We start from the raw sequence: 144,179 nt of genomic DNA, 5'->3' as shown, positions 1-144,179 counted from the left end.
CATCTTTTTCTCCTATGAGGACAGGTGAGGAGACTAAGATTTAGTAGCCCAAGTGACTGGCCCAAGGTCACACATGCCTTAATAGCAAGGAGGACCAGAACTCATGTCTCCTGTGTCTCCCTCCTCTTTCTTCACATCCTCAATTTTCATGTGCTTTGAGTCTAAGAGCTTAATTAATATTGTCTTGTATTCTTTGGTGACAAGGACTTTTTAATGAGGACATGGGAAGGAGAAAACGGCAAATTATATTTGGGTAACTCTGAGGATGGCAGTGTCGGGTACAGACCTTTTGGATAACAGAAGGCACCACGGAAGCTGGAATGAGAGTACAGTTTTATGGAAAGGGCCCAGGCTTAGGAGTCAAAAATACATGGGTTCCATGTCTTCCTCTGCACTTAGTGGCTGTGTGACCCTAGGTCAGTTCCTTACTACCCTGAACTTAGGTGTCTAGCACGCGTAAGCATTCCCTAAGTATTTGTTTGCTGAATCGGTAGAATCAGGACAGTGGTGCTTACCTCATGGGGCTGTGTGTGGATTGCATGAAATGATGTAAATGGATTTCCTATAATGTGCCTAACACATAAGAGAGGGAAGACATAAAAATCCACCATGGATTCATTAAATAACCTGTAAAGTTACACTAATAACCAACTCTTAATTTTGGATTTGTGCCCAGCCTCCTTTCCGGGAATAATTTCAGGCATCTCGCTATAGACTATCTCAGGCACTGTTGCTCCTGAAAAGGTTCATTTAGACAGTCAGAGAGTATCCATGTCATCCTGTACACACTGTCCCTGAGGGCTGAGAAGGCAGGGAGTTATTCTCAGCAGTGAAGTTCATTCTCCTCTTTTGCCTTCATCCCTTTTCCAGTGATGGTCTTTGCTAAAATGATTAGAATCTGAATAAAAATACCCAAGGATGGCTCATTCCCAGTCCTTCTAGAGAGAGGGAAGATCCACTTACGCTTTTGTTTTTTGCCTTCTTTTAGCCCCATGGCTCTGTGACTGTTGGATACTTTGTAGTTAACCAGGCCATTTTTGACAGATACACCTACTTCCCAGTAGGTCCGATAATAAAGCTTTAGCGGTGTGTTCTTTATGTGATTTTCATTGGAATCCATATTTAGGAAACTTGGCAAGCTCATACTCTCTTAGCTTAGTGAACTGTTGAGACAGAGCCTTAATGGTAGGGCTTTGGTTGCCACGTATGGCCCTATGTGTAGGGTGCCAGTCACGTTGACCAGAATGAGTTGTGCACAGCCTAGAAGATGAGATGGCCAGACCCTGCTACACGTGCCACATTTTGGGTCGCAGAAGGCCTCTGTAGCCCCTCATCACTGGCCGCGGGCTGTGAGGGTGAGGCAGTGACATCCTCATGCACAGCTCCGGAGCCCACTTCGATGCCCCGGAGAGGGCCAGGTGGCATAGTCTTTGATCACCACTCCCCTCTCCTGCCCCCGATAGTGCAAACAAAACCCCACCAAAACCCACAAAAAACCCCCACAGAAAACCCGTAGTGTGATTATTATGGAGGGTTTAGAGTCAGTAGGAGAGAGCAGGTGAGATTTACCGCGCCCCGCCCCCCGGAATTTTAGGTGTAGAGTTGATAGAAATTTCATGAGCAAAGTAGAATCTTGGCTGGTCTAATGTTTGCAGAAACTGTTTGTCAGGCTCAAATAAAAATTTTCCATCTTGTAAATGGCCTAGAGCAATCTCGAAGATGAAAAGTTGTATGTTGCAAGGCAGAACAAACAAACCAAATACTTGAAGAGCACCATGTACAACGAACCAGTATAATGAGAATTTCCCCGGTTTTGTTTCTCTTGCAGTATCTTGGGGCTTTTTTTCCTTGTGAACTAAGGAGATGGAAAGTACCTTTGAGTCCAGTTAAGAATGGATTCTTAATTAACTGTCCAGAGATTTGTCTTGTGAGGTCAAATTCTGAGACGGTTCTTTCTATGGATAGGAAGAATTAGCTCTGTAACAAGCCAGCGAAAGGTTATATTTCTTCTTACTGGCTTTTCTGAGGAAGCCAGGGGAGGAGAGGGCACCAAAGAGGACATTGTCTCATTGCTCAAATGACCGGGTGTTTTGGACCCAGAACTGTGTCTGAGTCATAGCTGACCTCAGGTCAAGGCTTCTAGGCCGCCTCCAAAATGTCCCTTTCTTTGCCAAATTGTTATGTAAGGGTGTGTGTGTGTGCGCGCGCGCGTGTGTGTGTGTGTGTGTGTGTGTGCGCGCGCGAAGATCATACTCCTGCCTTGGCCCTTTGGGAGGCACCCTTCCCAGTGGAGTTAGCCTTCTGCTTATTGACTCGGGCAGGTGTTTTGCTCCCAAGGAGAGAGAGTGCAAGAGAGGGGGCCTGGGCTCTGGGGTCTTAGCTCGGACATTTATTACATATATGGCTTGGGGCCAATGGCTTATCCTCTTAGCCTCAATTGGCTTGTCTAAGAAATGCAGAGAATAATAATACCAACTTCCAAGGGTTGTTTCACAGCTCAAATGAGATATTCCATGTAAAGACCCTTCTCGCCATGCCAGGCATATAAGGAGGTAGCTGCTCAGTGAAAGACGAGAATCGCAGGGTTTTGCAGGATATGGATTGCCTGGGCTTGGAGACTATTTCTTTGAATGCCGCACTAGTGAGGAGACCTCATCTTCTGGGCCAGTGAGTTACTCAGGGAAGAGTCCTGACACACGGCTACCGGATGCAGGTTGAAGTGCTGTCTGGAGCTCCTTAGTTTGGGGCATTGGTATCAAGGGACTCCCGGTGAAAGAGGCCTGAGTATAGACACAGAGTGAAGAGGGCCCTCAGACACCTGCAGAGCAGCAGAAGTGCCACTTTTTCAGAGGAATGAGAGGCCATAGGTAGAACCCAATCTGGCCATGAGTTTGGGGAGCAGGGACTTCTCACTTGAATGCCATCCTGTGAGGTTTGAGAACTCTCTCTCTGTGGTTTCTTGCTTTTAGCAGATGAATAAAGGGGGAGTTCTTTTCACTGAAGTGCTGTTCTGGGCCAGTTGACCTATGGCTTGGTTTCCATAAATACATTTTCACTAGCAGCTTCGGCAATGCCAACTGGAGGCCAGGCTAGTTCCAGATTCATTAGTTCCTGGCACTGTCTCAACCAAGCATGAAAATCTTCATCAGATTTTTGGGGTTTGTTTTGGGAAATGGCTTTAAATACCAGCTTTTCTTCTTCGAGCTCTTTAAAAGCAAAGTAAAATTAAAATTACACTTAAACCCAGTCCCCCTGAGGACGGGGAAACCTCTGCATACGCCTCTCAAGGCCTGGTGGACAAGCTTCTCATCAGAGCCTCTCTGGCATTTCCCTTGCTCTGAAGTCCAGCGCACAGGAGGAGCGGGGTAGAAAAGACTGCATTGTAATCTTCCCTAAGCATCTAGGTTTAGGGCCTAATTTGTAAATAGACAGTTTCTTGGAAGTACATCAAGCTCAGCCTCAAATCAGAACATCTCTTGGGGAGAAATCTGTATTTAGATGTTTCATTTAAAAATTCATCATCGAATAACAGAGTATTTTGTTGCAGCTCCTACTTGATATGTTCCAAATTCTCCCTAACTCTTTTTTGATTACAGTGATGTCATTAATAGTGGATGGAGTGGAGAGGACAAGATTGTGCCAGGGCCTCAGCGGCGGACAGAGGGCGGCACAGGCAGATAAGTCCTGGCTCCCTGGGACTGCCGAAGCCAGCGACTCTCAGGCTAAGAGCTCGCCTCCCTTTTCTGGATGCCTGTTATTTGCATCCTAGAACTGCTGTGATTTGGCCAGGAGAAAGGCCTTTTTAAGTAGTGGGCAGGAAATGAACTACTAAAAAGGTATTTGGCAAGCAGATTGTTTCCCCCGAAGGTTGGAAGAAGTGTCTGTACTGACAGCCGACACTTTCCCCATTCTCTCCTCATCCCATTCCAGTCATCCCTCCATTGAGACTGCTCTTGTCAAGGTCGCCAGTGACCTCCTGTGTGGCCCAGTAAAATGGTCTTCTCTTTCCTCGTCTCATTTGATCTCTTAATCGCATCCACGATTGACTGCTCTCTGTTTTTGGCTTGGTTGATTTCGCGTTCTCCTGGTTCTCCTTCCTCACTGGCTACTCCTTCTCGGCCTCCTTTACTGGCTTATCCTCCTCTAAGCAATCGCTAAATGGTAGGACTCCTTGGAGCTTGCTTCTGGGCTTTCTCCTCTTCTCCATCTCTATATACCCTGCCCTGGTGATCTCATCTGTTCTTGGTACTTTAATGTTTTGTACAGTTGACTGCCATATTTCTTTCTCCAGCCCTCATCTTTTCTCCCAAACGTGTTGTGCTCAATATTCTCTCTAAAGCAGAAGACTGAAGTAGGGCTGACTGTGATGCGCACTGATGGTTTAATGGCCTTTTCTTTTTCTCCTTGGCCTTTGAGTTCCCATTTCTAGATCATTCACCTAGAGAGACTCTTTCAACAAACATTAACAGATTATCTACACTGTGTCAGACACAGTGCTAGCTGCTGTAGAAATTGGGCGTTGGGGGAGAGCCAATTGCAGTGCACTGGGCTATGTGGATGCATGGGATGGTAGAGAAGTGTGTGTTCATCCACGCAGTCATTAGTATGTACATCGTTCCATGCAAATATTCATTTGGCAAATATTAACTGGGATCTTTCAGTGCACCAGGTGCTATGCTGTGTAAGCCTGTCACACCAGTCATGTAAGAGGACCAATCGAGAGAGATGGCCTGGCTTTACAGGGAGGTGTTCTCTCAGGCAGAGAAAAAGAAAGCCAAAGTCACCCTCAGTCTCACCTCCACCCCATAGGAAGTGCTTAATTAATATTGGTTGAATGAATGAATGAATGCATGAATGAATTATAGTGTAAGCAGGAGTTAGCCAGAATCTGTGCTGGCCAGCCATTATGCAAGCCACTAGGGCTGGAGAGATGAATGATACCAGGTCCCTGCCGTCAAGGAGCTCAGGTCACAGTCTAATGTAAGAGACTGAAATGTTAACAAGTCAATGCCACTGGTGGTATCACTGTTATAATAACAGCTAATGCTTATTGAGCCCTTACTATGTCCAGGTAATACTTCATGGGAATTTTCTCCTTTAATCTTTACAATAACTCTGTGTGAGATCTTTGATTAGTCCCCACTTTTCAGATGAAGAAACCATCACAGTGAGGTTAAATTTTTTAAAAAAGGGACAAAGGCAAGAGTCAGACCAGGCCAATGGGCTCTAAAACTTGGGCTCTTAAGTGCTGTTGACATTGTCTTTGGGTCTGGGCTGAAGCTTGAGGGAATTTTGGCAAGCATCAGTACGATCACTGTGGGAGAGCTCTTTTTGTGCAGAGGGGGAGCCCAGGGATGGAGTTTTAGGGAGAAGTAGTAGAATGTGGTAGGCTTAATGGTCCATGTAGCACACTCTGTGCAGACTATCGGGCCTTATGTCCAAAAGATGATTGAGCCTTAGTAAGAATTTTGAGATGATTCATCTCTGCTCAGACGCAACAGTGGGACCTTGGCATCACCCAGTATGCCTTGTCCCTGTCTGTGGCTCTAAGGATCCATAAGGGACCCAGGGGAAGCAGTGGAGAGATTAAGTCTTCACAAGTATTTCTTGAACCCTCTGCCCAGCCAGGCTGTACACTTGCAGCTGGAAGCAGCAGGGCCTGCAAGTGTGCCTGATGCAGATCCAGGTGAAACACACACCACATAGGTGCCATTTGTCTCAGTTATGTGACACTGTTAAAAAAAAGACAAAACTATGGTGACGTAGATCCAAGCAGTTGTCAGGAATTAGGAGTTAGGCAGGCAAGTAGCACGAGCAGGGAGTGTTCTGGAGTGATAGATCGTGTAGATCGTGGTGGTATTTCCCTGAATCTATACATGTGTTAAAACTCATAGAACCGGGCTTCCCTGGTGGCGCAGTGGTTGAGAATCTGCCTGTCAATGCAGGGGACACGGGTTCGAGCCCTGGTCTGGGAGGATCCCACGTGCCGCGGAGCAACTGGGCCCGTGCGCCACAACTACTGAGCCTGCGCGTCTGGAGCCTGCGCTCCGCAACAGGAGAGGCCGCGATAGTGAGAGGCCCGCGCACCGCGATGAAGAGTGGCCCCCGCTTGCCGCAACTAGAGGAAGCCCTCGCACAGAAACAAAGACCCAACACAGCCATAAATAAATAAATTAATTAATTAAAAAAAAAAAACTCATAGAACCGTACACCAAGAAAAGTCAGGTTTACCGTATGTTAATTTCTAAAAGCAAAATTTCAGAAAGAACCAAGGCCACCTACATAGTTTTTATTTCTTACCTCTTAGTTCCTGCACAAAAACACGGGCACTTATAGCCTTTGATGACTTGGCAGGGCTGGAAGAAGGCTAATAAGGAAGACTGCTTGAACTTGGCCCCTGATTCTTTTTAAGTCATGAGAAATTAATTTGTCCTCCCATGTACCATCTCTGTTGTTAAGCTACCGAATGCCCTTATTTGGAAAGTGCCACATAGGCAATGTGGGATGACGCATGACGCTAGGGAAGTAGTGTGAAAAGAGCATCGTTGCCCAAGTTGGAGCCCACAATCCTCAAATGCTCCCCTTTGCAGCTTTTTCTCAGTGTTGGATGTGACTTCAGTTCCTGTTTGTACTCGCAACCCAGAGCAGGCAGACCTTGACTTCCATAGGCCCTGACCCCTCGGGAGGGGTCACCCACCAAGCTTTCTGCAAAGATTAATGACTCTGGAACCTTCAGTTCAGGTGCTCTAGGGCAGAAGAGCACTCGTTTCTGCCAGACTGGGGAGCTGTCCTTTTCCCCTCTCCCTCTCTTGTTTCTTGTCCTGAAGTCTTGGGTATGCTCTACTCCAGGGCAGGAGGAAAGAGAGGGAACGATTTGTCACCAATTATACTGTAACTGGACTAGCTTCGGTAATGTGCATGGTATTTTTTCCAAGCTCCTCCCCTTACTGGTTGTTGCACTTTTGGCAAGGCATTTAACCTTCTTTGATTCTTTCCTCATCTGGGATATGTGGATAACAATATCTTCCTTGCATAACTTCCAGACAGACCGTTTGGGTCAAATGTCAAAGTGCTGGGCACATTTGTATGATGATAAGGATGAGTTTAATAGGATTTGTGCTGGACTAGCTTGGACACCTACCATTTCTTCCCTTGGGATTGCGTGTTGTGATTTCCAACCTACTAAGCCACCCAACTGCGGACGCAGTTTTGCAACCTGGAGCACGTTTCATCCAGTTTATTTTCAAAGCCGTGAGCAGAGAGCCACGCTCCATGAGCAAAACACTTTTGAAAGAAAATACAAATTCCCATCAAGGTATTCTGACATGTTAGACAGGATGCCGAATTGTTGCTGTGCTGCGGAATAATTAGGCAGCATTGAAAAGCAGTTTTTATCATGACAGCAATTCATTTGCGCTTACCTGCAATCAAAGCAAGCATTTTTTGAGGTGTGGTCATTTGGGGGCAGAACAACCAGCCTTCTTCATCCCTATCAGCTTTCTGAGGAGAAGGCATCCTCTCCTGTGGCTATGGGCCCACTCCCTCCTCTCCTCCGAACTCCCATGACATTTTGCTGGGACCACCCTTTTCCCTATGGCATCATTGCTCCTCTATTTGCCGCATCCCTGATTGGTCTAGAAGCCCTTCCAGGGCGAGCACTATGAATGTGTAGTGCCTTGTGCATGGCTGGTATCTGGGATTTAGCTCTTGAGTTGAAAGTTAAAAGAGGTTACATTGAATTCTAAGAAAACAGTGGCTTTTTTTTCATTTAGAAAAGCAAAACTAAATGTGTTGATTACAGAAAATTTTGAAATATTGATTAGCGAAACAGAGAAAATGAAGATCGGCTATAATCCACCACTCAGGTCAACAGGTTCATCACTTAATCCAGCTTCCTGGTTACCGTTACTATGGTTGATGCTGTGAACCTCAGGGTGACATGGCGTGGCTTGTGCCCTCAGCCACCTCACAGATTGGTGGGGAAGACAGATACATGAGCCTCGTCCTGCAGGCATTTGGGAGCCAGTACAAGTTTTGAGCAGGACACTGATAAGACGAAAATATTTAAGGGATATTTATCCGACAGCAGCACGCAGGATGGTGTGAGGCCTAAAGCGAGGCCTAAAGCATAGAGGCCAGTGAGGAAGCCATTGCTGAGAGGCCACACACGTGCTGTTTGGCCTGAAGATTAAGATGCTGTCACTCAACCAGAGAGTGACCTCCTTCCCAACTTACTCACCCTGGGCACTTCCAAGAGTGAGACTTAGAGGGTAGCCTTGCCCCATTCACATTGACTGAGCACCAGGAGACTGAAGGAGCCCCTCACTGTAAGGGCGGCAGGCAGCGCTTTCTCTCTCTCTCTCTGACTGGCTGAGCTCCCAGGCCACACTGCAGAACCCGAGTCCTGCGGGGGGCGGGGGGGGACTTTTCTTTAACCCGCAAGGCAGCCACTGGGGATCCGTGTTAAGAAACGTCTTGGAGAATCTTCCCCAAGTCTACCCCTGTGACTCTCCAAGAAACTGAGATTTTCTAGATTTTAAATTTAGAGTTCCCTGGCCGTGCAGTGGTTTGGACTCTGTACTTTCACTGCCAAGGGCGTGGGTTCGGTCCCCGGTCAGGGAACTAGGATCCTGCAGGCCGTGCGCTGCGACCAGGGGAAAAAAAAAGAAATTTAGATTTTCTTAAAAATCAGGATGCTCCTGGTCAGAATGGTATAGAACCAAAGACATTTCAAGCTAGAAGAGCCATGGAGACCTATCATTTTATAGACGAGTTAAGGAGACCTGGAAAGGTCGTTACTTGCCCAAGGTCTTGGTATAGTGAGTAAGTGGCAAAGGTGGGCCTCCAATTTTGCTCCCGACTCCTTCTACCACGACCCGGCCACTCGATGCAAGTTGCTTCCAGGCTGGAGAAGATGGCTGAGCCTCTGCAAACCAAGGCCTTTAGAGCTGGGGGGCCAGCAACAAAGCCCAGACTCAAGGGACTCTGGTTGATTGTCACAGACACAGTGCTGCGATTTCAAAACAACCAGGAAGCAACCAAACTCAAAACTTAACACAAACAAACACATTACACTCCTTTTAGACATTTTTCTCCCTTCTATCTTCTGCTGGAGTTATTTTTCAGTTTATTTCAGGAATGGGGTTTGGTTTTAATGGCACCGTAAACTGGGATCTGGGATGGAAGGCTGGGATTAGTGGGCTTGTTTTGCAGTAAAAGGTACTAAGTTCTTCTGACTTTATAGCTTGTACCACTTATCTTCGAGGCGATATCTAGGTTTAAAGGGCCACTGTTGGGAGTGACAAGTATACCACTGGAACCAATCTCAGGAACAGTAAATGGCTAAAGCCTGCCTTCAGGAGAGGTGAGCTACCCTAAATTCCATAGAGGAGTGACCTTTATGATGAGGGGGGTAGTTTGCTGCTGGTTTTTCAATCCGTGTGGCTACCTAAGCTCTTAGGAAATGGACGTGGGAAAACACGAGCTACATTTCTTAGAAACTGCGCTCTGGTCATTCTTTCCTATTCATATGCTTGTGCGTTTTTATTTGAGCCCACAAACCTATTTCTGAATGCTGCAAATCGCCCTTTGTCAGGCTCTTACTAGACCTATATACATTTAGGGTCCACTTGAGGAGACGCACACCCTGAGTTTTTGGAAACAGTAAATTCTCCTGTCTCTATATCCTTGGGTAAAATTGGAAACACGCAGGCTTTTGTGTATCGATTTACAGAGCTGATGACTCTATTCAGATGTAGCTACCTTAGGTCTGTTGGAGGCCTGGAGCCGTTTGGCCATAGAGAATCGTTTTCATGTTTGGAAGAAAACTCAGCCCCGAAACGAGATAATGTGACACGTTCTTTTTTTTTTTTTTAACATCGTTCGTTATTGGAGTATAATTGCTTTACAATGGTGTGTTAGTTTCTGCTGTATAACAAAGTGAATCAGCTATACATACACATATATCCCCATATCCCCTCCCTCTTGCGTCACCCTCCCACCCTCCCTATCCCACCCCTCTGGGTGGTCACAAAGCACCGAGCGGATCTCCCTGTGCTATACGGCTGCTTCCCACTAGCTATCTATTTTACATGTCCTATTTTTAATAAGTGTATTTTCCTGTTTCAGCTTAGAGGTGTTGGTTCATCATTTTGATTCTTGACGCAGGATTCTGCTTCGACTTTCAGCTCCCTGGTGGGTTAGAGTTTCACAAAAACATCTGCACTAAAGCAAAGGGATTCGTGCTGTCCTAGACAGTGTTCGCTGGAAGGTTGCCCCGTAAACAGCTGTAACCGGCGGCATGCCTGTCAGTCTCTACTGTCAGTTGTAGACAGGCCTGTAGCCCTCACTGCTGGCTAGGGAAAAATTAACAGTTATTAAAAAAGAGTCCCTTTCTATCAGTAAGGAACCAGGTGTACTATAGCAAATGGGCTGTATCCAGTGCTCAGGTATTTCTTCTAGTATCTTCCACAGCACGTACTCACTATTGCTAAGCATTGTGGGTAATTTGGGAGCAAATAGCCCCAAAGATTGGCCTTGAGGGAAAAAAAAAAAACATGACTGGAATTCTGATTATGGTAGAACATCCTTTTTGACTTAACAGTTCATAAGAAATTTAAGAGAAGCGATCTTAGAGGGTTTTTTCCCCTTCATTTCAACTGTCCTTTCTTTTCATTTTTCATCTCCTGCAGACGACCAGTTATTACATGGAGGATACGTATGTACCTCGGTGACCCAAGTTGCTAGAGATACATCAAGTGCTTCAGCCCAGAGCAGTTGAGGGAGGTTTGGGGGTATCTCCGCAGCCCTTGACTTTTCAAGTTCAGTAATAAATCTGTTTGGTCCAGTTGTGGTACACAAGCAGCCCGGGCTTACTTGTTACCATCTCTGCTAAGCTGCGGAGATAAGTGTATGGGGAGGCTGATTTAGCAAGTGAAAGCGTGTCGTGTTTTAGTGTAGGTTCTTAGGTTCATGAAGAAAAATGATGCTTGGCAAATGACTATTTTTGACTTTAAAGATGAAACAGAGATAAAAAGACTTTCAGATCTGTCCTCCTAAGTAGCAGCGGAATGTTTTGTTCATATATCTTCATTCCTGCCTTTTCTCTGGATTTGGAGAATTCTTTTTTTTTAAATTTTTTGATAATTTTATTGGAGTACAGTTGCAGATCTGCTGTACAGCATTGTGAATCAGTTATACATATACATATATCCACTCTTTTTTTTTTTTTTTTTTTAAGATTCTTTTCCCATATAGGCGATTACAGGTTATTGAGTAGAGTGTCCTGTGCTATGCAGCAGGTTCTTATTAGTTAATCTGTTTTCCATATAGTAGTGTGTACACGTCAATCCCAATCTCCCAATTTATCCCTCCCTTGGTGAAGCCTTTTGAGGGGGAAATTTGCCCCATCCGGAAAGCAGTATGTTTTCCATTCTATATGCATTTTACTATCCATTACCTTGTTTCTGTTAACATTAAAATAAACAAAACCCTACAACCTAAATTTTGCTTTTTCGATATAAATGAACACAGTAGTTCTTAGTTGAATTCAGGCAGCTTTCAGATAGAAACATTATTGTATTATGGCACAAATGCGGCAGAAAAAAAAATCAAAACACCCTAGCACAACACATGTTTCACTGGGTACTTGACAAATATGTTGGCCTCAAAGTAAACAAGCTATATTCTCTCAGACTCGATGAAGCTCATTAACTCTTTCAGGCCACTTGCTGCTAGGCACCCAGTACCCTGCTGGCTTGAAGCCGTGGCTTTGAAGACTATTAGTTTCCTGCCAAAGACTGGCTGAGAGACAGAAAAAGGCAAATTTAGAATACATGCTGCATTTGTTAGGCAAATATTTATTTAGCGTCTGTCTGCTCTGAGGAAACAGTGGTAGAGACTGGAAGTACAGTGAGAAGTGGAAGGCAGGTAGCCCCTGCCTTCAAAGAGCTTACAAGCTGTTGAGAAGATTGAACACACAGATACACACACACACACACACACACACACACACACACACACACACACACACACACACACACACACACACACACACAGCTAAGGCAGGGAAATAAGAGTTCATGACAGTGTATGACCGAGGATGACGGTGAATAGTGTGGACCACAGTTGCTGTAGAGGAGTTTAGGGAAAGGAGGTCATCACTGTGAACTCAAGGAGCCAGGGAAGGGACTCTGGCAAAATGGAGCTTGAACTTGACTAAGGAGACCTGGGAGAACATTGTAAGCACAAAGAAGAGGGAGTCATGATGTTGCCCAACTAAGGCAACTACTTGTTGAGGGCCTCTTACTTGGTCAGTGCCAGGGGCAAAGAGAAGAATAAGCCAAGCATCATCTAGGCTATCATGGAGCTTATCCTTTAGGCTGAAGACGATTCTTTTAATTATATTTTACTGGCTGAGTTATTACAAAAGTGCAAAGTGCTGTAAATAAGTTGAGAATCCATTTGAACTGCCTAAATAAAAGAGGCAACCAGATTGGAGGAGTCGGTGAGTACAACCTGCCCTGGGTCGTGTGGCGGGATCCAGGAACGGGTAGGTCAAGAGCTAAGATTACTTGTTGCATCATCTTGGGTCATATAGGCACTCATCCCGGCTTCTAAGACTGCTTCAAGTTTACCTCTTCTCTCCTTTTCCCCACACGAAACACCAACACACACACACACACACGAGTTTTGTTTTTTGTTTTCTTTCTTCTACTTTCACACACTTATGGCCACGTCAGCCTCAACTTTAAATCCACTTCCTAGTTCAAGGATCCAACAGAGATGGACCAGAATTCCTGTGTTCCATTGCCACATTGGCCATTCTGATCCAATCAGCTATGCCTCATGGGTTAAGTCATATGGCTTTGAGAAGAGAGCAGGAGAAATGATTGTCATTTCAGGTACAGACAGCCATTGTTGAGAGAAAGGGGAAAAGCCCAAGCAGAGGCTTAATATTTGACCCAAGCACAGTGTGTTTAACAAACATTGGGGAGCCTGGTATCACTGAAAACCAGGCTCACCGTGGTGAGAATGTAGACTGGAAAGGTCAGTAGTGTGGGCCTGTGTTTTAGGAGATCATTTCAGCTATGGAAGAGGGAAGTCTTCGGGTCTTATTGGTATTGAGGTATATTCTGACTGCCCAACTCGTAGAGAAACAGTAGAGAAAATTCCTGCCCTGGATGGGGGCTCGTGGGAGTGGAATAAGCGTGTTCTGAGTTTGGGGTTTTGATTTGAATCTCCTGCGGATTCCTCTGTGAGAGGAGCTTTGGTTATTTCCCTCTCCTCTGGAGATTGTGCTGCCCTCTGGGGATCAGGAGACTCCTGGGAGGTGAGGGCACCCTTGGGCCTGGCCTGACTTCCTGAGAGCTCCGTGTTAAACACCTTCCCACAAGACGACTGTGTCCTTCAAAGGCAGAAATGGAAGAGATTCAAAAATCTCCTCCAACTCCCCCCTCTCTAGACGGAATGCAATATACATGTGTAATACACAAGCCCTTTTTCTTGGAGGAACGCCCAATCCCCCAGATAGGGTCAATGTTTTAATAATGCCTATTGCCCATCTTAGAATATTTAAATTATTTATTTTTTAGAAAGTTATAAAATATCCATTTATAAAAATTTAATATAGAAGTTAGAATATTTGCTTATCATGGGAGAGTCAGTAAAGTACACAAAGTGCCTGTCACACTAAACACCCAAAGAAGATCAAGTTGGCATTTTGTTGTCATTCTTCCCAATATTTTATACATGTTGTATATATTTAAAATAAAATTAAAACAATGTGGTACATACAGTTTTGTATCCATTTTTTCCCCTTAGCATTATATAATGAGCATTTCCCCATATCAGTAAATATTCCTAGTGGTTATATAGTTATACAGAAATATATTTAAGTATTCACTTATTTGGGCAAATTTAATTGTCAGCTTCCCCCCTTCCCAAATAACAATGCAAACAAATATCTTTGTGTGTAAACATTTGACCACTTCTCTATTTCCGCACTCCAGCTTTCCAGAATTTAAATTACTAGGGGAAAGGGTATGACATTTTAGGCTCTTGTTACAGAGTTCCAAATGGCTTGCTACATAGAGTGTACCAATATATACACATCCACAGGCAGTGCATGAGGGAGGTTGACTAGTCTATCCTCTCTGGTGCTAAGTCATAGCATGGCTTGTAATCCATATCAGCTGGAGAGCCGGAAGGCTCCTCTAGGGCAGGGCCCATGACATTAACTTCTTTTATGGCGCTCAACACCTATCAGGCACAATATGCATGTTTGTTGAATAAGCCACCGCCAACAGGGAAGGTGGTAAGATCCATTAGGGTGGCACGTGCTTTGCTCCAGGTCTGTGGGGACGTCAAGACAAAATTAATTCAAGCCCATGTAGGAGGAAGTAGTGGAGAGATGGGATTGAGAAGTGAAGGGCTAGTGAACGAGGATGCTGTGTTAAATGCTTTGGAACTTAATATCAGCAAATCGGGTCAGGGAGAGGAAGATGTTAAAGATACAGTGTAGTCTACTCCACGCAGCAAAGCGCAGGGAACTGCAGAATACACTGTGCATTGAGTGCTTATGTGACCCAAGATGATGGAACAAGTAATTTTAGCTCTTGACCTACCGGTTCCTGGGTCCCGCCACACGACCCAGGGCAGGTTGTACTCTCACAGACTCCTCCAATCTGGTTGCCTCTTTTATTTAGGCAGTTCAAATGGATTCTCAACTTATTTACAGCGCTTTGCACATTTGTAAATGAGGATCCCCTGGGCCTGGGATTAAGTAAGAACTGGATAGGTGACAGGGAGGTCAGGTTGTAATAATAAAAGCCAGATTTTTATATTCATTCCTTCCTTTATTCAGTCATGCATTAATGAATATTGTTTGAATTGGCACTGTTTTCCTAGTGGGGATGCAGCTATGAACATAGCATTGGAGCTCCTGTTCTGGTACTTCGTTCAAATGCATTAGGTGTGGAAGTTGGTACCAGGTTTGCACTCTGGGCCTAAAGGAATCATCTTGGCTTTCTAAGAGGCTGACTGAGCAAGACTCACTCTTCTCTGGCCACAAAGGCCTTCTTGCTGCTCTTCAAATATGCTAGGCTCCCACCTCAGGGCCCTTTGCACTGGCTGTTCCTTCAGTGTTGAATGGGCCTTTCTCAGATACCCACTGGACCAGATCTTTCATCTCGTTTGGGTCTTTGCTCACCTCTTACAACATCAATGAGGCCTACATTGACCACCCTATTTAATTTATGAAACTTATTATTTATTTAAAAACCCCAACTCTGGCACTCCTCCCCCTTATTCTGCTCACATTTCCCCCTTTTCATCAAATTATACAATACTTTTTATTATATTTTATAGTATACTGATTTATTATGCTGATTCTTTATTGTCTGCCCCTCCCCACTTTTTCGTGGAAGCAAGGATCTTTGTCTGTTTTGGTCATGCTGTATTGCTGGAGCCTAAAACAGTGTCTTGCACACACAGTAGGGGAGCATTATATATCTGTGCAATGAAAAACTGATCACGTGGTTGGCAGCATGCCGTTGAAGAGCATGTTCAGAAGAGCAAGGGAGAAAATCCGCCATCCCCTGGGCTGTGGACGCCAGACTGAAGTCTGAAGAAACACCCTCCTCCATTCCTTGGGGATGGTGGTGAGATCAGCCGGAGGGATGGGACAACATCATGGGGAGAATTTGGGTTTAGAGTGTCCTGGGCGGCTTTGTCATGGTAACAGTAATGCAGGCCAGCATCTCAGAGCTCTTAAAGTGAAGGAACTCATCCAAATATTGAGACCAGATTTCCACGGCTGCTGCTACTGCTGTGACTACAGTCTCAGCCCCTCCTTGACCACCTCCCCCTCTGATCGGTGGTCTCAGCAAGCAGATGCTTACTGCCACGTATAATTTGCAGGACATGTCCCATAGCCCAACTCAACCCTGCCTTCAACACCAGGACAAAAGAGGATTATAAGAAGACGATTCACTGGGGGTAGACTCTTTGGGAAGTAGTGCCACAGCCTCAGTATGGGCAGCTGAGGGGATAGGGAAGGTGGGGGAACTTCTAAGCAAGTTTGGGAGTTTTAAAAAAATTAATTAATTAATTTTTATTTATTTACTTTTGGCTGTGTTGGGTCTTCGTTGCTGCGTGCGGGCTTTCTCTAGTTGCGACGAGCGGGGGCTACTCTTCATGGCGGTGTGCAGGCTTCTCGTTGTGGTGGCTTCTCTTGTTGCGGAGCGCGGGCTTCACTAGTTGTGGCACGTGGGCTCAGTAGTTGTGGCTCGGTAGTTGTGGCGCACGGGCTTAGTTGCTCCGCGGCATGTGGGATCTTCCCGGACCAGGGCTCGGACCGGTGTCCCCTGCATTGGCAGGTGGATTCTTAACCACTGCGCCACAGGCAAGTCCGCAAGTTTGGGATTTTTTATTGAATCTCGGGGCTGTTACTCATCCCCTTTAGGGTGTGGGGAATGGGCTGCAGGGAGAACCACGGCTGGTTTGTGCTGAGTCATCCACTTGTATTTGTACTTTGCCTTCCATGGAGGAATCCAAGGTTGTTCTACAATGACTTGTTTAAAATTAGCACTGTCAGAGAGCTCCTTAAAGAGTCTTGTGAAAAGTCTTCCAAAATAAATCAACATGGGGTTTAGTCATCCCCCTTGCTTCTTTCTTCAACTGGAAATGATTTTAATGGGAAGATGAGCCAGTAAGATCTTTGTGGTTGCCATTTTTGAAGATACCGGTTATGATAAGGTGGGGGGGGATAAGGTAGAAAGGGTCAGATAGGGGTAGAGGGTCAAAGGCCAGCTGTGTCACTGACTTGCTGTGTGACCTTGTATGGGTTCCATAACCTCTCTGATTTTCATGTGTCTCATATGTAAAAGGTGGGGCTAACAGCTAACACCTAAAAGGGCTAACACCTTTTTTTTTTTTTTTCTTATAAAGTTCTGGTTGTTAGTTTATACACAAAGCCAGAAACTGTCCTGCATGTATCTTCTTTTCATGGTACTGATCACTGGATGTGTAATTAAGTGAAATACTGTATATGAAGCATACTTTTTGGTATATATAGGCCCTCAACAAATAGGAACAGAATGATAATGGTAACTGCTTTCCATATATCCTTCAAACAACTATGTCCCAGACCAAGCTCATCACTCCCTCCCCTTCTGTTCTCGTTGAGAACTGCTGCTTCTTGACGTCCCTGTAGTTCTCAGGGAGCAGCATTCGTTCAGAATCCTTGATGGCTAATCTCTTCCTGTCCATTACCACTTCCGATACTCCGGTTCTGCCCTCCATCACTTTGTACAGGGACTCTTTTACCAGTACTTTTTTCTCGAACCACCCCCCCTCCCCCCATCTCAACCACCTGGAAGTTCACCTACTGGGGTGGAACATAGCCCTGTGTCTGCTTCCTAGCCTTTTGGCGTAGGCTGGCCCAGAGTAGGTGCTCAGTAAAGACTGTCTAGAATTAAAATTTATGGGAAGCTGTGACAAGGTGTCCTGAGGGTGGATTAAATATCATTGTCACTCTCTGAAATGACTCGGCTTGTTTCTTTTTTTTTTTTTTTTTTTAATTTTTATTTATTATTTATTTATTATGTTTATTTTTGGCTGTGTTGGGTCTTCGTCTCTGCGCGAGGGCCCTCTCCAGTTGCGGCGAGTGGGGGCCACCCTTCATCGCGGTGCGCCGGCCTCTCACCGTCGCGGCCTCTCTTGTTGCGGAGCAGAGGCTCCAGACGCTCAGGCCCAGTAGTTGTGGCTCACGGGCCCAGTTGCTCCGCGGCACGTGGGATCCTCCCAGACCAGGGCTCGAACCCGTGTCCCCTGCATTGGCAGGCAGACTCTCAACCACTGCGCCACCAGGGAAGCCCCTCGGCTTGTTTCTTTATTTGCACACATATATGTCCTTGCTGCCGGCAGTGTTGCCCGTCTTACCCCCGCATCATGTCAGGAGGGGTTAGATGCCCAGACAGTTCACCGTGCGCCAAGCCATGCCTGCAAGACAGCAGGGCCCTCGCCATTCTTATTATTCATGGCTGTGTCCCCAGCACAAAGCCTGGTGCTCTGTGACCATCTTTTCAAAATGTGAGCAAATCCTGCCTGAAAACGAAGTCGACACACAGAAAAGCAAAGTCAGGAGATGGACAAGAGAGGCCGAGCACTGCTGACATTGTTCGAACCCTCAGATCTTGTCACACCTGAAGCCAACACGTGCCCTTCGACATCCCGTTTGTGAGCCAATAAATTCCCATTGTTACTAAAGCTCATTTGACTGAGGTTTCTGCCATTTGCAATCAAAAGAGGACTGACTAATACACCGTCTCTCCTCTACCTCCTAAAGCTTCAGGAAAATCAAAAGGAACTTCTCATCAGCAAAAGGTTATAAATTCTGCTATTCAAGTTTCTGTTTCTGCCTTGATCAATTCAGGAATGCAGAGATAATGATGCCACTGGAGACCGAAGGCCTTGGTAATGGCCTAAGGCGCACCTGAGGTGGTGGCTACTTTCAATAAAGGAAGTGGCACCTGAGTTGACATCTGAATGATGAAAGCAGCTAGATACGTGCTTATGCAGAGGAAGAGCATTCCAGGTAGAGGAGACGGCAAGTACATAGGCCCAGAGACAGGAAAGGGCTCGCTGTTGGTTTGAGAACTCTCCGGAAGGTCCACGTGGCTAGAGCTTTGTGAAACGGGATCTGGATGGGAGTGGAGAGGTAGCCAAGGGTGACCTGTAACTTTCCGGAGAAGGCATGACTTGAGAGCAGTCTGGGAATCTCCCTCTGTCTGACATGAGACAGGAGGGAAAATGGGCAACGACAAAGGCAGTAAAGGCCTGCATTCATTCAGTAACATCACAGGGCGGCTTGCCTGGCGGGCACTCTGTGGTTCAGTGTAGCTGTACAAGATGATGCCTGCAAGGTTGATCCTTTAGCAAGTTAGCAGAGCTGGGAATAAATGGCTCAGGCTTGACACATAAATTAACCTCTCACATTCACCAGGGCTTAATTTTTTTTTTTTTAAATTATTTATTTAAATTTATTTATTTATTTAAATTTATTTATTTATTTATTTTTGGCTGTGTTGGGTCTTCGTTTCTGTGCGAGGGCTTTCTCTAGTCGCGGCGAGCGGGGGCCACTCTTCATCGCGGTGCGCGGGCCTCTCACTGTCGCGGCCTCTCTTGTTGCGGGGCACAGGCTCCAGACGCGCAGGCTCAGTAGTTGTGGCTCACGGGCCCAGTTGCTCCGCGGCATGTGGGATCTTCCCAGACCAGGGCTCGAACCCGTGTCCCCTGCATTGGCAGGCAGATTCTCAACCACTGCGCCAGCAGGGAAGCCGCCACCGGGGAAGCCCCCACCAGGGCTTAATTTAGTGATGGCTTCCTCATTGCTGTAGATGGGCCAGCAGTACACCCTATCTGAGCGTGCGCACCTTACTCTCAGAATTTTGCTCGGTTTCCACGGGGTAGCACCATAAAATATGAAGTCGTAACATTAATAAATTGGATATTATGAAGCTCATCATACTTCAAACATGCTGGTGATTTCATAGCATGTGAATATAATAAAAGTGTATCTTTCTTTCTAAGTCCTGGGACAGTATGCTTACAAAATACCTTGAAATCATGTTTATTCTCTGGCACTGAAAGCATCCTTAAGTCATTAATGTGCACACATTCTGAATATGGAAGCTGCCATTCAAGAAGATTGGATAATGCAATTTAATTCATCTCAGTTCAGCAAACACAGATGAAGTGCTTGATACGGATTTGCAGTCTAGAAAGAAGACTCTGCTCCCATTATGGAGAATGATTGGATGAAGGGGCAAGAGATGAAGCAAGGGGTCCTATTAAGGGCATTCTGGGGAAGAGAGGATATTAGCATGAGCTATGAAAGTGACAGTGGAGATGGCAAGTGGGCAGATGCAGATATTTGGGGGCTGCACTATCAGGACTTGGGGACAGATTCGATGTGGGGAAATAGGGAGAGGCGAGAATCAAATGTTATGTCTGTGGAATCAACAGACAGGGGCCAACTGACTGGGACAATGATGGTGCTTTGACAGAACTGGGAATCCTTGAGGAAATCTAGTTTGGGACAATGCTGCCTCGTGAACATCTGGAAGGCAGGTCTAGAGTTGAGGGTCAAGTTCTGAAGATTTACTTTCGGAGATTACCCCCCTGACGATGATTGTTAAAGCCGTGGCAACGGATGAGCTCCTCCAGTAAGGAAAAGTAGCAAGAGAAGAGAACTCCCACAGATGGAGGCCTGCAGAGTCCTGTGCACACCACCCTGCAGTCACCCCCATTAGGTGATTAGAACCATTGGGTCCATCTTGATTGGGATTCAAGCCTTATACTATGGAAGAGGGGAATTTATGGGAACATTCAAAATTCTGCCACTGGAAGCCTGTTTGATGGTTGGATGATGGACCTCAAACATTGAGAATAAACGTTACATCCACTCCGGATACAGTTAGGAATCCCTAATTTAACATATAAACATCTTCAGAAATGCTAAGTGATTTCTTGGAGAGGTTTATTTGGGGGCATAGCCAGCAGCAAAATCGGCTATTGACACCCTGACCTGAAGACCAAGACGAGGAACAATAACGCAGAGGTTTTGTATCTTCTTTTAATTCCATGAGACGGACCTGGTTGGCCGATTTCTCTGATTGTTTCATGTATGGAAATTTTATCTCCCCGATGAATTTTTAGTTCTTTTGAAGCATAGGTTCGACCTCATGATTTCTGGATCTGCCTACAGTTCCTAGAACAGTGGAGGCCTAGTGCAGCATGCATTCAGACATCTTTTGTGGAAAAAAATTACATTACAAGTAGAATCCTCAGCCTAGATAGAAAAATCCTTGAAACACGGTCAAGTCTGTTCACATTCCTGTGTGCACTGCTGCAATTAAGCTGTCCCATAAATATTGACTTTCTTCATATAAGTTCCAAGATATCTTTCTTAGGCTGAGGCAAAAAGTCATATGGAGAAACCATAGCTTCAAGGGCTCTTTATGGCTGGAAGTTAGAAATATCAAGGGAATCAGCAGTAATAGAGATGAAAAAGAATCATTGTAAGACACCCTAAGGAACTTGGTAATAGCATTTCTTATAATACATATCCCATGAACATTGTCACTAAAAAGGCAGGGCCACTTTGGAGTTAGAATTAATACCATATGAAATGATAAATTTGCAAAGAACTTGATAAATGTCCATAGCATCAACACCTGGGTTCACAGTAAAACAAGACCTTAGGAGTTCAGATTGCACAAATTCTGCCTGGTAGGAATGATGCGTGGATGCATGTTCTAACCCAGTTCACTTTTGATGACCACCGAATTTCATCAGGAACTTCTCAGACACAACGTCATGGTCAGTAGAGTTTGTTTCTGATATAAGTAATACTTAATGGGAGTTGGGTAAATTAATATTAGTGTTGAATATCGACCTGGCACTGTACTAAGTGTTTTACAGAGATTATTTCATTTAATCCTTAAAATAACCCTATGAAGTAGGTTGTATCATTTGATCATTTAAATCAGTGCCAGTTCTTTTGCACATAGTTGGGTAGAGTTGGGCTGAGTTTGTGGAGCCTTGCCAAGGACCGTTGAAACATTTGTCAATGGCTATGAGATAGAGACTATGGAAGACCAAGAGAACTTGGAGCATTTTTCCCAGCAGCTATTCTCAATACCTCCTCAAGTTCTCCCTTTCTTTGTGGTTAAAACATTGACCAATAGTCATACAACTCTGGCAGACTTGATAGCACATTTACCTTCTCTGTTATAACAGTTTATGGAATTGTCTATGTGATTTGATGTTACTAAAGTCAAGAAGACCACGAAAGGTAAACTTGTCCATGTAAGGGAGCCTCCATAGGTTAAATCGAATCATCTTTGGCTTGCTTTGTGGCAACATGTCAAATTAATTTCAGCTGAGGCTGTAGAAAAAAGGGGCAACCGTATCATCATCATTATCATTTCATACCAGCCATTAATCACATTCGTACTATGCCAGGCACGTTATAGCCATTATTTTAATTAATTTTACAAAAAGAAATCTCTGTAAGGCAGGGAGTATTGTGCTGACTTTATAAGAGAGGAAACTGATATTCTGAGAGCAAAGTGATTTTCTCATGATCACACAGCTAGTAAGTGATAGATCTGTGATTTGAAACGAGTTATGCTTTAGTCACTCTCCACAAGACCTCCCTGTGTCGCCCCTTTATGGCCACATCCATCCCCTTTTCCTAATCTCTGGTAACTACCCTGTTCGCTCTTTAACCTGTGTTTTTTCTGTTACTGTTATTCTTTATTATGATCACAAAAGAATCCCAACATAGACTGTTGGTACAGAAAATAATATTAACTCCTCTTACTTGCCTGCCAAAAAGATCAAACAAAAGTTAAAATTTTGCCTCAGGTCTATGCCCGCTTTTAATTTTTTAAAACATTTTCTTTTGAAATAGATTCACAAGAGGTTGTAAAGAAAGGTACAGTCCTGAGCCCCCGCCCCAGCTTCTTCCAGTGTTAACATATTATCCAACTGTAGTACAGTGTCAAAACCACTGACAGTCCTTAGAGCTTATTCAGACTTCTCCAGTTGTAAGTGCACTCGTGTGTGTGTGGCGGGGGGTGGGGGGCGGCTCTAGGTAATTTCATCATGTGTGTAGCCTTACGTAACCACCACCACAGTTAACCTACCCACTGTACACAAGACGTCCCTGTGTTACTCCTTTATAGCCAAACCCATCTCCTCTCACCCTCCCTAATCTCTGGCTGCTACCTGTTCTCCACAGCTCTAGTTATGTTATTTCATAAATGTTATATGAAAGGGATTATACAGTATGTAAACTTTTGTGATGGACTTTTCTCACTCAGCATAATTTCCTTGAGGTTCATCCAAATTGTTTTTTTTAAATAAGCATTTTTAAAAATTATTTATTTATTTATTTTTGGCTGCGTTGGGTCTTCGTTGCTGCGCGTGGGCTTTCTCTAGTTGTGGCGAGCGGGGCCACTCTTCGTTGAGGTGCGCGGGCTTCTCATTGCGGTGGCTTCTCTTGTTGTGGAGCACGGGCTCTAGGCACGTGGGCTTCAGTAGCTGTGGCACACGGGCTCAGTAGTTGTGGCTCGTGGGCTCTAGAGCGCAGGCTCGGTAGTTGTGGCGCACGGGCTTAGTTGCTCCGTGGCATGTGGGATCTTCCCAGAGCCGGGCTCAAACCCGTGTCCCCTGCATTGGCAGGCGGATTCTTGACCACTGTGCCACCAGGGAAGTCCCAAGGTTCATCCAAATTGTTGCATGTAGCTTGCTGTATGGTATGGGTGGACCATGGTTTAGCCAGTTGTCCATTGAAGGACATTTGTATAATTTATAGTTTTTGAAAATACGTCTTCCTTTCTCTGGGATAAATGCCTGAAAGTGCAATTGCTGGGCCTCATGGTCTGATGCATCTTTAGTTTGGAAAGGCACTGCCAAACTATTTTCCCCAGAGGCTGTCCCTTCTCCCCCTTGTTAATTTACATCTTCAAGATGATGTTTTGACGTAGAACATCTTTTTATATGCTCCTTGGCCTTTAGGCCTTTCTTTTCCTTGAAATTCCTATTCCTATCGTTTGCCCATTTTTTTCTAATGAGCTTTTTGGCCCTTTTCTTACTGATTTTGTTGCAGTTCTTTATTTATTGTTGATGGTAATCGTTTTGTTGGTTGTTAAATATATTACACATGTTATCCAACCTGTGACCTGTTGGGTTAATTTCTTCGTGGTATCTTTTTTACGTTCACATTTAAATTTTTCATGTAGTCACATGCATCATTCTTTCCCTTTATGGTTTGTGGGTTTTGTGGTCTTGAATAAGAAATCCTTTTGCAGTTTATTCATAGATGAGACTTCATAGAGCCTCAAACAGTCTCTTTGCTCTTAATTTATACCCAGTACTACCATTCCTGCTGATCTGATGTTGAAGTACTTCACACACCAGTACGTTGGAAGGGGTCAGGGAAATTCTGGAGACAGTTACACTGATAGCAGCAAATAATGATGATTTTCACCGCATCTCAGTTCATTGTACTTTCTGCCCACCATTCATTCTATTCGTCCTTCAGGGCTCAACTTAATATCTACTCGTCTGGGAGTAGATTTCCTTGACACTTTTCAAGTCTTCTTCCGAGTTCCTTCTCTACGATCCCACATCCCTGTGCTCCCCTCGTTATAGTGCGTCTCACACTGCAGTGTAACTGCATGTTTACTCCCCGTGCCCCCCACGTGGCTTTGGCTCCATGAGAGAAGAGACCGTGTCAGTCGGTTTCACAGTTGTCCCCTCAGCAAAGTGCCTGATCCCCTGGTAGGTGACCAGCGACCTTGATTGATTGTGGGGATGAGGGAGATCCATGGAAAATAAGCAGACCTTAGACCTCCCGAAGCACAGTTGCTCAGTGTGCCTGGTGCAGAGGCAAACTCTCTTGTGATCCAGGACTCCCTTACTCATGGGAGGAGCCGGCTGGCCAGGGCTTTGTGGGCTGAGAGGCTTAGAGCAGAATAGTGTCTGGGGGTCACAGGCTACAGTGTGGGGTTTTAAGTGCAAGGCAGTCATGGCGGGGGCGGGGGGCTTGGTAGGTAGTGAAAGGGGTCTGATAAACCAAACAGAGTAAAGGAAAGCCAAGGACCAGTTCCCGAGAGAGCATGTGTGAAGTACAAGCCTCGGTGTCAAGAACCAAGAACTCCATGAAAGTAACACTGAAGCACGGGTAGGCAGGGAGTCTTACACTGTTTTTTCTCCTCTATTTAAGGAAGCAGAGAAGTGTGTCAACTGCTCGGGAAAGCTTTTGCTCCAAGATGGTTAAACCCTCTGGTGGTATGGCTCCCCTCCCCCATCAGATATGGGCACATAGACGCAGACATGTATTCTTTCCAAGCGAGATGGGCCAGACCTTAAAAAATTCCTGGCTGCTCCTTTTTTCAGATGAAGCGATCATGTACTTTCCTTTTGGACTCAGCGTAGCTCCTGAAAATCGTTCCACCGGCAACTGAGGAGAAAATAGGGCCTCTTTTCCGGCAGCCCCTGCTGCTACCGGGCTGCGACTGCCACCGGGAAGCGAGAAGGTTCTTTTTAATTAGAGCTGAAAGCCTAATCTTATGTCACGGCCACCTGTTGCAGCCAAAATAGACACTCCGGATGCTGCCTGGAACAAAATATGCCACAGCCAGGCAACTGAGGAGTAAAAAGAGGATAATAAAGAGGAGACTTCGAGAAAGCAGGAGGCCTGGTGAACAGCTCCAGCGTGTTTGCTAGACCGGAAGCAACTGTCCAAAAGTGAACTCTCATTTCGTATTTGTGCTAGATTAGAGGAGAGGAAATTCCCTTAGGCGAGACTTGCTGCTCACCAGGTAAGGGAAGGGTGGGGAAGGCACACAGCTCAACGTGCATTTACTTAAGTCCTCGACTGCTTCGTTATTCAGGATGATGCCGCTTCAAAAAAAATCTTTCACATTTCCATTTCCTCTCCTTCACTCTTGCTCCCACCTTTTTTTTTTTTTTTGGGGGTGTGTGTGTGTGTCATTTGGTCCAAAAGCCAGGATGTGTTGGCTGTGGCAGTGGCGCTGCTACTGAACTCTCACCACGTGAACGTGGGCACATTCCTTCTCCTTTGGCGCATTCAGTGAGCCCATCTGTACAAAGAGAGGCTTTAGAGACTTGAGCTTTCAGGTTTCTTCTGCTTCTACTCATATTGGTCCCGTTGAAATATGATCTCTACTCAGTTGGATATTGATGTGATGCCTGAACAGCCAGCAGTCGTGTGATCGTTCTCCTAACTGAAGCAGCTTTCTGAAAGCGAACAGTTTGTCAGTGTGTTCTGCTTGCTTCATTTTAATATTTTTATTAATGATCACTTTGACCACATCAGAAGTGGGGCTTTATAATCAATGTGATAACCTGAAAGCAGCCCTTTTCTGACTCACTGCTGCCCCCTTCTGATGGTGGCCTCTCAGAATGTGGACCCTTTCTTTGCATCGTAATCTAGACGCCCCTGCAAGCTTCCCCACCTTCATCATGAAGCCTGTTTCTCCTGTCATCTAGTTTACCCAGATCAGAGATTTCAAATGTGTTCATTTCACTTGCCAACTTCAGTCAACTGGTGAAAGATGTCAGGTGTCTGTTCAGAAGCGTCGTGCGGACTCTTTGGCCACTATGGACTTAGGATTGTCAGGGTAGCCAATACGTTAGGAATGCGCCATCCCAGACCTGGCATGAGATTTTCAAGTCATCTCCTGCTGTTTTCCAGTCGACTCGCTGGGGATTATGGACTGGATGTTGCTCTCCGATCAGTAGGCCTCCCAAAGCCCTGGAGGCACCCTTTGTGCAACACGAGCAGGACCAATTGAGGAAAAATTATCCAAACATCACAGAGCTGCTTGCTGTTCACTTTGAAGCTTCTTATGATCCAGGACAAAAATGTAGCTATAAAAGTACTTGCTATGAAATGGGCGAAGTGTGATCAGTGATGGTGCCAGAACCCAAAGGAAATTGGAGAAACCGGGACAGCCACCATGTAAACTTCCCTACCACGTGTTCTATGCATACTATATGCCACGTATTTTTAAAGACACTTGACTTGCTAGCTAATCCTCACAGCAGTCCTATGACAGAGGTGCTGAAGGTTTAAGTAGTTTTCCAAAGTGCACATGACAAGTAATGCGTATCTTTACCTCTCTGAAGAGTGTGTGGAAATTGATGAGAGTGATGAAGAGAAGGCCATGAACTCATCAACTTGAACCCTTGAGGATCTGGGATTCCTCCCCTGTAGAGCCTTTCTGACAGTAGAGGACGACAAGTCACAGGGTCCTCTTGAGGCTTTAGTGGATCAGTGAATAACAGCCCTTCATTCTCCATCTGAGTCCTGAACCAAATGAGGCACAATAGTGAGATAGATGGAGAGGAACAGATCACCTTGATTTGTGATAAAGCTATTTAGAGGTCTTGGCTTAGGTCTGTGGCCAAGCAGACGAGAACACATGTTCCTTCAAGCAAGCAGACTCCAAGGGAAGGGAGGGAACTGAGCCAAATATGCTGGTTCCTTCCTCCAAACTCATAAAACAGACTGGTCGCTCCTTCGAGGGGAGGGGTGAGTGAGTTGGTGGCAGAGGCCGTGTTATAACTCTTCTAGTATAGGCAGGCCCTCCACGTGGAATCATGAAGATGCCAGAAGAAAGTTGTCCTGAGAGATACAGAGTGTACTGTTGAATGAGCTGGGTCAGTTCCAGGGAAGCCTAGTTCTCCAGACCAGAGCCAAGAAGTATAGTCCCTAATTTGGGAATCTTCTGGAGTGCCAGTTGGGTGGATTAAGCAAGAAGTCTTAGCGTATAACTCCTGATGAATGATGCCAGTAGCAGTTTTTTTTTTTAAATTAATTAATTTATTTTTGGTTGCATTGGGTCTTCATTGCTGCACGCGGGCTTTCTCTAGTTGCGGTGAGCGGGGGCTACTCTTTGTTACGGTGTGTGGGCTTCTCATTGCAGTGGCTTCTCTTGTTGCAGAGCACGGGCCCTAGGTGCACGGGCTTCAGTCGTTGCGGCACACGGGCTCCAGTAGTTGCGGCACACGGGCTCAGTAGTTGTGGCTCTTGGGCTCTAGAGCGCAGGCTCAGTAGTTGTGGCGTACGGGCTTAGTTGCTCCGCGGCATGTGGGATCTTCCCAGACCAGGGCTCGAACCCGTGTCCCCTGCATTGTCAGGCAGATTCTTAACCACTGGGCCACAGGGAAGTCCTCTAGTAGCGGTTTTAAGGTGACACCCTTCAGTGAACATCCTGGCCAGCTCACTAAGCGTCCCTCCTCATCATAAACAGTAAAATCCTCGAGATGCCTCAGAAATGCCCTAGGCCCCTCCTGCAGGGCTGAGCCAGGCCTAGCAAGTGTCCGGACTCCTGCTGCTCTGGATGTAAACTGCACGTGTGAACAGTCCTTGGGAAGAGCGCCAGCATTCACTTACAGGCAGGAAGGCTGCTGTGCACTGTTCCCATACCTGTTGGCTTTCCCACAGAGTCTACCATGTAGCGATGGCAGCAGGGCTTGGGGAGAGGCAGTCATGGGACTGGGGATGATAATGATAGGGGTCTTAAGTCAGCTCCTTCCTGAAGTTGACCCCGAGACAAGATTTGAGTTCAAGTGGTTTATTTGGGAGGTACTTCCGGGAAGCACTATTATGGGGGGAAGGAAGAAGCAAGGAATGTAAGCCAATATGCACAGTACCTTATTTAGTAAGTTTCCACTGTGGGCACCTGGGGTTCAGTCAGTTCAGTCGTCGTGGGGATCATGGGAGCTGTGCAGAACATGCCTCAGAGTTGAAGAAACTGGAGCATTTTTTCATCAACTCGTTAAGGGCTACTCCTGGAAACATCAGCTCCCTGGCACTTCCTAGCCCTCCAGCATCCCCCATTCCCAGACTGAGCAAGTTCCTGCGGCCCGAGAGGAAGTTCCTGGCAGGCAGAAATTGCAGATCATTGCAGTAGAAAGTTGTCCATGTGTATAGGAACTGGGAGTGCCAAGGGGATATGGGTGGGGTACAGACAGCACAGCATTGGCTATGACGCCTGAAAGGATTTTCTAAGAAGATGAACTAAGCCTTTGTTTGGAGCAGTTTGCCCACTATTTCCTTTCCTCCCCAAGGAGTTTGCACCAGGACTCTCCCAACCTGACCATGAGGTTTTTTTTGTGTGTGGGTCCAAAGAAGAAAAATTATTTTTTCCTTCTTTCTTTTCTTTTTCTTTTTTGTAAGGCAAGAAAGGTCCAAGAGAGGCACAGAAACAGTAGCAAGGTCTTGGCTTTACAAACGCTTTGGAAACCATTAGTGGGTTTGGAAGCTGTCAACGTGCTGTCAGGCAGATTGGTTTTCCAGAAAAAGAGCAGAGATAAATTATAAATTGTATTCTGAGCCATGGATGCCCCAGCCCTGCTGTCTAGGGAACAGAGAAGGAATGCAGCTTGAGGGGCTAGGCTGTATTCTTTGGGAATGGGAAAAGGAAGAGGCAGAGGCCAGGAAATCATACTAGATTACAGAGTGGTGTAGCTGCAAAATCATGGTGGGAGGGAGGATTCAAGGAAATGGGGTGGGGCTGAAAGGACTGGAAGGGTATTTGTGTGAAAGGCAGTAGCTGCTCAGGGGGCAGGAGTGGGGCGAACCCTCTGCTTTAGGGCCCCTTTGCCTGGATCTCAATTCTTTCTTGGTCATTAGCTGCTTGCTGCCCAGGGGAGCCATAGGAGGTGAGGGTGGGCAGCTCTCTCTGGAGGAGTCCTAAGAGGAGGGTCTCTGAGAGCATTGATGATTGATTTGTAATTAGTGAATGAAGTTTGTGAAAGGCACATGTAAATTTTCCAGGGCTTTTTGTATTTGCTTTATTTTTAAGGCCCGGAAGGGGAGGAATTATCTCAGTGGCAGCCTTGCACTCATTAGCTCACCTGGTTCAAGCACAGTACAAATAATGCTAACAGGGAAACAGGGAGAGCCTTCCCTCAGGGCTGGTCTGGATTTAATCCTGGGGGGAGGCAGGTTGTTTCCATTAAGTTCTTTCTTCCTGTTTTATCTTTGCACCAAAACCCCCAAACAAACTATTGAATTCTTCCAATCATTAAGGATTGACAAAACTGGTCAAATCAGATTATTTTTTTAAGGATGATTTTGAAATGCTACTTGTTCAATGTGATGGTTGTCTTTTTGTTTGTTTTTCCTTCCGGCCCTGTTTATTGTTGTAATTTGGGGTAATTTAATTCATCATATTTTCGCACGTCTAATAGTAACCCGACTTATAATTGGAGTTTCTAGATAGTAGAGGCTTTTTCTGCCCAGGTGCAAGAGAAGGAAATCAGGACGAGGACCTGTCCCTGAAAGGGGAATGATGTTGTCTGCTTACAGACGGGTTTTGAGATGTAATGAAATAGTGTTTGCTGTTTATTGCTGTGGAATCATAGCCTGGGTTTGAATGAGTTCTCTTTGCCAGGGGCCTGCTTTCTCCATACCAGGATGATAGAGGAGTGAAAAGCACATTCTGAGGAAATGTCAGAGCCAAACGTGGGGTGCAACCAGAGGGTCTGGATGCTCTCTTCCAGGGACGTTTTCCAGGCCTATTTGCAGAGTTCATTTTCCCTGAATGCAGCCTGACAACTCTCCCTCCCCTCCCCCTCCCCCATTGCCATTTTGAATAGGTCTTCAGGGCAAGGCAAAACAGAGCCCTGGTGTGAGACTTCAAATGTGACACCTTTGCAGTGGCATAAACCCATGGGACATAACCATAGCTGCACAACAGAATCACCTGGAAGCCTGTTAAAATGTAGATTCCTGGGCACTATTGCCAAGATTTTGATACAGTGGGCGTTGGGTGGGGTCTGGGTATCTGTGATCTTTAATCTGCTCCTTGGGTTGCCTAATTTTGGTCAGTTTGTGTCAATCCCTTACTCTAAATTGATTAAATAATGCTATGTTGATAGAAGAGTTTTCTAACTCTAGTTCAGTGACATTTTTCTTCCTTTCCTTCGTATGGACAGCGGGCTTGTTGATTAATATGCCTTCAGAGCGCAAGTCTCCGAAGTCAGTGTTCTGTTCTCAGATCTGCCTCTGATTTGGAGGATGACCTTTAACATCACCGTGCTTGAGTCTTTCTTTGTCTTCTATGTGGACCTAACTACTCCTGTTTAGCATGCCGAATGCAAAAGGAAAAGGACTGTGAAAAGTTCAAAATGTAAACTGCCATGGAAACATTATTGCGTCAATAAAACATGTATACTCAGCAGATGAAGGGGAAGACAGATCGGGGGATGAAACTATCCATTCATCAGCCTTGGATTAATCAATCTCTGCTTGTCATTTTAAATAGAGTGATTTCAAAGGAATTATAGATTTCTGGACCGAATTTGCCTGGCTTGCTATTTTTTATGTCAACTCTAAACATTGTTTTAAAGTGTTGCCCTGTCACTTTGGGGATATACACAAAGACCAGCCTCCAAGCGAGTAAGAAGCTGTTTGCTCAGGGACCTGGGAGGGTCACTCCTTTTTCTTCCTTTTCCCAGGAAGGGGAAGGAGCTGTCAGGATCTGTGTTGGGCATCTGTGTATCCATTCAAGTCATGGAATCGCTCCTGGGTACCTTCTGGGGACAGGAGTCTTTTTCTGGGTGTTTATTATTCTGACTGTTTTAGGGCCCGTGGATGTGAGGAATATGTAGTCCCTGCTTTGACCGGTTCATGGTAATGATTGGGAAGTTTGGGGTAGAGGTAAATTATTAGCTGAGCGTGATACAAGATAAAATATTTGCCATGGAGATTCAGAGCAGTGAAAAGTCCCAGCATGTTGGGAAAATGAGCAAATGCTTCATAGTGGGAACCATGATTTAAGATGGGCTTTGAAAAACACGCAGGATTCGACCACACAGAGATATTCCCACTAAAGAAAACAGCTGGAACAATGGCCTGACAGTAGGCACAGGCAAAGTATGTTTGAAAATATTCCAAAATTCACTGAAAGATTTTCAGATTGCCTTGGGAAAGGGGTAATTTCCCCTTTCTTGGCATAAGTTGGGGTTCTTTTTACTATTTAGTCGGTCAAGGATTTGTTAGGCATGCAGACATCGCAACACCCCTCTTACATTAAAAAAAGGCCTGAGATGCCAGGGTTTGTGAGCTGTGGGAACGCGGGACCAAATAGCAGTGCTCAGGCCTGGGGGCCAGCTGTGGGATCCCGGTAAGGATCCAGCACTGGGATATGTTACTGAAAGAGGCCAAGAGGGTTAGGAAAGCCAAGCAACCTGCCTCTCTCACGGGTTAATGAAAAAGCTTGGGCTTGGAATCAGATCGACCCAGATTTCAATCCTGGTCCTGCTACTTACTTACCAGTGTTACCCTAGGCAATCGGTAGATATAACTGGTGTAGTGTCGCTGGGACAGCTGGTACATTGTAAATGGTCAGTAAATAAACTGCCTGAGTCCCGTGTGGAGAGGCCAAGTTTCAGAGAGGGATGGTAGATGTTCATCTGCGTTTCCATAGTGTCACAGCCTATTTCTCTCACTGTTTTGTAACCTATTACGTCTCCTTCACATCTCAGCTATTTGCGTGGCTTTAGCCACAGTTAGGTTGCTCAGTTAGGTGTTCGTGATTTGGCAGAAAGAAAGACCATTCCTTTAGCACTGGCAGTGGCTTCCTCATTTTGGGATTCTTTCAGCTGATGCTCCCATCTGGCTTTGCTCTGACACTCTGGCCCCTACCTGAACTTTCTAATCTTGCTGGCTTTGTCCTATCTGCATGGGAACCTGAACCCAACCCTACCAAGGTAGCAATGTCACCTCTAGCCTACGTTTCCTTAATGTCTTCTTACATGGACTCCAGTCTTGATGTGTGACGTATATTGCCAGCCAGTCTTATGGATTGCTGTTGGTGGTCAAAGGTTACCAACCTGGTGGTCACTGGTGGCCTTGGGCACTAGCTTGGTGCCAGCCTGAGTGCTTGAGCTGGCAGATGATGCTCTTTAGGCAAAGGGGGGAGGACCTGGGGGTCATAGCTTGATCTTGTCTCTACATTCTCTGGATAAGCTGGTGGTCCACAATGGCTCCGTTGGGCTAACCTAACACTCTTGGCCTACCTTGACCTGTCCATGGGGCTTCTGAGCAGCTTCTAGACGCCCTGATAGGCTGAGAAGTTGTTGGTGGAAGAGTATAAATACAATACCTTAGCTTTGTTCAGCCCAGTGTTTGTCCAGATCATGGGGTCATGGACTCCGTTCATGTACACCCTGATTCACGTACATACGCACCAAACACCTATGAACATACCTGGAAAATAGTTTGTCCATACTTAGGGAAAATGTCCTAATTTCATCTTCATAAACATGCTGTATGATAGATTTATTATCTCCACTTTATTGATGCAAAAAAGGGAGTGCAAAGAGATTCCAAGACTTGTCCCATGTCACCTAGTGAGCAAGTTGTAGAGGCGCTCACACCCATTGTGTTTGCACGCACAGCCCTGCCGTCGGCTCTTGGGATAGAAACGTCATGTTAGCACAACGTTGGGAAACCATACGCTTCCAGAGGCTGCCCGTGTCCATCACAAGCCCACGTTAACGTCCTGAATCTTAGAAATTGGACGGGCTCTACTTGGGGAGTGAATTGAACTGAGACCATAAAACAAAGTCGGGAAGCCTGTCACCTGTATGTCATTCAGTGTTACACCCAGGGGCTTGCCACGGGGACTGCTGTCATCTTCACCTCTCCCCGGGCTTGGAGGAATTCTCAGATGGGAGGCGCACAGATCTCAGCATAATTACCACCTGCTCTACTTGGGGGCTCTGTCAGCATCTTCCACACTCACTCCCAAGCCTCCCAAGCCTCGAGTTCCTGGTGGGAGTGGTGGTAGAGGCTTTTGCAGTGTGGATTGTTCTCTTCATGGCCCAGGGACCAGGGAAACAGCACAACAACAGCAAGAACAGAATCCTTGCTAGAAGATTCGATGGTCCTGAGTCACAGAGAACAACTAATAACTAGAAGCTCAGTGCCCATCCACCCCCCCCACCCCCAGCAAACCCTTGCCCACATTTTTTTTGTTTTTTCTGGTAAAATTCCTGGAATGGTATTTAGCATGGCTGAGGAGACAGGGGTTCAAATGTTGGTACCTTTCTATGTGCTTCTCGGAGCCTGTTCCATCATTCATAAGAAGGGGATAATAATAATACTGTTCCTGTTTAACAGTGTGGTCGTAAGGATTAAATGAAAATAATCGATGTGCTTTGTTATCTATGTTTCTGAGGAACACTCCAAAGCAGAATTCAAACTAAAGAAATGGCTTCAGCCGAAGGCAGATGTTATGAATACTTATTAATCACACACTTCAAGATCCAAGATCAGGATGACTGCGACTCACAAGCAAATGCAGAAAAATACTCACACCTGCCCGCTCTTGGGCTGAGTGTCACTGCCCCGCGGAAAGGATTAGCTCCGCGGCACAAGGCAACTTTGGTCAGGGTGACTTGAAATAGAGGTAACGTCCCAGCTCTTTAAATTGCCTAAATCTACTAGTATTAAAAAAATGTGTTAGCAACACAGAATGCTAGAACTACCGTCTCCTCCTCCAGCCCCTGCCTCTCCTCACAGATGGGAAAACAAAGGACCCAAAGAAGGGACTGTAGCTGGCTCCAAAGCGACACAAATCATAAATGATAAAAATGAGATTCTAACCCTGATCTTTTATCTTACATGACGTTGGTGTTCTGATTTGTCATGCTTATTAGATAAAATTTGAAAAATGTGGAAAATGATAAAGCAGGAACAGAACGCCTGTAATCCCTCTGCACAAACAATTCCACTCTGACCATTTTGGTGTATTTCCTCCCTTTCCATCTTCTCTCAGTGCATTTTCTTCCACTTACCTAGAGACACGGTAAAACCCAGGGCTTCTGAGCTCACACTCAGTGCTTTCGCTGGCATATCAGGCCACCTTTCTAATCAGCATCCTTATTTGATATTTGATCAATAATAGGTTTTTAATTCTCAAAGCTAAGGAAAGCTGCCCATGACCCCCCAGATATATGTGGCTCATTAAGAAAACAGGTGTAATAATGAGATCAGAAACCAATCAGATCACCAGGATGGCTCAGAGCAGGAAGCCAAGTTGGTGCTAGACTTTCAGGGGGCTCCCCCAAAGCTCCCACCCCACACCCCATCGAAGGCACCCTCAGTGGCAAAGCTGCTGTTAGAAACAGGACCTCTCAGCCTGTGTTCATCCCAGCTGGAATCAGAGCAGAAAATGAAGAGGCCGCACGCGACGCTTCCCACAGTCCTGTTACCGTCAGGAATGCAATGCCCGGGCCCCAGAGCATTTTGACTCAGCTTCTGTTCTCTGTGCGAAGGCTGAATGACTAGAACTCCAGCTGCAGCCTGCACTTTAACTCTCCGTTCTCTTCCCAACCCACAATCTTGTTATCATTCGACTTCGGGTCTGTCAGAGAAGGGGGAGGAGGAGCTCATGGAGGTGTGACTAAGGGGGCCTGAGACAGGTGAGAATGTCCTTCCAGTCGGTTCTGCTCTCATGGATGTGATGCTGTAACATGCTGTGCGCTGGGAGAGAGTGGGAGAGTCCATCCCCCCCTCCCGACCTGCTCCTCCCCTGCTTTCTGAGTTCAGCTGAGCTAAGAAACCTCCTCCAAGGCTTTTCCTAACAGAGGCACCCACATCCTGTGTGCCTGGCTGTCTGGCCACAATTCCTTGAGGAGGCAGGAGCTAACTCTACTGTCCTGGCAGACTTGCATAATAGGAAAGAAATGATGGGGAGCCGTGCAGCATCTTTGTTACACAGCGCGTTACTGAAGCAGCCAGCTATTTTTAGAAGGAGGGAAAAAAAGGTAGCAGCTTACTCTTTAGGGACCAGCAGGTGGAATAACAATCTGCCAGACTTGAACATTCATTTTAGCTGGGCTGCAAACGAGACTTTTTCCCCCCTGCCTCCGTGAGATGCTGTCATCACACATCCCTGAGCAAGCAAAACATGATGCTGGGAAAAGGAGACAGGAATGGAGGGCCGAGGGAGCCTGCTAGACCAAGTGCCTGAGTGATAGAATCAAAACAGAAGGTGGCCTAGTCACTGGGAGGATTGAAACCTCAAGTCTCTGCTCCAGTGTCACCCTCAGTGAGGTCTCCTTGGCACTCTATTTAAAGCAGGCTCTGTCACTGACTCTCCCTTTATCCTGCATTATTGTTCTTCCCTGCACACGTCACTACCTGACATTATGCTTTTTATCTGTTTATTCATTTTTCCATTGTCTGTCTTACCCACTGGAATGTAAGGTCCAAGAAAACATGGAGTTGGGTTTATTCACTGCTGTGTCCCCAGGGCCTAGAACAGGGCCTGGCACACGGCAGAAGCTCAGGTAATATAAGTGAAATAAATCAATGGATTGTGGGAATGAATGAACCTAGTATGAACAAGACAAGGAGTAGACCAATCCCCACAAGGACAACAGCAACAGCAGATGATGTCTTGAATGCCGTGATCAACTCCCTGAAGCTTCACAGCAGCTCTGCATCCTGCAGGCTGTCCCTTTCCCCGCTTTGCTGTGAAGGAAAATAGACTTGGGGGTTAAGTGACTTGCTTCTGTGACCCTGGGGTCACAACGTGAGTAAATGGTAGAGCCAGGATTTGATCTCGGGCCTGGGGGCCATCTTTTCAGACATACCAGACTCAGGATTCACTTGATAATATTTTGAATTGAGTTGTTTGGAATTTCTTTCCATGATTCTTATCCAACTGTATAAAACTCTCACTAAAATGACCACATGAGGTGGATGTTTCATTTGCATCTACTAAACCTGTGACACCCTTGAACTTGACATATATACTCAAACTAGCAGAGCATTGCTCTGTGGCAGAAGGAGCCCCATTCTTCGTCACAGTAGTGGCTCAGTAGTGAAGCCGTACCACATGGGTAATGGGAGTTCCTTTCCTTGAAGCTTTGGGGATAAAGATTAACAGCCATTCTGATATGCTCCGCTGTTGACTTTCGCTTGCTGAGGACATGGCCTAGACAACACTACTTATTGACGAAGTGTTTTCAAAGCCAGAGCATTTTAGGGCCTCTTAGTTCATTTTTTCATCACTGTTTTTCACGAAATTGCAATTTGCATGCACCCCTCTTCCCAAAGAAAATGCAACAAAAATATGTCAGACCAAAACACCCCACCAAGGACAAGCGGTCCACTGAGCTCCCCAAGGGCAGGGTATATTTATATGTGCACCCCAAAGTCCCCAAGGCCCCCTGCAGAGGCTCATTTCCTTCTGGGGGCTCCCAGGTGCCCTCAGCACGCTGGCTCGGGGCCTGAATGGAGTCTCATTTTCCTCCTAAGCGTGGCTTATCCACATCGTAGCACCTGGCGCAGTCCATTGTCAGGGTAGTCACATCATTATCTTGTGTTTATGAAAATTAAGGTCTCTATCATGTTTGTATTGTAATTAGCCAGTTAAAGAGTCCTCTTATTCCTCTTCAAGGAGACCTACATATAAGTGAGTGAGAGACTCTGTGTTTCCGTGGAGGATTCAAGGGATCACTGCCTTGTTTCCAAAGCAGGCTCCAGCACCATTGACTTCGAGGATTCTGTGTTCAATCACCTCCCCATCCCAAGAATCCCAGGTTTTAGGGACATTCTGGGCCACCCAACCACATCTGGGCCTAGATTCCCTTTTAGTGTTCAAACCACCAACAGATTTCCTGAGCCATTCTTCTTTCTTTTCTTCTAGGTGAGTCACAATTATACTTAGGTCTATTAGGAGTTCACTGAGATTTCAGAGTATTCTTCAATATTTCATATTGATTTGTAGAGGATGAGTAAATCCCTAATAAGAGTACAGACTCCTGACACTTGCATTTCTGTCACATTAGAGAACAATCTAGTTTTTACCCAAGTTTTACTTTTCAATATATTCCATCAGTTCAAGTCATAAGTTGTCAAGGAAGAAAAGTAGTCCATGTGATTTGTTCTCTTGGGGTGCACGTGTCCCTGCTCACAACTAGCTTGGTAGTTCTCACCCTGGCTGTATATTAGAATCACCTGGAAGGGTTTCCAAAAATTACCAACGTTCAGGCTCTCCGGCAGGCCACGTAAATCAGAATGTCTGGACATAAGGCTGAGTGGATTTCATATGTACCTAAGATCAAGAACCACTGAATTACAGGGCCTGTATTTGAATGGCGCTATTTTCCCAGTGCCTAGCACGGGGTTGGGAACCTGCCAGGTACTAGACACACGTGTGTGGAGATAATAGATGTTCCAAAGAATTCAATTTGTAAGGGTCACTCTGCATGATTGCCAGAAATATCGATGCAATTCTGACCATGTTTCATTTTCAACCACTCACCCCTGCCCCATACATATAAATACTAAGTCAGTCCTCCTGGAAATGACAGGGCTTCTTTGAAACCTTATTCGGGCTACTTCGATGTGACCACACTTCAAGTGTCCTGACACAAGGTGGTGTCCTTTTAATCGACTAGCTTTGGGTTTGGGGACTTCTTGTTTGGAAGGAGCAGTAAACATGATGCAGCCTCTTGGACCACGCGTTTCCATTTTATGAAACAAAGCTACAAACTTTGAAAAGAGGTACTTTAACTACTTGAGAAAAATTCTCAGCCTGACCTGGACACGGCTCCTCTAAGCCTCCCAGGGGCCGGGTTCTGCCCCATGAAACAGGTGCACCAGGAGAAATGGCTTCCCTAGACTAGGTTGATTGCTTTTCAGCTGAAGGAGTCGACTTTTATTGGTCCCTACTCATTTCGCCATTTTAATTTTTTTTGGACTTGTCAGTTTTCTTGTCTTCTGTTCTGCAATAACATTTTCCAGCAGTATATCAACCTTCAAATTTGACTGTTGGCATATTCAGTCATGAAATCTGAAGAGTCACTTTTATCGATGTCCTAGAAGCTTGTATGCAAGGGACAGTCATCAGTGCTTGGTAACTAGTATTTTTATTCCCCTGGTTTTAATTGTTAAGCTGCTTTTAAACTGGTAAGGACTGGGAACTCTTTCACTGGGATCTAGGTCTTGTTTTCTCCTTTTTCTTTTCACCATTCCCAGAAAGCATAGCAGATCTCAGCTTCTATGAGATTGATCTTCATTTAAGCCCTTTTCTTACTATAACAGATCATGAAAAGTTGACTCTGTCTAACCCAATTCTCTAGGTTCGAGTATTCACCATCACACGCTGCTCTTTTCCGTATTATAAGATTCAACATTTTTTTGTCCATTGATTCTTTCGATATTTAATTCAATGTGTTTCTTGAAACCAAGAATTTTTAGTCAAATGTGGTGATGGGTCCCTCAGAGACACCTGTTAATGATTTTGTGGTTTTATGGAAGCATTTATGTTATGCTGCATACAATCTGTGTTTTGCTTTAAATACAGAGGCCATTATCAAATACACCCAGAATTCCTTAATACATTTCAAAAAGCCATTGCCTGAAGAAATGTATTGATAGTATTTAAATATTTCTACCAAGCTGTTTCTTTTGTTTTTTTTAATAAGCTAGTCACAATATATTTTGTTATTAATTAATTAATTAATTAATTTATTTATGGCTGTGTTGGGTCTTCGTTTCTGTGCGAGGGCTTTCTCTAGTTGTGGCAAGTGGGGGCCACTCTTCATCGCGGTGCGCGGGCCTCTCACTATCGCGGCCTCTCTTGTTGCGGAGCGCAGGCTCCAGACGCGCAGGCTCGGTAATTGTGGCTCACGGGCCCAGTTGCTCCGTGGCATGTGGGATCTTCCCAGACCAGGGCTCGAACCTGTGTCCCCTACATTGGCAGGCAGATTCTCAACCACTGCGCCACCAGGGAAGCCCCACCAAGCTGTTTCTTAGGCAGGGTTTTCATCACTCTGATTTTCTAGTCTTCCTGCTTGTTTTTGCACTGACAGGAAGATGGGGAAGAGGCACAGCTCCCATTGAGACTTTTTTCCTTCCCTAAAACGAGGTAAAGTCGATGAATAGAAGGTTGAAATGATTAGTTACAATGAAATTGTGAGAGCATCTGTGGAAAGGAAGAAACGTTGCAGGGGTGATGGAATTCTGATGGAAAAGGAAGGATGGTTTCCTTCAGAGAACGAGGAGAGACCCGGTGAGCATGAGATGGCGTTCCTAAAATAAGGGAAACGTTCCCTGCGTTGGTTTTCCAGCTGATTGGCCACATTAAAGAACGTTTGTGTGTATAACGAAACAGGTGCCGCATTTCCCCCTCGGTATAACCATCAAGATAACGACTGTCTAGTGCCCTGCTCTAGCAGCCTGACAGAAATACCTGACATCATTACACGTGCAGCTCAGCAGGCTGAGATAGTTGGATGGTGTCGAGGCATCAAGGAAAGTAGGTTTCTGAGTCTGCAGTAGAATGAACACTCAGAACCAAGATCAGACCTCCTTTAGTCTTTGTTTCTGTTATTTTACTGGTTTTCATTAAATGTTAAGAAATTCATGGTTAGCTTTACAAATCTAAAACTATTCAGTTTCTCTACTCTCCTCCCAAGAATTGTAAAGAACCTGGAATGTTTTATCTTTGATCTCCCAGTTACCATGTACCAAATTATTGTCTGCTCGTATTTAGAACCACCTTGTTTTCGCACTCCCTCCATTAGCTATCATTTTCCTTTATTATTTCCAGTTAGTGTTTATTTAGATTCATTAGCAACTTCTTTGCTTGCCATTTGTCTCTTACACTCTTACTCCTTTCGTTTAGATTCAGTTGCCTTCTTTTCAAACTATAGAATATCCTTGTACTGAAGTTCTGTAAGCAAGAAACTCAGTTTTTCTTTGAAGATGTTGAAATTTCATGTTCATTCTTTTAACGATGGGTTAGCTGGGTAGAGATGCCTTTATCCCCACCGCCAAGTATAGCACTTTCAAAACACTGCTCTATTTCTTGCTGTGGAGGAGCCTGTTGTCAATCTAATTATCTTTCTTTTGCGGGCAATCTTTTGTTTTTCTTCAGTCACTTTAAATATTTTTGATTTTTTTTCCAGCCCCTAGAGTATAGATTTGTTTTTATTTAGCCTTCCTGGAACTTAGCGTGTTTAAACCTGAGGATTCGTGTCTTTTTCTGCAATTCTTGGAAATGATTGCCATTACATCTTAGAATATTTCCTCTCCCCCTTCTCGTTATTATCTCCTTCTGAAAATCCTAGTAGACTTTGGTTGGCATTCCTCATTTCGCCTTCTCTGTGTGTTAACCTTGTCTTCATCATTTCCACCTGTTTCTCTCTCTGTACTGCAGTCTGGGTTTCTTTTCTCAGAAGACTTCCCGTTTACCAATTTTTCATATCTGTGTGGATCTTCAAGGGATTAATCATTTCATTTTCATGATTCCTGACACCTTCAAACTAATAGGAAATTCATCTGGAGTAAGGAATGCAGCCAAGAGGTCACTCTCAGTAGTTGTGGTGTGTGTCGTGGGATGTGGTGTGTGCCATGGCATGTGGTGTGTGCCATGGAATGGAGGACAAGCACTGACCTTGAACTTTTTTCCTGATGGTAAATGCTCAATAAATGTCTCGTGAAAGACCGATCGAATGTACGAATGAATCAATGAACCCATTCCCCTATGTAAAGGCAAAAAAGCCAGCCCCTGACCTCATGGAGTTTACGATTTAGGAGAGAAGCCATCACATTGCTTTGTCATTGTTAATTTACCTGTTCAAGATATGGTGGGAGCCAGATTAAGGAATGGGAGCCAGGGAAGTACTTCAGAGACGGCTCTGCTCATAGTGGATTTTGCAGGATCATTAGGAGTTTGCCACGTGGATGAGGCATGGACGGGAGAGGGGAAACACTGTGTGGTCAAAGGCTCGGAGATTCCCAAGAGCCTAGGACTCCTGGAGATGGGTGTGTTGATGGCTCCTAATGAGGGACATAAAGGGAATATGTTTAAAAAATAAAAAAATATGCTTAAAAAAAAAGTAAGAACACGTACCCTCTGCCCTGGCCCCTTACACAGGCAGCTCTGCCCCCAGCACGCCGAGCTGCCCACTGTCCTGCGCAGCTTTCCTGGTGACGTACAACAGAGGGAACGGTGGGATGGCCACCAGCCTTTGGGCCTGTGGCAGAATGACCAGGCCCGGGTAAGATTCCAGCCAACAGTCCCACCTTCTGTGTCATAATTTAATCAAGTATATCAGTCCAGATGCTAAATCCTGAAACTTGGGAGCACAGAGGAATTACCAACTTCACAAGAAAAATGAGAAGCGAATCTGGCCTGCCTTTCCGCACAGTGGCACTGATTATGTGCCAGACGATGCGCTGGGGATGTAGCAGCGCACAAGCCAAAGCGAGGAGATACGCCATCAACATGTAACCTGATATAGAGCTACTATCACATAGTCATAAATGCACTGGGAAAATACGGCAGAGTGGACGGGGGAGAGGAAGTGGGGGGAAAGCTTCTTTAGCCACAGGGGCCTGGGGAGGTATTAAGAGAGACCCGAATGATGAGCAGGGGCTGCCAAGCAAAAGGGTGAAGAAAGAGTGTTCCAGGCAGAGGGCAGAGGGGGTGCAAAGCTGCCACGGCAGGAACTAGTGGATTATGTCCAAAGGGCAGAAAAGAGCCTTGAACCTGGGGCAGAGTCAGAGAAGATGAAGCCAGGAAGGTGGGCTGGAGGCCCATCACCTAGGGCCTTGCAAGGCATCCTAAGGGGTTTGGATTTTCTCCTAAGCAACATGAGCAGGCATTGGAATGCTTTAAGCAGGGAAGCAGCACGATCAGATTTTGGTTTTTAAGGGATTTCTCTGGAGATTATATGAATAATTAAGTGGAAAAGGGCAAGTGTGAAGATAAATTAGGACCCCACTGTAGGAGTCCAGTGGAGGCGTGTGATGGTAGCTTGGCATAGGGGGGTGGGGTGCAGATGGTGAGAGGAATCGGACTGGGCACCCATTTCTGAGGTAGAATCCGTAGGGCTTGGTGATGGATTGGAATTCAGGGTGTGGGAAAGGGAGGAGACCCAGGTTCTGTACTGAGTTATCAGATGGTGAAGATTGGCAGGAGGAAGAGAGGTGAGGGGATGAGTATCCAGGGTTCAAGTTTAGACATGGCCAAGGGTAAAGTCTAAGAGTGGTGATATTGCATAAGGATGTGTTGGGAAGGAGTTAGGACATGATCCTTCGTGGAACCCTGAGAGAGTGGAGCTTTGGACACTAGTAAATAAGACGATCGGCTTGTGGGATTTTGAATGAAGCTGGGCATCCAGTGGGAGCCGTGAAGTGTTGACAGATGTATAGTCAAAATGGTTTTGGCTCCTATGAGCAGAATGAACCTTGCTGACTTCCCAGGCCTGGTAGGACCTGTGACACACAGCCTGTTCTTATTCTTTTTCTCTTCTCCCATTTTCTTTCTCTAAAACTTAGCTCCTACCACGATTGTAAACCCAGGACACACGCACATAGACCCACACACGAGGACACTGACACATTCATACACACACATAATTGTGTTATTTCCCATTTTCTGGCAGAGAGTGAGTGACCTCACTTAGGGAGCTGGCCTCGCTCTCCATTTCATGCTTCTAACTGCAGGCAATTTCCTAGGGCTCTGACAGCTAGTTCCTCGTTTATTAGTTACCTTAGGAAAGGTGAAGAATAGGCTTTGGGGGGTAAATATTGATACACTGCGTGGAAGTTCTTTCTTTGGGGAAGTCCAAGGTGAAGGGTAGCCGGCGCACGCTCGTCTCGGTCCACCGCGTATGCAGCAGTGACTCTTCCTTCTAACTCTGGCTGCTGTCTGGTTGGAGATAACAGAAGACTTCTCTGGGCAAGTGTTGCTTGGGTCGAAAACGTCAGTTTCTCGTGAAACCTCATCAACCTTTCCAGTTGGCAACCATTCTTCTGGAAATGGAGAGAATGATGCTGGCGTGACTGGCTTTTTGCACTAAGGAGCAGGCCGAAAAGATGGCATTCCCCAGCCTGGGCTGTGGACTCGATTGCCGCACATGGTAGGGGGATCGCAATCGGCTGAACATATCAACCTCAACTGTACGTGTTCAGTTTCTTCAAGTTCTGACATCCCTCCCGCACTCCTCCCCACCCACAAGCTGCTTCTTTTTTTTTTTTTTTTTTTCCTCATCTAAACCTTTCCAATACGCAAGTCACAGCAACAACCTCCTTAGTCCTGAATAAAGAACTGACTGAAGGCTGGAGAATGTGAGAGAGAACGAGAGAGAGCTTTGCATCTGAGTCCTGACTTCGGGAGTTGTGTCGGGGCAGGGAGGGAGGCTGAACCCAACAGCATGAAGGCAAATGCCAGAAAGATCTTTCCTCGGTGAGAGGAAATGTTCCAACCGTGTTAATGGAACAGTTTCCTTCTGAGCCCTTGCGGTGGGCCTGAGCGAGAGAGCAGGGGTGAGGAGGGGAGAGCAGGGGTGAGGAGGGGAGAGCAGGGGTGAGGAGGGGAGAGCAGGGGTGAGGAGGAGAGAGCAGGGGTGAGGAGGGGAGAGCAGGGGTGAGGAGGAGAGAGCAGGGGTGAGGAGGGGAGAGCAGGGGTGAAGGGGAGAGCAGGGGTGAGGAGGAGAGAGCAGGGGTGAGGAGAAGAGCGCCAACGAGAAATCACCAAAGAGCCTCCGTCGATTCTTCCTCTTGCAGATAAAATCGTTCTGATATTTCACAAAGATGTGAAAAGAAATGATTCTCTTTTTGATTCTCTCCCTCTCATGAATCTCCTCCTCCCCAACAAGCTTTGGGCATATCATCATCTCTCAGTATTTTTTGAACCTTCTATTGAAAAAAGCTATGAATGCTTTGAAACAGGAAGAGGACACAGGGGGAAAGGGAATGGTCTGGACATGTTGACTGAAGGCGACCTAAGTCCTGTGTTTCTCCCACAAAGAAGTGAGGTCTGAAGTGGGTGCTGGGCCCTTCAGGGTCAGGAAGCGTGAGGAAACCAGGAATGTAATTCACCACATGTATACTGAGCACCTACTTAGTGTCTAGTAAAGTGCCTGTTCAGGCCCCTAGTGGATGTTCAAGAAATATTTATGGACCAAGTGCTCTTAGGTTTGACCCGTGCGAATTGCTGATGTCGGAGAGGTGAACAACACAGGTCGTACTTGCCCCCGGACAACTTACACAGCTTAGGTAATTAAAAGGTGTGCAGTGGAGTAAACAAGTGCTCTGACTCCTTCCCTTTTGCCTCCTTTTGTCCCCAGCTCCACTAGGAAATCTTAATTTGTGTTGTTATTGTTAATGTCAGAAGAAGCATTTTTAAACACCAGAGCAAATATGCCTCTTGCAGCTGGAGAAAGATCCCGTGGCACTTATTCAGGCAAGTGGGATTTCACTTCAGAGGCAGCTGATGGTGTGGCTAAGCTTTGTATGTGTGGAAAAATTTGTCAGCAGGGCTACGGAAAGCCTGAGAGGGTGTTCCGTGATGCAGCGGATGTTTGAAAGAGTCCTGTGAATGTTTGGCCTCATCAAGAAAAAACAGAAGCCAGTGATTTCTTTGTCATGGAGGGAAGGATCCTGGTTCAGATCTGAATTTGGACCAGTGCCCTGGCCCTGAAATGTTTCCACGTGACAGCTGCTCTGGCTGACCACGCGGACCCCAGATGTGGTGTGAGGGCTGAGACCCATCATCCTCGGAGTGGTTTGGTGGGGTGAGCTCTGGGGGCGTGTCCAGGCCTTTGCTGTGCCCAGGTTAATCAGCAAGTGTGCCCAGCCTCCTGAAAGTCTTCTGGAACCAGGACAGTGGAAATAGTGCTGGCCCAGCAGACAGCGGTGTGACATCTGCTGTGGCTTGTTCTGCTGCTTTGCTCCTAAGTTTCCCTTTTAGATTTCTTAACAACTGTGTGTAAAGTCATGTGGCCTTAGGGTCTGCTCGCATAACTGTTCATAGCAGTTAGTGCTCAATGGAATGTGAACCATTCCAAGCCTGGGATCCATGTTCACTTCGCCAAGCAAGGCTTATATGAGCCCCGCCCTCCCTGGAACTTCTGACTGGATCAGGGATTTAGACGCCCACTGTCATCTACCATCATTGACCTTATCTCATTTCTCTTCTGTCCCATCTGTTGCTGCTATTGAAGCACTGATGGAAGGATACGTAGGAGTCATTCAGACCGAGATGGCAGAGAAAAGGTTGGGGAAGGCCTTCTAGGCAGGGCGAGCAATGTGTAAAAGTCCACATGTGGAGAGCAGTTCTTTTCCCATTGTACAGCTAATGTCACTGAGGCTTACAGAGCTAGGCGTCTTGCTAAAGTCGGCACGTCTAGTGAGTAGCAGAGACCAGGTTTAAATCTGTGTCTAACTCCAAAGCCTGTGCATTTGCACGTAAGTTGCCTCCTGAAGTGGGCAGCCATGGAAAGGTTACAGAGGAGACTTACATGAAGAAAGCAGTTTTTTAGGAAGATTACCTTGGTGGCTGTGTGTATACTGGATTAGCAAAGTGAGAGGCTAGAAATAGGAGACCAGTTGGAGGACATTGTAAAAGCCTAGTCATAAATGATTTAGGACTCATTTCTGTGTGCTGAGCTATTGATATTTACTTCCCCATTCATAATATTGATCAGAGTTGTATTTTTTAAAGTTGGTCTTTGCCCACTAATCTGTAAGCTTGGTGAGGATGGAGGCTGTGTCTCTCGTATTCACTGCTTTATCTTCACTGCCCACACAGTTCCAGGCATGTAGTTAATACACAATAAATACCTGTCGGTTACATGAATGAACGTGAATGAAGGACAGTGAGAGAAGATTTGAAATGGTTCGCCTAAGGTGAAGTAGATAAACCTTTAAAACATTAGCGGAAAGACGGTAACAGCTACCATTTCAGGAGAAGCTGTTTTGAGCTAAGCAAATATTTTAACTATATTTTCTCAGTTCATCTTCAGAGCTACCATGGAAAATAGGTCCTGTTTAAAACTAGTTTAAAGCTAAGGAAACTCCCCTTAAGAAGGAGTAGAATGGAGCATGGCGACTGTAATCAACAATACCACATGGTATACTTGAATGTTGGTAAGAGAATAGATCTCAAATGTTCTCACCACCCATGTAGGAAAAGCTAACTATGGAGGTGTTGGATGTGTTAACTAATCTGATTGTGGTAGTCATTTCACATTACGTATGTGTTTCAAATCATCGTGTTGTACCTCTTAAACTTACACCATGTTATTTGCCAATGATATCTCAATGAAGCTGGAAAAGAAACCTTAGAATCGTTGGCCAGATGGCCAGAAAAGGCTGAGTCAGCATGTGAATTGAACCCCAGTCTGATTGATTCCAAAGCCTGTACTTATAAGCACTCTGTTGAGGAACTGGGAGAACTTGGGGTTGAAGACTGAAGCTGGGAAGTCAGAAAAGAGAGACTATGTTCTCTCCCTTTTGGCTTATTGGTCTGTGGTTTTGAAGATTTTGGTTTTAGACCTCTTTTGAAGTACCAGCAGGCCAGCCCAGTACAGATGAGACACCCAGTGGATGATACAGAAATGGGGTTTAGATGAGAAGTCAGGCTGGGGGTAGAAATTCAGCAGCAATCAGGATGGGGGCAACAGGTGATACCCAGAGAGTCTTTTCAAGACCAAGAATGTAGAGCGTGGAGACCACAGGCCCAAAGCCTCCACCTGGGTTGTTAATTGTACTCAGCAGACTAAACGAGGAAGAGGAGCTGACAAAGGATGTGTCTTCCCCAAGGTCAGATGACTAGAGTAGCGTAGACAGAGACCCGGGAGCAGTGGGAGGAGGGCCTGCAGAGTGGACGCTTGTCCCTTCCCCGGCTGAGCGTTCGGGTAAGACACAGGCCCCACAGACTGATCGCCTGGGTGGAAGTAGGGACCCCAGGAGCTTCTTCCTCTAACAGTTCTAGGCAGGAATAGGAACACCGAAGATTTGTTCTGAGGGAGATTTCTGTGACAGAGCACTAACACACTTCCAAAATAGGTTTTCGAGTAAGGGGGACCCCAGAGAAGTCTGGAGCATCCATACAGAGCCAAATGGGGAGTTCTGTATTCCCATCAGAAAGTATAAGTGTGGACATATTGGGGTCCTTGAAGGAGCAAGGCAAAGTGCAGATGTGAGAGCTGAGTGACAGGGAATTGGAAGAGGGAACGATTATTATTAGTGTTTTATGCTGCCAGAAGGTCACATGGCCAGGGCTTCCCTGATAGTGCAGTGGTTAAGAATCCACCTGCTAGGGCTTCCCTGGTGGCGCAGTGGTTGAGAGTCTGCCTGCTAATGCAGGGGACACGGGTTCGAGCCCTGGTCTGGGAGGATCCCACGTGCCGCGGAGCGACTGGGCCCGTGAGCCACAACTACTGAGCCTGCGCGTCTGGAGCCTGTGCTCCGCAACAAGAGAGGCCGCGATACTGAGAGGCCCGCGCACCGCGATGAAGAGTGGCCCCCGCTTGCCGCAACTAGAGAAAGCCCTCGCACAGAAACGAAGACCCAACATAGCAACCAATCAATCAATAAAATAAATAAATCTTTAAAAAAAAAAGAATCCACCTGCTAATGCAGGGGACACGGGTTCGAGCCCTGGTCCGGGAAGATCCCACGTGCCGCAGAGCAACTAAGCCCGTGCGCCACAACTACTGAGCCTGTGCTCTAGAGCCCGCGAGCCACAACTACTGAGCCTGCGTGCCGCAACTACTGAAGCCCGCGTGCCTAGAGCCTGTGCTCTGAACAAGAGAAGCCACTGCAATGAGAAGCCCACACACCGCAGCAAAGAGTAGCCCCTGCTCGCCGCAACTAGAGAAAGCCCGCTTGCAGCAATGAAGACCCAATGCAGCCAAAAATAAATAAATTAAATAAATTAAAAAAAAAAAAAAAGGTCACATGGCCAGTGAGTGTCCTGGCAGAAGTCCTGAGAGGGATTCATTCGTTGTCCTTGCTACCATTGGGCATCTATGAACATCCTGATGATATTGCTGCCCAGAGAATTACTGAGTCACAATTGCTCTGGGGTCTTGTCTTTGGAGCTTGCAAAAGTGATCTTGCAGTTGTTTCCTGGATGCTGTGTCTATCCACCAGAGGACAGAATTGCTCATCCCCATAGTGGTAGCTGCAGGAGTAGGTAGCATTGGCGCCTGCCCCCACCCATCCACCTGTACAATATGGCCCTGCCTGCTCACTCTTGGTTCCACTGCAGGTTTTCTGCTTTATGTTTTGACTGGTTCCTGGGCTTGTATCTTCATGATGAAATCAACTAGAAGGTGTCCCTAGAAGAATCACTTCTTTAGTCGGTTTCCTCCAAACCACTTAGGACAAAAAATAAAATGGACCCAAGAAGCATGCTAGCTGGACCATTACATTCCATAGACTGAGACAGAAATAGATTCTTTCAACTTACTAACAGCTTACCAACTACTAATGTAGCTGTTTTCATGGCGAGCCCTCCTCACTGTGGCCTCACGGCCAGGAAGGAAGAAAAGGAAGGCCCAGGGGTCATCAAAACTTGCAGCGACCAAAATAGTAGTGCATTTCTACACAAATGGCCCTCTGGCTACCAAGAACAGCCCAATGTATGCCCACCATCTCATTCAGCCCATCTCTGCTCTTGAGTGGTGGGCATTCCAAGGCAGCTTGCTCCACACACACCTTAGCCTCCAATGCCAGCAGGCACCTGGTTGCCTAAAATCAGAGTCAGCCTGGACATGGGACGACAGCTTTGGCAAAGAGTATAGTGAGGGCTTTATGACCTGAGAGACGTATGAGCCATCATGGTTTAGCTTTACAGCACCTTGTTGTTCTTCCAATGTGATTAAAACGGATACTGATCCATACAGCCCGAGAGAGATAGTCCTATTCTCTTTGTTCCCTAGATCCCTTTCTGCTCTATTTCTGCCATCTTGTGTATGTGTCAAGTGTCTTCATCTGGAAGTAGATCCAGGGTTGTTAAAAAGAAACAAACATGATATTGGACTAAACACACACACACACACACACACACACACACACACACACACACACAGTGAGTGTCTCTCAACAGTGGTCAGACGTACCCTAAAAATCTGAGCCAGAGTGGCTCTGGCAGTGTTTCATACCCAGGAGCAGTATTGCATTTGGAAAAGTGGTGGGAGTATTTTTGCATTGTCACACTGACTGAAGGGAACGATTGGCATTTTGTGGGCAGGCAACAGTGTTGTGAAATGCTCTGCATTGAGTGGGATGTCCTGCTCCACCAGGAAGTATCCAGGCCCTAATGCCATAGTGATGCCCCTACAGGGAGACCCTGGAGAGGAAACTGATGAAAGGGCACAGGAGACTTCTATGGGATTTCTAAGGTTATCAAAGATCTAGGATGAGTGGCTAACGCGGTGCTTATCGAAGTATAGCCTCTACATCACCTGTATCAGAATAGCCAGGAGTGCTTGTTAAAAACACTTTCTGGATCCCACCCAAGACCTGCTGCATCAGAATCTTTGGGAGAGGGGCCAAGGAATCTGCATTATAATGAGCACTCTAACTCATTGTTATGTGCACTGAAGCTTGAGAACCATTGGACTAAGGGATCTTTATTTTAAAGCAAGAGGAGGAGGCTGAGGATAAACTCATTGATATATAAAGTCATCGAGAAAGTCAGCTATCCCCACTGAGGAAAGCACCATTGGAAGTAGGTTTGGACAAAAAAAAGAAGTATTTAGGATAGATTTAGGGACATGGAACGAATCCTGATTTCTTCTACTTTGAAAACATTTAGAATCTCATTGTTTTTACACATGACTGCAGTCTCAAAGTGCTTAAAGAGTCAATTTACAAAATATAATCTACAAAGAGCCAATAACCTATGAGAACTTCCTTTTCTAGTAATCGAGGAAATTCAAATTAATAAAATATCTATTTTACATTTACCATATTGGCAAAAGGTGACTTCATTTATCTCTGTTTTACTGATAATATACATTGTTGAAGAGAATTAAGTCGAGACTGGTATTCAAGTACATTGCTGTTGGAAATGTACATCCAGCCAGTCTTTCTAGAAATCATGTTGACCAGATGTATCTAAAGCCTTAATATGTATATATCCTTTGAAGTTGTAATTCTACATCTAAAACAAAAGCTAAGACATTTTATTGTTATTTATTGGCATTTTGTCTACAAATCTGATTTAGATGTTCATAGCTGCTTTATTTATTATAACAAAAATGGAAACAACCTAAATGTTTGACACTAGAAGATAGTTTGATAGCATATTATATGGTCATTTAAAACTTAATTGTATGATGAATTTTAATAACACGGATAATGCTTATTATATTGTATAGTGTTATGTGAAAAGATTGAGATATAAACGTTTTGACTCTAATTGTATGGGGAAAAATTAACAATATGTAGAGAAAAGAACTGGAAGAAAAAATATGCCAAGATGTCAACAGTCTCTAACTGGCGGGCTTGTGTGTAGTTGTTCACTTCTTTATGCTTTTTCTTCTTCCAAATTTTCCACAACGGGCATGCGAAGCTTTAATGAGCAGAAATAAGTTAATTTAAATATACCTGTGGCAGAGACTATAGGCAGGGAAGGATGAAAAGTCCTTTCCAATTACACTTCAGTGATGTGAGGTGGGATGGGGATCATAGATTTCATTTAACATAATATGATCAGCTCTGTGGCCACTAGCTTATATCAATACAGCATTATCTAAAAAGGAAATTTGTTAGTGCTTGCTTTCCCTTCTTGGGTACACTCTATTACTGGTCTCATATTGATTTAACACATGTCATTCCTGATGGAAAGGTGGTTGGAATGGAGTATACTTGGGTGGTAGTGGTAATATGGGCTTTATTTATTTTAACTTACATTTCATGAATATCAAATACGTTGGATTGCCCAGAAAGTTTCAGTAAGGCATCAGGAAGCTTTGAAAATGAATATCATTCTTTTGTTTCATTTCTTTCCTGAATATGCCATTTGCATTCTATTCCCTTGAGTTATTTATTGTTTGTAGCCCTCATAGAATTGCTGGACTAAATCTCTTTAGTGCTATTTGTGAATACAGTACAGACGCAGTAATATACTCATGGGGTCACGTTGGCAGGGAGAACTTGGTTTTCCAATAAATAAGATGCAACTAAAAGTATTCAGTTAATTCAAAACCACCAAGTAATTCCATTTGGAGACTGAGCTTTAAAATGTGAACCATCATTAGAGAGTACATTTAAAAGACATTGATGGCACGTGTATATAGTATGGCTTTACAGAGTCCCAGGAAAATTGGAATGAGTTGCTGGAAATAACAGGAATTGGTACACTGGAGACTTAGCAAAGTAAAGAGGCTGTAGGTAGTGTGTCACAACATGTGCTTTATTCATTTCTTTTGCTAAAGGGAGTTAGAGATTCTAATTATTTGTGAAACCATCACTACATCCTTAATAATAATAACATGGTCTTCATAATCAGATACCTCTTTGTGCTGTGAACATGGGGCTCATAAGTAGGGTGCAGTAGCCCAGATGCTGTTTTTCTTCTTGTTCCTTTTTTAGTGAAATATTGAGTCTGAGGATTAGTCAGAAGGACCTGGAAAAAGATTCTTCCAAATCAAATATGTAAAACTACTAAGATGCTTCTGTGCCACAGGAAGTAGAATTTAGAGGCTAATGGGACCTCAAGGGAGCCAACCTCAGACACATATTCATCCCCTGATTGTGGTGGAGACTATACAACAGCCACTGGAGCCTTTGCACGGGAAAGTGAAATACACAATTCAGGCTAAACTGACTAGATCATTGTCACAGTCAGTGGCTCACCAGCCTTCCTGGTGGATTGAACTGATTGATAGTCTTTTATTTTGCAATGATTTGACAGTCATTGCCACCACTTAGATTGTCACTGTGATACTACAAGTTCGGCCGTAGTTGCAATTTCACATTATATGATAACCACTTTTGATTTTCAGAGAACCTTTTTTCTTATGAAATATTCCTGGAATATTCACACCATTTGAAGATTTCTCCCTAGAATAATTATCTAAGGTAAGCAGGGAATGTAGTACAGGACCTCAGTCTTCTCTCCATACCCCTTGGGACCCAGTGCATTTCAGAATACAGAACTGTTTTGGAATGAGAAAGATAATAGCAAATATTATGAAACAGAAGCTATTCCTGGCATCCTGACACACACCCCCACCTGATCACTTCTTGTGTGCTTCCTATGCCTAGACCTCTTTATTAGCTCAGGTTGTTCCCTGGTCCAAAACGCCCTCCCTCCTCTTCTTTGCTCATTCTGAAGCATCCTTCGGCTCTACATCCTCCATGAAGCCTTCTCTTACACCTGCTATTTATACTGATCCTTGCTCTGCTGACCTCCTTCAGCTCTTGTCCTCAGTACCATTGATTCCTACTTATTCTCTGCTACATGTGATACACATATGTATTGATATTTCACTAGTATGCATTATTTGCTTTTGGATAGGCAGTGTACTTATTATTTTATATTGATAATATCACTCAATCTGTACCACTCAGAATTTTCGTTACGCCCATTTTATAAGGTTCAGAGAGGTTAAGTAACTTGCCCAAGGCTACATACTTCATCAGTGGTGTAACTGAGATTTAAACTCAGTTCTAATATGAATTCACAGCCTATATTCTTAACTACTACATTATCGGATATTAATCTATGCCCTAAAAGAGCTCACACTCTAAATGGGACGATAAGAGTTTGACATCATGTATCTCCTTTTTTATGGACTGAATGTTTGTGGCCCCTCAAAATTCATGTGTTTAAGCCCTGAGTCCCACTGTGATGGTATCAGGAGGTAAGGCATTTGAGAGGTAATCGTGTCATGATGATGGAGCCCCCATGATGGAACTAGCACCCCTTATAAGAAGAGAAAGGCAAAAGGCAAAATTATTAAAAATAACTATTGCTACAATAATCTGATAATGGACACATAGTATAAAAAGATGTAAATTGTGGCATCAAAAACATAAAATGTGGGAGGGGAATTAAAAATGCAGGGTTTTTCTCTGTGATTACAGTTAAGTTGTTGTCAGCTTACAATAGCCTGTTATAACTATAAGATGTTTTATGTAAGTCTCGTGGCAACTACAGAACAAAAACATATGGTAGATACACTAAAGAGAAAGGAATTCAAAACGTACCACCAGAGAGAATCATCAAAGCAACAAGGAAGACAGCAAGAGAGGAAGAAAGGAACAAAAATCAACATAACACCTAGAAAACAACTGAACAAAGGACAACATCAAGCCCTTATCTATTGGTAATCACGTTAAATGTAAATGGACTAATTTCTCCTATCAAAAGACATAGAGTGATTGAATGGATTAAAAAAATAAGACCCCATTATGTGCTGCCTTGCAAGAGACTCACTTCAGCTTTAAAGACACATGTAGATTGAAAATGCCGGGCTGGAGAAAGATATTCTATGCAAATGAAAACCAAAATTGAGCAGGGAAAGCTATACTTATATCAGATAAAATAGACTTTAAGTCAAAAACTGTAACAAGAGGCAAAGTTATTATATAATGATGGGTAAACTCATGAAGAGGATATAATAATTTTAAATATCTATGCATCTGACATCAAAGCACCAAAATATGTAAAGCAAATATTAACATATCTGAAGGGAGAAATAGACAGCAGTACAGTAATAGTAGGGGATTTTAATAACCCAATTTCAACAAACGATAGTTCATCCAGACAGAAAATCAATAAGGAAACATTGGACTTGAACTATACTTCAGACCAAATGGAACTAAGATACGTATATAGAACATTCCATCCAACAGCAGCAGAATGCACATTCTTCTCAAGTGCACATTCAGAATTCTCCAGGGTAGATCATATGTTAGACTACGAAATAAGTCTTAACAAATTTAAGAAGATTGAAATCATACCAAGCATCTTTTTCAACCACAATGCAAAGAAACAAGAAGTCAATCACAGGAGGAAAGCTGGAAAAGTCACAAATATGTAAAGATTAAAGAACATGCTGCTGAACAACCAATGGGTTAAAGAAGAAATCAAAAGAGAAATAAAAAAAAATCTTGAGACAAACAAAAATGGAAATACAGCATATCAAAACTTACGGGGTACAGCAAAAGCAGTTCTAAGAGGAAAGTTTATAGCAATATGCCTACATTAAGAAAATAGGAAGATTTTACTTTTACATGTATAGGAACTAGAAAAAGAAGAACAAACTAAGCCTAAAGTTAGTAGAAGGAAGGAAATAACAAGGATCAGAGCAGAAATAATGAAATGGAGACCAGAAAGGCAATAGAATAGATCAGCAAAACTAAGAGTTGGTTTTTTGTTGAGATAAACAAAATTACCAAACCTTTAGCTGGAGAAAGAAAAAAAGAGAGAAGGCTCAAAGTCTGCAGTGAAAGAGGAGACATTACAACAGATGCCACAGAAATACAAAGGATCATAAGAGACTACTGTGAACAATTATATGTCAACAAGTTGGGTAACCTAGAAGAAATGGATAAGTTCCAAGAAACACACAATTTACCAAGACTGAATCATGAAAAAGAGAAAATCTGAACAGACCAGTCATGAGTAAAGGGATAAAATCAGTAATCAAAAATGTCTCAACAAAATGTCCAGTATCAGATGGCATCACGGGTGAATTCTAACAAATGTTTGAGGAAGAATGAATACAGGTTTTCCTCAAACTCCTGCAGATAATTGAAATGGAGGGAACACTTCCAAACTCAAGTTGGAAGGCCACCATTACTCTAATGCTAAAGCCAGACAGGACGCAATATGAAAAGCAAGTTACAAGCCAATATCTCTTTTGGACTTAGAGGCAAAAATCATCAAAAAAATATTAGCAAAACAAATTTAACAGCACCTTAAAAGGATCATGATCAAGTGGGATTTATCCCTAAGAGGCAAGAATAGGTTACCATATGCAAATCAATCAATGTGATACACCACATTAACAAAATGAAGAAGAAAAATCACACGATCATCTCAGTAGATGCAGAAAAAGCATTTGACAAAATTCAACATCCTTTCATGATGAAAACCATCAACAGTTTAGGTATAGAAAGTACCTCAACCTAATAAAGGCCATATATGATAGGGTCACAGCTAACATCATACTCAGTGGTGAAAAGCTGAAAGCTTTTCCTTTAAGATCAGGAAGAAGACAAGCATACTTAGTCTTACCATTCCTATTAAACATCGCATTTGCGGTTCTAGCCAGAGCAATCAGGCAAGATAAAGAAACAAAAGGCATCCAAATCAGAAGAGATGTAGAATTGTCTTTATTTGCAGATGACATGATCTTATATATAGAAAATCCTGAATTGGGCAATGGGGATTGACATGTATACACTGATGTGTATAAAATTGATGACTAATAAGAACCTGCTGTATAAAAAAATAAATAAAATAAAATTCAAAAAGTAAAAAAAAAAAAAAAAAAAAGACTATAGCTGGACCTCCTGTAGTTCTAAGAGGGTAAATAGAAATTTATCAAGAATGAGAGCGGCTACTCCCTTGATCATTCCTCCTCTGGGTCTATATGTTTGTCCTATCTGCATCATTCTGTTCTTTCTTAACCAGTCACTTTCTTTAATCCACGTATTGTCATCTTTGCCAATAACTTAACTTTGCACACTGCTTTGGTTTGCCATGCTATGTTCTCAGGTCTGTATTTTTCTATGTCTCCTCAAGTGCCTAGCCATGACTGTTGCTAGTTTCTAGGTTTCTTAGATGGTATTTTAAGGACAAAAAAATTGAATTTAAAAAAAAAAAGAAAAGAAAATCCTGAAGACTCCATGAAAAAATCACAATAAATGAATTCAGTAAATTTTCAGGATACAAAATCAACATACAAAAATCTATTGTTTCTCTATATACTAACAACAAACTATCTGAAAAAGAAATAAAAATACTTAGAAAAAAATAATGAAATACTTAGGAATAAATATAACAAAGGAGGTTAAAGATCTGTACACTGGAAACCTTGATTGATGTAAGAAATTGAAGAAGACACAAATAAATGGAAAGATATCCTGTGTTCATGGATTGGATGGATTAACATTGTTAAAATGTCCATACTACCCAAAGTGATCTCTAGATTCAATGCAATCCCTATCAAAATTCCAATGACATTTTTCACAGAAAAAGGAAAAACAATCCTAAAACTCATACGGAACCAAAAAGACCCCTACTAGCAATATTGATCTCGAGCAAGGAGAACAAAGCTGGGGGCATCACATTTTCTGATTTCAAAGTGTATTACAAAGCTATAGTAATCAAAACAGTATGGTTACGATGGGAATGTAAATTGGTATAGCTATTATGGAAAACTTTTCCTCAAAAAGTTACCCTTATCTTGGACCTCCAGCTTCCAGAACTTTGAGAAATAAATTTTTATTTTTAAGCTGCCCAGTCTGTGGTATTTTGTTATAGTAGCCCAAGCAGACTACATCAGTTCCGTTAGCCCAGAGCCAGGCACCTCTTTGGTCCTCAGTAGTTGTTTGTTGCTTGATTGCTTAATAATTGAGAGGCTGCTGAACTTCAGTAAAAGCCAGCATGGCATATCTTACTTTGGAACATGGTAAGTGTACTGAAAACATTCCTGGGATGATATATTTCAACACCAGATTGTTTAATTGAGCAAGAAAAAAAAGCTACAATTTGGTCGAGGTACTTAATCTGTCTGTGCCTTAAAATTTACTCATCTATTAAATGGGAATAATAATAGTACCTCTTTCATGGGGTTATTTTGAAAAATAAATGAATTAATAATTGTATAGTACTTAGAACTGTACCCGGCAAATGGAAAGTTCTGTAGCTTTCTACCATTGGTATTGTTGTTGTTGTTAATATGTATAACTTGATACAAATTGGAGAGAGATGTTTTGATAATGACACCAGTGATCGGTGTGTCTTAGCGAAAGAGAAGCCCTATCACTGTCTCGTGTGCAAGTTGGTACAGTGCTTGACACATAACAGGCACTACAAAAATGTGTAGATTGAACAAGTGGTGTACTGATTTCAAACCCTCACTGTGCTGAAATATCTATGTAGAATAAGTTCCAAAGGTAGAGGTTGGATATCCTCTTTCCCTCATGTTAAAAAACGAATGGGCTTCCAATATACACTAACATTCAGTCTCTTCCTCCACTCTGAGCCCCCGAAGCCCATGTTTTGGCTTAGCAGCATGGCAGATTTTTCTCTGTTCTAGCCTTGAGATACAGTTATAAGCAAGGATGCCACAGTAATAACTGTTCTCTGGCATATGAATGAGAATGATTTTTCTTGGAGCTCTCCGTGCCTGCTGCTTTGAGTTGTTTGTCATTTCCTTAATGGGCCTGTTCAAGAGAGCTTGGCTATGGGATGTGTTGTGAAAGCCATGTGTATTGTCTTGTCTAAGTCACCAGGGAGATTTGATGGTTTTCTTTTTGTCGGATTCTAAGGAGATGCCCTTCTAATCTTGGACAGATTGCCTGTTGTTACCCTTGGGGTTTGTTATGGTGGCATCAAATCAAAGGACTTTTGTACCGTTGGGTGGAAAAACAATCAAACATTCTTGCTGGGAGGCACCTTTGAGACCATCTGGTCGAAATTCCCATCTAAAGGCAGGGACCATGTTTACCTTGTTTCACTTTGCGTCCCCAGTGCATAGCAGTATGCTTGGCATAGAGTAGATATGTGATAGACGCCTGCTGATTAAATGAATATTTTGCAAGTGGAAGACTGTAAAAACTTTATGTTGGCCTATTTTGATTTGTCCATTCTCATCTGTACTGCAGCAAAGAAAGTGTTTTCTTTCTACTCTGTACTGTAATGTGTCTCTGTCTTTCTGCCCCCACTCTCATTCCTGCAGTTCTGTGTCTGTCTTGCCCACTGCTGTATTTCCCAGTGCTGAGAACAGTGCTGAGCTGATGCTTGGCGCTCAGAAAATATTAGTTGGATGAATGATTTTAATGCTTGTGGTGGACAGCAAAAACAATTACAGTGCCAGGCATCACATTTATATCACACAGAGGACTTCTTGTGGACGAAGATATCAGAAGAATGGTGGCATTCATGGGACTGCTGCCAGGGGAATGATTGGTCACAGACTTTCTTCATTTGGAACATAGGAACAATAATAATAGTGAAATCCCAGGCAGGTTGTAGAGATTCAGTGGGAAGATTCTCTAAAGGGAGCTAGCTCGTGACTTCTATTGTAGCAGGAGGAATTTTGCTTTCTCCCTCACCCCCAGTACTATGAGCAGGCAGAAGGATGGGGAAGAAGGAAAAATGGTCATGCCTTGGGAAGCAAGCAAAGATGACTCCTCTTCCCTTTTCCCTTCCTCTTTCCCTTCCCCACCATTTTTGCTAAGCCAAAAGAAGTGCTAAGTGCCAGCCATCAACCTTATAGAGTCTGGGAAGCACCACCCAAGATGAGGACCTGCTGAACACAGGTCTTAGAGGATCAGAACAGTAGAGGACTCAATCAGGTTCCAGGCAAGCTGGAGAAATGAGAGCCAGGGGGCTCGAATGCTAGAGCAGAAGAGATGGTGCGGGTCCAAGGAAAGGAAAGCTTATTGTGATCATGATGAGGTAGATGGGTGCCCACAAAGGTTGTGTGCTGGCTTTCTCAGTTTCAGTATCTGAGAATTTGTCATAGTATATTTTTCCTCTTAAGTAGTAGGGCTTGCAAAGTGATATTCCTAAGTGCATTGGAATGGAATGATCCACACAATGGCAATGGTCTTAAACTAACAATGGGAAGGTTCTGGAAAAGGGTGAGGCAGAAACAACGATTATTTCAACTGCTTCTCATTCATTCATTTAATCGCCCCTTCACTCATTCATCCAACAACCATTTAATAAGCTGTTCATGTAGGTTAACAACTGGCCGAGGAACAAGAAATGTAGTGGTGAGCAGGGAAGACATGGGGCCCTGCCCTGGTGGTATTTACAGTCTAACGGGAAGAATGAAATCATCAGGCAAATGTAATCTAATCTGAGTTCCGTGGAGGACATATGGGAAGAGCTCTAATAGCATGAGGAGGTATGAAGAATCAGAGAAAGGGCCTTTTGAGCTGAGAATTTATGGATGAATAGGTATTAACAAGTAGGGAATAGGAGGAGGAGGGAAATCATGAGAGACTAGGCAGAGGGAGCCAACTTCAAAAGGCAGTCATAGTTGAATGGGAGAAATGGAAGGAAGGAAGGAAAGGGGAAGGAGAGGATACTCTACTGCAAGAGCCACTGCCTAGTTTCCAGACAACCTTGAGCGATAGGCAGCTCCACCGTTATTACTCTTTTGAATGCATAAGGAAATTGAGACTCGGACATGTTCATGTCTTTAATTGATTTAACGAGTCATTATCGAAGCCCCACTGGGTTCTAGTCACCGTGCTTGTGCTGGATGAACGTTTAGATATGATCCCTGCCCTCCAGGAGCTTACTTTCTAGGGCGGAAGTCAAAAGAATTTTTAGATCACAGTTGCTGGTAAGATGTAGGGCTGAAACTTGAAGTCTTCTGACTCCAAGCCCAATGCTCTTTCCATGTTGTCACTTTGTGGCTCAAACAAGGAAGAGGCCTTATCAGTCACATCCATGATGCCTTGGCTCGATGAGGCAGCTTAGCTTTTGTTCTAGCAGCTGGGGAAGGCTTCCTTAATGTTCTCGAGGACATTGGGGCCTGGAACTGTAAAAGGTAAAGTTGAAACCGAAACAGAAACACACAGCTCATCTGTGTGAACAACCACAGCTGCCCGTTTTGGAGTTAATTCTTTGGACTGGACATTTGATACATGTCATGTATCTCATCCTAACAACAACCCTGTGAATGCGGTTCATAATCACACTCACTTGCCAGTTCTACACATGAGGATGCCGAGGCTCCTCAAGGGCATGCAGCACTGCTGAGCGTGTTCGATTAGTAATTCAGGGCTATAGGATGCAAACTGACGTGCTCCGATTCCATAGGCCATGCTCTTAACCGCCATGCTACGCTGGAGCTATCTATCAGACGAGAATGGAGTCAATGACACTAGCCCAGAGACAAAGGGACAGCCTGGGAAAAAGGCCAGAGATTGCTCTTTCTGGCAGGACTTGTCAGAGTTCTTTAACAGGTGAAAAAGCACAAGATTAGACATGGAAGAGTAGACTGGCCACATCTGCTAATTTCAGATGTCAAGTGACTTGAATCCCAATTTCCTACCTTCTCGTCCATGTGGTCATAATTTATAAGGCCTTTCTACCTTACAACTGGTTTTTTTCCCCAGATAATTAAAGCTACAAAACACTACCCTTGTCCAAGCTGAATTTAGAGACCAGATTTACCTCAAACCTTATGTGTGTATCTTGTTTAGGAAGTCGTTTCACATTTACGCTCTCATGGGGTCCTCACAACAACCCCAGTGAGGTTCTTCCCATTTTATAATTAAGGAAGGGTAAGGCTGAGACAGCCCAAGGTCATGTAGCCAGAAGGGTTTTGGAGCCACTGCTGGGCACCTTTGCTGTTGGAAGTAGGAGAAAGCATATCCATTCTTCAGGAAGCTTAACCCAATTTTCACTTCTGTTTTTGTGCCCCCAATGAAATGAAGCAGTTAGTAAAGCATTTGCCTTTTCAAAATAGGTACTGTGTATGCAAGTGTACTATGGTATACCAAGATTTCTTTCTCATTCCAGATCCAAAAAACTCTTTTAATAAGTATTGATTGTGTTCACAACACTATTGTATACTACAGAAGGAGTACAAAAAGGAGCACATATTATTTTTTTGTAGGTTTCCTAAAATAAGTAGCTTATATGGATAGCTTTAGTTGACCAAAGCATCATAGATTTCTGTTCAGATACAGCTTATTGGGTTGAGGCTGGGGGCTTGGGAACCTTTTAGGATATACGACATACCTTTACTCCATTAGAATTTTATTTGTCTCCTGGGTAAGTGTCAATGGATTCTTTCTTGCGGTGTCTTGCCCCTCATGATTGGCAGGATTGGGTGCTTTAAGTATCTTCACTTTCAAAACAAATATGACTCATAACCAATGTGGATATGACGACTGGTTGATTTGGTGAACATTTGAAAATATGAAGTGGGAAGAAACATGACCATTGCTATAAAGGTTCTTTTAAAAGCGAACCTAATGCACTGGAAATGGTATAAACGAACTAGAGGGGGAAAATGTGAACATTGGAAATAGATTCCAGTTAGCTCGAGCTTAGGGGAGAGGGCATTAAAATTAAGGAGCTATTCATTTACGTATTCAACAAATATTTAATGAGCCAGGCATTGTTCTAGCACTGGAGATACAGCAGTGAGTTAAAAAAAAAAAAGACAAAAATTCCTGCCTTGTTGGAGCTGACATTCAAGGGGGGAAGAAGAGACAATAAATATAAATAAAACACGTTATGTCAGATGGTGATAAGTGCTGTGGAGAAAAATAAAGCAAGGAAGAGGGATGGGGGTGTTCAGGTGTGTGGGTGTGTGCAGAGCGGGACGGCTAGAGAAGGCTCAAGTGAGAGGATGATATGTGCACACAGAGAGCTCCGGGCAGAGGGAAGAGTGAGTGCAGAGACCCTAAGATGAGAGCATGGGCAAGGACCGATGTGGTGGGCGTGGAGTGAGCAAGGGAGAGAGGAATGGGAGGTGAGGATAGACAGGTCGCCAGGGAGCTGGCTGGCCCACGGTAAGAAGCTTTGTTTACCAGGTATCTGGTTGATGTTTGGCTAGTGCAGTGGACACTGTTGGTGCCCTGCCCACATTCCCTTTACCAGTCGTGTGTACCTCTCCCTACGCTGCTGGGAGTATTGGTTGCTGAGGCTCATAGGTGTCCCCTTCTCCGTAGCAGGAGGCCTCTTGCCTAAGGGGTGTTGCCTCCTCATCCCTGGGGGCAGCCCCTAGCCAATGACACGTTCAACCCCTTCGCCTGAAGGTGGGACCAACCCCATGGTGCCATTTGTGGTCCAGGACACCTTGCGGGATCAAGTTAGAGCTAGTCTCTGGCTGAGACCACAGCCTTGCTTAGGGCCCTCCCCTGCCCTCTCCTGCCTACTCCCTTCTCCCCCCAGAGAATCCCTGTCTCAGGCTCTGCTTCCAGGGAACCGAACCGAAAACAACCAACTTTCAGCAACATAATTTTAGAAAGTTACTATGCTCTATTTTTCTCCGCAGAGTTCGACTTTGTGTTGTGTTTTATTGAAGCAGGCACCCCGGACGGTGAGGCAGATCTTTCAAGCCAGTCTCCAGTGCCTTCCATTTTCTTCAGGAGTCAGGAGAGAGATCTGTGAGCTAGATGGCACTAGAGGTGACATTATTGACATCTGGGCCTGTCTCTCTAATTCTGCTCCTCAGCAGAGGAGGGCGTTTTCACTAGGGTCTTGATGGGATTGTGTTACAATGACTGACTTGTTTTTACATCGGTGTGTGAATCCACAGGAGGGTCCCTTTAGATGCCTCACTCTAGTTACTTGGAATCCTAGTCAGTACATATTGACTTCCTTCCTGCAGTCTGGCGATTATGTGTGAGTGGATATAGTATAGTATAGAATATAGTCCTTTCGTGAGAAACGGCAATGTTTTACACATCTTTTGTCTAACTGCAGCCTCTTCTTCCTGTCATTTAGGAACGGGAAAGAAGCCCTGGCTGGAAAATCTGCACCCATCTCAAAACTAGCAAGTGATAAATTTGCCTTTCCCCCATTTCTCACTAGTGTGGGCAAAACTGACTTGGTTATCAGGGCCAAGGTTTAGAGAACGACTGTTGTGGGTAACAAGTGTCTGGTTATAAGTATGACTTTTAGCAATAAGTGTGAGAAAACTCCAACTGAAGGCTGTCTCTTGCTTGGGCTGTGAATGAACAAAGCCAAGTTCTTGAAGGGCCTCTCCGACTCTGAGGTTCCCCACTCCCTGCTCTCAACATGGGACTTGCCCGTGGTCCTGAGGACATTTGGTCCCCCTTTCACAGGGCCACTCCTAAAGTCTGAGACCAAGGCAAGTCACATTGTGTAAGATACTTTGGGATTCTTTGGGATCACTGTAACACAGATCCATCCAGACCCTAGTGAAAATGCCCTCCTCTGCTGAGGAACAGAATTAGAGAGACAGGCCCAGGTATCAGTAATGTCACCTCTAGTGCCATCTAGCTCACAGATCTCTCTCCTGACTCCTGAAGACAATGGAAGGCAGTGGAGACTGGCTTGAATGATCTGCCTCACCATCTGGGGTGCCTAGTTCAATCAAATATAGCCCAAAGTCGACCTTTGAGGAGAAAAATAGTGTGTATTAGTTTTTTTTAATTGTGTTGTTGAAAGTTGGTTGTCTTAAGTTTGTTTCCCTAGAAGCAAATCCTAGGACAGGGATTCTTTGGGGGAGAAGGGAGTAGGCAGGAGAGGGCAGGGGAGGGCGCTAACCGAGCAAGGCTGTGGTCTCAGCCAGAGACTAGCTCTAACCTGATCCCCATGTATTCAGGCCCCTTTGCCCAGCTCAGTCTTCCCCCAACATATTCACCTAGAGTCGTTCAGCTGGTGTCAGCTGCCCTGTCTGACACCTTAGTTAATACTACCCTGTGGAGTAGGCAGAGGAGGTACAGTTGTTGCCACTTTGTAAATGAAGCAGTAAAGATTCGGAGACTTAAGTGACTCGCCCAAGATCACATAGCTAGTAAGCCACAGAGTCAGAGATAGACGGCAGGTCTTCTAACTGCTGTGCCTTTCCAGTGTTATGAAAAGGCAATGACTTATTTTTGGCATTCTATTAATATGGCCATTCTACTTCCTGGTGACATGGGGATGCCAGTGCCTCTCTCCGTTTTTAGTCAAGCCAGATCTTTGTTTTCTCCAAGTAACGTGCTCTCCTCGTTCAAGCCTCCTAGTGGCTGCCTGTGCTTCCCGTGGAGTGCTTCTGTAAGCCTCGAGCTTCTGAATTCTGGATTGTTCCCGGGCCTCATCTTACATCACTTTTCATCACTTGCACAGCCGCTCATGCCCTTGTCCATCTCCATCATCTGGCAGCGTATTTGTCGCTCTGGTTTATTGCCTTGGCTCCTGATTGGTTATTATTGAGACACGTCATCAGTGAGCGCCATGCTCTGCTGTGTAGGACGCTGATCCAGACTCCAGAGAACTGGTCTCAGGGCTGCGTGTGCTCCGACTACTCCCCCAGGATTTGGCGTAAGAAAACAAACAGATAGACAGACCTACCAACCCTCCTCAGTATGTTTGGATCAGCTCGCTTTCAGTTCAACCGGAAGGTCAAAGTTTTAGACAGCAGGGGGCAAGTGCTGAAATGGGGTGGGGGGTAGGGTAAACCTCTGTCCTGTGGAGAAGCTGGTTGGCTGTGGCTTTTACTTTTTCTTTTGTAGAAGAAAACAGAACTTTCTCAATGATTCAGAGCATCCAAGGGGGCAGGGTCCTCTCTTGCCGTTATTTTAAAGATGGCCAAAGGGAAGCAGTTCAGTTACCAGCGTTGACTGAGCCCCTATTCTGGGTCCTGTAGGAAACTGTCTAGGGACCTTGTTCTGTATGACGTTAATGGGCTGTCTTTGTGGGTGATCACGCCCAAGATAGGGGACTCCCCGGAAGTGCAGAGGAGGGGAAACTGGCAGGCTTTCGCAGACACTGCATGGCCTCTGTTTCCAGTGGTGGGGCTGGGTCATCTGTCCTCCCTCACTCCATTCTCCTTATGCCTGGGGTTGTGCCTGGGTAACATGCTTGGCCAGGCAGGGCCTGAAACCCTCACCTCACGTTTTACCCGTGTTGTGTATGAAGTGGCCGAGCTGAGTCACTACAGGCCCTGAGGTGAAGCGGGGTATGTGAGAGAAGCCCTACCCCCCTCTACATTGTTTCCAGGGTACCTGCAGGTTGGCACTAGGCCCCATCCAGCAGGAGAAAGGAAACCTGGCCTGGGCAAAACACCCTTTGTAAACCACCCGCCTGGGCTTGGGCGGTCCTGTAGGGCATCGAGCTAAGGAGGCCTCCCCCCACCCCTCCCACCCCAAATGCTGAGTGACGCGTGTGCCACCACGTGACAGCATTCACACGTTGGGGTTACAGACACCCGCCTGTATTTAGATTCATGCCAAACCCAGGGGGCACAGCTACTTATAATTTTCTTGCCAAAACATGGAAAAAATTAGGGGTTTGTCTCCTTTTAATTCAATGAGGAAAAGTACTACCATCTCCTCCAGCAGCTGAGTATGAGGAAGTGCTGATGACATCTTTGTGTTTCCCTCTGGAAGTATAGTTCAGCCTGTTTTGGGGGGACCCCTCCTACTCTTTTTGTTGTTGTTATTTCTGAATTTCAATTCAAGAAGGAAAATTTAAAAAGTTGTCTGGAGGAACTTGCTCTCAAGGGCCAATGCTGGCAAACCTTAATTGAATCATCCCCGTCTAAGGGTGTTTCCTTGCAGGGTTGCGTCTGTGTCCGCCACTGGCCCGCGATGGGCCTAGGTCACAAGGTTTTCTGCTTGTACACGTTGTGCATGCGTGGTGTCTAGCGTGGTACCTCAAGGAAAGAAATGTCTGTGTTATCACATCAACATACCCCCGCACATACACCTTTTCCTTCTGAAGAGCTGCATAAGACGAGACGAAAAGAAGCTGAGATCGATTCTTTCACCTGTTAACCTCATGTAAACATTCATTGGCTTGCTCATGTCTGTATGTCTCAGAGTCTAGCACAGATCTGATATGTAGTAGATGCTGAATAAATGGATATGCTAATGAGCTTATTGAACCTAAGAAGTTTATCTGTGTATTAGATGCCGGCTTTAGGCTCGGACCTGGTTGTGTTCCTAATTCTGGCATATATTTTCTGGGTAACCTTAAGCAAATAACTCCTAGAGCCTCAGCTTCCCTCCTTGTAGCAATCAGGATAATATCAATGCTGGCCTTGTTTATTTCACAGAGTTGTTAGGTAGATCAAAATTAAATAAAAATGAAGGACTATATGAGAGTGTACTTTTAGAACTGAAATGCTAAACACATCGAGCTGGTTACTGTTCTACTGGTCACACGTGGCATTGAGTTTGCGTCTCGTCTGTATCATCGTGATAACAACACTCAGTGTTTTTCACTCACTGCATTAAAACATTTTGATAGCACGCAAGAGAAATGATGCTGATTATCGACAAATTTCATTTAGGATAATCACCTCCGAGCAAGGAGAGCACAGAATTATGTTGAAGTGTTGAATTTAACCTTTTCCAGTGTGTATAAACACATGGTTATAAAATATGGAATGAAATACAAAATATCTTCCCATCAAGTAAAAATTCACTCTGTCATAACACTGAAAGAGTTGGAGGAAAGATTCCAACTCCGCAGACCCAATGCGCTTGCCCAGGGCACTGGGGACACATGCAGAGCAGAATGATGGAGAAAATACTGAAACCCACAATTATTAGATTTATGGTTGGGCTAGATCAGTTTCAAATATGGAAAAAGAGGAAGTAAAATAGTGGGTCATCAGTTGGGAGGAAGGAGACAGACTGCGACATGAAGGTGGGCAGCTCATGCCCTGTGATCTCGGAATGGGTCTGCCTCTTGATTTTTTTTTTTTTTTTTTTTTTTTGGTTAATGTACGTATGGGCTTTTCCAAATCTAGCAATCTGGCAAGACACATTGATAAAAATGGTCACATAAGAAGAGTGCCTGGGACCTAATAAGCATTCAGGAAGCAGTAGCTGCTGTCATCATAATAATGTCTGACCAAATATCTGGGCACCCTATGGCCCAGTCAAGGAGACACATAAAATTAACCATTACAGTACTCTTCAATAATCGCAGGCCCTTTTCCCTGACAAGCGGGGCTAATCCAATTATCATGGCAACAGGACTCAACCAGTTCCTGCTTTACCCCGTGAGCTGAGGGGCGTTCCTCAGGCTGTTTCCTGCAGCCATTGCTGGGGCGTATTACAAGTCTGCAGTATGCTTCTGGCGAGCTTCTGGGAGAAGAAAAGCAAACTGGACTTGCTCAGGGGCAAAGAGGCAAAGATGAAGCCAGGAGCAGAGGCAGGAGGCCTCCCCTGGCTGGAGATTCCCAGCTCGGCATGCTTACTGCCTCTTCTGCTTCGCTTTGTCACTTCCTCCGTTATTTCCAATCACCCTAAATATGGATGTCAGCATAAAAGCCATGTTCCTCTCGTGCTCATCAGAAGGGGCTCCCAAAGTTCCATGTAGAACAGAGGAAAGTCTAAAATAGCCTGCAGGAAAAGGCTGGCAATCCAAAGTACCCTGTGGTTCAGTCCATCATTGCTACTTCCTACATCCGACTGTGACCCACCCTGCTCTCAGCCCAAAATGTTTTTTCCAGGTTGCCATAGCTTGACCTGAGGATCTCTTTGCCAACTAGGGACTGACTGCCTCAAAGGTGATGTCTCAAGCTTCTGAGACTATCTCACATGCACTGAGCTTGTCTTTGAGAAGTTGTCAGTTAAACAAGTGTTACATAGAGACATTGGGAGAGGAAAGAAGAAAGAATTGCTCTCTAGATATCTGTGGAAGGTTACCGATTGCAGTTCTGCAGTTCATAGGACCTCTATCTCTTCCACCACTCAGCAAATAAATGCCTAATTGGCTGGGAGAGGATTTACGTGGAACATTTTGCCCTGGCTTTCTTTGGTGCAATCTTGAACTCCACTTAACTCTCCATTAGGAAGGAAGCAGAAGGCCATCTCTGGTATGAGAACTGGGAAATGTTTCCATTCCCCAGCTGACATTTTTCAAGCTTGTGAAGTGTGGCGTGTTTCAATTTCTTGATGGTGCCAGCAGACCCTCTTCAAATGACTGGGTTTCTCTGTATGAGTCTAATTAATGCAAATATTGGAGGCATGTCAAAGGGGCTAACTGGCTCCTAGGCTGGGCTAGGTGTCCGGGCGCTTCGGTTCTAAGGTTGTTTCCCACCCTTCCCCTCTCCCACTAGCACTTGAAGTGTTAGATTGGTTTGGCGGAATCTCTGACATAATGACAGAAGAAAATAGATTGATGGAAGAGAAACAGGAATGGTGTAAAGGATCAAAAGAATCGATTTCTCAAGAATGTTGTTTTGCAAACTGCCCATCCTCATCTCCATCACTGCCATTAATACTTTCCTGCTGTGCGAAAGTTTGCTGGCTCCCAGTCTATATAGACACATTTAGTACAATGACATTTGTGCAGGAGAGAGCTAAGTGTGAGGAGATGTCTCTCCTAGGCTGAAAGGAGAGACTTTTCCCTCTGGGAAGTGTATATTCCATGGAATGACCATTTTCAAAGGGTATCTATATTAAGCAGCATTGTTAGATGCTGCATAGTGTTCGCCATTATACTTCGGTTCATAAAAGTTTATATTCCTAGAGTATGTGCCCAGAATACAACCACTTCTTCCCGCCTATACCACCAAGTCCTAACTGCTGTCAACCCTGGCCTGGATCATAGCAGTAGCCTCCTAACCAGTTTCTCTACTTCTGTCCTTCTCCTCTGAAGTCTGTTCTTTATATAGTGGCAAGAATGAGCTGTGGATCACATGAGCCAGATCCCATCACTCTTCTGCCTGAATCCATCCAATGGTTCCCCACCACTCAGAATTGAAGCCAGAGGTATTAACACGGCCTAGTGAGCAGGCTTCCTGTTGCTTTTCTGACCTCACCTCCTCCACTCTCCCCTTCAGTCTTTCACTTCCAGCCACGTTGGCTTTCTTCATTTTCTTAAAAAAAGTACACAAAACAGCAAGTCCTACTCTTCCCTCAGGATCTGTGCATTTTTGATCCCTCTCCTGGGAACACCTTTCTCCTGGATATCTCCATGGCACTTCACTCAGGCCTCTGCTCTGACGTCTCCTTGCATTGCCCTAAAGGAAAGCTAACTGATGTGGCAGGAGCTTAACTTGTAAAAGTTTATTTCTCACGTACATGGGTCTAGCGGCAATTCCGAGCCCCTGCCTTCCCTTGAGTGACTCAGAGACCCTTGGAAGTCTCATCTTCCTGATTTATTTACTCTCTGTTTACCCCTCAGCTCCACTCTAAATGTATAAAACTCCATGAGGACGAGGGTTTTTCTCTCCATTTTTTTTCCTGTATACTGTATACATTGAATAGTGCCCGGTATATGGTCGGTTCCCAATAAATATTTGTTGAAAGAATATTGAAAAGTAGTATTATGAGAGGCAGTGGAAAATAAAAAGGCCAAAGGAAGCATCTTTGTGCATATGTTTTCTTCTTAGGCTGAAGATGATGAAGATATGTCAGTTCCACATAATGATATTTGATTATTGTTATTAAATTACCTGTTGAAGGCTTATGGGCTGTAGAACCTAGTTAGGTTTTCAGCATTAAGCATTGTATATTGTATTAGTTTTCTGCTGCCCTAACAAAATACCACAATCTAGGTGGCTTGAGCGATGCAGATGTATTATCTTACAGTCCTGGAGGTCAGAAGTCAGACATGCATCTCACCAAGCCAAGACCTTAGTCTTGGCTTGGCTTGACTTGGCTTGGCTTGGCTGTATTTCTTTCTGGAGGCTCTACAGGAGGATCTGTTTCCTTCTCATTTTGGTTGTTAGCAGTATTCTGAGGGTGTGGGCATCTTTGAGGGGCCATTGTTCTGCCTACCATGGATATAAAATCAAGTGTAAGATACGGCATAGTGAGTAAGAGTAAAGGCTCTGGAGACATGAAGACTTGGGTTTGAATCCCAGCTTTCATCTTGATGCTGGGTTCCTCTGGATATGTTTCTTAACCTCTCTGACATTCGGGTTCCTCTGTGCCAACAGGGGACAATAATGACACCTGCCTTATGGGATTGTTGTGGATATTGGAAATATGTGAAAGTGTGTATACACACCAGGCACTCCACTTTACTCCTTTCAAAAATATAATGTGAGTATCGGATGGATAAACAACAAGGTCCTACTCTATAGCACAGGGAACTATATTCAATATCCTGTGATAAACCGTAATGAAAAATAATATATATATAACTGAATCTCTTTGCTCTACAGCAGAAATTAACACAATATTGTAAATCAACTATACTTCAGTAAAAAAAGAAGAAAAATGCAACTTTGCAATTTTGTAATAACTTAAAAAAATATGTGACTATTCCTAGTGTCCTAAACGGGAGCACCAAATCCAGCTTTGAACCCACCTCAGAAGACCTTGCCTTTAATAGGATTAAGGAGTGCTCTTTTGCTAAAACCTCACTTAACCAGCTGGGTTTGTAGGGAATGAGGGGGAAGTTTTATTTAAGTGTTCATGATTCATTTACACCTAAATCATTAAATGCTATTTTAAGGATATTTAATGGCTCGAGGCTTTTCAAACATTCATAATGCCTCTTTTCTTAAACAGAAATGCTGCCAAGAGTAAACTCAAATGCCATTAGCTTTGAAAATTTTCAGAAACAATTTAGAGTAGTTTCTAACCTGGCGCACTATATTCTTCCATCTGTGATGCCCGCAGGGACAGGCCTCCTGAGCAAGAAACACCAGCTCTGTTTATTGAGTGAGGAGTTAGAAACCATGGCGGGCCTGAGTGCAGAGAAAAGCACTCAGTTTACTGGGATATTTCTGTTTGAGAATTCTTTTCTGGATTTCAGCTGTTGTAATTGGGAATTTTGTTCTAAAGCTTTTCATTAGCTAAAAAGTTCAACTCTTTGAACTATCTTAAGGGGGAAGAACTCTTTCACAGAATATAGGTGAGAACTGCATTTCCTGGAGGTTTTGAAGACAATTTGAGCTTGCAAATTAATGAATTTGATGTTGTGGCCAAATTGAACTAACTGCCTTTTTTTAAACATTTTTATTTTATATTGGAGTGTAGTTGATTAACAATGTTGTGTTAGTTTCAGGTGTACAGCAAAGTGATTCAGTTATACATATACGTGTATCTATTCTTTTTCAAGTTCTTTTCCCATTTAGGTTATTATGGAATATTGAGCAGAGTTCCCTATGCTATACAGTGGGTCCTTGTTGGTTATCTATTTTATGTATAGCAGTGTGTACATGTCAGTCAATCCCAACCTCCCAGTCTATCCCCCCCAGTTCCTGCCTGGTAACCATAAGTTGGGTCTCTAAGTCTGTGAGTCTGTTTCTGTTCTGTAAATAAGTTCATTTGTATCATTTTTTGAACTAACTGTCTTCTGATGAGCTTGAGTGCAGCTTGCGATTAACTAGGGAGGGAAAGATTTAACCGGAGCATCGTTTAAATGAAATAAGACATGCCAGGGCTCACGTCCTGATCAGTTGAAAGAGCCTTCTCCCATCTCTTTTCCGGGGCCTTCTTTCCCCCTTTACTACTTCTCAATCCACTGGCACAGCCATACTATGTTGAATGCCAGGTAGCACAAAGCCACAATGATAATGTGCATACTTTATAGTTTTTGAGAAAGGGTTTTTATAGATCAGCCCATATATTGGTATTTACTTCATGGTTCCTGCCAAAGGGTTAGTCAAGATGGACTGCTAACGTACTTGAGTGAACTTTCTTCAATGTCGCTGGGGCTGGAAGGACACATCAGTAAGTGATAGAAGCACACATGCTCATGGAACAGTGGCAGGAAGAGGAAGTAAGAGAACTCTGCTTGCTTGAAAGTGAGGGTAGTATTTTATAACTGGTAAAGTAAAATGAGTTTGCTGCTTAGATACCTTTTTGGGGGGACATGGAGATGTAGAGGTGACTTTGATGGTACTGACTCTCCCAATCATATAATTTTTAAGCAACATTACAATATACTTTTCCAGTCACTATCACCAGGACTGAGGAATTTCTGGCTGTCAGCAGAGCCTATGAGGTGGGTTTTCCTGGGCTCTCGAGATTATCTCAGGAGATTTGGAGCAGCCATGAGATTTTAATTAGAGCTTAGCTTTCAAAACATGAAATAAAAATGCGAAGGAAATAGTGATCACGCGTAGTGCAGGCCTCTTCTAGCATGCCATCCATGTGAAGAAGTATGGTGACAATGAACACATTTTCTAGAAAGACGGGTGTAATGCTTGAGAGTGCACTCTCTAGTATGTACGTGACGAAACCTCATTCCTCTGAGATTTAATGCTCTAAAAATGGAAAAGATTGATAGGAGAAAATAGGCTTTCTATAGCAATTTAGCCTGTGATGTTGCCCAAGAAAGGTCTTAAGATCAAAGATTTCAGGCGAGAATGTTTCTGTGAGTAGCTATGACATCATTCTGTGAGCCTAACCGGAGCTCCTGTACTAATAGTTATTAAAGGCAAAGGCACGTCTCTAGCCTCAGACGCGCGCGCGCGCGCACACACACACACACACACACACACACACACACACACACACACACACACACACACACACACACACGGCAGAGCTGGCTGGAACAACATGCTGCGGGCGGTCCCCTTAGTTTACTGTGTCTGAAGAGAAAGGCCGCTTACGAAATGGTGCCAGTGACTTCCATCATTATGCACGGAGGAAGAGGCAAAATTTGGTGGAAAAGCCATACCTAGAATCAATCTATAAGTAATCTTTAAAGGCTGCCTAGATATTTTAGCCCCTAGGACATCGTGGCCAGAAGCACTCTGTATTAAAAAACAAAATAAGTGAGACCAAATAAAACTTTTCAATGAAACCAGTCATAATGAAACATTTTCAAGAAATTCCAGATGGCATTCTGGAAGAAATACCATTTGTCGGTCATTTTATTACTCTGTGAGCAGTACAGCCGTCTTTTTCTCCTGTCGGTCATTCTCCATACTTTGGTTAGAAAACTAACATGAGGGCCGTGTGAAGCCTTGTCTGGACCAGCTAGAAAGTAGGTGGTTGACATTTGTTTTCTTGAGAAAGTCACTTTCATGTTAAATAGGATTCAGCCTCTGTTAATGCTTAGGGAGTACTTAGTACCTATGGAGTAACTATCAAAGGCTAGACATTGTGCTGGATGGTTCCATCCAAGTATCTCTTTTAATTTTAAAAACAACCTTGTTAGGGGTTAAACTCTGATTCAGTCGGATCGTCTGTAAAAGGTAGGAAATTGATGGGCCCAAGGTTATGCAGTAGGTGGCAGAGGTCTCCCAAGTTCAGTGCTCTTTTTTCTATCCTGTGGCTGGGTTTCCAGGAGTATACATTTAATTGCCACCCAAATAGTTGTTTGGCCTCAAGGGAAAAGGGAATGAACCCATACTGAGCGCCGACTGCATGACTATCTGCCAGCCACTGTTCTAGGTGCATTTCAGTCTTTAATATGACTATCAGTCCCCCCAGAACCTTGTGAAAATACAGATTCTGACTCTGTTGGTCTAGACTTGGCAGGGATGCGGGGCTGCATGTCTAACAAGCTCCCAGGCGATACCCATGCTGCTGGTCCAGGGTCCTGACTTCAAAATAGCTATCAGACTGTTTTATTGGTTCAAAGAGGAGACAGGACTTGCCCAAGTTCACACTGTCGAGACCACTTCCGGTCTCAGAACTGGGATTTAAAAAAAAATTTTATTACTTTTTTATCGAAGTAGAGTTGATTTACAGTGCTGTGGCAATCTCTGCTGTAAAGCCAAGTGACTCAGTTATACACATATGGACACTCTGTTTTCATATTCTTTTCCATTATGGTTTATCACCGGATATTGAATGTTTCCCTGCGCTCTACAGTAGGACCTTGTTGTTTCTCCATACTATATATAATAGTTTACATCTGCTAATCCCAAGCAGACTTGTGGTTGCCAAGAGAGAGGGAGGTGGGGGAGGGGAGAAGTGGGAGTTTGGGATTAGAAGTGGGATTTGAACCAGGACTGGTGGATTATGAAGCCTTTGCCAGTACATCGTTTTTCATTCCCTAAGGCTTTTAAAACTTTCTCCTTGAGAGAGCCACTTGTATTCCATATTTAACTCAGGGGCTTAGAACTCTGAAGTTGTAGTATCTTCTAGAGCGCGTCCTCCTTTGTTCAGGAAAACATCTTTGCAGTTAATTGTGCTTACATTTGCGGCTTTAATTTTTCTCTTGCTCCTTTGATTAGACACACTGGTTCCACCCTAGCTGCACCTTAGGACCACCTGGGGAGCTTGACTACCAAGGTCCATACCCCGCTCCAAGACCAATTAAAGGAGAATTTCTGGAGGTGGGTCCAGGCATGGGCATGTTATAAAAGCTCCCTACGTGATCCTGATTTTGTAGCTAGGGTGGAGAGGCCCTGAATTACAGGGTTCAAGGGAGCAATTTCTGGAAAATGTAATGCAAACCTCCTTTTTTTGTGATGTCATGAAAGAAGGACTAGTGTATTTATTGAGCCAGTCACCAACAAGGTTCCCGATGAATTCTTGGTACCATTTTGTCTTGTGACCATGAGCTTGGACTGCACTGTGGTTCAAGTTGGGGCACATGTGAAGTTTGCAGTGGCTCTGGGTGGACCTTGAGGGTGAGGAGCCCATGTGGGGAGCCGATGAGGAGAGACCCGAGCGGTGAGATGCAGCATCACAGACTGGCTTCAGGGCCAAGACACCTGTTCTCACCGGCCCAAGACGTTGACCTTGAGGGGTATTAATAAGAAGAGAGCTTGCTTTGACTCACTGCGACAAAACTGGCTAGTGAGGAGGTAGTCATATTGAAACACAACAAAAACACAGGGCAGGGGGTGGGTTCATGCTGTGGTAGAACTGTGGACAAACCACCGTGGCTGAGTGCTCAGGCTGGAACGCACCGGCTGTGGGGAGATATGAGCTGCTGTAGTGTTTTACGCAGTGAATAGCACCACTGCCCGAGGGGACGTGGCCGCCGTGGGCTGAGGTGTGCAAAGAAATGGAAATACAGTTGATCCTTGAACAACGTGGATTTGAACTGCCAGGGTCCACTTACACGTGGGATTTTTTTTCACTAGTAAATACTACAAGACTACATGATCCGCGGATGGCTGAATCCGTGGAACCACGGGTATGGAGGAACCGCGGAGAGGGAGGGCTGACTACAAGTTATACGTGGATTTTCAGCCGCACGGAGGTTTGGCACCCCTAACCCCGCATCCTGTTCAAGGGTCAAGTGTAGCAAGATAACCAGGGGCCAGAGCCCACCCTCCAAAGATGAGAGAGGAATTTTCACTGGAGAAAGCAAGGAATGGCTTAAAACAGTCATTCTTAACTCTAGCTGTGCAGTAGAATCACCCGAGGAGCCTGGAAACCCACCAGTGCTCTGGCCCCAGGCTGGAGACTCTAGTGTAATTGATCTGGGGCGGCCCCATGGGTGCTTTAGTTTTTAGAGTTCCCCAGGTGACGCTGATGCTCAGCCCCGCCGAGAACCACTGGTATGGATTGTGTTTGTCCCTGGCGGAGAAGGATGCACACGGCAGAGGTAGCTGGAGCAGGTAAAACGAACCGCTGGGGCGATCATACTGCCAGTGTGATCCCTGACCAGCAGCGGCAGCACTTGGGAACTTGTTAGAAATGACAATACTCACGCCCACCCCAGAACACCTCCATCAGAAACTCTAGTGGAGGACTTCCCTGGTGGCACAGTGGTTAAGAATCCGCCTGCCAACGCAGGGGACACGGGTTTGATCCCTGGTCCGGGAAGATCCCGTATGCCGCGGGGCAACTAAGCCAGTGTGCCACAACTACTGAGCCTGCATGCCACAACTTCTGAAGCCCGCGCGCCTAGAGCTTGTGCTCTGCAACAAGAGAAGCCACCGCAATGAGAAGCCCGCGCACCACAACAAAGAATAGCCCCTGCTCGCCGCAACAAGAGAGAACCCGCCTGCAGCAATGAAGACCCAATGCAGCCAAAAATAAATAAATTAAATAAATTAATTAGAAACAAGAAACTCTAGTGGAGGGGGCCCAGCAGCCTGTGTCTTAGCAGGCCTTGCAGTGGACTGTGATGGATACTTCAGCTTCGCTTGGACTCGAGCAGGCTGCATGGGAGAGGAATGCCATGACATCAGGCTAGAGAACTTGAAAGTAATGGGCTGGTATCAGCTCTCTGAACAGTATATTGAGCTGTGTTAGCATCACCCAGTGTTCTACGGTGGAATGTATTTCTTGGCATTTCTTTCTCACGTGCTTGAAATGGCAGTGGGGACAAAACCTATGTCATTGCTGCTGGGGCAGAGGACTTCTGATAGCACACACTGCTCTGCTAGAGGAAGCTGCCACTTTTCTTCTTAAGGGAGTCATTTCTGTCTTCAGTAGGGGGATGCATCCTTCCTGGTGACATGGGCCCTTTGATGATGAGAATGCCGGCCTTCAAGGAAGCTCCTTAGATAAGGCCACAGAGAGTTGCTCTGTCTCCTCTTCTCGCTTCTCATCCCCATTTGAGCTGGGTCTTTGGTAGCCTGTGCCCTGTCTGTTATTCACAGCACGTGCCTGAAGATACTCCCCTAGAGTTGAGCAATGCCACTGGTGCCACTCAGTGTCATCACTCACTAGAGAAAGCCTTTGCCCTGGGCTGAGTGAGGACCCCACTGGTGTGTAGCCGCCGTGCTTTCCATCTTGTTAGGGGCTTTCTGTTACCCGGATGATTGGCATGCTCACTAGTGCATTTTCCTCGCTTTTTGGCCTGGACTGTGTGGGCCAAACTCCCCTGAATAGAAGAGCTGAGTCCTTGCAAGATGCTGAGCATTTCCGAAGGTCACGAAGGGGCTTCCAGGACTGGTATGACTGCTTTGCAGAGAGGTTTATAGAACACAGGGGGCTTACCTGTCATCAAGTCTAGTGATTCTCAACTAAGATGATTTTGCTCTCATCCCACTGGTAAAGGGGGATTTGACGATATCTGGAGACCTTTTTGGTTGTCACAAGTTGGACAGGGATCCTACAGTGCACAGAACAGCCTCTCGGAACAAGGAATTATCCAGCCCCAGATGTCAAAGTGCTAATGTTGTGATACCCTGGCCTAGTCCACATCACTTATTTTTGAAATGAGAAAACTGAGGCTCAGAGATCTGACGTGGCATTCAAAGGTCACCCGGGAAGTCAGCTGTGACTCAGGGTGGGGATCTTGGTACAGTGCTCACCGGCTCCACCTCTGTCATGGGCAGCGTTTCCTCCATTGCAGCCACTACTATGTGCCTGCCAGGTACCGGGCAATGTGCTGGACTCTTTCCATTTATGACCCCTTCTTCTTAGCACACGCCTTCAAGGGAGGCAGGACTCTCCCTAGAAGGGACTAATTTTATGCATGCAAAATTACCATGTGCAAAGCATTGTAGGCCACTAGGAAAGCAAGGATGATACCAAAAGAGACATTGTTCTGGTCTTCTGGGAGCTTACATTCAAGTTGTGGAGGAAAGACCATATATATGAAAATAATTATCAGTCTAACTTTTCAGTAAAAACCTAGGATTATGACCAGAAAGCTGTCTCAAGACATGACAGGATAAATTTCTTAAAATGTCATATGGACATGAAGAGTTAGAGTGAGCTTTGTGGGAAGGCTGGGTGAAGAAGGAGGGCATCCTTCATTTGATTCATAAGAATTCTTTGTGTTTTATGATGGACCCCACATATAGAATGGCAAATGAGACAAAGAATGTTTCTGCCTCAGAGAGCTTGTATTCTTGTGGGAAGAGTCAGATGAGCGACACATCCATACCTACCTACATACATAAAATAATTACAGATTGTGACGAGTGCAAACCTACCTAACATGGCTGAAAAGACATCGCAGAAGAGGTGGCATTTGAGTAGAGCCTGAAGGACATAAAGGGGGCATCAGAGTGAACAGCAAGTACAAGGTCTTTAGGCAGGAAAAAGCCTAGCATATTCTAGATACTAATGTAAAGCTAGTGTGTGGAAGAAGATAGGCATGTGATGGAATTGAGGAGGTGGGTGGCCACCGTGGTAGGGAGTTTGCATTGTATTCTACCGTGAAAAGAGCAAAACAGCCTGAACAAACAGAATTGGAGGAAGGCTGGATAGTGCTTGGGGGTTGCATGGAGATGGGGGAGATCGCAAAGGCAAAGGTAACTGAAATTTCTAGAAATATTTTACAGTTATTTCTATCTTAGCCAAATCAAATGATCATTAGTATTGATCAATTCAGTTCAGTGAATTATTTATTTAAGTTACTCATTTACATTTAAACCTGCCATCTTGATAGTATCCAGTGTGGCAGTAAAGCTTGAACAATAGATACACACAAGTAGATAGAGTGTAAGTTGGGAGGCAATATGGAGGTCTTAACTCCTGTGGTTAAGATGTACCAACCAATCCTGAGGTTGATGTACCTTTCAGCTTGACAGGTGCTCAGTGACAGGGAAAAGTAATCGCTCTAATTACTCTGTTTCCTTCTCACTTTCTTTCTCATTATGTGAGTACATTTGATAATCTGTATATTTTGCTACATTTTCTGTTTCATAGATGTTTTCAAGTATTTGCTTGTTGAAGTCACTAATAGCTGTCTGATAACTTTGGTAGTCCCATAGCTGTGTTCATTTCTGTTGCCCTGGTGATCTCAGATTTGCTTTGATTTAAAATCACGTCATTAATTATGTTGAGTCATCTTTCTGAAGAGTTCATTTAAAAAGAGAAAAAAACAGGGCTTCCCTGGTGGCGCAGTGCTTAAGAATCTGCCTGCCAGTGCAGGGGACATGGGTTCAAGCCCTGGTCTGGGAAGATCCCACATGCTGTGGAGCAACTAAGCCTGTGCGCCATAATTACTGAGGCTGCGCACCGCAACTACTGAGCCTGCACTCTAGAGCCCACGAGCCACAACTACTGAGCACACGCACCACAGCTACTGAAGCCCGCGCACCTAGAGCCTGTGCTCTGCAACGAGAGAAGCCACCGCAATGAGAAGTCCGCGCACCATAACAAAGAGTAGAGTTGCTCGCCGCAACTAGAGAAAGCCCGCGCCCAGCAACAAAGACCCAACTCAGCCAAATATAAATTAATTAATTAATAAATTTATAAAAAGAAAAGAAAAGAAAAAAAGAAAAAGAAAAAAACAGCATCATCAAATAATTGAGGGCTTGTTAACTGCTTCCAGCTTGAAGCCAGCACACCTTGCGAATCACAGTGGCCTGGTGAGGGACCAGGTGCCTTTGTGGCATTGTCTAACTAGTTTCCTAGGTTGTTTCTGGTTGCTTTTCTGTCTTTGAATAAAGACGGAAAACTTCGCTGGAGACGGAGATAATCTTTGAAGCTAAGAAATACTGGTGATCCCCATCCCTGTTAAATATATCAATGTTTGCACAAAGCAGTCTTACTTTAGACTTTCTGGTAAACACACTGGAATCCTGGCTTCTAGGCTGGGCTTTTTCAATAGCTGTGTGGCTTGTCAAGTCACTTCCCCTTCTTGAGCTTTATTTACCTTATGTTTTAAGACAAAGGGGTTGCATTAAGTTATCGCTAAAGGAATTGTGTTTGGAATGTTGTGGAAGATTGTAGTGTTCGTGATACTACTAAATATTGGGGTAGGTATTTTATGTAACCTATGTTATATTTATTGATAAAAGTTATAGAGTAAAACAGGAAGTGGATTTTTTTTTTTTTTTTTTTTTGGCTGCACGTGGGCTTTCTCTAGTTGCGGCGAGCAGGGGCTACTCTTTGTTGAGGTGCGTGGGCTTCTTATTGCGGTGCCTTCTCTTGTTGCGGAGCACGGGCTCTAGGCGCATGGGCTTCAGTAGTTGCAGCATGTGGGCTCAGTAGTTGCGGTGCAGGCTCTAGGGCACGTGGGCTTCAGTAGTTGTGGCTCGCAGGCTCAGTAGCTGTGGCACACGGGCTTAGTTGCCCTTCTTTAACTAAAAAAATACATTTAAGAAGTATATTACTTGGAATTATCTTTAATTTTATCAAAGATTGTTTTGCTACAGATTGATGCTTTCTTTTTTTTTTTTTAATTAATTAATTTATTTATTTATGGCTGTGTTAGGTCTTCGTTTCTGTGCGAGGGCTTTCTCTAGCTGCGGCGAGCGGGGGCCACTCCTCATCGTGGTGCGCGGGCCTCTCACTATCGCGGCCTCTCTTGTTGCGGAGCACAGGCTCCAGACGCGCAGGCTCAGTAGCCGTGGCTCACGGGCCCAGCCGCTCTGCGGCATGTGGGATCCTCCCAGACCAGGGCTCGAACCCGTGTCCCCTGCACTGGCAGGCAGACTCCTAACCACTGCGCCACCAGGGAAGCCCCTGATGCTTTCTTTATACCCAGTTTGAAATGGGAACACTGTTTCTGTGAACATGAGTACCTCAGACCAGGTCATCAGGTTTAGACATAAATTCTCTTCCCTTACCATGAATGCCCCCCCAACCCCTGACCATGACCTTGATCTAGGTGATTGCTGAGAAGCCTGGGGGAGAGTGGGGGTGGTTTAATGCCAATCCAGTACTGATGCTGGGAAACCAATCCTGGATGCAGGCTTGCCCACCTAATGGTTAGTCAGTAAACACCTTTTATAATGGGAACTAGGTCTTTCATAAATTGTGCTCTTAACTGTCATGCTACCAGTAAAGTCACTTATTTTTGCCACCCTCATGTCTGCATATGCCACCTGTCAGTGTCTGCGTGTCTGTGGGTGTGTGAATTTGCATGTGTGCACTTGTCTCCTCCAAATCTCAACCACTCTTGTGGGACTTTGGAATTCTGAGTAGGTGATCAAGGCCAAGGGCACTGGCTGAGTGGGTGCCATTTCCCAGCAGAGGCCTACTCCTTGGCTGCTGTTGTCATGGGGCTCGCGGACTTTCTCAGAGCATCGGCCCCACGGTCCAGAAATCAACCATGAGGGATAAGCCACTCTTACCATCTGATCTGTCTTGAAGAGTCAAGTTGAACCTCTGAAACGGGAAGAGGTTTGGTGTAAATCTATCGTCTACCTAATCACTGGAGTCTTTCGTGCACCTTCAAGATTAGATAAATATTATTGAGAAGAACAGCAGGAGTCATTGAGTAAATGTGGACAAATGGTTCCAATGAACAAAGGCGAGAGTGGTTTTCAGAGGCTAGAAGTGGTGTGCAAGAAGAAATGTACTAGAAGGGGGAAAATAGCAGAAGTCATAGTACTAAGCCAGGGAAAGGTAAATCCCATTCTTTCTTCCTGTGTTGATGAGCTGACTTCTTTACAAGTCTCTCTCTTTTCTAGAGCTGGTGCCCCTTGGAAGCATTGTCTCCTCCTCATCCTTTTTGTAAGGAAGTAGCATTAAGGTACCCACCTGCCTTGATGCTGGGGTCTTGTGGGAAGTCCCCTGTCACTCCTGCTGCTGTCAATTGCACATGCATCCACTGTCCTACTTGAAGGAGCCCTAGGAATAAATGAATTTAATATAATAGTTTTAATCTTTCATCCAAAATAAATTTACGTTCAGAGATTCTATACACCTGTGTGAGGTGTTGCGTGTATGATGCCACTTCTGGTTCAAAAGTCCAAAATATTTTTAGCTCTTGCGTCAACACGACACCCAGGTGTACTGATAGGTTGAATATTCTTTTTTTTCTTTCTGTTTTGCCTGAATTGACTGATGTTTGGGGCATTGAGTAGAGACGGCCTGGACCCAAAGCTAAGCCATTAACTCCCAGATGTTCACGATTTCCAAGGAAATGTTCTGTGCCTGTGGTCATTACTCAGATGGCACCTTAAATGCTCGCATCTTGGCACCTTTTGCACTTGCTAAATTCAGTTTGAAGAAAGAACAGGAGAGAGAGAATTTTGTAGAAAGCAATTATCTTGCACTTTTGTGACTTTCATGCTTTCCCATCATGATGAATTTGGGGGCTGGTTCTTGTATCAGTCACTGGGTTGCTTTCACTAGAATTTTGTTGTATGTTACAGATAACCAGTTGTATCTAATTAAACAATAATGATGGCAGTGCAAGGCATTTTCTGGGAATTAATGACCAGCGGGGAAAAGCTGATGGCTGGAGAGTCAGCCAAAGGCTATTACCTTCAGCCTGTCATTAATCTCCAGAAATGCCCATTTGTGACGTCATTTTTGGTATTGAAAATGGAAGACAATTTACTGGTGTTTATCATGTACTTCTGAATAGCAAATTCTCTACATATTATCCAAAAGTTGTTCTTTTCTTTTTAATCCTCCAATTGTCCTTTAATCTTAAAACTTGTTTCTTATATACAGTGCATGAAAATGGGATTTCTCAGCTTCTATATAATCATGGGTGGGGTTTTGTTTTGTTTTGTTTTGTTTTGTTTGAGTTCCAAGTTTGGGAGGTTTTCCTAAAATATTTTGTATGGTAAAATCAAAATTTATCTTTACCTATGATGCTGGAATTTGATAAGTGTCTATGTTATCGTAACTAACTGCTCATGGCAGGTAATGGTTGCAGATGGTTTGGATAGCAGCTGTTGCTACCGAAGATGCGCATTCAATGCCCAGATTCTAAGAAGTTATAGTCACATGCCTAGGAGAGGAAGGGAACTCTGCCAGGAAAAGCAGTGGTGGTTTGTCTATATAGTATTTTTGATTAGTGCTGCTGGGCGCTAGAGGAAAATAGAAAGAGAAGTAACTAAAATATTCATCACCTTCTTGCATAATTTAATGACTTATAAAGGAAGACAACAATTCCACATACAAGCAATCTATCAAGAACTTGTTCTAAACTCATAATACAAATTTCAAAGTTATGTTGGTTTTTATACCATTTTTACTCCAACGTGAAAGAAAGTTCTTAATGTCCGTTATGATCCCAGCCAGTGAGCTGGGAATGTTTTGCCAAACATGGAAGCTTGAGATCCCATCTAATTTCAGCCATAAGCTGTTGGTATTTTACAAACACCGCAGCATTATTCTCCCCATAGGAAGTGTGCCGCTGGTGTCAGTCTTTCTCAATGCATGTTAAATGTATGCATTTGGGGGAGTAGAATGAGTCAGCTCGTCGTTAATCATAGCTTTAGGGGCAGTGACTCACTCCTGGTAAAATGGGATGGCCTCATTGGGAAGGGCATGAAAGAGAAAAAAATCCGTGCTGGGGTCAGTTCCCTGTTTCTGCAGATGCAGATCAAATTTGCACCCACTTTGGTGGGTAGTTATCAGGCTAAAGAATGTTGCAGCAGACCCTGTAAAAGCAGACACCTTGTTTTTGCAGGGAGAAAACACTAGAAATTCACAGTCTTGCTTAGGAAAATGCACAAAGGGCCTAGCAAGCTGAGAGGGGCTTGGTGTATATCTGAGGCCAGAATTAGTGAACCAGGCCCTGCTGTTCCACAATTCAAGGTAGGTCTTTGAGCCAATGTTGATTATTAGGCTCTCAACTGGAATTTGTTCTCTTCATTAGGGGGTTTCGAATATGTGAAGAATGTTTGTGACAGCCCCAGTTCTCTTTGGGGAAAAAATGAATTCTTTTGTCAGACCCAGTACGTAGTGCATGGAAGCCGGGCCCTCACCAGGAGCAGACTGAGAAAGAAAACCTAAAGTAATACACTGAGAAGTTGGTGGACATTAGCCTTTTTCACCTGTAAATATTTATATTAGATTTCAAGCTGAAACATGTGAGTTCTCCATGGTGTTTATTTAGATACAGTATGGTTATTGGTATTAATATGTTTTATTGCTCATCCGGGACAGTTTAACACTGTTAAATTTTCATTATACAAGCAATCGAGGTGTGTATAGCTGAGTAAACTATTCCCAGGGCTTTCGTATTGTAAAACTAAGCCCTTAAAAAGAAAATCCCCAAGCTATGCAATGCTTTTCTTTGAAACTTTTCTTGGGAATGTTGTTTCTGTAGTCTTCCCTGGGAGTAGGGTTGATGTAAGACGTTCGCTGCTTTCCTGAAGCTCTAACTTGAGTTCATTTTGTTATGTGGTGACCACAGTTCTGGATGACGCCCCCCCTGGCACACAGGAATACATTATGTTACGGCAAGATTCCATCCAATCTGCGGAATTAAAGAAAAAAGAGTCCCCCTTTCGTGCTAAGTGTCACGAAATCTTCTGCTGCCCGCTGAAGCAAGTCCATCACAAAGAACACACAGAGCCCGAAGGTTTGTGCACGACGGACGTGTGTCTTGCTTGTTTCCTCTCATTCTTCTTTCTTTCTCTTTCTTTCTGACTGTGCATTGCCCTCTGCTGTGCTGTGTGTTGTTCGGCCCCTGACATCGTTCCGAGGCCCCGTGGCTCGCCAGTGGGTGTGTTATGCAGTCTCAGATGGGACACTGTATAATACAGTCACGTCTGGCCCGGCGCGCAGCGTCTTCCTGCTTCTCGCAGCTGACACGTGTTCAGCTGGTGTCATGACACTGCCCCGTTTTGGCTGCTAAAGTTGCTTGCTCCCGTAGCCAACATCTGGCCGAGTCTGGTCCCATCACATCGCCTTCCTGAAGCAGCAGTCGGCTGAGGAATGGCCCTTCCAAAATGAAATAATGAGAAGATTGCTCCAAATTTTCTCACTCTTCTCCACTCCATAAAGCCTTTTCTGCCTTGTGTTCGAAGAATGCTCATGATCTACTCAGTTGGCTGAAGCAGGCCCAGACTTCCCCTGTCATGCACGCCCGGTGCGCTTTGCCATAGTGAAATGCATGCCTCAAGGAAACGATGAGTAGTTTGTTTTTCTTTGCAGCTCAAGTACAGGTTTGGAAAACTCTACTTGCTGTTACTTAAACTGAGGTCAATAAGGTATTCATCGCAATCCGTGCTACAAATCTATCTGTGAAGTGCCTTGTCTCTAGAAAGATTATTCATTCATTTTTCCAACTGTTTTGCATATATCAAACAGGGACATTTTTCACATTACCAAATGTGGTCAACTTTTTGCCATCTGTGTACGTTTTGATTTCCAAAATGACATTTGAGAAGTATACTTACCGTGAAACAGCTCATGTTCTTCCGCGCCCCTCCCCCCCACTCAAGATCAAATACTATCCATGCGATTTACCAGTGAATGGCGTTGGAGGTGACAAAATTCACTAGTCCTTTGGCATTCGGTGTACACGTTCGCATAAATGGTTCTGGTACAATTTCTAGAAGTGCCTTTGTTCCGATTTCAAGTTGCCCTTTTTGCAACGTTATGGGATCTTCAGTACAGCTGTCTTTCTGCTGCGTGGTTCCCTTCAAAGTTGGGTGTTTGAGGAAATTACTCCAAATTGAGTCTAGTCTATAGTTTTGGAAGCAAATTTTTACATCGCAAAGTCTCCCCTTTTTCCTCCCTTCCAAAGAGAGCTTTAAATGTTCTTTGGCAGCAAATGAGAAGTGTACACTTTTCTATGCTTAATTCTATTTCAGCAATAGAATAGAGCATTTGCATTTGCTTTCCACTCATACTCCCGTATGCAAGCTATCCGCTTTGCATATGAGTTCTGATGTCAACTTACTCATCTGGAGATGTAAATGGTGGCCCTTTACAGTGAGTAAGACAAATTTTTGGTGGTTTCATAGAGAAGATACTAACTTGATTTTATGCTTCACTGAAACAAAAAAATTCAGCCAGTGACAATGACTTTATATAATGCATTGCAATATTTTCTTTCTTTTCTATAAAATGATATCTGTATGTGATACATATCTATATATCTCTCACTATATATATATTTGCAAGCACAAAAACAGTGTCTGTATGATAGAAATATACTATTTATTATGTAATTATATTCTTATGGATGTGTGTATCTGTATTACAGATACTATACTGTTTTTGTACTTGCACCTCGTCCTGAAAAACAGAAGCTGGTTAAATTCAGTCAAGCAGTTGGTTAGAAACTTACTTCAAATTGTTTTAACAATTCTCAGATTAAAAAACAACAACAGTTGAATAACTAATTTTAATGGGTGTTTTCTTATTACCTATAGTTTTGAGAGGATCTATTATTTTTCAAAATATCTGGAGTGTATCGTGAATAATGTTATGAATGTTTTCAGATATGAAAAATTCTGTAGAGAATGGGTTGCAGTGAAGCTCTCTTGTACAAGGTTTGGATACTTTTTAAGCTGGCTGTCCTTGTGTTAAATGTGGCTTCCAGCCTTTCACTTTTGTATACTTTGATGATGGGCATTGTCTTCTTTCAGACTGAAGATTTCCCGTAGTCTTGCTCTTCTGGAATAGTGAAGCCAATACTTCCCTCTTGATTTGTATGAATTATTTATAAATAGTATTAGACGCATTAGAGGTTTTCTGGGATGATATTTTGACACTATTTACAATTTTACTCTACCCCCTTTAAACAAGGAGCCAGAAGCTAATGGTGAACCCAGACCTTAAAATGAATACACTTGATCTCTGTACAAATTAACAGGATCCTGAAGGCCTTAGATGGGGGCAAAAGAAAGCATGCTGTGGAAGAGACCTCCGATAAATAAGGAAACTATGCTAAGAAATTAACATGCTTACTTCATGTAGGATACAGAAGGCCAGAAACTCATCATTGCCAGGAGGTGAAGTAACTGTGGGTTAAAAGGGTTCAGTGGCCGTTCTGGCGACCTGGAAGATTTTTGCAAGACTGGTTTTTAAATTCTGTAAGGTACAGTCTTCAGTTCTCTCTTTCAGTTGTTGTAACGTTTTATTATGAGTAGTAGAAATAAGAGATCGCTTTACTACAAATGGACAGACTCTCAATTGTAAGCTATGTCCATACCTTGAAACATTTTATTCTCACGTGAAGCATTTTGAAGAGAGAGTTCCTCTCGTGGTCTTTCTGCCAAAGCGTGAGACATTAATTGACCTTGACTGTGGCCGCCCACCAGTTCCACTGCAGGTGAAGGCAATGGACAGGGCAGCTAAGCCATCCATGGTTTGATCCGTGCAATGCCAGCTGCCAGCATGACCTCTTCTAATGAGACTGTGTGTGTACGGCGCTCAAGTGAAAAACGAAACACTCATTGAAATTTGGGGGTGAAATGTAAGGTAGAGTTGGATAAGTCTTACAAGTGATTAAATTAGGTGAAAGAGGTTTATGTGTATTATGATACAGCTGGAATTAATTTTCTTCTTCCTTACTGAATTGATAAAATCTACCAACTGTTTTTGCATTATTATAAAGTCTTGGTGTTACTTTTGGTTGGTGATGTTTTTATAAGGGCCAGGTTATTTCCATAATTTATGATGATCTGAGATTTGGTACAGATAACTTATTTACGATTGTTCACAATCATCTATCTTTTAAAAGACATTTTTGTATTGTGTCCAGGGCCCTCAGAATTCATGTAAAATAGTACATGGAAGGCCTGATATACCTCCCTGGCTTTTCAGGATATACTAAGGACAGATTACACTTTGCCAAAAACAGCTTTCTATTTCTCAGCAGCCAATTCCAAAATAAGTTCTTTAGTTTGTTCCAGATACTTGTGATTTTCGGTGATGTGATTATTTCCATAAAAACCACTTATGATGGAATCTTATGTGAGTACTGGAATTTGGGTGAAGAAGCACATACAAATATCTGAGAGTCTAATTTGGCCCAGTACCAGCAACGCTCTGTGTTATAAGAAAGCCACATGGAGAGTGGAGATCGTTACCAAAATCTTTTTCTTCCTGTTCCAGGAGGCTTTTGGCAAGAGAAAGTATAATCATCAAAGCTTTATTCTTTTGTTAATTTTTTTCCTTTCATTGTCATGTGGGCCAAAATGAAATCACTGATTTAGAGTAACTTCTGAAAGCCAATCTATTATCAGTATAGCTTGTTGCTTCCGAAATGCCAGTCATTGGGCTTTTACTGATGTTTGAAGGTTGTTCAGAAGAATCACACCAAGATATACATGCTTACAAGTAGATAATGTTGAAAATCTACAGAGAAAAAGAAATCATGGATTCCCAGCATTTGCTTGTAGGATTGAAAATCCTGATCACAATAGTAAATTTGAAGGAGTTCATGCAATATAGGAAAGTATTACAAAGCTCAGGGATTTGTCACCATCTTTTAATCAAGCATCTGGCCTCCTTCCTACCGTCCTGTTTTCATGTGATGTTTAAAAAATGTCATATATATTATATATATTCTATCTCCCCCCTCAGGACATCCATGACCTCTTTATTCAGAGAGGCATCCAACCATAGTGACTTTGGTTGGAGGAGAAGAGAATCTGTGCTCCAGCCTGGTGATGAAGTATGGCAGCTTTCACCAACCAAAAGAGAGCAAAATTATGTGCCAAATGTTAAGGGCGCATATTTGTAACAAGCACAATGTCTGTTACTCTGATAATGCCTTGGTTTCTTTATCCCAGAAAGAGAATATGTCACCATGAATATCAGTCTTGCCTAGATGGTAGGAGAGGAAGACGGTAGAATAGTATTTAGGAACATGCTGAGGGAAATGTTTTTATTTTCATCCTCACCTTTTCTTTAACTCTGTTGCCTCCTGTTTTGTGTCTTCCTCATTTTCATACTAATTTGCCTTTTGAGAAGAATGGGTGTAATACTATTTGAATTAATAGTTCAATAAAACGAAGCCACCTCTGATGCTTGGTATCTGAAAATGTCTTGACTTGCAGGAAGGGTATAACTGCTTCCATATCTGTCCCCCTGAAGATGAGAATTGAGGGGATATTCCTATTTGATTAGAAGAACGTGGGGCCATATGTTTGGGTGGCTCTGTAGAGATAAAAGACCTTATTCTGAATCTTTTAATTTCAAAATAACTATGACTTAGGGTCACCCTGCCTTTGATTTATGACATGAAGGATGACAAAACAACAGCAGAGAGGTTTCTTTGCTCATTGAAGCCAATGGCAGCTTAACTGCAGAGTCACAAGAAGGATTAAAATATTGGTCCATATCGAAATCGAATTAAAAAGCCAGAAATCTGAAGGCCTTGGTGATTAGCAATGAATAAACGCTGTCCTATCCCCATAAAGTGATCAAATGTATTTCTCCTGGTTGCTTGTCAGCTACTTCTTAGAAGACAACTTGTTATCTCCTAACAACGTTAGAGAACTAGTAATGGCACTGAAACACAGTCTCTCTTCTCTCCTATTTCCCTACCTCATGGCAGCAAATACAACATTAAGTTGTATTTGGGGGATAGTTTCTACTCTCTGGAAAACTCATAATTTGATCAAGGAAGTATACATAACAGCCAGTAATTCAATTTCAGGCCAGGATGCGCATTTATCATTCTCTTATTAGATACACGCGTCTCAACTCAGTCTCCAGGCTGGCTTTTCTGGTAGAAACTAACAACCTTTTATTCTTTGATGATTCACTTTTTAAAGCAACAGGCCTCCCTTCTCCCTTGAGCCTTGGTGTTCCCGTCCTGGCAGTGGTGATGTTTCCTGAGAAGTAGTGTCTCCTTTACAACTCTCTTGACTGAGGTTTTCCTCGGTTATCTGCCTCCATTTCAAGTATTTATGTTTAAATGAACACTGCCCTGGGAAAGTTCCCGGAAAGGTCTTACTGGATGAACGATGGTGGTGATTCTGATTTTAAAACAAAGTCAAAATCTAAGTGCTAATCCTTGAAAAAAATCTGGAAGTTATCCATCCATTATAGCACTGCCCCCTTCAAAGCTGTTACATCAGGGATTGCATTGCCAACGTGCTTCTGGGGCTCTGATGTCTCAGCAGCACCTACTGGTTTTTTCCTTTTCACAGCCAGTTAATAAACCACTTAAGAAAATCTGCCTTTCTGACCCAGCACGGTATGACCCAGGTAGACTGTGGTCCACATTGGAAAAGGCATAGCCTGGATGACTTTGAGCTGTTTCCCCAGTCAAGCCCAACCCCAAGGGCTGGAGGTCTGCCTCCGTGAAGGAGGTGCACCAGATGTGCTGCTGCTTCAGCTGCAATTTTCACTCCTTTGTTTTAAATGATAACTTGTTTGCCTGGTTGAAGAGAATGCAGAATTAACTCTACTCACTTGCACATGTTCTTCAATAATTATTGGATCACTATTTTCCAAACTATGTTTCATGAAACGCTGATCATATGTCTTTGTGAAAAGAGAGATCACATACATGTTTCCTGAATTCCACACCATTCGTAGAGAATATTAAAGGCTTTAAGGAGTCTTACAGGTTAGGAATGTGTCTCTCTTTGGGCAATTCAGTGGTAAACACATACTCCAGCTATCAGAACCTTCTTATTTGTAATACGTAGTAACATCCCACAAATACGCTTTGGGAACTGCCATGCTGGCCCCACTGAGCAGTGCGTTCCCATCAAAGCTGGGCTCTGACAAGCAACACACTTGAAGATGAATGCCGTTCCCTTGTTCTCTGACCCCCGTCTGCTGTCTTTAGGGAAGTCCTACTCCAAATGTGGTCTGTGGTTCAGGGCTGGGTCTGAAATTGGTCGTTACCAGTCCATGATGAGATGAGGAGCTTGTGCCAGAATGTAAATCAATGCACTGTTTCTTTCATCAAGAAAGTATTGCTGTCTTTCTGCATGTAAATCAATGAGGTTAGAACACTCCCTCACACCCTAAACAAAAATAAACTCAAAATGGCTTAAAGACTTAAATATAAGACATGACACCATAAAAAATTCCTAGAAGAGAACATAGGCAAAACAGTCTCTGACATAAATCATAGCAATGTTTTCTTAGGTCAGTCTCCCAAGGCAATAGGAATAAAGGCAAAAATAAACAAGTGGGACCTAATCAAACTTACAAGCTTTTGCACAGCAAAGGAAACCATAAACAAAACAAAAAGGCAACCTGCAGACTGGGACAAAATATTTACAAATGATGTGACCTACAAGGGCTTAATTTCCAAAATATACAAACAGCTCATACAACTCAATAACAAAAACAAACAACCCAGTCAAAAAATGGGCAGAAGACCTAAATAGACATTTCTCCAAAGAAGACATACAGATGGCCAACAGGTACATGAAAAGACACTCAACATTGCTGATTATCAGAGAAATGCAAATCAAAGCTACAATGAGGTACCACCCCAGACCAGTCAGAATGGCCATCATTAAAAAGTCTATGAATAATAAATGCTGGAGAGGGTGTGGAAAAGGGAACCCTCCTACATTGTTGGCGGGAATGTAAATTGGTGAAGTCACTATGGAAAACAGTATGGAGGTTCCTTAAAAAACTAAAAATAGAGCTACCATATGATTCAGCAATCCCATTCCCTGGGATTACATCCAGAAAAGACAAAAACTCTAATTTCAAAAGATACACGCATACCAACGTTCATAGCAGCACTATTTACAATAGGCAAGACATGGAAGCAACCTAAACGTCCATCGACAGATGAATGGATGAAGAAGATGTGGTACGTATATAAATGGAATACTGCTCAGCCATAAAAAAGAATGAAATAATGCCATTTGTAGCAGCATGGATGGACCTAGAGATTATCATACTAAGTGAAGTAAGTCAGAAAGAGAAAGACAAATAACATATGATATCACTTATATGTGGAATCTAAAATGTGCTACAAATGAACTTATTTATAAAATAGAAACAGACTCACAGACATAGAAAACAAATTTATGGTTATGAAAGGAAAAAAGGGGTGAGTGAGGAATAAATTAGGAGTTTGGAATTAGCAGATATACACCACTATATATAAAATAGATAAACAACAAGGACCTACTGCATAGCACAGGGAACTCTATTCAGTATCCCGTAATAGGGTTTCCCTGGTGGCGCAGTGGTTAAGAATCCGCCTGCCAACGCAGGGGACACGAGTTCGAGCCCTGGTCGTGGAAGATCCCACATGCCGCGGAACAACTAAGCCCGTGTGCCACAACTACTGAGCCTGTGCTCTAGAGCCCGTGAGCCACAACTACTGAGCCCGTGTGCCACAACTACTGAGCCTGTGCTCTAGAGCCCATGCTCCACAACAAGAGAAGCCACCGCAATGAGAAGCCCGTGCACCGCAACGAAGAGTAGCCCCTGCTCTCCGCAGCTAGAGAAAGCTCTCGCACAGCAATGAAGACCCAATGCAGCCAAAAATAAATAAATAAAATAAATAAATTTTTAAAAATATCCCGTAATAAAGCATAATGGAAAAGAATATGAAATGGAATATGTGTGTGTGTGTGTGTGTATCTCACTTTCCTGTACACCAGAAACTAACACAACATTGTAAATCAACTATACTTCAACCAAAAAAAAGAAAGTATTGCTGTCTTGCTGTGAAAAATAGTGTCAGCTGAACTAAATAAAAAATGTGCTTAGTTACAAGTTCACGTATCAGCACTAAGTCTTTGGACCCAACATTCAGCAAACTTGCTTAGATTACTTCAGTGATTCTCAACCTCGGCGCCACACTTGAATTATCTGAGGACCTTTTAAATAATAGTGATGCCCGAGCCCAACATCAGACCAAAATCAAGCAATAACCAATAACTTGTCCAAATGAAAACCCTGCAAAATCTCTTGTGGCTGAGTCTTGACATGGGTATTTTTTTTTTTAAAAAGCTCCCCAGGTGATTCTAATGTACTAACAGGGTTGGAATCGCTGCCTTAGAACAAAATTACCTTGGCATAAGGTTCTTTGTATGATGTCAGCTGTCCATTTACAATTCTTATCATGCTGGTTGCATGAGCCTCTTCAGGAGGTGCCCTGTGACTAGAGGTCACTGCTGGACAGGCAGCACTTATACGACCTTTAGAACTTGTGTCCATGTAAGGTATCCATCCTTCCCAACACACACACACACAAACACACACACACACGCACACACATACTCTCTCTCTCTCTCTCTCTCTCTTACCTTTTTGAAGTTCCCTTGCCTCTTTGCCTCTCTGTGCTTTTAGAAATATAATCTGGCTTCTCCATAGGAGCATGGCGATCTGCCACCTTGTGACCAGCCTCCCTTCTTGCAAGCAGTGGTTGAGACCTTGCTCTGCTCTCTGTGATTCTTGGGACCACGTGTGATCATGCTTAAAGAAGAAGATGGAGAAGGAGGAGAAGGAGTAGAGCGTATCAACATGCCAGAAAAGGACTTCTCTGCGTGCTTCTTGACTTGATTGCTGCTGCTCTAGGGTGAGATTGCAGAAGTTGACGCCAGCTTCTCCTGATCTGCGTATCTGTCCCCCGAGGCTGTCGTCACTGGGGCATTGCCCTCTTATCATCTAGACATCACCAGCTCCCGCAGCGTAATGTTATTACAGCAGCTTGTATGTGAAAACTGACTTTGCCATGATTGGGAGACTTTCAGTGTTATCTATGTTTATAAATCATTCCTAGCATTCTAAATTACGTTGATTCAGGTATTTATTTGTTACACGCTACAGCATTTCTCAGCGTGCTTGAGAATATACCGCTTGAATAATGCCCGTGGGAAAATGTGGAACAAGAGATATTACATCCTGCATTTTATCAAACACTTACCCTTGTCTTGCTTCACAGCCATTATCCACACTCACTCCGACACATCAGAATCACATGTTCACTTCCACCCATGTGCTAGCCTATTTCTACTCAGGAGCCCCAGCTATTTTAAGATATATATTTTCAGAACAGCTCCAGGTCAACCTTCAAGCATGTCCAGCTTTGCAAGCAATCAGTGTACATTGTCTGGAATACCGGATCTCCAAGGAGGAAGGAAAAGGGAGCACAGTTCCACTGGGCCACTTCTACATGCAGTGAGAGCGCTGTGCAAAGCCCCTTAGAGGCAAGATCACAAAAACCCCGTAAGGTAGGGGCTGCTACCAACCTTTCACAGATGAGTAAACTAAGATACGGGAAGGTTAAGTCACTTCCCCAACGAATGACAGGACTTGATTTGAACGTGGTTTTTCTGGCCTCCTTTTCCCCTCCGTGGCTTCTCCATATGCTCAGTTTTGCCCCTCTTGCCCTGAACGTGCATTTGTTGTCTAAAAGCAATTTTACTGCTGAAACATCTTCGTTTTAAAGGGAAAAATGCTGTCTGCACGCCATTGTCAGCTTTGCTGTGATAATACGTTGTCACAAGCAGAAGGGACTCAGGAAGTACCTGCTAATTCTGCAGGCCTAGAGTTAGGGGGAGTGCAGCACTCACAAGAAGGAAGTGAAATGACCCTCACCCTCAAGGAGGTGATGACCTTGTCAAGGGCACACAAAGAAAGCGTAGAATGATTATGAAAAGCTAAATTCCATTTGAGTGCAATAGAACGTTCCCTAGATAAATAACATAACTGGTCACTTGCCTCGTCTTTCTTTAAGCCAGAGGATGCTCTTCACCTATAATAGCGGAAATGAGGAAAGATCATTTCTCATTATTAAAAAGCTGATTCTGTTGGTTAAATTTTTTTCTCAGCTCATTAAAATTACCACCATGAGTAGGAATGTTATTAAGACCTGCTCTCAGCATTTCCCCTTTTCTGTTGGATTAGTTTTTACCTAGAGGTTTAGATATTAGCCATGAGTTCTCTCTCATTACTTGTTGGAACCTTACTCTCTAGTCTGTGGTAAATAATAATGAAAACAATAACGGACAATTATCCAGAATTTACTATGTGCCAAGCGCCCTACCTAATATTCTTAAGTCTTACAGAAATCCTTAGAAGTAAGTAGGTGATTTTTTTTTTTCTCTCCATTTTATGCAAGAGGAAATGGAGACTCAGAGAAGTGAAATAACTTGTCCAAGGTCACCTGACTGGGACATGGTAGAGCCAATACTCCAATGCAGCTTGTCTCACTCCAAAGACTGCGGTCTCTCCACTACAAGAGAACATGTCTCATAACGAGACTGGCCCTAGAAAAAGCTCTCATTCTGTTCTCCAGTTACTCCAGTATCATCTTATTGTTTGAGACACATTTCTGGGTACACCAAGGTACTCAGACATGGAGGGACCATGGGCCTGTTGTCAGAAAAACGATGGACTAAAAAGGTGGCTTGTTCTTCAGGGAAAAGAGAAACAGCGAGGTTGAACTTCAACATGTGTACAGGGCAAATTCTCATCAAATATGGCTCTGTCGAAATGCTGTACAATCTGCAGTGTCAGAATTGGGATTTACTCACCGTGCTGGAGTGCAGTATTCAGCTGCGGGCCAGTTCTTAATCACCTCAGGCCAGTTGACCTTCTACCTTAAAACCTTGGCTCACAAAATACCTGCTGACCTAAATCCCTGAATGACAAAACATTCATTACATAGTGAGAACTGACTTAAAGGCACATGAAGAGGAAGTCTTACCCAACTGGGTTGGGTCGCTCTCAAGAGATTGTTCTATGTGACTTTCACAAGGAATGAGACTGCAGGAAGTGGTCCACTTCCCTCCAGAAGCATGAACAAGGAGGTCTCGGGAATTTGTGTGGTCTGTTCTGTGTAGGAAATTCCATACTGTGCTTTGGTTAGGTGCTTAGCTATCAATTTTTTAAAGCATCTTTTCTGTGCCAGGCACTTCAGATTTATTATTGCTATTCTTCCCAACCCATGAGGTAGGTGTCATCAATCTTGCAGGACATGATGGGGATACTGGTGTATAGCGATGGGAAATAACTTCTTCAGAATCATATAGCTAATACGTGTCTTAATTGGGGTTTGTAGCCTAGTCTTTTTATCTCCCAAGCCTGATATCCTCTACTGCACTGTGTTGCCTTAGCTCGTCCTATACCCTGACCCCTGACTCCCTCTTTCAGGTGTAAGACCTGAGAAAAAGCTCAGCACCATATTTTTCTTGTTTTGCTTTGCTTTTGTTTTTTTTCCAAATTGATGTATAGTCGATTTATAATATTTGTTAGTTTCAGGTGTACAGCAAAGTGATTCAGTTATATATATATATTTTAAATTAATTAATTAATTTTTATTTTTGGCTGCGTTGGGTGTTCATTGCTGCGCGTGGGCTTTCTCTAGTTGCGGCGAGCGGGGGCTACTCTTCATTGCGGTGCGCGGGCTTCTCATTGTGGTGGCTTCTCTTGTTGTGGAGCACGGGCTCTAGGCGCACAGTCTTCAGGCGCACAGTCTTCAGTAGTTGTGGCACGCAGGCTCAGTAGTTGTGGCTCGCGGGCTCTAGAGCGCAGGCTCAGTAGTTGTGGCGCACGGGCTTAGTTGCTCCATGGCATGTGGGATCTTCCCGGACCAGGGCTCGAACCCATGTCCCCTACATTGGCAGGCGGATTCCAAACCACTGTGCCCCCAGGCAAGTCCCAGTTATATACTTTTTTCCGATTGTTTTTCATTATGGTTTATGTCAGGACATTGAATACAGTTCCCTGTGCTATATAGTAGGTCCCTGTTGTTTATGTGTTTTATATATAGTTATGTGTATCTGTTAATCCCAGACTCCTAATTTATCCCTCCCCCACTTCCCCTTTGGTAGCCATAAGTGTGTTTTCTATGTCTGTGAGTCTGTTTATGTTTCGTAGATAAGTTCATTTGTGTCATAGTTTAGATTCCACATATAAGTGATAACCAGCGGTATTTGTCTTTCTCTGTCTGGCTTACTTCACTTAGTATGATTTTCTCCAGGTCCATCCATGTTGAAGAGCTCAGCAGTATCTTGTCCACTGCTGGTAAGAGTTGCTGTTTAGAGGAAGACTACAGAAATCTCTCTCACCTCTCAGCAGAGTGCACGTACCCAGTGCATCCATTGGGAGACTTCCCTTGTGGATTTCCCCACATCCTGGTTGAAACGTTGGTATCAGCAGTAGGCAAGGGGTTGAACAAACGGTCATCCCTGAGATTTGTCACATGCTCTTCTCCTTTGTTCCCTATATGAACATCTACTAAGTGCAGGTCATTTTTCCTGCAGTGCTTCCTTAAGTGGAAGAATGCTTCTAACCCATACTTTTCCTCATGGAACCACTAGACCTTGAAGCAGCCTTAACTGGTCGTGCCATGTGCTGCCCGCTAAGAAAGGGAAAGCGGTGATGCAGAGTTCTGGGAGTTCCGTGATCCTGAGGTGGGGTCTATACAGATAGAAAACCCCTGTTTTTAGGTTATCCGGCTTTGGGTACTCCCAGTGAGAGCTCCGGGGTTCCACTCATGCTCTGGATTTTTGTGCCCACTTTGGAATGCACTGATCTTGTGCACTAAAGGTGGACCCCTTTTTAGGGTAGTCTGTCTGAAATGCAGGGAGGTTATAGGGACACACGTGTTCATATTGGGGTTATTTGCTCCTTCTTTTCTTCTCTCTTGGTGCGAGCACATTCCCCCAGGTTATGTGCAGGTCCTCTACTTGGGACCTGAATGGAGCAGGAACTGTCTCAGTTTAATTATCCCAGAGACCTGCCATTGCCCACACAGCACTGTGGACACAGCCCTTCCCCAAAACACAAAGCCCCAAGAGAAGTGAAACGTGCCCCTTGTGGTCACTAGTTGGGATTCAAAGAAGGTGTGAACACACGCACGTACGCATGCACACACACCACTAGTTAAAATACTTTATTGAGGAAAAACACTTACAAGCAAAGAAGTAGTAGAGCTCCCACGGTCCCTCTACTGGAGCCCTTTCTAGAATACATCCAGCCCGCAAAGCCCAGCCTAATCACAGCCTTCTATGGGATAATGTGGGCTCAATGAGGCCATTCATACAGGGAGCACCTTTGTCTAGCAGGCTGCCTCAGGCTGTGAACAAAATCTACTTCTTTTCATGCAATAAGGAACAAAGGGCATTTCAAAAAGTAGGAGTTATAGGCGCTGCCAGCCAGTAACTTTTCTGTTTTGTTCCCTCCTCAGCCATTTTCCCTCTGTAATCTCTTGATTTTTTTCTGAGAAGGTAGCATTTTTGGATTCATGTTAGATTTGTGAACTGGGTCAGTAAATTTCTAATTGGCATGCATGGTTACCTGTTCACTTAGTGGATAATTGGTTAAATATACCCAGAATATTTACTGAAGGAGGAGAAAAATCCCCAAAGCGCATCAGAATAGTTCGGGAGCCTTTTATTCTAGTGCAGCGTTTTCTTTGGGAGCAGTTACTGGTGTCTTAAAAGAGATCTGTCTCCCTTCCCAATTAGGACTCCATTTAAACATACACCCTTTATTTCCTCCCTACTAAATAGAGCTTTATTATATAGAGACCACAGGCCTAGCACTGTGGTCAAGAAATACTCAGTAAATATTTATCATTACAACTAGCCTATTCCAATAACAAATCTGATGCTCTGGTTTAAACCTGCCAATTGCCGTAATTCTAGGCAGCGAGTGTCTGATGATGCTTCCAGTCACCATTAACAGAATTGATGTATTTGTCAATAGGTATTTATTGTCTTGTACAGACCAGGGACGGTGCTGGTTATTAGGCACACCACTGACGAGAGGTACTATCTCTGCCCTTGAGGAAGAAAGACTAGCATAAAAGGCCGACTTTGAACTATCAGTTAGCTCTTGTTGTATTTTAAGTCACCCTAAAACATCGTGGTTTGAAATAGGAAAAAATTTATTCTTTCTCCTAGTCAATAGGGTGGCTAGGTCTGTTATAGGTAGCCTATAGGTTCTGTTTATCTTTCCTGAGCTCACTCATACATTTGTGGTCAGCTTGTGAGCCGGGTTCTAGGATGAGCTTGTCAAGGACAACTTCACTTTCCTCCACGTGTCTTTCACTGAAGTCCCATGAATCCGTTTTTATATTTCATTCATTTATTCATTTAACCCTTATTGAGCAACGTTTCTGTGTCTCAGACACTATGTGGACCTGCCTTTAAATTGCTCAGGAATGAGTTCTAGGCTGGCAGCAGACATTTAAGACTTAGCAGCCTGTGGGTGGTGGTAAAAGCATCAGAGCAGAGGCGATCATCTAGGGAGGAAGAGGAGACAGAGAAGGTGACCTGGAAGCGAAGGGACTCCTCAGGAGTGAGAGAAGGAAAAGCAGGAGAAGAAGGTACTAAGGAAGCCAAGGGGGTCGGAGCTTCAGGAAATAATCAGTAGAGCAGAATGCAGGAAGGAGGTAATTGAATGCAGGCTTCTCATATGTCCCTCTTAACATCTGGACTTCGTAGCCCAGTTCATTTCAGTATAGAACAAATGTCTCCCCACTTCTCACACCTTATTAGACTTCTTGTAAATAACTAGCATAAATCATTGAAATGAGTTTGGTTAGAATGACCCTTGATAGAGGGAGTGATGACTAATCACACACTGCCTAACTGCTAAAGAAAGAGTAGGTCTTTGTAAAGATGTCGTTGATTTTTCTTCTCCACAGTGCATCTAAAATTCAAGTCTTTGCCAGGACTGATTTATTCTTTTGTTGTTTGTCCTTTTTAATATAGTTAAGCTTGCTCGATATTTTTTAATAGCCTAAAAATATTGGACCACTGAGAATTCAAATTAAAAGTAAATTGCCTCTTGAGTTCAGTATTTTCAAACTGACATTCTTTGAAGTTGTGTTAATATGCTGCAATCAAGGATGACATTACGTGAGTTTCCAATAAAGCAAGTTTTCTGCCAACTTTACAAACATGTGCACTCTTGCTAGACGATGGAAATTGATTCCTTGTCTAACAGAGAGGGTCTCTTGCTGAATCAAAGAGCTAGTATATAAAAAGAACAGATACACAGTTTTGCGGTGAAGAACTGTTGAGATGACAATATGATATAGAGTCCATGTAATTGCGCTGAGTTTTCATCTAGGATTTACGAATTTACATCTCAAGGAAATGTGAACTTAACCGTGCAAAACTGGATGAAGGTTTTCTGTACAGGGTGTCCCGTTGTCCAAGGTCAAGTAACTCTTCTAGTGGCCTCAAAAAAGGAAAGAAGCTTTGTTTTTTCAGGATGAGAAAATAAAAAATTAGTTAACTTCTCATAGTGTAAGGTGGTCCGGAGAATTGGGGGGAAAATTCTTTTTGAAGGAAGTCTTGTAGTTGGATTACCCCTTAATTAAAGCTACATTAGGCTACTACCCATTTCTAAACTAAGACCAGAGGCTACAGCTGCTAGACTCTTGGCTCAGTACCCTTTTTACCAAGACAGCAAAATGTCATGGTAGAAAAGGATGCATTCATGCGCCAACCTCTAACAACATATTTTCCCCCTATGCCTATCCAGTACTACTCTCCTGTGTCTCAATTGAATCTGTGCTGAGGCAGTATCCTGTACCTTAAAATGTAGGTTGGGGTCTCCGTGGTGGAACCTGAAAGCTAACCAAGGAGACTATATATTCCTTTGGCTTGTGAAACTTTTTGATATCCTGTCATCCTTTTTTCACCTGTCTGCTGGCCTCAAGAAAGGGCTTTGCAAAGAAAGGAATACTATCTCTGCAAGTAGGGGGAAGAGGTTAGACTTAACACACAATCTGAACTTTGTCTTCTCTCCTGTTTAGTTCTATTCCTGTGTGGGGTAGAGGAGTGGGGACGGAAAATCGGAAATGGACCTGTTTCCCTAGAATGCTCCAGGGGGTAGTATGTATCACCTTTATGCAATGGTGCCTAATTCGTTTGTACATAGAGGAGTTCATCAAATCAACCAACACGTTCAGATCCTTGATAATGAATAACATTGGGTTATAAATGACACCAAATTAACATGGGAGACACAAGTGAGAACTAAAACCCAGGGAGCATAATTGTTCATGCTTCTTTCCTGCTCTAAAAATCGGTTGACATACCTTTTTTTCCTTCAGTTGGTCAGTTCCAGGCCCCATGTTGGGCTAGAATAAGGTTTCTCAACCTCAGCACTATTGACCTTTGGGGCCAGATCATTCTTTTTTTTTTTTTTTTAACATCTTTATTGGAGTATAATTGCTTTACAATGGTGTGGTAGTTTCTGCTTTATAACAAAGTGAATCAGCTATACATATACATATATCCCCATATCCCCTCCCTCTTGCGTCTCCCTCCCACCCTCCCTATCCCACCCCTCTAGGTGGTCACAAAGCACCAAGCTGATCTCCCTGTGCTATGCGGCTGCTTCCCACTAGCTAACTGTTTTACATTTGGTAGTGTATATATGTCCATGCCGCTCTCTCACTTTGTCCCAGCTTACCCTTCCCCCTCCCCGTGTCCTCAAGCCAGATCATTCTTTGTTGTCAGGGGCTATCCTGAACATGGTGGGGTGTTGAGCAGATACCTGGACTCTATGCAGTAGATAGTAGTAGCAGCGTCTCAGCTGGCCCCCCGCCCCCCTGAGTTGTGACAACACAAAATATCTCCAGACATTGCCACATGTCTCATGAAAAGAGACATCACCCTGTTAAGCACCCCTTGGCTGTATAATAACTATGCCAATCAGAAAGCTATGGTCTGAGAATTACTCTTTCTTTAAGAGACATTCATAATGCTTCTGTTTAATCACCACCAATGCCCTGCTTCCTTGGATTACTAAGGTCATAATTTCAATTTAATCCAAATTCTGCCTCCCAATCCTTCCCTCATCCCCCCAAAAGCTTTTTTTTTTTCCCATTAATTTTATATTTGGGTTTTTTCCCATGGTTGGCTTACCAGCTTATAAGTGCAAGTTATTTTTCCTTTATTTTTTAACAGAAGTATAGTTAATTTAAAATGTTATGTTAGTTTTAGGTGTACAACAAAGTGATTCAGTTATACATATGTATATGTATGTATATACATATATATGTAAATCTGTTTTTTTTATAAATCTATTTTTTAGATTCTATTCCATTATAGAAGATCTTGAATGTAGTTCCCTGTTCTATATATTAGGCCCTTGTTGGTTATCTATTTCATATATAGTAATGTGTATATGTTAATTCCAAACTCCTAATTTATCCCTCCCTGCCAAAACTTTTTAAGGTATCTAAACCATTTATAAGACTTTCCAGTAGAGCTCAATGCAACGATTTCGCAGAAGAGAGCTGAGAGCTCTGGTTCAGTGAGTCCTTCCCCAGTCATTGTTTCCCCCTTGTGTCTACTATAGGAGATCTGGAGAAGTATGACAGAGGTCCTTCCTTCCAGGAGCTTAGTGTCAAAACTCCCACACGGGAAAAGTAATGTCAATCAGTTTGTGTCCAGGGCCCAGGCTCAAGCATAATCTCCTTCACCAAGCTCTTTTTTTTTTAATTAATTAATTTATTTATTTTTGGCTGTGTTGGGTCTTCGTTTCTGTGCGAGGGCTTTCTCTAGTTGTGGCGAGCGGGGGCCACTCTTCATCGCGGTGCGCGGGCCTCTCACTATCGTGGCGTCTCTTGTTGCGGAGCACAGGCTCCAGACGCGCAGGCTCAGTAGTTGTGGCTCACGGGCCTAGTTGCTCCGCGGCATGTGGGATCTTTCCAGACCAGGGCCCGAACCCGTGTCCCCTGCATTAGCAGGCAGATTTTCAACCACTGCGCCACCAGGGAAGCCCCACCAAGCTCTTTTCATTGCAGTCCTTTGAGAAAGCTTCCCTCTGTTCACTCTCTTTCTTCAGCAGAGCTGATGATGAGCACAGATGAAAGTATTCTTCAGTGTTTTCTTTTGCCTGTTTTCATATCTAGTTCAAAATTCAAAAGCTTAGAATATTAAACCTAACCGTTGAGAATGAACTCACACAGGCTAGGTACCTATCACTATGCCAGGCACTGGGCTAGTTGCTTCCTTCAGAGTATTTAGTTCTTAAAACATCCCTAAAAATTATCTTTCACTTTTCCCTACATCCTCTTGGTTCCATGAGATCAGGAAAAAGGAATTTTGTGAAGCCTTGCATAATATTTTAAAGGACAAACAGGAATTCAACGCATCCAAGTTCAGAGAAATCAGTCCTCTGAAGGATAATCAAAGAACAGAATTAAATTTACCTCTCAGCTAATTTAATAGATTTTGATTTGTTCTTTTCAAAAGCAGCTTCAATTTATCTGGTTCCTGTTTTTAGCTTTGCTTTTATTCCCTTATCATAGTAAAGCGCTCTCAGTGAGTTATGTAACTTGAACAAGGTCCATTCCTTCGTTGGGTCTCCATATCCTTGTGTGTTTAAATGGGAAAAAAATGGATTGATTGGGGGCTGAATTGACTTCTTGTTCTATGTATCTCAGTGGTTCAAAATAAGACTTAGTTTGTTGCTAGGTTCCTAACAACTTTATGCACAGTCAGAATGAATGGAAATTGGACTAATGGATATGGTTGAAGTCTGATTTCATAAAAGTTCCAAGTGTTTGCTGCCTTCAGCTGGGTGGTTCAATGTTCAAAAAGTTCGAGGACTTCGTGGCCAAATGGTGATGGCCACGGGCTTCTCCTTTTCCAGATTCTTGCTGAAACTGGTAATCTTGATTCTGGGCAGCTTTAAGAAGAGGAATGTCTTTTGGTCTTGTTTATGGTTTCCTTTGCTGTGCAAAAGCTTTTAAGTTTCATTAGGTCCCATTTGCTTATTTTTGTTTTTATTTCCATTTCTCTAGGAGGTGGGTCAAAAAGGATCTTGCTGTGATTTATGTCATAGAGTGTTCTTCCTATGTTTTCCTCTAAGAGTTTTATAGTGTCTGGCCTTACATTTAGGTCTTTAATCCATTTTGAGTTTATTTTTGTGTATGGTGTTAGGGAGTGTTCTAATAATCTAAGAAAAAAAAAAAAAAGGTCATGAAGAACCTAGGGGCAAGATGGGAATAAAGACACAGACCTACTAGAGAATGGACTTGAGGATATGGGGAGGGGGAAGGGTAAGCTGGGACAAAGTGAGAGAGTGGCATGGACATACATACACTACCAAACGTGAAACAGATAGCTAGTGGGAAGCAGCCGCATAGCACAGGGAGATCAGCTCGGTGCTTTGTGACCACCTAGAGGGGTGGGATAGGGAGGGTGGGAGGGAGGGAGACGTAAGAGGGAAGAGATATGGGAACATATGTATATGTATAACTGATTCACTTTGTTATAAAGCAGAAACTAACACACCATTGTAAAGCAATTATACTCCAATAAAGATGTTAAAAAAAAAAAAAAGAGGAATGGCCCAGGCTGTGTTTATTTCAAACATTTATTAGTATGATCAAATTATCTAAGTAACTTGCCCAATATCACACCATTAGAAAATGGAGGAATTGAGGTTCAAACCCAAATTGTCTTGCCTGAGCTGTACTCTACTTTCTCTGCAAGCGAGGCTCTCAGGACTGCCTTGAGGAGGCTTAGGAGTTAACCTTGCTTTTCCTTGGTGACCTTAACTCTTCCTTTTAGTGCCTCTAAACTTGACTTCAGAGACCTGATGCTGTCACGATCCTGATGTGTAGAACCTCCCGTTTGGTACCCTTTGGTGGAGAAGTGCTTTGGAGCAAGGAGGATCCCCTTAGCACAGAAAGTCAGAGCTGGGGGTGAGGGGGATCAGCTGTTTGGTAGACTAGCACCCAGGCCACTGCACTTCACACCTCTGTTTCCTGACTCAGGATCCTAGGTACCGAGCTTCACATCCCCCCTCAGCCTACTGTCCCTCAACTTGGGGCTGTCTCATCTACTCCCACGTTTACCTAGTTCTGTGGGAAGTTGAATTAACAACCCACATTCTCTTGGAATAGAAACTATTCCTGGGTGAGTGTTAGGTACAAGGGTGGGATATTTATTCATCTAACTAAAAGGATAGAGTTTTCCAAATTACCCAGTTGTCTTTTAGGTGGTAGCCTGTTGTTCACAGAATCAGCTCCCCTCTCCTGTGAGCACTGCAACTGCTCTAATAGTCCTCCACCTAGTTTGGATGCTGGTGTTTTGGATGATAGGGGAGTTTAACGGATGGTTAGAAAAGCGGAGTGATATGCCTGTGTGAAAAGAAGTGGGGGAACCTTGTGGAATATTGCCTCAAGCAGGGCCTCCAGCTCATCTCTCCTCACCCCTGTCCACCGCACCTGGCCTTCGATGAGGAGCAGCAAGTACCATAGCCACCATTTCTTTGAAGGCCCAGTCTAAGCCAAGTACATGTCAAGTTTCTCTAATCTCTGTTTAAATCCTGTAATGTAGCTATTTTAACCCAATTTCATACATGAGGTAACTGAGGCTCACAGAGTTTAGTTGAGGCAGGACTAGGAATCTAGGAGGTGTGAAAAACACAGTTCGATTTGAATTTTGAACTCTTTAAGCGATCTAAACCAGCCTTTGGATAGATTGGCTCCTCCATCTGGGGTATCACCTAGGTTGGTGACTTAAACTGTTGCTCAAGATGTGACTAAGTTTCAATTTATCTTCTCTATTTACAAAATAATTACTAGTCACATAAAACACTGCTTCAGTAAATCTCTTGTTAGCTATAAAAATGGTAGCCACATGAATGTGCATTCAAATGTGTTTGTCCATAAATAGAAAACCTGGTTCATTGAGTATCTTCATTTCTGAACTTTCTTCTTTAACTTGGGGTCTTTCACTTTTCTTTTAATGTGGGCAACACTGCCCATCTCTGTAAATTTGAAATTGGTCAGGTTCAAAAGCCTTCAAAGCCTTGCTCAACTCCGACCTTGGCTTTTGCCTTCCTGGATCTCTTCCCAACGCTCCCCCTGCTCCAGACACTTTTGGAATCAATCCCTCCCCATTGATTTCAAAGCACTTTGTTGAGGCCCTCCATTTTACATCTTATCACTGCCTGCCTAAGATTAAAGGGTTTCATCTTTCCATAGAGGGCAGGACCCACATCTTCTTCCTTGAACACCATACGTACCCAATACAGGGGTCTCAACTGAAGATGCAACGCTGATGTTTTAGAAACGAGGCCGAGTGTCATATCAAGGAAATAGGAACCTCTGTTACCTCTTAATGCACAAAAGTATACTTCTCAGAATTGGAAAATACTGGGTGTTACACATCACTGTTAAGGGCACGTTTGTCTTACTAGTAAAAGGCTTTCACAGACCATGTTGCACAATTAGGTCTGTCTCTCGACTGTTGTTTTACCTTAATGGAAATTTTCAAATGCAGAGTGAACAATAGATTCATTACTTCATCAAGGCAATTAGCCTCCACATAGAGTTTGCTTGCAGGTTATTGCAGGTTAAAAAAGTTTGGTTTGCTGATTGTATTTTTCTGTATTTTTAATCCCGAGCTGTGAGAATCCATTCATACATATCATTTTCTCCTAGTGTCTTCTGCTGGGTGCAGTTACCTGCAGCATATACTGCTCTACGTGTTATCCTGCAGGTCCTTCCGAATCTGTCTTCGCCAGTGCGTTGATGAGAGACAGCTAGTGGAATGGAAAGAACACCAAACTCATGTTCAACAAACCTGGGTTTCAGTCCTACCTCTGACACTCACTGGATGATTGGGGCAAGTGAGGGTAAAATAGAGACAATAGTAGGATCGAAATTTACAGGGCTCTCTTGAGGACTGATTGACCACAGTGCCTGAAACATAGCGAGTGATTAGTAATGGTGAAGTATTTTCTTTTTATTATTAGGTCCCATTTGTTTATTTTTGTTTTTATTTCCATTACTCTAGGAGGTGGATCAAAAAAGATCTTGCTGTGATTTATGTCAAAGAGTGTTCTTCCTATGCCTTCCTCTAAGAGTTTTATAGTGTCCAGTCTTACAGTTAGGTCTCTAATCCATTTTGAGCTTATTTTTGTGTATGGTGTTAGGGAGTGTTCTAATTTCATTCTTTTACCTGTAGCTGTCCAGTTTTCCCAGCACCACTTATTGAAGAGACTGTCTTTTCTCCATTGTATATCCTTGCCTCCTTTGTCATAGATTAGTTGACCATAGGTGCGTGGGTTTATCTCTGGGCTTTCTATTCTATTCCATTGATCTATATTTCTGTTTTTGTGCCAGTACCATTGTCTTGATAACTGTAGCTTTGTAGTATAGTCTGAAGTCAAGGAGTCTGATTTCTCCAGCTCGGTTTTTTTCCCTCAAGACTGCTTTGGCTATTCGGGGTCTTTTGTGTCTCCATACAAATTTTAAGATTTTTTGTTCTAGTTCCTTAGAAAATGCCATTGGTAATTGGATAGGGATTGCATTGAATCTGTAAATTGCTTTGGGTAGTATAGTCACTTTCACAATATTGATTCTTCCAATCCAAGAGCATGGTATATCTCTCCATCTGTTTGTATCATCTTTAATTTCTTTCATCAGTGTCTTATAGTTTTCTGCATACAGGTCTTTTGTCTCCTTAGGGAGGTTTATTCCTAGGTATTTTATTCTTTCTGTTGTAGTGGTAAATGGGAGTGTTTCCTTAATTTCTCTTTCAGTTTTTTCATCCTTAGTGTATAGGAATGCAAGAGATTTCTGTGCATTAATTTTGTATCCTGCAACTTTACCAAATTCATTGATTAGCTCTAGTAGTTTTCTGGTGGCATCTTTAGGATTCTCTATGTATAGTATCATGTCATCTGCAAACAGCCACAGTTTTACTTCCTCTTTTCCAATTTGTATTCCTTTTATTTCTTTTTCTTCTCTGATTGCCATGGCTAGGACTTCCAAAACTATGTTGAATAATAGTGGCAAGAGTGGACATCCTTTTCTTGTTCCTGATCTTAGAGGAAATGCTTTCAGTTTTTCACCATTGAGAAGGATGTTTGCTGTGGGTTTGTCATATATGGCCTTTATTATGTTGAGGTAGGTTCCCTCTGTGCCCACTTTCTGGAGAGTTTTTATCATAAATGGGTGTTGAATTCTGTCAAAAGCTTTTTCTGCATCTACTGAGATGATCATATGGTTTTTATTCTTCAATTTGTTAATACAGTGTATCACATTGATTGATTTGCATATGTTGAAGAATCCTTGCATCCCTGGGATAAATCCCACGTGATCATGGTGTATGACCCTTTTAATGTGCTGTTGGATTCTGTTTGCTAGTATTTTGTTGAGGATTTTTGCATCTATATTCATCAGTGATATTGGTCTGTAATTTTCTTTTTCTGTAGTATCTTTGTCTGGTTTTGGTATCAGGGTGATGGTGGCCTCATAGAATGAGTTTGGGCGTATTCCTTCCTCTGCAGTTTTTTGGAAGAGTTTGAGAAGGATGGGTGTTAGCTCTTCTCTAAATGTTTGATAGAATTCAGCTGTGAAGCCATCTGGTCCTGGACTTTTGTTTGTTGGAAGATTTTTAATCACAGTTTCAATTTCATTACTTGTGATTGGTCTGTTCATATTTTCTATTTCTTCCTGGTTCAGTCTTGGAAGGCTATACCGTTCTAAGAATTTGTCCATTTCTTCCAGGTTGTCCATTTTATTGGCACAGAGTTGCTTGTAGTAGTCTCTTAGGATGCTTTGTATTTCTGCGGTGTCTGTTGTAACTTCTCCTTTGTCATTTCTAATTTTATTGATTTGAGTCCTCACCCTCTTTTGCTTGATGAGTCTGGCTAATGGTTTATCAATTTTGTTTACCTTCTCAAAGAACCAGCTTTTAGTTTTATTGGTCTTTGCTATTGTTTTCTTTGTTTCTATTTCATTTATTTCTGCTCTGATCTTTATGATTTCTTTCCTTTTACTAACTTTGGGTTTTGTGTGTTCTTCTTTCTCTAGTTCCTTTAGGTGTAAGGTTTGATTGTTTATTTGAGATGTTTCTTGTTTCTTGAGGTAGGCTTGTATAGCTATAAACTTCCCTCTTAGAACTGCTTTTGCTGCATCCCATAGATTTTGGGTCGTCGTGTTTTCATTATCATTTGTTTCTAGGTATTTTTTGATTTCCTCTTTGACTTCTTCAGCGATCTCTTGGTTATTAAGTAGTGTATTGTTTAGCCTCCATATGTTTGTAGTTTTTTACAGATTTTTTCCTGTAATTGATATCTTGTCTCATAGCGTTGTGGTCGGAAAAGATACTTGATACGATTTCAATTTGCTTAAATTTACCAAGGCTTGATCTGTGCCCCAAGATATGATCTATCCTGGAGAATGTTCCATGAGCACTTGAGAAGAAAGTGTATTCTGTTGTTTTTGGATGGAATGTCCTATAAATATCAATTAAGTCCATCTTGTTTAATGTATCATTTAAAGCTTGTGTTTCCTTATTTATTTTCATTGTGGATGATCTGTCCGTTGGTGAAAGTGGGGTGTTAAATTCCCGTACTATGATTGTGTTACTGTTGATTTCCCCTTTTATGCCTTTTAGCATTTGCCTTATGTATTGAGGTGCTCCTGTGTTGGGTGCATAAATATTTACAATTGTTATATCTTCCTCTTGGATTGATCCCTTGATCATTATGTAGTGTCCTTCTTTGTGTCTTGTAATAGTCTTTATTTTAAAGTCTATTTTGTCTGATATGAGAATTGCTACTCCAGCTTTCTTTTGATTTCCATTTCCATGGACTATCTTTTTCCATCCCCTCACTTTCAGTCTGTATGTGTCCCTAGGTCTGAAGTGGGTCTCCTGTAGACAGCATATATACGGGTCTTGTTTTTGTATCCATTCAGCCAGTCTGTGTCTTTTGGTTGGAGCATTTAATCCATTCACATTTAAAGTAATTATCAATATGTATGTTCCTATGTTCTTAGTTGTTTTGTGTTTGTTATTGTAAGTCTTTTCCTTCTCTTGTGTTTCCTGCCTAGAGAAGTTCCTGTAGCATTTGTTGTAGAGCCGGTTTGGTGGTGCTGAATTCTCTCAGCTTTTGCTTGTCTGTAAAGCTTTTGGTTCCTCCATTGAATCTGAAAGAGATCCTTGCCGGGTAGCGTAATCTTGGCTGTAGGTTCTTCCCTTTCATCACTTTAAATATACTGTGCCACTCCCTTCTGGCTTCTAGAGTTTCTGCTGAGAAATCAGCTGTTTGCCTTATGGGAGTTCCCTTGTATGTTATTTGTCATTTTTCCCTTGTTGCTTTCAATAATTTTTCTTTGTCTTTCATTTTTGTCAATTTGATTACTATGTGTCTCGGCGTGTTTCTCCTTGGGTTTATCCTGCCTGGGACTCTCTGCGCTTCCTGGACTTGGGTGGCTCTTTCCTTTCCCATGGTAGGGAAGTTTTCAACTATAATCTCTTCAAATATTTTCTCGGGTCCTTTCTCTCTCTCTTCTCCTTCTGGGACCCCTATAATGTGAATGTTGTTGCGTTTAATGTTGTCCCAGAGGTCTCTTAGGCTGTCTTCATTTCTTTTCATTCTTTTTTCTTTATTCTGTTCCACAGCAGTGAATTCTACCATTCTGTCTTCCGGGTCGCTTATCTGTTCTTCTGCCTCAGTAATTCTGCTATTGATTCCTTCTAGTGTATTTTTCATTTCAGTTATTGTATTGTCCATCACTGTGTGTTTGTTCTTTAATTCTTCTAGGTGTTTGTTCTTTAATTCTTCTAGGTGTTCGTTAAACATTCCTTGCATCTTCTCGATCTTTGCCTCCATTCTTTTTCCAAGGTCCTGGATCATCTTCACTATCATTATTCTGAATTCTTTTTCTGGAAGGTTGCCTATCTCTACTTCATTTAGTTGTTTTTCTGGAGTTTTATCTTGTTCCTTAATCTGGTACATAGCCCTCTGCCTTTTCATCTTTTCTATCTTTCTGTGAATGTGGTTTTTGTTCCACAGGCTGCAGGATTGTAGTTCTTCTTGCTTCTGCTGTCTGCCCTCTAGAATAATGGTGAAGTTTTTTTATCACTGTTAATGATGATGAAGATGCAGCTCTGGGTGAGTCTTTTAACTTATCAGGCCACCCTTAATCCAATCCAGCCATTGCCGTATATAAATGGGCCTTCAGAGTCCTCATCAGGTTTTAGCCCCTGTCCCAAGCTACGTGTTGGGACCCATTTTACACGATGCTTCCAGACTGGTACCTGAGTATCACATATTCTGTGCCTGGCACTTAATAAATGTTAGTTGTTCTTATTGTTGTTAACATTGACTTTAAGGCAGCATTTCCAAATATGTTACCCGAATGAAATGCTCCCCTAGGAAAGGTCGCAAGAGTAAAACTGTTTGAGAAACAGCTGTTTGCCATCTCCCTGCCCTGGAGATTTGCACTACACATTAGAATATTAAAGACTCTGAAGAGTCCTATATCATTCTTCTTTTATGCATATGAAATTGTTTTTGCACTTACAAAGAACCTCCCCATAGTACAAGCTCTTCTATTCTTGCTGTCTTCATGTTTATATCAGCGACTTGTATCACTCTCCTACTCTCTTTCCACATCAGGAAAGACCTTCAATAGACAGGGGCTATGAAGTTGCAGTCACTGCGATCAGGCCACCAGGACCATACGACATGCTGATATGTTCCTTAGAAGTTTCCAGGTGGTTGGTATTCAATGCCATTTTCTAGTTCGTATACAAGTTCTTACAGAATCACGACATGCTCTGGGAGTTAGGGTTAGACTTTTCCTTTGATACCAGCTGAATATTAAAATGTAGCTGTAGTCCAACGATCAGGAGTGTAATCTTATATAGAGTAGGCTGTGGTGCCATATATACACCACCCATGCTACAGTTCTGTGTGTCACAAGCTTTGTGGCTTGCAATTCAGTTTACTGTGTATTAATATACCAGTGTACCAGCTTAGGGCCATAATGCCCATCTTGGGATAAAAGTTGCTTAAGGTAATATAGCTGTGGAGCTAGGGTCTCTTGGGTCATAAGTAAATCCCACTTCAAATATTATTATTTGAGCATTTGAATTTGTAAAAGATGTAAAATGGGAGTAATCATTTATTTTATTAATGGATCCACTGCAAGGTTGCTTTGTAAGGCCTTTTGAAAGTATTTTTAAATAAGCATTGATTTATACACAACTTTCTAACATCAAACCATTTTATTAGATAAAGTGAGGGACAGCTGCCTTGGGCTATGTGGTTTGGTTCCTATGCGTCACAGCGTCCTTTGGATCTGATTCTTTTTTTGTTTCTGCATAGTCGGGCAGATCATGAAGAGGCTTTCATGACTAGAATATTCTGTGAAATATTACTATTCAGGTCTTTCCTTTTACCACTTGAGAAATTTGTACTTTAGACCTGTGTTTTTATGTTCTATATTCTGTGGAAAGGCACCGTTCTTTCGTTTTGTTTTGGATGGATTTTGTTTGAACACTATAAATGACTTGCTGGGAAATAGTCATTTAAGGGATGTGCCAACTTTTAGACCAGCCGGGTACCAGTAGTACATTGTAGACATCCTTTGTCTAATGGTATTCATTTAGCCTAAAAGAGGTAAGAGGTTTTCAGAAATAGCAAACTCATTCCCGAGAGCACCTAATGCTTTGGGCAAATCATCCTGAAATTCTGAAGACTTGTAATACAAAGGTCCTGTCGGAAAAGGCACAGCCAAATATTTAAGAAAGGACAGGTAGCTAGAAAGGATCGTTATAAATCAGATAGCTGAACTGATGGGGACTGAAAGGATGTATTGCTGTTCAACCAGCAAAAGTGTTTCATTAGATGCTACTTCCATAACTGCCCTTACCCACAGTATGAGAACCACCATTGTGGGTCAGATTTTCTAGAAGCCCTCCCAGGTCGGCCCAGTGGAGCCAAACTCTTTCTTCATTTCCTGAAGAGTTAGAAACTCCCTGTTTAAGAAGCCAAGCAATTAATAATCCTGATGTGAGTTTGGCTGCCATCACGGAACCAAGTATACTGCAAAGCTTTGGACACTACTGGTAGGAAACCTTGAGTTCAATTTTAGTCAGACTGCCTCTGAAAAATGTCACCTTATCTTCATAAGCTCAGAGTGAGCCTACCCAACAATAATATCAATTGCCTACATTTTTAGTGTATACCATATGCCAATCACTGTGCTTTACTTCCGTGATTTCATTTAATTCTCGTTTTGCAGATGAGAAAACTGGTGCTTAGAAAGGTAACTTTCCTAAGGTCACAGGAAAGTAGAAGAACAGGGGCTCAAACTTGGGCAGAGTCCAGTGGTCAAGTTCTTAACCATAGCAGTGCGTTTTTGAAAGGGTTTTCATGCCTATGATGGGGCCTGGAAAGACAAAGGATAAGTTCCTTTTCCCTCTGGAACAAAAGCAAGAGGAAGCACTGAATTATTTTTATGTAGCTGCACATTATGCAGCACCTCTCTGTGCCAGGTGCCATGCTAAAGCTTTACATGCATTATCTTTATAATCCCCCCAACAATATTGTAAGCTTGATCTTATTATTTGCCCCTAATTTTGAGATGAGAAAATGGAGACTTGGAGCATGAATTTGAATTTACGTGCCCAAGGTCAACTAGCTAGTAAATTGTGGAGCTGGGATTTGAATGCATATCTGACTCCAAAGAACATGTTCCATAACTACTCTGTATATATTGCCCTAATGAGCAACTCCTAAGACCATCAAAACAGTCATTTTGACCACCACATTTATCACTCACAACCGAGATCCTGCGGTGATGGGTAGGAGAAGGGGAAATGAGTTAAATGACAGGCCAGCCTTCCCATGGTCTTTTTCAGTGGGCCAAGAATCATCGTCTTCAAAGGAAGGCTTTGCTCAACTCCTTGGGCTAGTGTCCTCTCTGCATAAGAAGTGGATTGGCAGCTGCCTGTGTGGTGGAGGAAATGCACAAAAGGACAAAATGAGCACAAATATCGTTCCTAAGCACAAATCGAGTAGGGTGTATAATTCCCTTGCAATAAGTTGTAATAGTCTGCTTACCGAAGCAGAATGACAACATTCCTTTTCCCTTGGGGTTGTGCAGCCACAGGATAAGTGAAGGAAGGGATGAGTTAGACGTTTTTTTAACGTGAAAAATCCTAACCACTTCTGATTCTTTCTCTTTGAAGGCCACATGTTATCATATTTCGGGCTCTTTGATTATGCTTAGACAGAATATAGGCAGAATTCCATGAAACTTGGTCTGTATTTATGGCCAAGATCTTTGACACAGATCTACTTTTAATATGTACTTTTTATCACTAAGAATAAGAAGTTGTTTTTGTGATGCATCCTCAGTTATCTCTTAACTTTTGGCCTTCATAAGGTCAGTTTTTTACAAAAAGTATCATCATGGCTCATGGCTCATGTCCTAATTTTTCTGATTATTTATACTCTGGGACATGGTAAGAGAAGAATTTCACCTTTTGATTCTTTACACTGAAAAATGAGTAAAGTGCGTCTGGGATACACAGCCTTGGCACTGAAGTCATCAGGTCAGTTATGTAGCCTATTGTCTCCCGCTTTCTTCTCCCACAGCAGATGTCCTAAACCCATGCCACGTGCCTCAAGCCTCTGTACCATCTGAAGCGTACTATATCATCCTCCAGAGAAACACACACACACCCCCCCCGAGATTATAGGAATTGGCTCATGTGATATGAAAGCCAAGAAGATCCACAATCTGCCATCTAGAAGCTGGAGAACCAGGCAAGCTGATGGTGTAATTCAGTCCAAGTTTGAAGGCCTAAGAACCAGGGGAACCAACGGTAGAGGTCGCAATCTGAGTCCAAAGGCCCCAAAATCAGTGTGCATGGGGGAAGGGTCAATGCTATAAGTCCCCGTCAGAGCTGGAAGGCCCGAGAATCACGCGCCAGTGTAGGAGGGCCGGAGAAGACCGATGTCCCAGCCCTCGCTGAGAGCAAATTCACCTTTCCTTGGCCTGTTTGCTCTATTCAGGCCCTCGATGGATTGGATGATGCCCAAGGACACTGGGGAGAGCAATCTGCCTTACTCAGTCTATGGATTCAAATGCTAATCTCTTCCAGAAACACTCTCACAGACACACTTAGAAATAAGGTTTTACCAGCAATCTGAGAGTCCCTTAGCCCAGTCAAGTTGACACATAAAATTAACCATCTCACCTACTTAGCAGAGGAACTCCCAACACTGCAGAAAAAAGTCCAGGTGAACCCCCCTAGCTTCCCTCCTCTGCACCTTCAAACTTGTAGGCATTTGCAGTCACCCTCTGTCCCATTCTTCTCCTCACAGAAAACATCTCTTTTCTTGCCCAAAGTTTGTCCTTTCTACATGTGCTTTGGATCACATTCTTCCTGTCCCTTCCATGACCTTGATATCAATTAGTATTTCTCTTTCGCTTATATTTCTTGCTTCCCACTGGCTGGGCTGGCCTTTGGAATGTAAATATTCTCAGGTAGAGGAGCTCCTGAGACTGGTGCCTTTTGGCGCCAATTGGCATGGGTAGAGACCACAGGAAAATGAGTTACCGGTTCACTCCCATGCTTCAATCCCCTGCATAAAAATAAATTCATCAGTGACATTATCTGATCTCTATGAACATGATATGGTTCTCTGGAAACAATGAGTATCACTGAACAATGTGTGTCACCAAACCTAGAACCTAGTGCTCAAAAATGGTGACATTTGTGGTCATGGTATTATTTATAGTACTTATAGTCGTAGTGGGAATAATTATACGGGGAATTGAACCAGAATACCTTCAAGGTGCCCTTTACTTGTCCAAGTACAAGTTTAGATTCTGTAATCTCCTGTCCCATCCTTTGTCACAGTGTTTAATATGTTTCAACTGTATCCAAACTCTCACAATTTCACTTCCTCTCAAAGCCCCCCTTGTTCCAGGCTTACGGGCCCACTTGTCATTCCCCAGTCATGCTGTGGACTTTCATCCTCTTGATTCTGTTCATGATGTTACTTCTGCTTCCCCTGCCTTTTCCCCTTCTCCCTGAGCGAGTCCTAGAATGGTGCACCTTGATCAGTGTTGGTTTCGTCATCCTCACACCGTGTATTGTCCCACTTGGTATGTTCATTGTTGACCTGCTTTTCCATCCTGCTCCACTTGGAACTCCTGGGGGACTAGGGCGAGTTAAGCTTGGTATCGCCAGTGCCTGAGTACTCAGTACAAGCCTGATGATTGTGGTAATGGACAACTACTATGGCCTCATGACACTGCCCACCAGTTGAGGAACTGCTTGGCCACTTTAACAAAATTATTTTTATCATGTTATTGGAGATTCTTCTTTTTGTACTTTTAAAGCTATTAAATAGCAGTGCTACTTTGTTAGGCATTCTAAAGATGGGAAATCAGTACAATATTTGGTTCTGTGCTTTCTGTTCCCATTGATGCTAAAAAATGGAAACTTTTAGCTTCTTGATTTTAAGGGGGAGGTAGCCTCTTAAAAATAATTGGCTCCTGTAAGCAGAATCCCTTCTCAGCCACTCTTCTCTCTCCTCCCTGAGGGCATGAATGATTTTAGTGATTTCTCATCAGTTTGAAAGACAAAGCTGCCACTTAGCCAAGTCAGTAATTATCATCAGCTTACTCCTTCTTTTAAGATGCAGAGCAAGCCTTCAGCATTCAGCAAGAGTTTCAGACAAGAAGAGAATCCGATTGGCTGAGTGTCAGTCCCCTTGGCAGGGTCAGGGGTTTGATGCTGGTAGGCAAGAAATTGATTGAGGAGGGAGGAAGCAGGCAGGGCTCCCATAGCCTGGGGACTGGATTGTTGCTGGATGTCTTTTTTTTTTTTTTTTTTTTTTTTTTTAGAAATTTCATGTAATGTCTGAAACATTTATATTAACATATTTCCATACATATTTCCATACAAATACAAATATAAGATTTTTAGAAATTTCATGTAATGTCTGAAACATTTATATTAACATATTTCCATACATATTTCCATACAAATACAAATATAAGATTTTTAGAAATTTCATGTAATGTCTGAAACATTTATATTAACATATTTCCATACAAATAACCCAATGAAAGTTTAGTATTAGTTGTTTTGTTTGTTTTTTTATACTGCAGGTTCTTATTAGGCATCAATTTTATACACATCAGTGTATACATGTCAATCCCAATCGCCCAATTCAGCACACCACCATCCCCACCTCACCGCAGTTTTCCCCCCTTGGTGTCCATATGTCCATTCTCTACATCTGTGTCTCAACTTCTGCCCTGCAAACTGGCTCATCTGTACCATTTTTCTAGGTTCCACATACATGCATTAATATACGATATTTGTTTTTCTCTTTCTGACTTACTTCACTCTGTATGACAGTCTCTAGATCCATCCACGTCTCAACAAATGACTCAATTTCGTTCCTTTTTATGGCTGAGTAATATTCCATTGTATATATGTACCACAACTTCTTTATCCATTCGTCTGCTGATGGGCATTTAGGTTGCTTCCATGACCTGGCTATTGTAAATAGTGCTGCAATGAACATTCGGGTGCATGTGTCTTTCTGAATTACGGTTTTCTCTGGGTATATGCCCAGTAGTGGGATTGCTGGGTCATATGGTAATTCTATTTTTAGTTTTTTAAGGAACCTCCATATTGTTCTCCATAGTGGCTGTATCAATTTACATTCCCACCAACAGTGCAAGAGGGTTCCCTTTTCTCCACACCCTCTCCAGAATTTGTTGTTGGTAGATTTTCTGATGATGCCCATTCTAACAGGAGTGAGGTGATACCTCATTGTAGTTTTGATTTGCATTTCTCTAATGATCAGCGATGTTGGGCATCTTTTCATGTGCTTCGTGGCCGTCTGTATGTCTTCTTTGGAGAAATGTCTATTTAGGTCTTCTGCCCATTTTTGGATTGGGGTGTTTGTTTCTTTGATATTGAGCTGAATGAGCTGTTTATATATTTTGAGAATTAATCCTTTGTCCGTTGATTCATTTGCAAATATTTTCTCCCATTCTGAGGGTTGTCTTTTCGTCTTGTTTATGGTTTCCTTTGCTGTGCAAAAGCTTTGAAGTTTCATTAGGTCCCACTTGTTTATTTTTGTTTTTATTTCCATTACTCTAGGAGGTGGATCAAAAAAGATCTTGCTGTGATTTATGTCAAAGAGTGTTCTTCCTATGTTTTCCTCTAAGAGTTTTATAGTGTCCAGTCTTATATTTAGGTCTCTAATCCATTTTGAGTTTATTTTTGTGTATGGTGTTAGGGAGTATTCTAATTTCATTCTTTTACATGTAGCTGTCCAGTTTTCCCAGCACCACTTATTGAAGAGACTGTCTTTTCTCCATTGCATATCTTTGCCTCCTTTGTCATAGATTAGTTGACCATAGGTGCGTGGGTTAATCTCTGGGCTTTCTGTCTTGTTCCATTGATCTATGTTTCTGTTTTTGTGCCAGTACCATATTGTCTTGATTACTGTAGCTTTGTAGTAGAGTCTGAAGTCAGGGAGTCTGATTCCTCCAGCTCCATTTTTTTGCCTCAAGACTGCTTTGGCTATTCGGGGTCTTTTGTGTCTCCATACAAATTTTAAGATGATTTGTTCTAGCTCCGTAAAAAATGCCATTGGTAATTTGATAGGGATTGCATTGAATCTGTAGATTGCTTTGGGTAGTATACTCATTTTCACAATGTTGATTCTTCCCATCCAAGAACATGGTATATCTCTCCATCTGTTGGTATCATCTTTAATTTCTTTCATCAGTGTCTTATAGTTTTCTGCATACAGGTCTTTTGTCTCCCTAGGTAGGTTTATTCCTAGGTATTTTATTCTTTTTGTTGCAATGGTAAATGGGAGTGTTTCCATAATTTCTCTTTCAGGTTTTTCATCATTAGTGTATAGGAATGCAAGAGATTTCTGTGCATTAATTTTGTATCCTGCAACTTTACCGTATTCATTAATTAGCTCTAGCAGTTTTCTGGTGGCAGTTTTAGGATTCTCTATGTATAGTATCATGTCATCCGCAAACAGTGACAGTTTTACTTTTTCTTTTCCAATTTGTATTCCTTTTATTTCTTTTTCTTCTCTGATTGCCGTGGCTAGGACTTCCAGAACTATGTTGAATAATAGTGGTGAGAGTGGACATCCTTGTCTCGTTCCTGATCTTAGAGGAAATGCTTTCAGTTTTTCACCATTGAGAATGATGTTTGCTGTGGGTTTGTCATATATGGCCTTTATTATGTTGAGGTAGGTTCCCTCTATGCCCACTTTCTGGAGAGTTTTTATCAGAAATGGGTGTTGAATTTTGTCAAAAGCTTTTTCTGCATCTACTGAGATGATCATATGGTTTTTATTCTTCAATTTGTTAATATGGTGTATCACATTGATTGATTTGCGTATATTGAAGAATCCTTGCATCCCTGGGATAAATCCCACTTGATCGTGGTGTATGATCCTTTTAATGTGTTGTTGGATTCTGTTTGCTAGTATTTTGTTGAGGATTTTTGCATCTATATTCATCAGTGATATTGGTCTGTAATTTTCTTTTTTTGTAGTGTCTTTGTCTGGTTCTGGCATCAGGGTGATGGTGGCCTCATAGAATGAGTTTGGGAGTGTTCCTTCCTCTGCAATTTTTTGGAAGAGTTTGAGAAGGATGGGTGTTAGCTCTTCTCTAAATGTTTGATAGAATTCACCTGTGAAGCCATCTGGTCCTGGACTTTTGTTTGTTGGAAGATTTTTAATCACAGTTTCAATTTCATTACTTGTGATTGGTCTGTTCCTATTTTCTGTTTCTTCCTGATTCAGTCTTGGAAGGTTATACCTTTCTAAGAATTTGTCCATTTCTTCCAGGTTGTCCATTTTATTGGCATAGAGTTGCTTGTAGTAGTCTCTTAGGATGCTTTGTATTTCTGCGGTGTCTGTTGTAACTTCTCCTTTTTCATTTCTGATTTTATTGATTTGAGTCCTCTCCCTCTTTTTCTTGATGAGTCTGGCTAATGGCTTATCAATTTTGTTTATCTTCTCAAAGAACCAACTTTTAGTTTTATTGATCTTTGCTATTGTTTTCTTTGTTTCTATTTCATTTATTTCTGCTCTGATCTTTATGATTTCTTTCCTTCTGCTAACTTTGGGTTTTGTTTGTTCTTCTTTCTCTAGTTTCTTTAGGTGTAAGGTTAGATTGTTTACTTGAGATTTTTCTTGTTTCTTTAGGTAGGCTTGTATAGCTATAAACTTCCCTCTTAGAACCGCTTTTGCTGCATCCCATAGGTTTTGGGTCGTCGTGTTTTCATTGTCATTTGTCTCTAGGTATTTTTTTATTTCCTCTTTGACTTCTTCAGTGATCTCTTGGTTATTTAGTAACGTATTGTTTAGCCTCCATGTGTTTGTCTTTTTTACGTTTTTTTCCCTGTAATTCATTTCTAATCTCATAGCGTTGTGGTCAGAAAAGATGCTTGATATGATTTCAATTTTCTTAAATTTACCGAGGCTTGATTTGTGACCCAAGATGTGATCTATCCTGGAGAATGTTCCGTGCGCACTTGAGAAGAATGTGTAATCTGCTGTTTTTGGATGGAATGTCCTATATATATCAATTAAATCTATCTGGTCTATTGTGTCATTTAAAGCTTCTGTTTCCTTATTTATTTTCATTTTGGATGATCTGTCCATTGGTGTAAGTGAGGTGTTAAAGTCCCCCACTATTATTGTGTTACTGTCGATTTCCTCTTTTAGAGCTGTTAGCAGTTGCCTTATGTATTGTGGTGCTCCTATGTTGGGTGCATATATATTTATAATTGTTATATCTTCTTCTTGGATTGATCCCTGGATCATTATGTAGTGTCCTTCCTTGTCTCTTGTAACATTGTTTATTTTAAAGTCTATTTTATCTGATATGAGTATAGCTACTCCAGCTTTCTTTTGATTTCCATTTGCATGGAATATCTTTTTCCATCCCCTCACTTTCAGTCTGTATGTGTCCCTAGGTCTAAAGTGGGTCTCTTGTAGACAGCATATATATGGGTCTTGTTTTTGTATCCATTCAGCCAGTCTATGTCTTTTGGTTGGGGCATTTAATCCATTCACGTTTAAGGTAATTATCGATATGTATGTTCCTATGACCATTTTCTTAATTGTTTTGGGTTTGTTTTTGTAGGTCCTTTTCTTCTCTTGTGTTTCCCACTTAGAGAAGTTCCTTTAGCATTTGTTGTAGAGCTGGTTTGGTGGTGCTGAATTCTCTTAGCTTTTGCTTGTCTGTAAAGCTTTTGATTTCTCCATCAAATCTAAATGAGATCCTTGCCGGGTAGAGTAATCTTGGTTGTAGGTTCTTCCCTTTCATCACTTTAAGTATCTCATGCCACTCCCTTCTGGCTTGCAGAGTTTCTGCTGAGAAATCAGCTGTTAACCTTATGGGAGTTCCCTTGTATGTTATTTGTCGTTTTTCCCTTGCTGCTTTCAATAATTTTTCTTTGTCTTTCATTTTTGCCACTTTGATTATTACTATGTGTCTCGGCGTGTTTCTCCTTGGGTTTATTCTGTATGGGACTCTCTGCGCTTCCTGGACTTGGGTGGCTATTTCCTTTCCCATGTTAGGGAAGTTTTCGACTATAATCTCTTCAAATATTTTCTCTGGTCCTTTCTCTCTCTCTTCTCCTTCTGGGACCCCTATAATGCGAATGTTGTTGCGTTTAATGTTGTCCCAGAGGTCTCTTAGGCTGTCTTCATTTCTTTTCATTCTTTTTTCTTTAGTCTGTTCCGCAGCAGTGAATTCCACCATTCTGTCTTCCAGGTCACTTATCCGTTCTTCTGCCTCAGTTATTCTGCTATTGATTCCTTCTAGTGTAGTTTTCATTTCAGTTATTGTATTGGTCATCTCTGTTTGTTTGTTCTTTAATTCTTCTAGGTCTTTGTTGATCATTTCTTGCATCTTCTCAATCTTTGCCTCCATTCTTATTCCGAGGTCCTGGATCATCTTCACTATCATTATTCTGAATTCTTTTTCTGGAAGGTTGCCTATCTCCACTTCGTTCAGTTGTTTTTCTGGGGTTTTTTCTTGTTCCTTCATCTGGTACATAGCCCTCTGCCCTTTCATCTTGTCTATCTTTCTGTAACTGTGGTTTTTGGTCCACAGGCTGCAGGATTGTAGTTTTTCTTGCTTCTGCTGTCTGCCCTCTGGTGGTTGAGGCTATCTAAGAGGCTTGATGGGAGGCTCTGGTGGTGGGTAGAGCTGACTCTGGATGTCTTTTGAGGTTGGCAATCTTGTGACAGCTGATAGTTTGTTTGCCTCTTAGGCATTGCCTACTGGATATCCTAAAGACCTTTGCTTTTCCTATAAGAGGATCAGACCCTTTCTTCCGAAAGTGGATTTTCTAGTTAGTTCTTTACTTATTGGCAACCTCAGGTTTAGAAGTGACCTAAAAGGTCAACTTATCCAAATACATCTGTCCTCTTTGATCTTTGCTTGAATCGTTTCCGTACTGTCTACATGTCTATCTTGAGCACAGTGGTTTGGATCTCCAGCTTAGCCATTGACCAGTTTTGTTGTTGTTGTTTGTTTATTTGGTTGTTTTTGTTTTTTTACCTTGGGCATAGTATTTATCCTTTCTGAGCCTTAGTTTCCACATATATAAAATGATCATAATATTAGTACCTACCTCCTGGGATTATTGTGAGTCTTCAACAGAAGAGGACAAAGGGAAAGTTGACTTTTATCATTATTAATTGATTTTCCTTTTCCGTCCCATCACCACCCCTGCCATGGAACCCTGCAGAACAAGCTCAATTGCCTTCAGATATGTGAAAACATTTATTAATGTCCTCAAGAGTCTCAATGAAGAAGTTTCATCTTGTGACCATTACTTTCCTTTGGTCACTCTCTTTTAAGAATTTGAATGCCCGGGTTCAATCAGGAGCAAACAGGGTAAAAGATATTATACATTGTTATTAGTTGTCTGAAAATTCTCATGTATAAGTAAATTTACCTAGTGAGCAATCTGACAGACTAAAGCCTGGTTTGAAAACAGTCATCTGAACATTTTAAGCAACTCACTTTAATTTCAGAGCCTGCTTTGATTTCATGTTGCAAAGGAAAAATTATCTCAGAGAAAATATACTTTCTCTTAGAGGGCTAAAATAGCATTTTTTTAAAAATTCTTTGGTTCGGTGTACCAAATCTCTGATTTTTTATCCTCTTTTTTTCACATTCTCACTTTCTTTTTTTTTTTTTTTAATTGGGGTATAGCTATTTTACAATGTTGTGTTAGTTTCTACTGTAAAGCGAAGTGGAGTAGAGTTCCCTGTGCTATACAGCAGGTTCTCATTAGTAATCTATTTTATACGTCTTAGTGCATGTATGTCAATCCCAGTCTCCCAGTTCATCCCACCCCCCACCCCCCCTTTCCCCCCTTGGTGTCCATACGTTTGTTCTCTACATCTGTGTCTCTATTTCTGCCTTGCAAACTGGTTCATGTGTACCATTTTTCTAGGTTCCACATTCTCACTTTCTTAATTCAACTAGAATGCTTGCTTTTAAAACAAGGTCTTGGGAATTCCCTGGTGGTGCAGAGGTTAAGAATCTGCCTGCCAATGCAGGGGACACGGGTTCGAGCCCTGGTCCGGGAAGATCCCACATACTGCTGAGCAACTAAGCCCATGTGCCACAACTACTGGGCCTGTGCTCTAGAGCCCGTGAGCCACAGCTACTGAGCCCATGTGCCACAACTACTGAAGCCCGCGCTCCTAGAGCCCATGCTGCGCAACAGGAGAGGCCACCGCAATGAGAAGGCTGCGCACTGCAACGTAGAGTAGCCCCACTCTCCACAACTAGAGAAAGCCCGCACGCAGCAACGAAGACCCAACGCAGCCATAAATAAATAAATAAATAAATAAATTTATGTATAAAAAAAAAAGGTCTCTCAATTATTATTGACATTTTGAGCCGGATAAGTTCGTTGTGGGGAATTGCCCTTTGCATTGTAGGATGTTTAGCAGCATCCCTGGTCTCTTACCCTTGACGTACAAGTAGCAGACCATCCCTTTCCCCACGCTGTGACAGCCAAAAATTCTGTAGAACTGCCAAATGTGCCCCTGATGTGGGGAGTGGCAGTGGGGGCAAAAACACTCCCAGTTAAAACCACTGATTGAAAACAGTTTTCCATTTTGAACACAGCTATGCTCATTCACTTACGTGTTGTCTATTGCTGTGTTCATGCTCCAGCGGTAGTGTTTATTCAGCTCTTTATTTTTTTTGTAGTTTATTGCAACTATTCGTTGCAGTAGAGACTGAATGACCCACAAAGGCTAAAATATTTATTATCTGGCCTTTTACGGATAAGTTTACCTACCTCTCTGTCCTAGAGGCTGGGGGTTCTGTCTTACCCATCTTCAGTGCCCTAGGACAGTGCCAGGCACATGGCAATAAATGTTCGTGGAATTTATTTCTCAGTAAATGTTTGTGGGATTGAACAGTAGCTGAATTGAATGAAATTGGATTGATGAGTTGAATGAAAGTTGATGTTTTTGTCTGTAATTGAGAAGATTTTTGAGGATAGAAAATGCTTTTTGCTACCTCTTAAGAATTCTTTATGCTGTCTACCATATTGCCACTTTATAACTGTTTGCTTGAATAAAGCAATTTTTGTTTTACCTCCTTCATTCCTTTTTTGCAAAATACGATGTACCACCTACCATTCGTACTTTAATTTCTGTTTGATTTGACCTGCTTCACAGGAACACAAATTGATTAAATCCTTAGAAGGTGAGCGACTCCTGCACAGGGAAGTGGCAGAAGGTGTGAATTCAAGTCTTGGCTTGATCTTTGGCTTAGTTGGCTACTTCTGATAAGACACTTGACCTGACTTGTTAGTGTTCTTTTCTGAGTCTTTAGTGCAAATAACATTATCCCACCTTCAAGTTATTACTTGAAGTGTGTGTGAATACAATATGCATTTTGCAATGAGTATTCTTAACATAACATAGATTTTCCTAAAATAAAAGAAGCTATTTTTCCTCCACAGAGAATCGAGAACTAAGCAGTGTATGCACCCACTTTACATATTAGTTAGTTTGTTTCTTTTAAACTTCATTATTCTTTTTTTTTTTTTAATTATTATTTATTTATTTATTTATTTATTTGGCTGTGTTGGGTCTTCGTTTCTGTGCGAGGGCTTCCTCTAGTTGCGGCGAGCGGGGGCCACTCTTCATTGCGGTGCACGGGCCTCTCATTATCGCGGCCTCTCTTGTCGCGGAGCACGGGCTCCAGACGCGCAGGCTCAGTAGTTGTGGCTCACGGGCCTAGTTGCCCCGCGGCATGTGGGGTCTTCCCAGACCAGGGCTCGAACCCGTGTCCCCTGCATTAGCAGGCAGATTCTCAACCACTGCGCCACCAGGGAAGCCCTAAACTCCATTATTAAAAGTTTCCTGTTTGGGGGAAGAAATTGTTGGCCATCAATAATACCATCATAATTCTGTACTAATACGAAAAGACAACTTATCTGTCATTTCTCATGTTGCATTATAAAACTAGAATTCTGAAAGCAAGCATTGAAGATGGTTTCCACATTTGAGCCACACCTCTATGAATGAAGAACTTGAAGGTGAGAGATTAGGCATCTTGTAGAAAGGTCTGGAGGCTTTATGATATGAGCAAAAGATGGAGGGGCTGTCTTTGGGAAGTTCCATTTCTAGGAGGACTTTCCACCTGATAGTGGCTAGAAGCATTCATGATCCACACCCACACCCAGTCTTATAGTTGCAATTTCTAGCTTGCTTTTTTCTCAGAATTCTTAGGGTGATGAGGGATTTCACTTACTGAGCACAACTGTATACTGTCGACGAAAAATTAATCACTTGATCTAAGAAAGAAATGGAAAATTTTCTTCGAGCCAAATTTGAGGATTATAACCCGGGAAGAGTATCTCAGAAAGCTCTGAGAACTGTTCCGCAGGTTAGAAATCAAGGCACAGTCATACAAGTTTTTTAGAGAAGGGGGCTGTACATCAAATGACGTATTATTGACAGTTTACGTAATCCAGATCTAAGCACCGTAGTGGTGGGTCATGTGATCCCTTACGAGATCAAGAAGGAATGTTATCTTTCAGGAGTTGCCTTGTTGATGCTGAGAGAACATTGCTCTTTATGGTTGAGCAGGTCTTCCTCTCGATAGGGGAGGTTTGGTCGATGTATAATGCAGATACACAATGCACAGTAGGGGGAGAGAGGAGCCCAAAGGGCAGAGAAGAAGTTTTATGTTTAAATTTTTCTTGTCTTGCCATAAAATATGAATTTTATTTCACAGTACCATCTATATATCTTGTTTATATAACTCATTTCTTATCCTCACAGTTACCCTGTGAGGTAGGTACTTTTATCTTCAATTTACAGATAAGGGTACTGAACCTGTAAAAGACTAAATGCCCTGCGCCCAGGTCACGTAACAAGTAAGTGGCAGATCGGGGATTTGAACCCAAGTCTCAGGAGCCCCTGGTCTTAACCACTGTAGAGGCTGTAATATCTTCTGAGGTGAAAGATATTAGGCTTTTGAAAAAAAAGGTGCCTAAACTATGCTTTGAATTATTCTGCCTTTTTCATCTAGAGGATGAATCCTAGAACTCGAAGGGGCTCGAGAAGTCACCTGATTTAACCCAAAGAGGTTCAACAAGTTGCCCACATGGCCTCATCTGAGTTCGTGGTAAATATACTACTCGAGTCTCCTGGCTCTTAGTCCAGTGCTCTCCATCCTGCATCTCAATGGACATTCCTGGTTGGACGTAAACAAGCATACACCCACTTTATTTTATTTTAAGGTTCATTTTAAGAAAAGTATTTCTGCTGAAAGAAAAAAAAAAACCAGTACTCCGAAAGTACACCAAAGATGATTGATTCTTACCAAATCTGCAGGGAATCCAGCCAGTGATGCCAGCACACACGAAATTGCCTCTTTAAGAGTTCTGCTGCTGATAGTCTGGGCTACTGTGAGCAGCTCTCTAGATCTCCCTGAGCCTGAATTGCTTATCTGTAAAATGAGGGACCTGGGCTAGGTGAAATCTAAGGTCTTTTCTGGCCCATAGTTTATGATTTTAGGAGTATGATTAGGAGGTTCCAGGACCAATTCAAGGAGACAGATTTTGGTTCCATAGAAGAAATTGTTTCAACTGGGTATGGCCTTCCTAAAATGAATTGGGATACCCTAAGACATGGGGAATTTCCATTTTTAAGTAGAAATGGACAGTGATTTGGTAGAAATGTTGTGGACGTTATTCAGACATTATGTGAATAATTGGATTACAGTTATGATTGAGGTTATTTCTGTGCTTCACCCTCTGGGAGAAATGAGGTGTACTGAAATTTCCAGGCATAACCAGACAATCTGACCCTGTGGTCAATCATGTACTCATTCAACAACTGGTTACCTTTGAGGTTTCCATGTACTGTACTAGAACTGGGGATGTCACGATTTAGGACCTGGCCTCTGTCTTAAATGTCAGAGACCGGGGTCAGCAAATGAGTGCCCTCAGATTGATTCCCACCCATCATCTCTTTTTTTTTAATAAATTTATTTATTCATTCATTTATTTAATTTTTGGCTGCATTGGGTCTTCGCTGCTGCACGCGGGCTTTCTCTAGTTGCAGTGAGCAGGGGCTACTCTTTGTTGTGGGGCACAGGCTTCTCATTGTGGTGGCTTCTCTTGTTGCAGAGCACAGGCTCTAGGCGCGCGGGCTTCAGTAGTTGTGGCACATGGGCTTCAGTAGTTGTGGCTCGCGGGCTCTAGAGCGCAGGCTCAGTAGTTGTGGCGCACGGGCTTAGTTGCTCCGCGGCATGTGGGATCTTCCCGGACCAGGGCTCGAACCCGTGTCCCCTGCATTGGCAGGCGGATTCTTAACCACTGCGCCACCAGGGAAGCCCCCATCATCTCTTTTTGTAAATAAAATTTTCTTGGACCACAACCACTCCCCTTCATTTTCGTGTTGTCTGTGGCTACTTTTGCACTACTACAGCCGAACTGAGTAGTTGCAACAGAGGCCATATAGCCCACAAAACCTAAGATACTTACTATTTGATTCTTTATAGCAGAAGTTTGCCAATGCTTCTTGTAGGCAAACATGCACATCTTTAATTTCAATCCAGTGGCCTAGGTACAAAACTGGAGGAGGCACAAAGGCAGCACATATAATTACATCTTCTTGAAGAAGGATCGAACAGAAAATTTTCAGAGGAATTAAACCATATACTCATGCCGTCTTTGAGTGGGAAGCGACCTTAGCGGTTCTAACTGTCCGCATTTCCCATCCGTTCTTTTACGTATTTCCTCTACAGCATCCCTGATACACTGACATTTCTTTAAGAAGGAAAGCATACATGCTCCCTACAGAGAAGTGGCAAAATTTTATAAAATTTAGCCTGCCAGTGTATGCAGAAGAAGCGAGAGAAATCCATAGGTGGCCTATGCATTCTAAAGGGTATTATGAACCACTTCTCTTCAGGTTGCTGTTTGATTTTCAAATGAAGCAAATTCAGGCTCTTTTTGGGCCCTTGCTGATGGCACTGAACTGTAGGAAACCTGAGGGAGTAAGGGCTTGCAGACTGTCCTCCTTCCCATACAGAAGGATGAAAACCCAGCATTTGCAGGCATTCTTTAACCGCCCTGGCAGTATGCTTAAGTCCTGGTAAGCAGGACTCAAAGGTCCTCGATAAGTAGCTTTAGGGAGACATGGAAGAATAAGCAGGACGACCTCCATCACTTTTACCGTGATATGAGACGGGACCTCCCGGAGTGCTCTCTGCACAGTAGGAATTCTCAAGATAAATGGTGTTGACTGATTGACTGACTTCTTACAGAATTTATTGTCAGTCTGGGGAGGACTACAACAGTGTGATTACTGATTTGTTAAATATTCTGTTCACTTATACATTTAAAGCCTTGATTCTCTATTTTTAAAATGCAATGTGAGATGGATACTATGAGAAGGGAGGGCTGAAAATTCTTCTGATAAATTCATGAAGGTCTCCTCAGAGGAAAAAAATCCTTTTTTTTCCCTTTTATTTTGACATGATTTTTGACTTCCAGAAAAATCACAGTAACAGTATTCTATAGTATACCATGTTTTCCTATATTTTCACCGTTATAATGCTGCAATAAATAATGTTATGCTTATGTATTTTCATATTGTTGAAGCTAGATGTTCAGGGTAAATCCTGATAAATGGGATTCCTGAGTCAATAAGTAAGTACATATATAATTCAGTTGAATGTTGCCAAATTCCCTTCCTTGAAAATATCCTTGACAGTCTGGAAAGACCAGCCCAAACTTAACAAGAGAGAAAATTCTACACTGAGGTTCAAAAGTAGAAAAACTGCTTTGGGTGCAGTGCTTTTGATATCTGGAGGAGGTATCTAGATTGACCCATAACTTAACTGGATCCGAGAGTTTCTGTTTAGCAGCTGTTAAAATAACATAGTCATCTAAGCTTCATTAGAACAAATGTGGTGACCAGATCAAGGCAAGCTGTGCACTTCTTGGTTGGACCAATCTGTAGGTAGCCCTCTATTTATGAAGAAGAATCTTAAATTAAGGGAAATGTGGACAAACTGGAGAGAATCCAGAGGAGAGCACCCTGAGATGTCAAGATGTCAAGAAAGCACCTCCTGTTAGAAATAGTTGAAAGAACTGGGGATACTGGAGAAAAAGAAGAGAAAACTCGGAGCTCTTACATGTCTTTTGATAAATGGATGTCAGGAGCTCAGACCTGCTCTAGAGACCAGAACAAGAAACAAAAGGAAAGTGAAACAAAGGGGCAGCTATTGGTTCCATTGGATTTTCTAATAAAGTTTCAGTTGACCAAAGCGTTTGTCGGGAGAGGGAAAGGGAAGAGAAAGGGGGTAGGGAGAGAGAGAATGAGAATGAAAGAATGGACCACGATGGTGCAACAAACAGCAGAAGCAGAGAGCTCAGTTAGGAGGATGTGGGCACAGTACAGGCAGGAGATGATGGTGGTTTGGTCTAGACTCGAGAGTAATCGTGGAGATGATGAAAGTAGTTGGATTTGGAATAGATTTTATAGGTAGAATTAGTGAGATTTATTGATGGATTGGATGTAGGAGTTGATGGAGCGATAAGAATAAAGGATGAATTTTAGGCTTGGGGGCTGAACAATTGGGTGGATGGAGGTGCCATTTACGGAGGTAGGGAATATTGGGGAAAAATCAGGATTGAGTAGTCATGGGATTGGAAATCTCGTGTCCTCCTATGATCATGTCGGTTTTGAGATGTCCACTAAACATCGAAGTAAAGATATGCCATTGGCTTTATGAATGTGGCAATAAAGAGACAAATCAATACTGAAGCTATTGATTGTTCACAGCTCCCACCTAGGTGGCTGATTTCTAGAAGTTGGGCCTAGAGCTAAGTGGTTCATTACTATATACTATTATATGGTGTCTAGCCTGAGAGATGTGGTAGAAATGGTCAGTGCAAGTGAACGCCTGAGAAGCGAGAGATCCGATTGTTGAAGACTGCAGTAGAAGAAGGCTTCCTGCAGGAGGTGGCATTTGTTCTGGGCCCTAAAGGCTATGACCAGGGAGAGAGGAATGCTGTAAGCATTCAAAGCTCTGCTAAAATATAGTGTGGCCTTAGTTCTTTGTGAGGGTGTGCTTTGATATGGCTTGATTTGATGACTTTGACATCTCCTCAGAGTGCCCTGGGTGCTGCGTTCCATTTGGCTTTGGGGTGGAAATGCCCCAATTTTGCCAAAGTGTTTGCTCCTGGTTAAAGGATGTGGACAGTGGAGTGCAGCAGGGCACATGACTTTCAGAGACTCTCAGCTGTCTGTCCCCTGTGTGGTGTGTCTCTAGCACCAGAGATAACCATTTCCTCCTGAGGTTACAGCCTCTGCTTGGACCAGGATGCAGAGTAGTTTCTTTGGTGTAGTATCAACTCAGTTTCTCAGGTGGAGAAGCTTTGGAAAGAAATACAGATGCGCCAGTGGGAAAGCATATGGGGAGAAGAGCACTTTCTACACTTGGAAGTGTTGACAGGAGCTGCACCAGTGCACTCTGAATGTTTCTGCTAAGGCAGCTGCCACCAATGGCTGTGCTATTCCAGGAGGCTGCCATAATCTGATCGTAGCTCATGCTTATTTCACCTTGTGATGTATTCTTTCAAGTCAATCTTTTGTTGTCCAGCTCCAAATTCATGCCTCCCATCCTCACCCTGCGTTAGAACTCGGCTTCCCTTCTCTACCCTTGCTGAAGACATGTCCTAGGGCACTAGTTTTCAAACTCTGCATTTCAAAACCATAGGGCTTCTGAACTGAGGAATGCTAGGAGAGAGAGGATGAAGTTAGAGGTTAGACATATTCAGGGTGGGAGTAAAGGCCACCTCCCCATACATACCAGCTCTGCTGTTAATTGTTTCTTATTCTGAGTTCTGCCAATGGTTTCATTTACATAAAAGTTTGAAATTTGCTGTTCTAAAAGTATAAATAATAGATTCAAACTCCTAATTTGACTAGATTCCTTCATTAAATTGGGAGGTCATTTTCAGAATTGCTTCCTTACTTCTGGTCAACCTAAGGGCATGTTAATTTCAGTGATTAGGTAGGTGATATAGCAAGAAAAATATGAGTGGTAAGGGGAGAATAAGTCTTCAACAAGAACAACAATGACTACAGTAAGATGGGCATGGAGAAGTACAGATCCAGTATTCGCCATGGACTGAAATAATTAAGAGTATTTTGGAAAACAGTGTTGTTATTTAAGTATCATTTTTTGTTAATCTATTCATTCATTAATATCTGTTTATTGAGTACCCACTATATGCCAAGCACCATGCTTCATCTTGGAGCCACAAAGATGGACAGAGTTCATAGACTTTTTCATTCTGGTCATCAGCCACACCAGATTTTTAATAGTGCCCCTACTTCCCCCTTGCCCTGTAGAATTAACAGTGCTTAGGTCCTAACACTTGCAGAATTCAACTGGCCCTACACATTTTGGAATCATGAAATTTTAATTTGTTTTTCCATTCTAGCCGCTTAGCACAGGACTAATTAAACTGTAGGCCCTAACAGACTCCTTCACCCCTACCCTCCTCCTTTAGATTGCTGGATCACAAATCCAGTCAAAATACAATCCAGCCATTCAATTTAACAAGAGCTTCAGACATTTTAATATTTAGATTTCTTCCTCAGTGTATGTGGGTGCTTATGTTTATCACATATTTTATGCCATTATATCAATTCACTTTATTTCATGTGGAATGTATCAAGTATCTGAAAATATAGCAAGGAATTTTGAAAGATTTTCGGGACAGGAAACAGAGAGGTTTCCTGAGACACCAGTATCTGAAAATAACTTGGCATCTGCTATTACCTTGTATATTTATTTCCCCAGAGTCACCAGAGATGGCTTTTGTTATCCACATCCAACTGTGCTTATTTAAAGTTGAATGTATAGGAGGTTATACACATACTGATTTGTATTTATATAACATAGAGAAACCCACGTCAACTTGACATCTGACATTAATTTTGCACCTACTTGAAACATCTGCCTTTCCATTTAATTGGTATCAACAGGTAATTATTATGAGTCTTCCTTTTTAATCTCAAATGAGTCATGATAACATTAGGTAGTATGAAATAAGATTGTTAACCTTTGCCCTACTATTAAGTTGCTATTTCAATATTTCTTTAAAAGTAATGTGGGGCTCTTTTGTATCCCATAGTCTGAAGTGAACTTATAAGACTTATAAGGGACTTCCCTGGTGGTCCAGTGGTTAAGACTCCGCGCCTCCATTGCAGGGGGCGTGGGTTCAATCCCTGGTTGGGGAACTAAGATTCCGCGTGCCACTCGGTGCGGCCAAAAATTTAAAAATTAAAAAAAGAATTTTTTAAGACTTTTAAGACTGTAGATAATAATTTTCAGAGTTAAAATTATTTGAATGTAGTTTGGTGGGAAAGACAGTCTCAAAAATTGATATTTGTCTCCTTCAAAACTTAACCACAATATAGCACAAAGCAAGACTGAATTGAACAGTTTCTTCCGATAATCTTATACAACAGAGATTTGAATTGAAAAGAAGCCTTTTAAAAATAAGATGTGTGTATACAAAAAGAACCTAAGTCAAATTGACAAAGCAGAAAAGCCACATGACACGCATAGGTAGGATGATATATCGTGTTACTGATTCTCCTTTTAGGAACCAGGAAGAGCTTGATAATGTATGTGGTTTCAAGTGTGTGTGTATATATGTGTGTGTATGTGCATCCCACAGACACATATATGACGCTGGGCTAATTAGCGATGAAGAATTCTTGTCAACAGCATCACTGGTCAAGCACTATTGGCTCCAACTAATGATTGTGTCTGCCCACCCTGGGTGCATATAAGTGCATATTGAAAATAAGAGTCTGGGTTTCTGAGTGATGCTTTCAGGCCCACGGTGCATTGCACCAGTCAGGTGCAGGTGACATGTGACAGAGAATGATGGTGGGAGGAGGAGCTGTGACAATGAGCTAGAGGGCATTTTACGAGAAAATGCAATGTCACCTTTGAAGAGTCTGTCTGTGAGCGTGAAGTGAGTGGTACCAAAAAGCTAAGAAAAGGGGTTTGAGAGGATAGATGAGAAGCAGGCTGCTTGCCGTTTAGCTTCAACAGGTTTTCCTTGTTAGGGAGCTGAGGATATTTTAAGTGAATGAAGAAGAAATTTTTAAGTTTTGTGGGAGCAAAGTGTGTCAGGCTTTATAAAGTACCTTAGGTCTAAATGTGGTAACGTAGGCCTCTCTTTGAAAGGGTCACCCAGAGAAACTGACTCCTTTCTGGAACTCAGTCAGAAAGGATGGCACCGACTGCTCCAAAGTAGGCACTATTTTTCAAAGGGTGGATTCTTGCCGTCATTTGCTTCTTAGTCCTAAATCAGACTGGGTGCTACCCCACCATCTGGCATCGAATCAAAAGACTCACTCTGCTGCCCAGAAAGCAACATTGCATTTACGTTTGCTTCCTGGGCAACCCGAGTAGAGATGAATGACACCGAATGGACCCCGATAAATAGGAAGCAGCTCCTACCCTCCGGCAGTCTGGATGCTCGTCCTGACTCAGTTTCCAGCCCCCTATCTCCTACCTGCCCTTTCAGCTGTTAGAAGGGATTGTAGCGATTTCTACTCAATTCTCTAGTGCTTGGATCACCTCTGAATCACCTCTCTTGTTTTTCAGCAGTAGCAATTATGCAGCTAAGATAGGTCATGCCTTGACATCCAAGTAGAGGAAACTTCAAACCCCAGTGATTTGGATTGGGAAGCTAGAAATGCAAGCAGAAAGACTAATTAGGAGGTTGATACACCACCATAGCAAGAAAGAGATGGTAGGCCTGAACCAAGGCAATTGCATTTAGAGTTGGGCAAATGTAGGAGTAATTTGCTAAAAAGGTCCAGGAGAACTTGGTGTTGTCTTGGATGTATGGCTCAGAGGGAAGAAAAAAATGATGAGCTTGAGGCTTCAAGACTTGGTCCCTTGACAAATGGAGGTGCCTTTCGAAGAAAGACAGCAGAAGGAAGAGTTGATTTAAGATGTTGAGTTCTGTTTCAAAAAGATACGTCCGAGGTGCAGGCGCAACATCGCATTGCAGAATTGATGCTTCGGAGGGAGGCCCAAATTTAAGAATTGTGTGAGGAGTACACAGAGTAGATGAGACCACTAGGGAACACGGGTAGAAAGAGAGGGCAAGGAGTCGAGGATGGCCCCCCGTGAATACCTGGTTTTAGGGCCGAGGAAGAAAAAGACAGAGAAACTAGGAAAAGAGGACAGGGAGCGGTGGTCAGAAAAGTAAGTAGCAAACCAGGACAGCACAATGTCATGGAAACCAAGGTAAGAGAGCGGTGGCCAATACTGTTAGATTCTTCAAAAGATCAAGGAGAGTGTAAGCTGAGACAAAACCATTGGATTTGGTGGTTATAACTCCAATCTCTCCCTTTATTATAACAAAATTGAATCAAAACCATGGCTACCACGAAGTTCTTAATAATGGTATAACGACCACAATGGATCTTTGACTGAAAGCTTTGGAGAAGTAAAGTGATCCAATTTTACTTTATTTATTCATTCAACAAAACTTTATCGAACTTTTCTACATGCCAGGCATCATGCAAGATGTTCTCTCTCTGTTGCCAATATCAGTTATAATATTAACAGTGCCCTCCCCATGCCTTAGAACTAGGTCTTGATGCAATTATTAATAGCTCCTCATTTCATCTTCAAAAATGTCCTGATTTGGACAATAAATTATATTTATTGCTTACGGTCCCCGTCTTCAGACTTGTCTGGTCTAGTCCAGTTTTATAACTCTTTCTGCTTCTACAAAGTCTTTCTGAACTCGACTGCAATGGGACCCCTATGTGCACCATGTTGTCTATGAAAAGAATCACTCCCCGATTATCTTCACAACATGTTGTATATTCCCAAACATACGTCTTACAACTTGTGTAATGTGTCTTACCGTGTAGACTGTGTGTGTTCCTGAGGCTTACCTGCTCAAGACCTGCCATTCATGTGTTATCTGCCAAGAATCCATGACAGCCATTCAATTAGGATGGACCTTGATGATTCAGAGTGGGTTTGTCAGTTACTCACAGAAATAACTCACGGTACAAACTAGCCTAGATTCATTGTGTTTTCGTTTAGGACTGCAGGCATCTTTTCGTAGAGTGTGAAGAATAAGTGAGGATGGCAGAACTGACTTGGCTAAACCAAAATTTCTCCAGTGTAGAAATGAGGATTGGAGTATTTTTAGCTGGTTCATAAAGAGTTAAGTGTGTTAGCTACAGGCACTTGAAAATCCAGGCTGTGCTTATTTCTCAGGTTTATAAATAACTTAAACCTTTGTAGGACTTAATTAATTTGGCTCCATTCCACCTACAGTTTACCTTCTTGAGGGAATAACTTGACCCTTCTTATACCCTGTGTTTATAGTTATAAAGAGAACTCCCAACAAAACGAAGAAAACCACACTTGGATTGTCTGAGTTTGATTTTTTGTGTACTTCTGTGGAGGAGCTCTAAGATGTCAGGTACAGCACAGAATGTCACAATACCTCTTCCATTAAGGACAAACACATGCATGGTATTATTCCTGGCTGGAGTTACTTACCATTCTGGTTTTTTCTCCTTTAAATGACTGATCCGCTACAGCAGAATGAACTTGTGACTTGGTAGCAGTGAATTTTCCTTACTCTAGCCTGACCTCTCCTTTCGCTGGCGAATATTTTAAAACAAAATTATTGCCTTTCAGACAATAGGTCTGTTTCTTCACCTCGGAGGCTTCCCATGATTAAATAAGAAGTTACAGGAGTTTTCTCAGTTGTCAGAATCCCAGAATGCAGGAGCACTTAACAGTAAGAATAAAAGAGACCACTTGTCATGCTGACAGATTTCACTGGTAACACCTCTGAAAGGATCTGACAGATTAGACTCCAGGTAAGGCCCAAGAACTGAGCGTAACAGACGAAAATGAATTCAGTCGTTTGATGTCACGATGTAAATGAAGTGTGACTTCATAGAAAGTACTCATTCCTGATGCCATGTCCCTTGCGTCATCCAATCTTCCCAGCCACTGAAGTGACTGCCATCACAAAATATCATGACAGAGTCAAGCCCAGTAACTGTGATGGTAGCTTGCATTATATTGTTGATTTCATTGTTTAAAATGTAATCTCAATGAATCATTCATTTCATGAATGTGACTAAAATTTTATCGTAAGTTACAAATAAATAATGGTTGGGAAAAGTCACATACGTCACTCAGGGAATTCTGCTGTAAGATCTGAGAAACAATTAGCAGATAAAAGTGAGAAGCCATCCACTCTTTTTCAGAGCTCTGAAGTCCATTGGATTTCACCATTTTGAGACTTCGGTCCAGGAAGGAGAGGAGGCTCCTCTGAGCCATCTTACACTTAGGTTAGAACATTGGCTGTGAGAATAGATCTTGCCTCTTACTCTTGAAGCAGCTCAAGGAAAGGATGGCAGCGACACAGCTGCAGGCCGAGGTCTCATGACTGAAGAGAACACCAACTACTATTTAGTAAGCACTTGTTTTGTGTCAGTGATTCTTCATGTAAACTTGTAATATTTAACTCAATCCTGACATCTCAGTGAGATTGTTCCTGGCATTGTCTCAATTTTTCAGATAAGGAAACTGAGAAACTGTCTACTCATTGTCAGCTCAATGACTCTGGGACCTAGGACAGGGCCAGAAATGAAACCCAAGGTTTTCTGAGCACAGTCTATGCTCATTTCTCCACATCATGCAGCTTTAGGTGAAGTGTAAAGGCAGGACAAATTGTCCTAATTGAAGCCTTGCTGAAGCCTTCATGTTTATAGGTTAGTACATCTTGTATGGGATTGATGCCTAGTTTGTTAGAATCCTTACTTTCATGCCTATCAAGATTTTCATGGCACCTGTATTAGCCCAGGTGTTTCTAATCACAGGGCCTCTGCTAGGCCCTGACCGCCATCCACTTACTCCTTGTATGTTACAGTCTAAGATTGCCCTGCACTCTGCATTCTAAGCACCCTGGATTTCCTGGTTGGGGGTTTCTCATGATCAAACTGCTCAGTCCTAGAGGTAGACAGAGCTCTCTTTTTGTGTGTCTGCAGATGGAAGCACCTCAAGCCACACTCAGGGCGTGGATTCGTTTCCTGTGGCAGCCATAACAAATGGCCACAGACTTGGTGGCTTAAAACAACAGAATTTTATTCTTTGGCATCTCTGGAGGCCAGAAATCCAACATCGAGCTTTGGCAGTGCTGCGCTCCGTCCAGAGGCTCTAGGAGAGGGTCTGTTCCTTGCCTCTTCTAGTTCGGGGTGGCTCCAGGCATTCCTTGGTGTTCCTTGGTTTGTAACTTCATCACTTTAATCTACGCCTCTGTCTTCATATCACCTCCTCTTCTACTGTGTCTTTTCCTCCTCCTCCTCCAATATCCCTTGCCTTTCCTTTATAAGGACATTTGTAATTGGATTTAGGGCCCACCCAGATAATTGAGGATGATCTCATCTCAAGATCCTTAATTTAATGACATCTGCAAGGACCCTCTTTTTTCAAATATGGTAATATTCACAGGTTCACGGATTAGGATGTGTACATATCCTGTGAGAGAATCAGCGTCCCCCACCAGTGCTCTGAACCACGGAGAATCAGGCTGCCCAGGGCCAAACTGAGTCACTAGGAATAGGAAGATAAGAAGGTGGCTACCCTCCCCTCCTACCTTTTAAAATATGGCCACTCACCCGTTGCGCCCTTCAGCCCCCAAGCTACCCTGACACCCCATGAGATCAGTCTCAGGTCAACTGAGGTCCATCCATTCGTGTAAACAGGGTAGTATAAGAGAGATCGCAAGAGCTTAGGAATCTCACAGAACTGGGTTTGAAGTTACTCAGAACACTTCCTTTTGATGTGACCTTGGACATGTTCACTGACCTTCTCTAGGACTCAGTTTGCTCACCTGCAAAACAGAAATGAGATGAAGCAATCCATTTTGGTCAGAGGCTCCTGTAAGAGAAAAAAGTGTCTTGGCTTTGGGGACAGAGAGACATGGGTTTGTTTCCTGGCTCTGCCACCCACTAACCACAATTTGGGGCAAGACACTGAAAATCTCTTCAAGCTCAGTTTTCCTCGTCCACACACAATAGGGATAATACCCCTTATCTTACAGAGATGCTAAGATTTAATAGTAAAAGTTACAGAAACTATAGTTGGTGTCAATGCATGTTTATTATATTCATTATTGTTATTGTTCTTGTCATCAGCTACAACTTAGAGAGGGCAGAACCTATGCTAGACGTCCTACCATGCACTGTGGAGCAATGCAGAGAGGCATCTTGGTCCTCCTGTAGAGAAGACTGAGCTTTTAGAAGGAGAAAGATGGTATGATTGTGAGAAACTAGAAACACCACTCAACTTATGCCCCTGAAAATTAATTCCTTGGGATACAGTTAAGTTATCGGCACTCTTGGGTGAAATTGCATAGATTTGAAGAGTTTAAAAAGGGATGAAGGAGCTAGGGGTGAATTACATTTTAAGGAGCAAACATTTTAACTATAGTAAACATTTTGATATCAAGACCACAGATCAAAGCTAATGTCTTTCCTGTCAAAATTCGTAGATTTTAAATATGTCCTGGGGAAAAGTTGAGAAATGTAGGCAACTAACAAATGAACCCTTTTTAATTGCTTTTTACTTTTCTAGCCGAATGCTCATGGAGATTTTCTTCTTGTTTTACTGGCGAATTCCAATTGGGGTCATTAGAGTGACAAAACCAGCTTGACTGTTCTTAAATATCTTGCTTTGTACAGAAGTTAAAGTGTTGCTGCAGACATCAAGATATTACAATTCAGACCACCGAGGGAGCCTTTCAGGTCAACAGTCCACATTAGCCTGGTTCCTGCCTCCTTTGATTGCAGTTAAGTACAAAACAGCTGTTAAGTCTTTCCACATCAGTTCAAATGCATTACCACAATCAATAGGAGAGGAAAAGGACTTCCCTAAAGAAAGCGGCCAGTGAACAGCGACATACAGAAGGCAGGCCTTGCCATCATACTAAGCATCAGGTCAAGGAAGTAGAACTTTTGTTTCCTGCATGTGCAAATGCAGGTTCTGAGGATCCATTCTCGTGCTCATTTTATTCAATAGACAGTGATTAAGTGCTGCTGACCCTTGAACAATGGGGGGATTAGGGGCACCGACCCTCCACAGAGTCAAAAATCTGCCTAGAACTTGACAGTTGGCTGGCTGTATCCGAGGTTCTGCATCTGCAGGTTCAGCCAGTCGTGGATCATCTAGCATGTACTGTACAATGTATCTAGTGAAAAAAATATTCGCGTGTAAGTGGACCTGCGCAGTTCACGCTCGTGTTGTTCAAGGGTCAACTCTACTTTGCAAATTCACCAGCCTTGTGCCAGACGCTGGCAATACAGAGATAAAGAAGACAGCCTTGACGGGGAATCTCTATAAAAGTTATTGTGACACACTCCTGCTCATTTTAGGAAGGGTAGGGGCAGAGTGCAGCGGAGACTTCGCAGAGGAGGGGCCATTTCAGCTACATTTGAGAGGGTGGAATGGGAACTAAGCCTGGATATCAGAGGCAGAGATTTTATTAAAGGCAAAGGACAAAGGCACAGAGATGTGAAAACAAACCAAAAAAAGCATTAAAATAGGTGAAGGGGGAAGGGCTGGCTCTTTGGGTCTGAACATATCTAGGAAGTGTTTCTGGGTAGATCCAGGACCAGATGATGGATAGGATATAGGAGAGGAAAGAGGCTGAAAGGCTGTGAAGCCTTACTTAGGCTTGGGCACCGGGTGGGCAGTTTGGGTTTGCCCAGCGTACTTTCTCTGTGCAGCAAAATCTGGGCCACCAGAGACGGCACGTCCCTGGAGCTCCTGCAGCCCCATCTGGGTGATTAAGGGCTAACTCAAATATCAATTAATCGTTCCTCATTTAATTTCTTTTAAAACATTTTCACAGTGCAGATAATGAGGAAAAATCTTCTGCTTTGAAAAGTCAAGCAGGATCTACCACTTTAAAGAAATTAGTCTCAAACTCTTGTAAATTGGAAGCTAGTAAGTGAGCAGATATTGGCAGCTTGGTTCAGGAGCTTAAGATTTCCCTGTCTCACTAAAGAAAGATTGAATCATTGGTTAACCATGAAGGTTTTCCAAGGAAAAAGAGGAAAGTCCCAATGATTTTTCTTGTTGTTTGTTTCTTATAAAACTATTACATTTCCTCTTTGACCTGGTGCTAGTAGAATTGGTAATGTGTTGCAACTTGAAAACTAGCAGTTGATTATGGAGTCTTAGTGTTAACAGGGACCATTTCAATAACATTAAGGCTCAGAGAGGTTATGTGGCTTGCCCAGAGTCACACAGCTACTTAGTGGCAGATCTAGCTGGACCAGAAGACAGAAGGCCAAGGTTTTCATTACCTTTCCTTTCCTCAGTGCTGCCCTCTGGCCACGGTAGTGAATGATGGTTGCATTTCGCTGGGTGGTGAGAAAGGACAGTAGGAGGTGAGGTAAAGAGATGGATGGGGGAATTCTAACAAACTCTTGGAGACAGGAAGTTCTCTGGCTCACTGTAACACCTTGGAGAAACCAGCCCACTTGAAGCAGGGGCTTCAGATTAGAGAAACATGGAAATCAGTCCCCCCAGAAAAACCCTGGAGATGCCAGACTACTTGACCCAGGCTTGGTAAAGAACTGCCAAGGGCTTTTAATTTCCTACAAATAAAACAATCTTCTCCTCCTCCAGTGCAGATATGGAGTGGGTGTTTATATGTTGGTTCCCTTGTCCTCTCCCCCAGTTTGTTTTCTGGAAAGTGGAGGGTGAAATCCCTCCCTGGCTTTTTCCACAGGACTGGTTGGGAAAATAGGGAGGAAAAGGAGTTTAGATTTTATTCTAAGTCTCTTGGGTAGTCCCTGGAAGATTTTAAGTAAGGAAATGAATGATACGATTTTTTTAACCATGTTTTAAAATTGAACTATAGTTAATTTACAATGTTGTGTTAGTTTAGGTCTACAGCCAAGTGATTCAGTTATATATATATATATATATATATATATATATATATATATATATATACATACACACACATACATACACACACACACATATATATATTCTTTTTCAGATTCCTTTCCATTATAGGTTATTACAAGATATTGAACATAGTTCCCTGTGCTATACAGTAGGTCCTTTTTGGTTATCTATTTTATAAATAGTAGTGTGTATATGTTAATCCCAAACTCCTAATTTCTCTCTCCCTCCCCACCCCACTATCCCCTTTGGTAACCATAAGTTTGTTTTCTATGTCTGTGAGTCTGTTCCTGTTTTGTAAAGAAGTTGATTTATATCACTTTTTTAGATTCCACATATAAGCGATATCATATATTTGTCTTTTTCTTTCTGACTTACTTCACCTTGTATGATAATCCCTAGGTCCGTCCATGTTGCTTCAAATGGCATTATTTCATTCTTTTTTATGGCTGAGTAATATTCCATTGTCTGTATATATACCACATCTTCTTTATCCATTCATCTGTCGATGGACACTTAGGTTGTTTCCATGTATTGGCTATTATAAATAGTGCTGCTATGAACATTGGGGTGCATGTATCTTTTCGAATTAGAGTTTTCTCCAGATATATGCCCAGGAGTGGGATTGCTGGATCATATGGTAGTTCTAGTTTTAGTTTTTTAAGGAACCTCCATACTGTTTTCCATAGCGGCTGCACCAATTTACATTCCCATCAACAGTGTGGGAAGGTCCCCATTTCCCCACACCCTCTCCAGCATTTATTGTTTGTAGACTTTTTAATGATGGCCATTTTGACTGGTGTGAGGTGATACCTCATTGTAGTTTTGATTTGCATTTCTCTAATAATTAGCGATATTGAGCATCTTTTCATGCACTTGTTGACTGTGTGTATGTCTTCTTTGGAGAAATGTCTATTTAGGTCTTCTGCCCATTTTTTGATTAAGTTGTTTGTTTTTTAACAACATTAATTTGTATGAGCTGTTTTTATATTTTGGAAATTAATCCCTTGTTGGTTGCAACATTTGCATATTTTCTCCTAGACCGCAGATTGTCTTTTTGTTTTGTTTATGGTTTCATTTGTTGTGCAAAAGCTTTTAAGTTTGCTTATGCCCCATTTGTTTATTTTTATTTTTATTTCCATTACTCTAGGAGATGGATCCAATAAAATATTGCTGCAATTTATGTCAAAGAGTGTTCTGCCTATGTTTTCCTCGAGGAGTTTTATAGTATCTGGTCTTACAGTTAGGTCTTTGATCCATTTTGAGTTTATTTTTGTATATGGTGTTAGAGAATGTTTGATTTCATTCTTCTACATGTAGCTGTCCACTTTTCCCAGCACCACTTATTGAAGAGACTGTCTTTTCTCCATTGTATATTCTTGCCCCCTTTGTCATAGATTAATTGACCATAACTATGTGGATTTAATCTCTGGGCTTTTTATCCTGTTCCATTGATCTACATGGCTGTTTTTGTGGCAGTACCATACTGTTTTGATGACTGTAGCTTTGTAGTATAGTCTGAAGTCAGGGAGCATGATTCTTCCAGTTATGTTTCCGTTATTCTTTCTCAAGATTGTTTTGGTTATTTGGGGTCTTTTGTGTTTCCATACAAATTTTTAAATTTTTTGTTTCATTTCTGTGAAAAATGCCATTGGTAATTTGATAGGGATTGCATTGGATCTGTAGATTGCCTTGGGTAGGACAGTCATTTTAACAATATTGACTCTTCCAATGCAAGGACACAATATATCTTTCCATCTGTTTGTATGGTCTTCAATTCTTTTATCAGCATCTTATAGTTTTCAGAGTACAGGTCTTTTGCCTCTTTCGATAGGCTTATTCCTAGGTATATTTTTTAATGTGACAGTAAATTGGAGTGTTTCCTTAGTTTCTCTTTCTGATATTTCATTGTCAGTGTATAGAAATGCAACAGATTTCTGTATATTTATTTTGTACCTGCAACTTTACCAAATTCACTGGTGAGCTCTAGTAGTTTTCTGGTAGTGTCTTTAGGATTTTCTATGCACAGGATCATGTCACCTCCAAACAGTGCAAGTTTTACTTATTTTCCAATTTATATTCTTTTATTTCTTTTTCTTCTCTGATTGCTGTGGCTAGGACTTCCAACACTATGTTGAATAAAAGTGGTGAGAGTCGGCATCCTTGTCTTGTTCCTGATCCGAGAGGGAATGCTTTCAGCTTTTCACCTTTGAGTACGATGTTAGCTATGGGTTTATCATATATGGCCTTTATTATGTTGAGGTATATTCTCTCTGTGCCCACTTTCTGGAGAGTTTTTATTATAAATGGATGCTGAATTTTATCAAAAGTTTTTTTCTGCATCTATTGAGATGATCATATGGTTTTTATTCTTCAATTTGTTAATGTGTCTCACATTGATTGATTTGTGGATATTGGAAAATCCTTGCATCTCTGGGATAAATCCCACTTGATCATGATGTATGATCCTTTTAATGTATCATTGTGTTCAGTTTGCTAGTATTTTGTTGAGGATTTTTTCATGTATGTTCATCAGTGATATTGGCCTGTAATTTTCTCTTTTTGTGATATTTTTGCCTCTTTTTGGTACCAGGGCGATCGTGGCCTCATCAAACGAATTTGGAAGCGTTCCTTCCAAAAGGAACACATGTTGCAATTTTTTGGAATAGTTTCAGAAGGATAGCTGTTAACTCTTCTCTAAATGTTTGATAGAATTTACCCGTGTAACCATCTGGTCCTGGACTTTTGTTTATTAGGAGTTTTAAAATTACTGTTTAAATTTCAGTGCTGGCAATTTGGTCTGTTCATATTTTCTATTTCTTCCTGGTTCAGTCTTGAGAGATTGTACCTTTCTAAGAATGTATCCATTTCTTCTAGGTTGTCCATTTTATTGGCATATAGTTGCTCAGAGTAGTCTCATGATTCTTTGTATTTCTATGGGGTTGCTTGTAACTTCTCCTTTTTCATTTCTGATTTTATTGCCTTGGGCCCTCTCCATTTTTTTTATAGATGAGTCTGGCTAAACGTTTATCAATGTTGTTTATCTTTTCAAAGAACCAGCTTTTAGTTTAATTGAAGGTTCCTATTGTTTTCCTCATCTTTATTTCCTTTATTTTTGCTCTGATCTTTATGATTTCTTTCCTTCTACTAACTTTGGATTTTGTTTGTTCTTCTTTCTCTAGTTGCTTTAAGTGTAAGGTTAGGTTGTTTATTTGAGGTTTTTCTTGT

The sequence above is a fragment of the Eschrichtius robustus genome, chromosome X (genome assembly GCF_028021215.1).
Source record: "Eschrichtius robustus isolate mEscRob2 chromosome X, mEscRob2.pri, whole genome shotgun sequence".
In the NCBI taxonomy this organism is placed as follows: Eukaryota; Metazoa; Chordata; class Mammalia; order Artiodactyla; family Eschrichtiidae; genus Eschrichtius; species Eschrichtius robustus.
The sequence above is the reverse complement of the archived record's forward strand: the minus strand, read 5'-3'. Positions refer to the sequence as shown.